This window comes from Haliotis rufescens, unplaced genomic scaffold, assembly GCF_023055435.1.
Source record: "Haliotis rufescens isolate VD_foot unplaced genomic scaffold, xgHalRufe1.0.p SCAF_16, whole genome shotgun sequence".
NCBI lineage: Eukaryota > Metazoa > Mollusca > Gastropoda > Lepetellida > Haliotidae > Haliotis > Haliotis rufescens.
This window is the reverse complement of record NW_025963846.1, coordinates 5764343-5908521: the sequence shown is the minus strand read 5'-3', so window position 1 is coordinate 5908521 and position 144179 is coordinate 5764343. Positions and strand designations below refer to the sequence as shown.

The 144179-nt window shown below is 41.2% G+C and overlaps 7 protein-coding genes and 2 long non-coding RNA genes across 12 annotated transcripts in view; 3 read left to right on the top strand and 6 right to left on the bottom strand.

Moving 5' to 3' along the window:
• The window catches only part of LOC124120714 (universal stress protein YxiE-like), a 5752-nt gene extending 4383 nt beyond the window's left edge, over positions 1 to 1369 (bottom strand). Inside the window, exon 1 of the mRNA XM_046483594.2 lies at positions 1170 to 1369. Coding sequence (XP_046339550.2) covers positions 1170 to 1242 — 73 coding nt within the window. The 5' untranslated portion in view covers positions 1243 to 1369. The remainder of the gene's footprint in view (positions 1 to 1169) is intronic.
• Positions 1370 to 3665: 2296 nt separating this feature from the next.
• On the bottom strand, positions 3666 to 11491 carry LOC124120700 (universal stress protein in QAH/OAS sulfhydrylase 3'region-like). The gene is made up of 4 exons (XM_046483578.2): positions 11360 to 11491; positions 7368 to 7448; positions 6923 to 7029; positions 3666 to 5440 (listed from the first exon to the last, which is right to left on the bottom strand). Exons 1-4 carry the CDS (start codon positions 11481 to 11483, stop codon positions 5222 to 5224), a joined length of 531 nt encoding a protein of 176 aa, XP_046339534.2. The 5' UTR covers positions 11484 to 11491; the 3' UTR covers positions 3666 to 5221.
• A 4190-nt stretch (positions 11492 to 15681) lies between these two features.
• On the top strand, positions 15682 to 34928 carry LOC124128368. 2 transcript variants are annotated; one of them, XM_048396819.1, is made up of 8 exons: positions 15682 to 15912; positions 24798 to 25576; positions 26923 to 27012; positions 28535 to 28647; positions 29197 to 29494; positions 30963 to 31049; positions 31768 to 31868; positions 32413 to 34928. In XM_048396819.1, exons 3-8 carry the CDS (start codon positions 26964 to 26966, stop codon positions 32608 to 32610), a joined length of 846 nt encoding a protein of 281 aa, XP_048252776.1. In that variant the 5' UTR covers positions 15682 to 15912; positions 24798 to 25576; positions 26923 to 26963; the 3' UTR covers positions 32611 to 34928. The 2 variants fall into 2 exon arrangements, with proteins under 2 accessions (XP_048252776.1, XP_046347730.1); XM_046491774.2 differs by lacking the exon at positions 24798 to 25576 and having other exon boundaries at positions 32413 to 34927.
• Positions 34929 to 41806: 6878 nt separating this feature from the next.
• Positions 41807 to 50938, bottom strand: LOC124128370. The gene is made up of 3 exons (XR_006860145.2): positions 50834 to 50938; positions 43472 to 43661; positions 41807 to 42770 (listed from the first exon to the last, which is right to left on the bottom strand). It is a non-coding gene; the product is annotated as an uncharacterized LOC124128370 (long non-coding RNA).
• A 2752-nt stretch (positions 50939 to 53690) lies between these two features.
• On the top strand, positions 53691 to 57741 carry LOC124120710 (toll-like receptor 3). Its single transcript, XM_046483590.2, has 2 exons — positions 53691 to 53902; positions 56083 to 57741. The coding sequence occupies exon 2, from the start codon at positions 56091 to 56093 to the stop codon at positions 57585 to 57587; it is 1497 nt and encodes a 498-aa protein (XP_046339546.2). The 5' UTR covers positions 53691 to 53902; positions 56083 to 56090; the 3' UTR covers positions 57588 to 57741.
• A 2-nt stretch (positions 57742 to 57743) lies between these two features.
• Positions 57744 to 58244, top strand: LOC124120690 (toll-like receptor 1). The gene has a single exon (XM_048396722.1). It carries the CDS (start codon positions 57744 to 57746, stop codon positions 58242 to 58244), a length of 501 nt encoding a protein of 166 aa, XP_048252679.1.
• Positions 58245 to 67921: 9677 nt separating this feature from the next.
• On the bottom strand, positions 67922 to 74711 carry LOC124128372. The gene is made up of 3 exons (XR_006860146.2): positions 74556 to 74711; positions 68969 to 69131; positions 67922 to 68267 (listed from the first exon to the last, which is right to left on the bottom strand). It is a non-coding gene; the product is annotated as an uncharacterized LOC124128372 (long non-coding RNA).
• Positions 74712 to 84328: 9617 nt separating this feature from the next.
• LOC124120705 lies at positions 84329 to 91766 on the bottom strand. Its single transcript, XM_046483585.2, has 4 exons — positions 91620 to 91766; positions 91151 to 91283; positions 87677 to 87834; positions 84329 to 85224 (listed from the first exon to the last, which is right to left on the bottom strand). The coding sequence occupies exons 1-4, from the start codon at positions 91666 to 91668 to the stop codon at positions 85112 to 85114; spliced, it is 453 nt and encodes a 150-aa protein (XP_046339541.2). The 5' UTR covers positions 91669 to 91766; the 3' UTR covers positions 84329 to 85111.
• Positions 91767 to 101917: 10151 nt separating this feature from the next.
• LOC124120687 (proton myo-inositol cotransporter-like) lies at positions 101918 to 142006 on the bottom strand. Of its 3 annotated transcripts, none has more exons than XM_048396817.1 (10): positions 141915 to 142006; positions 139482 to 140024; positions 118122 to 118281; positions 117316 to 117524; positions 115532 to 115637; positions 114514 to 114674; positions 113510 to 113642; positions 112880 to 113124; positions 109821 to 109973; positions 101918 to 103986 (listed from the first exon to the last, which is right to left on the bottom strand). In XM_048396817.1, the coding sequence occupies exons 2-10, from the start codon at positions 139909 to 139911 to the stop codon at positions 103796 to 103798; spliced, it is 1788 nt and encodes a 595-aa protein (XP_048252774.1). In that variant the 5' UTR covers positions 139912 to 140024; positions 141915 to 142006; the 3' UTR covers positions 101918 to 103795. The 3 variants fall into 3 exon arrangements, with proteins under 3 accessions (XP_048252774.1, XP_048252775.1, XP_048252773.1); XM_048396818.1 differs by lacking the exon at positions 141915 to 142006 and having other exon boundaries at positions 101918 to 103208; positions 103757 to 103986; positions 139482 to 140163; XM_048396816.1 differs by lacking the exon at positions 141915 to 142006 and having other exon boundaries at positions 139482 to 140163.
• Positions 142007 to 144179: the final 2173 nt, after the last annotated feature.

Genomic DNA, 144179 nt, shown 5'->3' with positions numbered 1-144179 from the left:
CTCGTCGCGCTGAAGACCCGGTTCGAATCCCAAAATTGGTAGAATGTGTGAAACCCAATTTTGGTTTCCCCCGTCGTGATATTGCAGGAATATTGCAAAAAGCAACGTAAAACCATACCCCCTCACTCACTCACTCTATGCTACCTGGTCTCACGCCCTTCACCACCTGGACATTTTGCGGGAGTGAGTGAATGTTGTTTATAGCCGCGGTCAGCAGTGTTTTAAGCTATTTCACAGCGGCCTGTCAAATAAACAGTGGTTGATAATATAAGCAAAGCCACGGGTAGGTGGGTGTCAATCAGCCAAGTCACGGAACCTGACCATACGATCCCCATTAAAGTCGGCTCTTGTGATAACCATGGACTGCTTATGACTAACACTTTCCCAGTATCTTCACGGAAGTTTCACTGTAGAATGTTTAATGCTTGTACTTAATATACACGTGTATCATCCCCATCAACGCACATGCTGCGTTCATTATCCATTGCCATTCAACGGGATTTAAGCATCCATTTCTTTCTAGCTATTTCCAGCAAATTGAAAGGAGGCGTCTAAATCACCTGTTCCTGAGCTCAAGTAATCGGCCGAGTAACAGGAAGCGACTGTACATGCGCACCTAATTCTAAAGAGCATTATCAGCTTAGCGGCGGCCAGTATCTCTGCACGTGACGGGTGATAATGGGTCAGTTCACGGTCTGTGGTTCAAAATGGCTTCCACGTTTCAATCAGCACGTATCAACACAAACCCTGTCAGCAACGTGATCAGTTAATATTGATCATATAATAATGACTACATAGGGCAACATTATCACGCGGTCATATATATGGTGTGATCTTACGGGTCACGGGTAACACAAGATCTGCCTATTTCTCAGTGTAAACAAGGCCATTATGACTTATCATGCAATCGAGTGGTGTGTATTTCACATCAGCCCCGGCAGCTCCGATATATCTGATAAGCATGCGTTTTGATTTACCTAGATGCTTAAACATAGATCTAAAAATACATTTTGATGGCAAGAATGTATTTCCATGGTGAAGAAATACAAACAACTAACGATCAAACTGGCTCAAGTAAACAGCTGGCTAAAAGCGTTACTACTTCCTGTTTTGTACCGAGACAAGATGCATGTGACGGGGAAATAGCTTGCTGCTGTGGGTATACTTACAGTCGAATGCGTACACTGAGTGGTCACTTCCATCCATAGCCACCAAAACCTTCTTGTCGTCCCTGCCCGCCATCTTGTCGTAGATCACGTGACACGAAGTAGGTTGGAGCTACGACTTTTTGAGAGTAACCTCACCGGTCAAGATAACGCGATACAGGTGGCGTAAGCGATGTATGATGTGTGTCTTTGTTAACTGCTCCCTGGAACGTTGAGTGAGGATGAGTGGTTGAGCTGATGGATGATTGAGGCTCGCGTTGCTTCAAGCAGTTATCTATCCATGTTTAGTCGAGAGTTAACCAAATGTTGGAGAGTGTTTGTTTGATTGTTTTTTAACGCCGCACTCAGCAATATTCCAGCTATTACGGCGGTTTGTAAATAATCAAGTCTGGACCAGACAATCCAGTGACTGACATCATGAGCATCGACCCACGCAATTGGGATACGATGGCATGCATCAAACCAAGTCAGCGAGCCTGACCACCCGATCCCGTTAGTCGCCTCTTACGACAAGCATAGTCGCATTTTACGGCAAGCATGGGTTGCTGAAGACCTTTCTAACCCAGATCTTCATGGGTTTGTAGGAGAGTGAATTGAGTTTGATTCCATCGTCGTCAGTAATTCAGTTCTATCGCGGTGCTGACTCACCAAGCGTTTTCATACACATGTATTAAACTAATATAACAACTAAAAGCACAAACATAAATATTCTCTGGAGAAATAGGTAGTTTAGTGAATTGTAAACATTGTTATCAAAGTTATTCCCAGTGACCTTGAACTGTGACCCGAAGGTCACTTTCTTGAGGTCTCGGCCGAGCGATAAGGAAGACAACATGTACAGTGCCAGGTTCCATTAACCTACAGTATATCATCTCCTCCATCCCTTGGGATGACCTAGACTCCTTATGTGTCCAAACACAGCGTGGTTTCAAAACAGTGCGGCGACGGCGGTTACTTTAAGGCAAAACCTTTAAGGATCACCATTTACACCGGACTACTTGTATTTTCTAAGTACCATGTCGCATACAGCAAAATGTTATTTTGACACAGAGCCCATTTCCACCATAGGCACTGTACATCGTGAGTGGCATATTTACAGAAGAGTTCCTGGGATCGGACCATTCGTTTTTCGTTTTTCACTCTGTTTCAGATTAGCATTCCCACCAGGCCTAATTCACCTAGTTTCAGTTTAACATTCCCCACAAGACCAAGTTTTAAGAGAACATTCCAAAAAAACCTAATTCACCCAGTGTCAGGTGAACATTCGCACAAGGCCTAATTTGCCCAGTTTCAGGTGACAATTCGCACAAGGCCTAATTCACCCAGTTGCAGGTGAACATTCGCACAAGGCCTAATTCATCCAGTTTCAGGCAAATATTCGCATATGGCCTAATTTGCCCAGTTTCAGGCGAACATTCGCACAAGGCCTAATTCACCCAGTTTCAGGCCGCACAAGGCCTTATTCGCCCAGTTTCAGGTGAACATTCGCACAAAACTTTATTCGCCTAGTTTCAGGTGCACATTCGCACAAAGTCTATTCACCCAGTTTCAGTTTCGCACAGAGCCTTATTCACCCAAATTCAGGTGAACATTTGCACAAGGCCTTATTCACCCAGTTGCAGGTGAACATTCGCACAAGGCCTTATTCACCCAGTTTCAGGTGAACATTCGCACAAGGCCTTATTCACCCAGTTGCAGGTGAACATTCGCACAAGGCCTTATTCACCCAGTTGCAGGTGAACATTCGCACAAGGCCTTATTCACCCAGTTTCAGGTGAACATTCCAACATTGTCCAGTTAGCTGAGTTTTAGGAGGCTGACGGGGAACAATTCACCTAGTTTATCTTCTCAAGATCGGGGTCTAATCACATTTGATTCAGTCGGGCCATTCAGCCGGGCCATTCAGCCGGGTCAAAGTGTCACGACAGTGGTCTTCTCCGTCGTAGTGATGGTCTTTACTGGACAAAACCAGGTCACAATATCCTTTAATCACAATCACTATGACCATTATTCATATCACTCATTTATTATCTTTTGATACATTGTATTACAAACATAACAATGCAAAACCATTCACACTGAAATCAAAAAGCATTCGGTTTATGACTATCACCAGTCCACAACGCTATCTCAGAGCAAGTATGGGAGTTTACTAACTAACTATTGTATTGTGGAACGGGACCAAGTTCATTAACCAAGCGCTCCAATTACCCTATTCCAAGATTTAACAGGCAACAAGAGATGGTATCTCTAACCAGATTCCAGTGGTATTTCGACCTGCGTTTTTCGTAAGTGGTGATTAAGTGGGTTTGCTTAACCCTGCTTTGAGTGAGTGAGTGAGTGAGTGAATTGGGTTTAACGCCGCTTTTAACAGTATTCCAGTTATATCGCGGCGTGTCAGCTTAATGTGGGAGGAAAGACCGAAGTGATGCAGGTCTCAGACGTTTACCACTTCGGTGAAACCCACGAGCACGGGTATGGTGCTGACAAACCTAGAAAGATAATCGGGGCGAACCGGGATTCGAACCCACAATCATAGGTTTCTGGCGTGCCCAAGGGACGCAACTCTGCACAGCGAATTGCGGTCCCTTAGACGACTGGGCCACCCGTGCCCCCCTGACCCTGCTTTGAAGCGCATGCCGGTTGCATTACGACGGACGGAATTGGGCGAAAAGCCCGAAGTGAGGCTGGTAGCAGACGTTTATCACGGGTATGGTGCTGATAAATCAAGAATCATAATCAGGGAGAACTTTGGATTCGAATCCACGGTAATCGGCTTCTGGTGCGCCTAAGGGACGTAACTATGTACAGCGAATGACGGCGCGATAGACAAACATTTTTCGTGAGTACTAATCATTAATATGTATTTAATTTCATGCACAAGAAAAGAACATTGCGTACTGGAGAACAAGAATTATAATATTATGGGTCTTTTAATTCTTTTACACATATTGACATAGTGAAGACAGTTAATTACTATAACATAATGGCGCACAGTGGGGGTTGCAATTGGCTCCCAGGCACTAATGCCCGGCACATGAAGCGACCAGATGGATCGTGTTACCAGGCTCAGTCACATGGTTGATATTGGGTCATCGCATCCTGGCGGAATGGGACGTTGCTGACGTCTGGCTATTTAAAGAGCCGCCGTCATAAAGCTTGAATATTGAAGAGGTTGGCGTTAAACAGGAAGCAGAGAAAACAACGGTCAGACAAGATGATAGTGCCCTTACTAACACAACACATACCAAAATATGAAATTTCGTTCAATTAATAAAACAATTCTTTTATGTCGGCATGTGGGCTCTATGTGCGATGAAAGCCAAAGTGATGCAGAACGTTTACAACTTTGGTTAAAAATATATAATCAGGGCGAATCTGGATTAACACGTGCAACCATGGAATTCTATCACACCTTATAAGGAACGCAACTCTTCACAGTCAATGCGACATCTGACTATTTTAAGACTTTTCCTCTATGGGCGGTGGGTCAACGTGCCCCTATAAAATGAGACAAATATAGCAGGCTGTATATTATATATAATGTTATTTCGTTGATATAATCAAACATCAATAATAAGAGTTCTCAGTCATTTATCCCTTTACTACGAGTAATTATGCTGACTTTACGCCCCTTCTTGCAATATTCCAGCACAATCACGGCGGGGACACTAGACATTGGCTTCACACACGTGGCAAATACATTAAGGACTATGCTACCAATCCATCCAGTATAATCCATATCGTAAGCGTGAGAAAGATGGACATCTTGTGGTAGATATTTAAGGTAAATACAAGTAACAAAACTGAATACTGTTTTACTGCATTAACTTTTGTTGACATCCTCAAGGGACTAATGACGTCATCACATCCTTCCGCCTTACTAGCCACCAAGAATGATGATGTCCTCAATCTTAGGACCGTTGATGTCCTCAGCCCCAGGACTGATGATGTCCCCCTTCCCTTTCTGTCTTCATCCAAATGGACTGATGACGTCCTCCGACCAAGGTGCTGATGGCTCCCCTCATCACTCAAGAACGTATGTTCTCCTTCAATCACACTTGATGGTGGCTTTCTTCCTTGGGCTTCTGACAAACGAAGACGGGCACGTGTGAGTGATGTACGATGTAGTCGCTGACGCTGCCGAGTATCGCCCTACTCACCTTGCCCAGTCCGCGCGTGCCCGTGACGACGTAATCAACCTCTTCCTCCTCCGCAGCCTTCACCAGGGACGATCCAGGTTTACCAGTCAAACGCAAAATACGACCCGGCACCTACACATATAACACAAGTCAATATCAAAGAGTCAACGTGTACCATGTATACCTCCTGCAAGCCAACATCGTTACCTTATGTATAGGATATTAATCATTATTGACGTCATTTTGAACTTTCTTGTATTTATATTCCAGTACCTCCTGGTACTCTTGTACTCACTCACTCATTTGGAAATACAGCCAGAGAGTACCAGATGTATTGAAGCTCATCTCAGAAGATACTGATGGAATCTTCAGAAGTGAGTGAGTGAGTTTGGTTTTACGCCACTTTTAGCAATATTCCAGCAATATCACGGCGGGGGACACCAGAAATGGGCTTCACACATTGTACCCATGTCGGGATTCGAACCCGGGTCTTCGGCGTGAAGGGCGAACGCTTGAACCACTAGGCTACCCAACCGCCCTCTTCAGAAGTGAAACCTAGTCTTATGTACTCTTACAGCTAAAATGGATAGAATTATCATTAAACCGCCCGCATGTTATCAGACATGAGCGGGACACTGAAACTTGATAATGCCCTCATATTGCTTGACGACGGGTCATTATCACGCCCGTTGTTAGGTGACGTCATATTGATGTTCCATAGTGACGTCATCTGGTTTGTTCTGTGACCTTTCCTTATTTGTAAAAGTGGGTCAGTGACATTCGTTGTGCGTTGATTGCAGTAAATGTTTCAAAACCGATTTTGTTTATTTTTATTCGATACCAAATTCTATCCATTGTAGCTACAATAACGGTAACGCTATTTTTCAGGGCATTATCATTTGCAGAAGCCCTCGGTCTTTTCAACTGCGCTCCTTCGTCGGGCAGTTAATGGAAGACCTCGGGCTTCTGCAAATGATAATGCCCTGAAAAATAGCGTTACCCTTATAATATTCTATTTGTTTTAACACAACACTAATGTATGATTCTAATAACCAATACAAATATACAACAGCATCAATACATAATGATATGATGTGTCAGAAATGTACCACATGTAGGGGCTGTTGTAAGTAGGAAAAGTTATCCTAGTACAAGGGGCATTAATATTTCAATGGGCTCGCAGAGTGGTAGGCAAAATTTGAAATTCAATCGATTTCAAACACTCTATTTGAAGTTTGATATTTCAAGAATGAATCCTTTCTTTATTGTAATGAAGGATGTTTCAATAATTGACAAGAGAAGACATTGGCGTGACCACTAAATTGTAATCGGCGGTCATTTAGAAATTTAGAAATTTTGAAAATGAAATTAATACAGGGACATGTTCTGGGATTATACCATTATGTTCAAGTGTTTTCATTGCTAGCGGACGGACATATGAACGGACAGAGGGGCGACGAAAGATAGCCCATGACATACGCTCACCTTGACATCATGACCTTCGTTTCCTAATACCAGTGTCACACACGCACGCACGCACGCACGCACGCACGCACGCACGCACATAGAGTCATAATCTGGTTAATTTTAATACAGTCTGAGAACTGATCTCACCCCAGTTTTCGTCAGCCTCTCCCGGAGTTTATCGATGATGATTTCCATTTTCACAGCCTCTTCTCGCAAGATCTCGGCAATTAGGGAAGCATCGCCACTGATACCAGCTGCAGAGAAGATGGGGAGTATCGCCTAGTTATACACTAGAGTGTTCATCAATCATCTAGCCGCGGAAATGAACACATACTGTCATTCCGCCATCTAATTACAAATTGAAATCAGTCCTAATTATATAGACTTGTTCCATTTGACCGTGGACGGTGATAACGTGGTCTTGTTTAAGCGTTCGCAAACCTGTTTGAGGTCTCCCGACGCGCCACTGCTAGAATATAGCTGAAATTGACGAAAACTCTCACCTACAAAATTGACTGGCTCTATAATCATATTTGTGTTATGATTGGGACTTCCACAGGATCAATGTCGGACCCATAAGGTTGCTACTCACGTGTGTGGTAGATGGCGCTGTAGTCGGGACAATGCGCCACCACTACGTTATTCCCTTTCCGGTGGAGCCTGTCCATGTACCCTGCAGAATACTTCAAGGATAAGACATCTGAAGGTGTTACTAGGTAGACATTAAACATATACCCACAAAGCCGAAGTGAGAATTCAATACGTAATGGTGAGGTGAGGTGAAATGGGGTTTAACGTCGCGTCCAAGATCATTGCACTTATATAGCGACGTGCATGTACGTGTGTGTGTTTGGGTGGCTGCTTGTACTAGTCCGGACTGATGCCGATTTATAGTGCTAGCTCACTGAGATACCATGCCGCAGTTTAACATGAATACCACACTCAGACACAGTATACTGACTCCGAGCCGACCAGTCCTTGTTTTAGCCCCTTAATGCCGAGCGCCAGACAGGGTAACAACAAGTACCATCTTTTAACGTCTTTTGGTGTGACGCGGTCGGGGATCGAACCCCGGACCTTCCGCTCTCCGGGCGGACGCTCTACCACTAGACCACGGAGGCGGTCCAATACGTAATGATACAATAAAGTGAAAGCGTTAACTAAACCCAACTCATAGACGCACATGTGACCCTCAATCGGGAAGGGGCGGTCGGGTAGCCTAGTGGTTAAAGCTTTCGCTCGTCACGCCGAAGACCCGGGTTCGATTCCCGACATGGGTACAATGTGTGAAGCCCATTGCTGGTGTCCCCCGCCGTGATAGTGCTGGAATATTGCTAAAAGCGGCGTAAAATCAAACTCACTCACACTCACTCAATCGGGAAGAGTGGATGGGTGTGTTTAACACCGATTTGAACAGTACTTCAGTTATGCCATGGCGTGACAGCTATATGTGGGAGAAGAAACCAACATGATGCAGGGGGTGGCGGTAATCACTTTAGTGCATCCCCCGAGCAGATATAGAGATGACTCCATGCTGAGACAGAGCCTAGGTTCTGATCATGACCGCCTAGCTCAGAGTACTCCACCCTCGTAGGCCCAAATGACTCCCCGCGCTCCAATCACTCCCCTTACTATTCCAATGTGTATAAATATATAACCTTTTTGGCGTTTGCGGTTTGTGGGGTATGTGTGTTGCTTGTTTTTCATAATTCATATTCATTCATATTTCAGGTGTGAAGTATTAATTGTGAAGTATCGTCAGAGGTATTATACTATGATATATTTTTTCAACATTTTTTCTATATAACTCTTATTTTCTTTCTGCTACCCAGTCTCACAGGAGAAAAAACACAAGACTGTAAAAGATACTTTATAAGTGAGTGAGTTATTGGAACGCCGCTTTTAACAGTATTCCGGTTATAGCGCGGCATGTCAGCTTAAATGTGGGAGGAAATCCCGAAGTGATGCAGGTCTCAGACGTTTGCAACTTTTATAAAAATCCACGAGCACCGGTATGGTGCTGACAAGCCTAAACAGGTAATCGGAACGAACCGGGATTCGAACCCACAATCAAAGGTTTCTGGCGTGCCCAAGGGACGTAACTCTGCACAGCGTATTGCAGCGTCTTGGACACTTTCCCCCTGATACTTTATGACTTATACTTTTCCCCCTGATACTTTATGACTTATACTTTTCCCCCTGATACTTTTCATGCTTAAACACTAAGTCTTGTTATTGCTCCCACAATATACTCAAGCTGGTCAGTGTGTATAAATAATATAACAGATAAGGTTAGAGAATCTTTGACAAGTTTCAAGTGAAGCCACATTGCTTTCTCAAGGGACAGGACATTAGACTCAAGTTAGTATTTAAATACTCTTCTTATTTCAAATAAACTTTGCAAAACATAAGTGTTATTTGTGCTTAATTGACTATGTACAATTGACTACTGATTTCGATCTACAAAATAAATCAGGAAATTTGGGAATTACAATACATTTAAAATAAAAAGGAAAAACTGTTTTTAAGGAATTGTTCGTCTTGGGATTATTTTATTAGTAACATGAATACTTTTGACAAGACGACATATGAAACTGTTAGACTATCTTGAAAATCAGCAGAAGATCGAAACTACAGGCGGAACTAGGTGTTGATTTTACATATATATGTGATGCAAAGAACATACACCATTCAATTGTAATATCCTGAATAAAACTAATAAATGAACTTCAACATTTTGTTGCTTGTCAACAGACGTTTACCTGTGAGAACGTTGCAACAATAGTTTTAGACATGGATGTGACGTTACGCCAACGGTTGGCGGGAAATTGAATCTGGATTCTCGCAAATATTTTCACCATCATTAAGGGTATACATACCTTGACAGGAGTACGTGTTAAATTGATCGCAACGATTGACCGTTGACGAACGTTATATTGATGATATAGGTTGATCATTTAACTGACGGAATCGATACATCTACCAGTATTCTGAACATATAAGAAGTGACAGGTGCCACAGACAATGTGGCAGTAAGAGTGTCACAGTCAACAGTAACAGAATCCTGCAAGTGAGTGAGTGAGTTGGGTTTAACGCCGCTTTTAACAGCATTACAGTTATATCGCGCCGTGTCAGCTTAATGTGGGAGGAAAGCCCGAAGTGATGCAGGTCTCAGACGTTTACCACATCGGCGAAACCCACGAGCACGGGTATGGTGCTGACAAACCTAGAAACAAAATCGGGATTGAACCCACAATCATAGGTTTCAGGCGTGCCCAAGGGGCACAACTCTGCACAGCGAATCGCGGCGCCTCAGACGACTGGGCCACCCGTGCCCCCTCCGGCAGCCAAGTGTGTATATTGCGCTCGTGCGCTATTTATGGATCATTCTTGCATAGCGCCCACTTTTCACAACTGCGTTCCAAATGGCTTTCTATCACTTGCAATCTGTATATATTCCGCATTTTATCGACTCGTTAGAGTCAGAGCTATTCAACAAGAATGATGCATCAATAAACTATTGACATATTCGATCAGATTCCCAGAGCGGTGTAGATTCCGACCCACGTTTGTCATTAGGCACTCTTCGTGTATGTCAGCAACGTTTACTCTTGCACTTGCACACGGACTGATATGATATAACTTGACACTCGTCCGTTATGTGTGGTTGACATTGTACAACCATCCAGCGATGGAAATGTACGCGATGCTGGAGGCGACGTTTCTCGCCTAACACGTTCTGCAAGGGCGAACCATGTATATCTCAGTTTTTCAGCTCTACATACGAGCACCTTACATACCGGAATTGCCGCAGCTATGTGCTATGATGTTACACTTTACATACTCCACTAAGAGTACAGAATATACATGTAGATATATATACTGCCTCACCATAGCCGGAATGTTTAAATGAATCACAAAACAGAAAATATCTGATGACAATGAAATGACAAGCCCGCTACCCGTGTCGTTTGTATATGTATGGTCCGACCGAACATCTCTCCCTGCGAGTCAAATGCGGCGGTGTCTCTCCATGAATGTTATAATTCAGGGGGCTACTATGCACGTGTAATGTATACAAAAATATAAAGTATACTTAGTTCTTAACATGTATGACTAAATAATGCAATTGTTCAGGAACGGTGGGTACAGAAGTTACAATGTATTTAGTAGGCTATTACGCATGTTATCCAAGTTGTTTACATTGTTGACACTGTTTACATATATCACGGGTAGCTACGCGTCGAGGAGGCTTATGCAATGGTAGCGTGAATATAAATAGGGCCGATAGTGAACACACGGAGTGTGCAGCAGGGCATAAGGTTCAAAGGACACAAGCATTATTTAGTCAGACGTTGATATAAATCAGAATTGCACCAGAAGAACAACGACAAGAAGTTATCAATCTAAACGCGGACGATGGAGATATGATTGCTATAAGGAAACCGCCCACCTGTCATTGTGAATGCACCTGGCGCAGGCAAGATACAATGCAGGTATCCTGTCAGTGACGCTGTACTGTTATACAGGCAAGTGTGCAGCACATAGTGGTCGCTTATTTACCTACTGCAGTCGAGTACTTACAGTCAAATGCATAGTTGGAGTGGTCGCTGCCATCCATGGCTATCAGAACTTTGCTGCAGTGCTCGGTCGACATTTTCCGACGTGTCACGTGTGAGTCGATGGGGTCAACCTTCGGTGGGTCCATGTGGGACAGGTCAAGGTCAAGATCTATCATAAAAATTTTGACTAGGTAGTTTGTTTAATCAGATGAAAGGAGTGGAATTAAATTGAAGTAACTTATATTATGTCTGTCGAAGGACAATACTAGCGTTTCATGTGTCAGGATTTATAATCAGTGTATATAAGTATACATATATATATATATACATATATATATATATACATATATATATATATATATATATATATATATATATATATATATATATATATATATACTCCCTTATGTTACAGACCCATGACAAGTGAGTGAGCATGGTTTTACGCCGCTTTCAGCAATATTCCAACAATATTGCAGCGGAGGACACCAGAAATGGGCTTCACACATTGTGCCCATGTGGGGAATCGAACCCGGGTTTTCAGCGTGAAAAGCGAACGCTTTTACCACCAGGCTACCCGACCACCCCAAAACCGTGAAGATCCGGCCTCCCATTCTTGCCGTAAAAGGCGACTATGCATATCGTAAGAGGCAACTAAAGTGATCGGGTGGTCAGGCTCGCTGACTTGGTTGATGCATGCCATCGTATCCCAATTGCGTGGATCGATGCTCATTATGTCAATTATTTACAGATTATTTACAGACCGCCGTCATAAAGCTGGAGTATTGTTGAGTGTGGCGTTAAACAACAAACAGAACCCAAAACATAAGCTGAAAAAATTCTTTTTTAAAAAAAACCCAAGAACTGTTAGCCTGATTTTTGCACAGCGACCGAGCTGTGCATGTTGATCTATAACAGAGCCTTGTGACACCTGGCCGTAGAAGTAATGCCTCATTCTGTCCCACTTCTGGTATGTATGGTTGCGATTATTTCAGTTTTTTAAAACCTAAATTGTGTTGACCCAAATAACACACCATTTCACAATAGAATACCTCGTTATGATATTTACGTAAATGTTTGTATATTATTGCATATGTGAATTAAAGGTAAATGGCCCATATCGTATTCCATATCCATTGATATAACCAATGTGCGACCGGGCTGAATGGCCGAGAACTATTTGGAAACTATTAATGGTTTAGGAAATGGTTTAGGAATATTTTATGTCCGTTTCAGTTGATAATCTCAGTTGTGATATGTGAACATCACAATGAAGACATCGTCAGTTCTGCATATTAACATCATGAACATCGTCATTGTAAACGTTGGTCATATCATGTTAACATGTAAACGTGGGTCATATCAAGTTAACATGTAAACGTGTGTCATATCAAGTTAACATGTAAACGTGGGTCATATGAAGTTAACATGTAAACGTGGGTCATACTAGGTTAACACGTAAACGTAGGTCATTTCACGTAAATGTGTGTCATATTAAGTTAACATGTACACGTGGGTCATATCAGGTTATCACGTAAATGTGTGTCATATCAAGTTAACATGTACACGTGGGTCATATCAAGTTAACATGTAAACGTCGGTCATATCAAGTTATCACGTAAACGTGTGTCATACTAGGTTAACACGTAAACGTAGGTCATTTCACGTAAATGTGTGTCATATTAAGTTAACATGTACACGTAGGTCATATCAGGTTATCACGTAAATGTGTGTCATATCAAGTTAACATGTACACGTGTGTCATATCAAGTTATCACGTAAACGTGTGTCATATCAAGTTAACATGTAAACGTGTCATATCAAGTTATCACGTAAACGTGGGTCATATCAAGTTATCACGTAAACGTGTGTCATACTAGGTTAACACGTAAACGTAGGTCATTTCAAGTTAACACATAAACGTGGGTCATTTCAAGTTAACAATTTTCTTCCATATGAACGTTGTTAGATGATGTTTACAAATAAACTTGGTCACATGGTGTTCAACCTCTTTAAGGATGTTAATAAAATGTGCAAGCTTTAAAAATAGTTACCTTTAGTTTTAATATTGATGACTCCCAAAACAGAATCCGACCTCGGCAATATCGGGTAAGTCCATTTTATGAACAGGTGGGTTAAGTTTGCTATTTCCTGCATATTCTTACAATCATCACGACAATTATCTGTACATTTTGCTCCTTAAACTGATTGTCATATTTCTCCCACTTTTGGATGCGACCATTCGGCAGCTGCGTTTATCTGCTACATCTGTACCCCAGCTACATCTATGGGGAACAACGTCGTCCATTATGTGACGTAATCAAGTTGCGAGCGCATATTCGAATCTCCAGAAACAATGTTTTATCATGAAATAAACCCCGCTTCGCTCTTCATTGCTCTTTGCGATTAGTCGCGAAGCTGTTTTATATTATATTTATTGTATAATATTATCTACATAATTCATGCCTGTTTTCTGAATGCTATATTTAACTTACACGGCCTGAACTGAAATAAAGTGCTGTTGTGAACTAACCAAAACACCAAAAGTCCCAACGTGTTTATATGATGTTTACAAATAAACATGGATATATTTTTTATGCTCACAAATAAACGTGGTTATATGATGTTTACAAATAAATAAAGGCTTTCACCCGAGTGTGTTTGGTAATGGTAAATATCCAGTATGAGGAATAAACATTGTATTTAGAGAGCCTTTGTGATCTAAATACATGGTGTTTATTCCTAATATATAAGCGTGATAACAGCTTCATCATATAATGTCATTCTTCAATTCTGGGCTCGAAAAATATCTTCCCATCTCTAACAAACATTACTAACACATTGCAAGTTTTCCTTTGAATGTGCGTATTAATATATACTAGTATTGCGTCAGAAGGTAATTGATGTGTCAGTCAGACATCCTACACAAATTGTTTCTACGTTCTTTTCGCGGCATTCCATCGGTCTGTCCTTTAAAGAAACTGCCATTTATCAGAGGGATGTTACTCTAACCCTTTGATTAGATTCTGCTTGTCCTGTCATAACGTTACGAAGTGCAACCAGATGTACACACAACGCCATACGAAACATGGCAAGAATTCGGACATATTTCGGCCAAATCAACAATTAGCGGAAAATGTTCCAAGCCGCAGAGGTCTAAAAGCACAGATTTGGGAACTGATACTTCTTGCCTTGAGTCCTCGCTAACATTGTTAAAATTAAAAACTTTATATATCCAAAGTTGCCTTGTAAAATGCCTGAGCTGCGTCCCAGTTAACGCTGATTTCAGTATATTAGACTATTCTTTTGAAAATGATAACAATTATCCCAGTAGTTTCTCCAGATCCCCGATGGTTAATTCTGACGCGATTGCTGAATGACAAGGGCAACGCCATGTCTGGTTGTAAACACTAAAAGTACTCCCTACTTTACCTTTGATATTTGCCCCTCTATCCGCAAATGACCCCAACGGGTATCACTTTTAATCGTTGGCCTCATCCTGCCGAGAAACCGACCATTAGTGATAAACGTGGTTATATGATGTTTACAAACAAGCATTGCTCACATGGATTTTGCAAATAAGTCTGGATGATATGAAGCGGGTGGATGTATGAACTCAATGCTTCCTCCACATAAAATAACAATAATTTCTTTCTTAATTGTGTGGTTCGTTGTTCATAATGTCAATCACTGGATTGTCAGGTGCAGATTATTTTCAGATCGCCCTCATATAACTGGAATATTTCTGGAGTGCGGCGTTAAACACAAAACGTGACTTCTGTTCAGCAGACGGATCTGATATCATTGATATGACCAACTTCAGACCTACTTGAGACCATGTCGAAGACCAGGGTATGAAACTCCTAAAGATTTCAGCCAGACCACAGGACTGGCTAGCTGAAATACTTGCCAGCCCTGACCAAAACCTGCCTGCCCACTATAATCATATGTTTCTCAGGATAAGCTAACGAGGTTTCTTTTTGGTTACATTTTATCATTCATCTTTACATGTGAATTAATGCTTGTCATCGGGAAATATTTAGAATATTTTCACATATGAAATATAACCCGACCGTTGGGCAGGGGGATTTGAAAATCTGGCAGCCCGAGTTGAAATCAACCCGTCTCGGACGGTCGGGCAGGCAGGTATTTCGAACACTGCGAAGACTATTTATTATCTACAACGCAGAGCAGGAAGTTATGGTTTGACAATGACCCACGACAGTCGTTGATCAAAAATAACTTTGTGAAAGGAGGCGAAGCTCTTTTATAGAAGTAGGTCGGTAAACAGGCGACAATAGATATCCCGGCGAACAGAAATCCGTTTACAGGTCATAAACAAGTACAATGCAAGTACTCGTATTTCTTGACGACCGAGTAAACAATGTCCTTGGCTACAAAGGATATTTATTCGGCTTTGCATCTTATTGTCTGGCAGAAACCTGTGAGATCTCTTGACATAAATGTTTGCAATTTGGAAACGCGAACAGGAGAAACTGAAAATGACATCTGAAATGAAACGGACGGTGTTACTGTGTACCGATGGGGGACTCCATGCGGATTATGCTTTGAAATGTGAGTAATCTTCCCCCAGAATGTTGGATGGTTAGTTGTTTAACGCCGCATTCAGCAATATTCAAGCTATATGATGGAGGTCTGTAAAAAATCGAGTCTGGACCAGCCAATCCAGTGTTTAGTATCATGAGCATCGATCCACGCAATTGGGATCACCGACATGTATCAGGTCAGCGAGCCTGACCACCTGATCCCGTTAGTCGCCTCTTACAACAAGCATAGTCGCCTTTTACGGCAAGCACGGGTTGCTGAAGACCTATTCTACACTGGATCTTCAGGGGTCCCCCCAGTTTGTATTTACTTTTGTCAGTCAAATCATTTATTCTGGGCAGACTCGGGGCTAAATGGACATCTGAATACCAAAACTCAGCGATAGCAAAACACCTCAAACAAATAGAACACGTCCCATTTTAATTCTGGAAACCCAAAAGTCCAGAAACTCTACGGTCTTTGCCCAGTCTCAGTTAAAGGTATTTACAAAATTAAACATGCCGTTTTCATGGGAACATACCAAGGAAGAAAAAATGAAAAAAAAATTGTTTAAAAACTCAATATTTAGACTATGTCGCCCATGGGCCTGCCCATGGGCCTGCCAATGGGCGAAGTCTGGCCCATGGGTAGGCCCATGGGCAGGCCCATGGGCGAGAATATGTTCCTTTACTTAAAACTCATGTTTTTGTTTCGCAAATACATTTAATGTATTCATTCAAGTATCATGACACAAAATTTAATTCATTTTAACTTAATTCAACGATTTTATAGCGATATTGAAATATTTCGCCTATGGGCGAGAAAAAGGTTTGGCCCATGGGCGAGAATATGTTCCTTTACTTAAAACTCATGATTTTGTTTCGCAAATACATTAAATGTATTTATTGAAGTATCATGACACAAAATTTACCTCATTGTAACTTATTTCAACTATTTTATAGCGATATTGAAATATTTCGCCCATGGGCGAGAAAAAGGTTTGGCCCATGGGTAGGCCCATGGGCAGGCCCATGGGCGAGAATATGTTCCTTTACTTAAAACTCATGTTTTTTGTTTCGCAAATACATTTAATGTATTCATTCAAGTATCATGACACAAAATTTAACTCATTTTAACTCATTTTAACTTAATTCAACGATTTTATAGCGATATTGAAATATTTCGCCCATGGGCGAGAAAAAGGTTTGGCCCATGGGTAGGCCCATGGGCGAGAATATGTTCCTTTACTTAAAACTCATGTTTTTTGTTTCGCAAATACATTTAATGTATTCATTCAAGTATCATGACACAAAATTTAACTCATTTTAACTCATTTTAACTTAATTCAACGATTTTATAGCGATATTGAAATATTTCGCCCATGGGCGAGAAAAAGGTTTGGCCCATGGGCGAGAATATGTTCCTTTACTTAAAACTCATGATTTTGTTTCGCAAATACATTAAATGTATTCATTGAAGTATCATGACACAAAATTAAACTCATTTTGACTTAATTCAACGATTTTATAGCGATATTGAAATATTTCGCCCATGGGCGAGAAAAAGGTTTGGCCCATGGGCGAGAATATGTTCCTTTACTTAAAACTCATGTTTTTGTTTCGCAAATACATTAAATGTATTCATTCAAGTATCATGACACAAAATTTAACTCATTTTAACTTAATTCAACGATTTTATAGCGATATTGAAATATTTCGCCCATGGGCGAGAAAAAGGTTTGGTCCATGGGCGAGTATATGTTCCTTTACTCAAAACTCATGTTTTTGTTTCGCAAATACATTAAATGTATTTATTCAAGTATCATGACACAAAATTTAACTAATTTTTACTTAATTCAACTATTTTACGGCGTTATTAAAATATTTCGCCCATGTTTTCGTCAGTCCCTTTCAAGCATCAACTAACTGTTTGCAAAGTATATTGTATCATGTGAAATATACTTTATATTATATCATTACATTACTATTTAAAAAGGGCATTTGGTTGGATGTTTCCTTTAGTTCTACAAATTTCACCTGTTTTACATATTGTAGCGATCTTTAATGAACCCGGCCTTACCTCTCAAAACGTTTTGACAGTTTATCATACGAATTCATGTGCGTGTACTCCAATTCATTGGAGTTATTTTCCACAACATTTAAATTATAGTTAGTTTCTATTTCATTTCCCATTTAATGTCCCGTTGATACATCACACTGGGCAATTACGTGACACCAGGTATGCAATATACAGGTACGCGTGCGCGTATTTTAATGAAAAAAACTATTCGTCTTTTATTGCATAACGTTTGGCTGAATATCTTACATTCTAACGAAATCTCGAAATAATTATTTAATTACATGCGGTTTCGAACTGACCAGTGGGAATTATGTTTCAATGCGATTGAGGAAAACGTGAGTGAATATTGTGACACTAAAGCAACTTTTAACTGCATTGCCACTTTTGGTATGAAAATGGTAACAGTTCAGAAAAAACAACAGCCTTCTTATGATCATTCTCATTAGTACGTTGTATCTAATGACAGTGTCGGCCTTATTTACAGGTGATTCTACAATACCTGCTCTCGGTCAATTACGATCTACCACACCACGCGTGAATAAACAGTTATGCAGGTGTTGCTGTGGGCAAATACCTAGCCTGAAAATGTTTATTTTTTTTAGGATACATGTTTTACAAATGTTCGTTGATATGTGGATATATTAAGCACAAAGACAAAAAAATGTTTATGAAAGATGAATTAGTGCCTTGATATATTCATCGAGATGTGTATCATCGTTTAATGGGGTCATTCAATAAACGTATGTTTGGAGGAGATATCAAAGGAGCCGCCCAATATACACAGTGTCGTCCGGTGAACTACCACCCCACCCTGTCCATTAGAGTTATGTAATCGGTACACAAATATATTTGATGCGGTGTCAGTGCGGAAGGAGTTTGAATTACGTCCGCCAGTTGTCACAGAAATCCTCAAAGTATAGAAACAATAAACAAGGTCAATCCGTACTAATTACCTAGTGACGCACGTAACAACGACTGTCAATAGGGAAAATGGTGAAAACAAATTGAAATAGATTTTAATAAAACATTATTGTACTACATCACTCGCAAAAGCGGTGCCTAAAATTGTTTGACCGTGTTATGTGTGTTGTAAACTGACGAATAGCAAGTAATTGTCATGCTGTACGCATGGTTCCATATACAAATTCAGTTATACAAAACTTGGTAATTTGGTAGGTCTCCGACAGATATGATTTTCAGTTTTTTTACACCTTTGATTGATACGGATTACGTACCTGTAGTCTAGTCACTGTCTCTAATGTATCTGCTTGTTAGAAATTTCAAATGTCTTGTTATAGCACTGTTCCTAAAATACGGCAGTTTCTTTTATCGGGTATAAATAGTTGATTCGTCTTGTCACGCAGTCATTTTTTACTTGATCGAATGATTTCCACAAAAAATTACGGCAGAGAGTTTTGTGTTTTATTATATTTTTAGAAGATTTTAGAAGATGCTTACATCACTGTATCTCAGAACGTAAAACTGATGACATTTAAACATGTAATTAGTACACAGTTAATTGTTACATATAATTTCCTGCATATTCCTTTTTGAACAAAAAGCCTACATGTATACTGATATCGGTGTCCACTGTTAAAAGGGTATTAGTGCAGTCACCCATGGTAAATGGAGACAATAATAAGGTGATTAATTATAGTCTGTTGCAGAATATGCGGTATAAGTGTAGTCATTGATACATATACACATTACACATATACAGATGAAATACACGATATGATGCAGTGCAAGAACAAATTAAAATACGGTTTCTATTAAAAATAATTATACGATTTTCGATTTAATTAGCATGTGTAAATTTTCAGGCCAACACGGCTGAGATACAGCATCGGCATACTCAACTGGAGTTGTTTTCTGCCGGTCGTAAGTTCATTGTTTGACTGAGCACACTCGTGTCGGGGTTGCGATGTTTTCTTCTCTTTGTTGGCAGCCTGCCACCGGTCTGAATTTTGAGAAAGGTCTCAGCATGGGACTGTTAATTACTTCTTAATGATGGGTGCGGTTAGGACCAAACTTTTTCAGCTCAGAGTGTTAGTGGTCCTGGAACCCATAGTGTCAAACAGGTTCTGCACAAAACGTCCATCAGATTCTACTGTTCAGCAACATTGCCACTGAATTACAGAACTCTGGCATGATATAATAATCAAGGATTTCGAAGGTGAACGAGGGGAAAGGCAGACGCACGTGGATTTACCCTCAGGTTATTATTATCTGGAGTTCACATTTTGGGGCATTTCATATACTAATTGAACAGAGTTCACCTGCACATGTCCACTTTAGTGATACAGACTGTAACCAAAAATGCAATGAGCCGTAGCTCTTAATCCCTTATAACAACGGTAACAACAACCAGGGTGAGGACACAGTAAGGTTAAACCGTGTCCAACAGACAATCTGAGGTGGCTATCTCCCATCAAGTCAGCTCTGTTTTTAAGCGCATAGTTATGTTTTTACATATTGAAATAAAAGGAATTTAAAAAATTATATTTAACAAACCTACACATTACCAAATACAAAACTTTATAACCCTCTCTAGACTTTGTTCCAATTAACCTGGATCATTCAACTCGCTCGCGAAGGTCGTATGCGACTTTAAAGTGAATACGTCTACAGTGTACAAGTAACTTTTAACTGTATCATATATACTCATGATAAGCAATTATTTTCGTTCCTTATTCCAATGAGCACATTCTGAGGCTAAATCTGCAAAAGGACAGATAAAATATTTCTTTGTACAATGCAAACGATACAAACGTAGCGGCTGATAATAGAGACAATGATTTAATAATCTGCAATATATCAAGTGTTCTCGTTCAATCTATTGTACATATTGAAGTGATTGTAAAGTTTCAAGGAGTACTAAAATGTTGTGGTATTATGAATGTATTTAGAATATGAATAGCGAAAAACAGTTACCATATCGGATGTACATGTATAACTTGTCTTCCAACACCACGCTTGTGACGAGGCCCATGGTCATAAAACTAATCGGTCCCATAAAAGGAGCAAATAGTTTCGCAGATACTTCTTGCTATGGTTCACTCACAATTGTCAGACGACCTAATCATCAGTCAGACCAGTCAAGTGTGACCAGCGTACCTGCCTGGTTTTGGCTCCTAATTACTGAACTGCCCAATACTTTCATACTGTGGGCAAAGTAAGCGGCCTCGTTGAGTGATACAGACTAACCAGATTATGATTGTGTTTGTAAGTTGCGTTTAATCTGTGTCGGGTTGCAATTGTTTTATTAGTCAAGACTAGGGGTAGTTTTTTCAATGAAACCTTTTAGCCGTTGAGTTTGTTTTGCATTCATTTCATTAAATACATTGTTAGGTAGAATAATAACACGTTATATGGATAAAACATCTCCCTAATCTGAGTATAATCTCACATGTACTCTAAGTACCGTACTATATTACTTTGCGGAGACACTGAGTATAATGTTTTAGTTGGCATTGTATGCTGTCTGAATGACTTTACACAAATCCCTGCATTCAATAGACCCGTGAAGATCTTCAACATACCATTCTTGGCGTAAAAGGGCGACAGCGCTTGTCGTAAGAAGCGACTACCGGGATCGGGTGGTCAGGCTCGCTGACTTGGTTGATGCATGTCATCGTATCCCAATTGCGTGGATCGATGCACATGATGTCAATCACTGGATTGTCTGGTCCAGACTCGATTATTTACAGACCGCCGTCATACAGCTGAAATATTGCTAAGTGTGGCGTTATACAACTAACAAACAAACAAAACACAAAAAGAGAAAGTGTATGAGTACTAAAACTTGCAATAGATATGCATACCCTACGTACACACATGAGTCCCATTCGACAGTCTACAACACACGAATAACTGTCAAACAAGTTTGGGTACCCCTTCTGTTCAGGCAAGTTATTTAGTTCGATAATTTTGTATTAAAATCCTTTACAATTTGTTTTCATCCTTTTTCCCTATTCCATGCATGTTTATGTTGCTACATCTTATTGCTCATGTTTCCAAGTATTGTAAAACACTTTAATGTTTCTCCTTCTTAATCTAACGTTATAACATTTCCGGTCATTGCCATCATCTAATACACAAGAGATGATACCAAGACATATTTTATTCGGTTTTATGGTCTATGCGGTCTTACAATTGATTTTATTAGTCTTTAAATCTTATGTCTAGTAAATATTTTCACAAACAGGGCTGTTAACTGATATAAGGAATGTAACATCCAGTTGAGGACTGAATACGACGTACGTTAGTCTGGTAACGACATTTCTACAATTAATATTTTGAATAAGCCGTTAATACGCCAGTTGTGACAGGGATGATGGTATGGTAGATGTAGCAGACATATTGACAGCCGTTGTTACGCGAGTCACTAGGTTATTAGTACGGCATTGGCCTTGTTGATTGGTACTATACTTTCTGTGGCCACTGGCGGACGTAATTCAAACTCCTTCCACACTGACATCGCTCCAAATATATTTGTGTACCGATTACATAACTCTTACTGACAGGGTAGGGTGGTAGTTCACGCGAAACGGACGTCACTGTGTATATTGAGCGGCTCCTTTGATATCGCCTCACAACATACTTTTAATGAATGACCAATTAAACGATGATACACATCAGGATCGCGGAGAAAATACAAGCTTCGTTCGCGTTGAATATATATATCAAGGCACAAATTCATCTTTCATAAACTTTTTGTGTCTTGGTGCTTAATATATCCACATATCAACGAAAATATGTAATACATGTATCCACAAAAATATACATGTACAGGCTAGGTATTTGCCCACAGCAACACCTGCATAACTGTTTATTCACGCGTGGTGTGGCAGATTGTAATTGACCGACAACAAGTATTGTAGAATCACCTGTAAATAAGGCCGACACTGTAATTAGACACAACGTACTAATGAGAATATGAGAATTATCATAAGAAGGCTGTTACGTTTTTCTTAACTATTACCATTTTCATACCAAAAGTGACAATGCAGTTAAAAGTTGCTTTAGTGTCACAATATTCACTCACGTTTTCCTCAATCGCATTGAAACATAATTCCTACTGGTCAGTTCGACACTGCTTGTAATTAAATAATTATTTCGAGATTTCGTTAGAATGTAAGATATTCAGCCAAACGTTATGCAATAAAAGACGAATAGTTTCTTTCCATTAAAATACGCGCACGCGTACCTGTCACGTAATTGCACAGTGGGATGTATCAACGGGTCATAAAATGGGAAATGAAATAGAAACTAACTAAAATTTAATGTTGTAAACGCACATGAATTCGTATGATAAACTGCCGAAACGTTTTGAGAGATAAGGCCGGGTTCATTAAAGATGTTGGGTGCGGTTAGGACCAACATTTTTCAGCTCAGAGTGTAAGTGGTCCTGGAACCCATAGTGTCAAACAGGTTCTGCACAATACGTCAATCAGATTCTACTGTTCAACAGCATTGTCACTGAATTTCAGAACTCTGGCATGATATAATAATCAAGGATTTCGAAGGCAAAACCTTTTCTCGCCCATGGGCGAAATATTTCAATAAATCTGTAAAATAGCTGAATTGAGTAAAATTGAGTTACATTATGTGCCTTGAAAATAGTAAGAACACCTGCATGTATTTGCGAAACAAAAACATAAGTTTTAAGTAAAGGAAAATATTCTCGCCCATGGGCCAAACCTTTTTCTCGCCCATGGGCGAAATATTTCAATATCGCTATAAAATCGTTGAATTAAGTTAAAATGAGTTTAATTTTGTGTCATGATACTTAAATAAATACATTTAATGTATTCGCGAAACAAAAACATGAGTTTTAAGTAAAGGAACATATTCTCGCCCATGGGCCTGCCCATGGACCTACCCATGGGCCAAACCTTTTTCTCGCCATTGGGCGAAATATTTCAATATCGCTATAAAATCGTTGAATTAAGTTAAAATGAGTTTAAATTTTGTGTCATGATACTTCAATAAATACATTTAATGTATTTGCGAAACAAAATCATGAGTTTTAAGTAAAGGAACATATTCTCGCCCATGGGCCAAACCTTTTTCTCGCCCATGGGCGAAATATTTCAATATCGCTATAAAATCGTTGAATTAAGTTAAAATGAATTAAATATTGTGTCATGATACTTGAATGAATACATTAAATGTATTTGCAAAACAAAAACATGAGTTTTAAGTAAAGGAACATATTCTCGCCCATGGGCCAGACTTCGCCCATGGGCGACATAGTCTAAATATATTGAGTTTTTAAACAATTTTTTTTTCATTTTTTCTTCCTTGGTATGTTCCGATGAAAACGGCATGTTTAATTTTGTAAATACCTTTAACCGAGACTGGGCAAAGAGCGTAGAGTTTCTGGACTTTTGGGTTTCCAGAATTAAAATGGGACGTGTTATAGTAAAAATACCTTAACACAAAGTCTCAACATTCCACTAAATCAAACCAACGGCCAGGGCTATAACTAGACTGCACACTGGTCACACAAACCTAAACAGCCATAGGCCCCAAATTAAAAAGCATCGTACAGGCCACTGCCTCCACTGTCCTATTGTGGAGGACATTAACCACCTCGTTTTACAATGTAAACACTACAACATACACCCAAACATCTCCTAAGTGAAATAGGCACACGTTTTACCACAATGCAGCAACTCCTCAATAATTTCTCCAACTATTACCTCCTTGACAATTATCTAATCAAAACCAAATTAAACGCTTGAATCTAAATGCCCTACCCACAAAAACAAACAAAAGCAACCCCAAATCATACTTTCACATCAATTCCGTCAGCTACTTTTTATTCCTAGGTATGCCCCGAGTGCGAAATCGAAACGACCGGAAGCGCTCGTTAAATCTCCATCATCATCATCATCATCATCATCATCATCATCATCATCATCATCATCATCGCTACCACCAGGCTTCGTTAGATCGTTTACGGTTGTCTTGCTAGTAAGTGGTCACGCGAAACTCAGATTTCGTTAGTAAGTGAATACCGGCACTTTTGATCTGGTACTGACTCTGGTTGAATTGAGCTAACCTCAGTAACTAGGGTTTCTAGTAATCCGTGGATAACCAACCTTCCATTTTTGTGGATTTTTAGTTTTTCCTTGCTCAGTCAAAGTTACTGAATCTTTAGTCTATTAGACTAGTTTGCTATTCAGACGTTCTCGTCTATTTTATTGTCCAAGTGACTTATTTTAGGGATGAGCCCTCTGTGTTTATTTCTTGTTATTCAAACCAGCCGAGATCATTTACTCATTAGAGTGTTACTAACTACTCTCATTATATTAATACAGTTGCTTAGCTAAACCGCTTGTGTATTTGCGCTGATTTGATTAATCTGTGATCTTTGTCAGTGCAGGATGGATTTATTTGATCCCTCTTATTGTCATCCATTGGTACAATTAACTGTTAATAATAGACCTGTGAACATATTACCACGTTTTCATTATAACTTTGTTCTTGTTAAATTACACCCCGACCACTGGAGTTTAGCTCCGGGACAGTACGTCACTCTCTCGGTATGTTCAGAAGGAAAGTATCTCTCGCACAGTATGTCAAGAAGGAAAGTAATACTCTCAGGGTACGTTCAAATGGAAGTATTATAATTACTACCCCAGTATATTCAGACGGAAAGTTGTACTCACCCAGAAATCCTCACCCTCACCCTCATTTTCACCTTCATTGTCATCCCCGCTCTCATCTCCACCTTCACCCTCAGACCTCATCCTTGCCTCCCACCCTTCCCTCATTCTAACACCTACCATCATGTACCCTCACATCACCGCCACCTCACCCTCACCCTAATCTTTACCCTACGATCATCCTCATCCCACCGTCACCCTCATCCCCACTTCACATCAACGCCAACTCCTCCTCACCCTAATCCTTACCCCCATGCACACCCTCAGTCCACGTCACTCTCGCCCATCCTCACCCACACACACACACTCTTTTTCTCACCCTGACTCTCACCCACCCTCGTTCTCATCTTTACCCCCACTCTCACTCTCACCCAACCCAACCTCGCTCTCATCCTTTAATTCCCCCACTCTCACTCTCACATTCGTGACCAACTCGTGTTATTCCGGGACAAGCCGAATAGCGACTCGTGCCCCTCTCATGGCCATTTTTGCGACCGGGTTCCGTCTTGGCGCAAACGGGCATACCTAAAACAATTGTCAACTCGTCGCGTTATGGTTCACATATATTTCCCCATATATTATATATATTTCAGATGCTATTTTAAGCACATCTGGACATTCGGAATTATACAGCATGATTGAACATATTTAACTGTGCCTTAGGTAATATAACTATATTTTTAGATGCAAGACATATGTAAAATCAAAAAATATTTCTGAGGGATTCTTTGACGAAGAACTTGAAAGCATACGCGCATTCTGATTGGTTTGACGTATTTTCGCACATAACATTCATCGATAGGGAGACGAGTTTTCTTGCAGTTTACGGAAAGAGGCGAGTGGTGACGAATGTCACTTTCACTCTCACCCTCATCCTCGCATTCACAATTATCTCTAACTCTCACCCTCGCCCTCGCCCTCGCCCTCGCCCCCGCCCTCACTCTCACTCTCGCTCTCGCTCTCACCCTCACTCTCACCCCCAACCCTCACCCTCGCACTCACCTTTCCCCCAACTCTCACCCACGCCCTCACTCTCACTCCCTCGCCCTCGCCGTCACTTTCACCCTCACCCCAAACTCACCATTACCCAACCCCCAACCCCACCCATAACTTCATCCTCACTTTCACGTGGGTAAGACATGCAATATCATAATAATAGAATTTTTTGTGAATTATCTAAAAACTAAAAGCCTCACTCGTTTCGTAAATATTATGCCAGAAGTGTAGTATTTTCTATTTATTTATGTAAATAATATAAATATTATAATGACTTTTTTTCACACAGACTACTGTAAACACGTTCACAAGCCGTGGGATGTCGTCATAATGCTGTTCTGTCCAAAAATGATCGACGAGAAGAAAAGAGAGATGGACGGTATGTGACTTATACAGTTAAAATTCATCTATGTGGGCAACCGATTAAAAGATCAATCCAACCATCATCCTCACCTCAACCTAATCTCACCTCATCTCACCCCCATTCTAACCCTTACCCTCATTCTGTTTATTCTACTTACCTCGATCCTCATCCTCGCTCACAATCTTATTTTTACCTCACCGCTTCTCTCACGCCAATTAATGAGGACAATGCCACCCAAACGTGGCAATACAGAAAACACCATGTGACAACCACAGGATTGATGCAAGTCCATTCTCTCCGTTGACTATACGTTGTCTGTTAGCAATTGTTCATCTGCGAAGTCATGCCAAGATTAACTGAAGCACAACGTCGGATAGTTTGGAAGCGGGGTAATCCTTATCGGCTGTAACAAGGATTTTCAATATGTCCTCTAGACTGGTATCGGTACCATACATGGAACGTCATTTTTGTTTGTTGTTTAAAGACGCACTCAGCAATATGCCAGCTATATGACGGCGGTGTGTAAATAATCGAGTCTGGACTAGACAATCCAGTGATTGACATCATGAGCATCGATCTACATAATTGGGAAACGATGAAATGCATCAACAAAGTCAGCAAGCCTTACCATCCGACCTCTTTCCTCGCCTCTTACGACAAGCATAATCACCTTTTTCGAGAAGCATGGGTAGCTGAAGACCTATTCCAACCCGGATCTTCACGGGTCGGAACGTCATTTACCCGACCAAGGTCAGGACTGTATTACAGTGTCTGTCAAAGACCGTTTCATACCACAACATCATTTGCGGAAGAGGTGTACAACAGCATCATCTACAACAGCAGCAATTCCAGGAAGCATATCTAAGCAGACAGTGTGGAACCGCCCTCGTCCACTACCAACTTCGAGTGTCAGTGATGTAGTCACGAAGAGTAAAACCTAATCAGATATAGATAACTGGTTCTTTCAGCGACGAGTATAACTTTTGAGCTGTTGTTAGAACCAACGTCGTCATGAAAGTTTTGCCACCAACTGCTTACTGGAGGTAATCATATTTGGTGCAGGCAGCGTAATACTGTGGGCGGCGATCTCCGACACTGTTAGAACAAACCTATTACACATGCAAGGAAACCCCCCAACACTGTTGTGATGAATTCCTACAGCTGTATGATATTTCAGTTTGACCATGCTAAGATCAGCCTGAACAAAACAAACAAGCAACAGCTTGCTCATGTAGGCAGGGTGAGCTAAAATCCTCCAACGTATATCCCATACTGTCATTTCGTCCGTGGGTAGGTCAGGAAGTGTCAGGCCGTACTTACCGTTTATGGGGGACACATGGTATATTGTATTCGCATGACCTTTACATTGTCATATTCCGCGTAATGTCTTCATATTAGACACGTGTTCACATTTGCAATATGTCAGATGTGCAATAAACTTCTGTTACTAATGATAATGCGTTTCTGTGTTGTTAGGCGTGTATATCTACCTATCCTTACAACCAGGGCTTATGTGGGTTATGAATTCATATTGCAGTATTGGTGCGGAAAGGCGACCTGGCCATACATTTGGGGAAGCTGGCACATGAAGAGGCTGCACGGTTTCAAAATGACGCAAAAATTATAGAGAAAAAAATAAAAGAAAACAAGGTAAGCACAGAAGTCTTTTGCGTTTTTCATTTTTGGCACACAAACTGAACATTGCTCTGTATAAGATCAAAACATGTGTTTTTCAAATAATATTAAGATATTACCCATGGCGTGTGGGATACAGTAAACGAAATACAAAACGCACAAAACACTTTCTTTTATATGATTATTTTATAATCAAATTGTACTTAATTCCTTCGCAACATCAGAGTCCTGTTTACTTGATTGGAGCAAGAATGGCCAGGGCTTGGTTGAACAATGTGTGTGCCCCTTGAGTTTGCTATCATACTTTAGCCGATCCAGGTATTGTCCATCTGCCACTCCTGCATGGTTGGTGCATAATATAACGAAGACCACTGGCACTTGTACTGGCGGCAACTACTCTTGCTGGTTTTACATAAAGGGAAGATGTTGGCGCGCATCAAGAAATGTAATGATGCCTTTCTCATCAAGGGATGGCCCATTCTTCACACCAGTCGTCCTGCATTTAGGACTATGATGAAGAAACCACAGTCAGGGTTGTATTCTATAGAATGGTTTTCATTTCAGCTGAATGGTAGTGTTCAGATTGGTGTGGTCGGTGTCCCTGCAGGGGAGGTCATAGTGGACACAACTAAGAATGAAAGGGTTGACCTCATTGTACTGGGCGCCAGACGCCTAGGCAGCAACCTCCGGAAGTCGACAGGAAGCACGAAAGGATATGTCATTCGTAACGTTAATGTACCAGTGTTGGTGTGTAAACATAAGAAGGCCCAAACAGCTTCAAGAAAGATCAGAGGACGGGACGTGAAGCGACTTGTTGTGGCTGGATCCGATGGGGAGCTGCATGCCACTGAGGCGCTTAAATGTAAGTCCTTAAAACACAACCTGCAATCGCCCAGGCGATGCACTGTGATGATGACTTTTCCTTATGACTGTGTAAATGTTGGTTACTTTAAAATATGTTGTATCTCTGAATGATAAACACGAAATGGTATGTAAATGGTCAACAACGGAATTATCTCTTACGATGAAAAATAACTCATGTACGTGACGGAAACTTGTTTTCTTACGTTTGCAGATTACAAGCACTACATGTACCTCTATGAGGAAACATCTCTTGTAATTTCAGATTACATGGAGTTCATCATAGCGAATTTATCTCTTTAAACTTTATATTACAGGCAACATGTGTTCCATGATGATAGTTTTATCTCACTGATTTCAGATAACAAGTAGCACATATACCGCGACGATGATTTTAACTCTTAAGATTGCATATTACAAGCAACACATGTGCCGTGATGAGGATTGCAGATTACAACAAAGGAAGCACATGTATCGTGATGCTAATTTTATCTCATTGATTGCAGCTGACAAAAAACACGCGTACCGTGATGATCACTTTATCTCAATAATTGCAGATGACAAGGAACACATGTATCGCGATGATCACTTTATCTCAATAATTGTGGATGACAAAGAACACATATATTGCAATGATCACTTTATCTCAATTATTGCAGATGGCAAGGAACACGTGTACAGTGATGATGATTATGTCTGTGTTATTGCAGATGACAAGGAGCACATGTACATTATCGTGATGATGATTATGTCTGTGTTATTGCAGATGACAAGGAACACGTGTACAGTGATGATGATTATGTCTGTGTTATTGCAGATGACAAGGAACACATTATCGTGATGATGATTCTATCTGTGCCATTGCAGATGACAAGGAGCACATTATCATGATGATGAATATATCTGTGGTATTGCAGATGACAAGGAGCACATTATCGTGATGATGATTATGTCTGTGTTATTGCAGATGACAAGGAACACGTGTACAGTGATGATGATTATGTCTGTGTTATTGCAGATGACAAGGAGCACATTATCGTGATGATGACTATATCTGTGTTATTGCAGATGACAAGGAGCACATTATCGTGATGATGATTATATCTGTGTTATTGCAGATGACAAGGAACAGGTGTACAGTAATGATGATTATGTCTGTGTTATTGCAGATGACAAGGAACACATTATCGTGATGATGATTATATCTGTGCCATTGCAGATGACAAGGAGCACATTATCGTGATGATGATTATATCTGTGTTATTGCAGATGACAAGGAGCACATTATCTTGATGATGATTATATCTGTGCCATTGCAGATGACAAGGAGCACATTATCGTGATGATGATTATGTCTGTGTTATTGCAGATGACAAGGAGCACATTATCGTGATGATGATTATATCTGTGTTATTGCAGATGACAAGGAGCACATTATCGTGATGATGATTATATCTGTGTTATTGCAGATTTCAAGGAGCACATGTACCGTGACGGCGACTACCTCCTCGTGGTCTACATTCCTGTGTCCAGAACAAAAGACTCTGCTAGCTCCCGTAGGTATATCCACCTGCTTGTTCCATATTAAAACTGTCACAGGTGGATAAACACAAGGACAGTTCTATTGACTGATGTGTATGTTTTGAAGCATTTTGATACTTAAATAAACCGAGCAATATTCCAACAGCTGCAGCCTTTGGTGTCTACATGTCAATATAATTTTGAGGTACAAAACGTGCATGCTCTTTCCACGACTATTTCAAGGAGCATTATACAACTCCTGTCCATTAGTTGTTTGATCAAGGTTACAAAATGCAAGGCCTCAGTAAAGCTTTCAAAACATTTTAAAGTTGACTTTTCCAAAAAACGCACCAGTGACCAAAATGATGTCCGATGCAATTGCTTATAATAGATTGTACCATACGTTCCCGTGGGTTTTGTTTTCAGATAAACAATTGACTTTGCATCTTTGCATGGGTGCCACCGGTGGGAGAGGTTACGCTCACCTTTCCGTGAACACCTCCTGGTATCGTCACTATTTGATAGTGATTCACAGACACATGCTCATTATGTAGCCGAGACCATACACTGGACTCTGCTTTAAGCAAAGCTATTAAGTGAACATGTGGACATGGTTTTGTCATTTTTATTTGCCCTTAACTTATATGTTAACACTGTAATACTATCAACTCATAATATAATACTGACATTATTGTTGACGATATAGTGTCCATCCACTGTTATATTTAATCATCCGTCTATTCCGTCTTAAAGATCCAGCTATAACACAGGCAGAGGATATTGGAAAGGAAATGGCTAAACTATATAGGGATGATGGCGATCTTCTTGAGGAATTCATCAAAGATGAGCTTAAGGTATAGCACTTTTGATTATTTATATGTAGCTGCAATGGTGGATTGTGCGAGGTGTATGGCAACTGTTCGTGTATGCTTATTTGTATATGACCAGGTGAAGAGAATAGAATAAGAAATGTATTTGACAAATACAAGCACTTGTGATTTGACAAATTAAATTGATAAAAATGATAAAGAAACAGCACACAAAAATGGTCTTAATGTTAGAGTCAGTTTCTGAAACTCTGAAGGTAAGCAGCTGTTTCATTAAAGACTACCAGAAGGTAACTCCTTGCCGTTGCGACAGTGACAACCCAGGTAGAGAATGTGATAAAAGTAAGTTGGGTTCAACAGTATTTTAGTTAGTTCAGCTGTCATTTCATGAACTGACCGTACCTCTATACACTAAAAACTTCTATGTCCTTCCACTAACATCTTCACTATAACCACAACTACAGTCATTAAAATTGAGACATGACTCTTTCACCTTGTCCTTTAACAACGTCAAACGGACATCGTCTTTCTGTGATGTTATCTGTGATGTCCTTTCCTGGTGTTGTAACAGGTACCTGGTGAGGTTTTCCTCGACGAGACTGACAAAGCTCCTGGAAACGCTATCCTGGAAGTTGCCAATACACGAGGTGCCGATCTTATTGTGGTTGGCTCTCGTGGTATTGGTGCAGCAGCTGCGGCGGCGGGTCCTCGGACTACAGACATCATCGTCAACGACAGTGAGATGTCTGTCTTCATGCACAGGTGCTAATTGCAGGGCCAACTAGGTGTGCCACCGGTGAAATATGTGCATGTACATGTATATGTGCAACTGTGTCAATGTACTGTTTGAAGGTAGTGATGTACCTATTTGCTATGAACGATAATGTGATATTAAAGCGTCAATTGTTTGAACACAGAACTTATCAAATAATGACACATGAACAGTAGGTTTACCGAGGACGACATCTGCCAAACCATGCATCAGGACTATCACCTTTTGACTTGACTCTAAAACATGTCCGTTCCTCTTTTGTTCTGGATTCCAAAGCTCCATAGACATCCGTACAAATGTCCCACCGAATCCGTTTACTTGTTAGTCCAGTCAATATAACGATATACATGTACCTACCATAAATTGCAACTGATTGATTCATGTTAAACAAATCCTCATCAACATCATATAAAAAATCCAAAAACATCTATGGCGATTAACTAGCATTTTCACAGAAAATATATAAATTTTCAAATTTTTTAAATTATTCAATGTCAACAATGTTACATATCAAATAAAAGCTGCTGATACAGGCTTCATAATGTTATACCTTTCCATGTTCTGTCGTGTTTGGGTTGATAGAAATCAGCAACATTTCGTGTTCCAAACAGCAAGAAACCTTCATATGCTGACCGATAAATCCCATCAAGTTGTCAATACAACACACACACGCACAAACACACATACGCACGCACGCATGCACATGCACATGCACATGTACATGCACACGCACACGCACACGCACACGCACACGCACACGCACACACATACACGCGTAGATACGGGTATTTTCTTGCTGAATTCGTGGGGTTTTTTCTGGTTATTTCAAAAAGTCTAAATTCGAGTTTTGTCTCCTTACTCCGATTACTTTCTCGAAATTTCGATTTTTTTCCCGTGAATTCGATCGTTTAAAAAAACTCGAAATTTCGGAAACAATTCTTGATATTTAAACTATTTTCTCAAAATTACGATTTTTTTCTCCTTACTACGATTATTTTAATTTTCTTGTTATAAATTCAAATTTCGAGTTTAAAATAAACTTGAAATAACGAGAAGTTATTGGGAATTACGAGAAAATAATCGAAGTAACGAGAAACAAACTCCGAAGCAACGAGGAATTATCGAGAAAAAAATCGAAGTAACGAGAAAAAACTTGAAATGTCGAGACAATAATTAAAGAGGTACACTTGTAGAATAGGTCTTCAGCAACCCATGCCTGCCGTACCTCGTATTACGCAAAGTATATCGCACAATGTTCTTTACAGTCGTTGGTAAATCTATTGTCTTCACTAAAGAAGTCAATTATTGAAAAGTTACAATTATTTGTCCATAAAGCCCTAAATGTAAGGCAACAATACCTGTCTAAACGGGATATTTAAAACACAATGTTAAAAAATACAACGTGCTGTCCTTCGTGAAAGCAATCAGTATATAAGAATTATTAATATCCTATACCTGTAGCAACCTGATCTCTCCTTACATGATATATTACTATCCTATACATGTACCTAGGTATCTTCTGTTCTCAATGTCTCCAGTGAGGCCTCTGCTATTTTCAGTGTCTCCAATGAGACCTGTGCTATGCTCATTGGTCGCCATTAAAACCCCTGCTATGCTCATTGGTCTCTAGTGACCCCCCCTGCTATGATGAGTGGCCTCTGATTTGCTTTGTAGTCTGCAGGTGAAGGGTGAATAAAGTTTGCCCACTGAAGTTTGCAGATGTAGAATCAGTTGGGTGTGTCCTCTTTAGACTGCAGGTGTAGGATGTGTAGAGTGTGCCCTTTGTAAACAGCAGGTATGGGAAGACTCTTTAGTCTGCAGGGGTAGGATGTATAAAGTGTGCCCTCTGTAGTCTGCAAGGGCAGGATGTATAGAGTGTGCCCTCTGTAGTCTGCAGGGGTAGAATGTTTAAAGTGTACACTCAGTAGTCTGCAGGGGTAGGATGTATAAAGTGTGCCCTCTGTAGTCTGCAGGGGTAGGATGTATAAAGTGTGCCCTCTGTAGTCTGCAGGGGTAGGATGTATAAAGTGTGCCCTCTGTAGTCTGCAGGGGGAGGATGTATAAAGTGTACCCTCTGTAGTCTGCAGGGGTAGGATGTATAAAGTGTGCCCTCTGTAGCCTGCCGGGGTAGGATGTATAAAGTGTGCCCTCTGTAGTCTGCAAGGGTAGGATGTATAAAGTGTGCCCTCTGTAGTCTGCAGGGGGAGGATGTATGAAGTGTACTCTCAGTAGTCTGCAGGGGTAGGATGTATAAAGTGTGCCCTCTGTAGTCTGCAGGGGTAGAATGTTTAAAGTGTACACTCAGTAGTCTGCAGGGGTAGGATGTATAGAGTGTGCCCTCTGTAGTCTGCAGGGGTAGGATGTATAAAGTGTGCCCTCTGTAGTCTGCAGGGGTAGGATGTATAAAGTGTGCCCTCTGTAGTCTGCAGGGGGAGGATGTATAAAGTGTACCCTCTGTAGTCTGCAGGGGTAGGATGTATAAAGTGTGCCCTCTGTAGCCTGCCGGGGTAGGATGTATAAAGTGTGCCCTCTGTAGTCTGCAAGGGTAGGATGTATAAAGTGTGCCCTCTGTAGTCTGCAGGGGGAGGATGTATGAAGTGTACTCTCAGTAGTCTGCAGGGGTAGGATGTATAAAGTGTGCCCTCTGTAGTCTGCAGGGGTAGGATGTATTAAGTGTGCCCTCTGTAGTCTGCAGGGGTAGGATGTATAAAGTGTGCCCTCTGTAGTCTGCAGGGGGAGGATGTATAAAGTGTACCCTCTGTAGTCTGCAGGGGTAGGATGTATAAAGTGTGCCCTCTGTAGTCTGCAGGGGTAGGATTCAAAAGTGTGCCCTCTGTAGTCTGCAAGGGTAGGATGTATAAAGTGTGCCCTCTGTAGTCTGCAGGGGGAGGATGTATGAAGTGTACTCTCAGTAGTCTGCAGGGGTAGGATGTATAAAGTGTGCCCTCTGTAGTCTGCAGGGGTAGGATGTATTAAGTGTGCCCTCTGTAGTCTGCAGGGGTAGGATGTATAAAGTGTGCCCTCTGTAGTCTGCAGGGGGAGGATGTATAAAGTGTACCCTCAGTAGTCTGCAGGGGTAGGATGTATAAAGTGTGCCCTCTGTAGTCTGCAGGGGTAGGATGTATAAAGTGTGCCCTCTGTAGTCTGCAGGGGTAGGATGTATAAAGTGTGCCCTCTGTAGTCTGCAGGGGTAGGATTATAAAGTGTGCGCTCTGTGGTCTACAGATGTAGTATGTATCGGGTGTGCAATACGACAATTTTTATACGAATTTGCACTTATTCATTAGTGATCTGAATAAAAAGAAGAAATTATATTCCGTTTTAGTTCCGCGTTACCACTTTTTATGCTATACTCTACTATATTTAGCTATTATGGTTGACATTGAGTCACAAGCAGTGCCATTTGCGCACTTTGCAAAACGGGGTTAAAATGAAAAAAACACAAGAAGTGCAGGTGATTTTGTTCTCATTATATATATACACAGTTGCATGCGACACGTATACTTCTCTATGGTGTTTATCCCAGTTCTGGTCGTTTTCAGCTTCGGATCGATACAAATGTGAACGTCACCTTAAACATCACACCGTTACTTCTGCATACATACGTCATGAAATGTTATAATTGTTAAGTTGTGTCAATGTGTAATCTCGCATTAAAATGTAAATATGAAGTGTAGATTATGCAATTAATTTAATGAGGCTGCCCAACACATTGTCAGTGGATGCTCAGCTTTGGCACAAACACAGTATTTTAAGCGACATGATGGACTGGCTCAATCATGTTATTCCAGTCTTCGCCATGCTTGTGGTTTTGACACAGAGGTCCATCCATGGTACGACCCAGAATATGCGGACAGCGTCATGGAAAGAATGATGAATACAAAATTCTTTGGAATAGGCACGTATACAGTCTAAGACCTATCCAGGCCAACAAACCTGTTCTTGTCCTTTTTATTAATCCCAAGCAATCATTTATATTATTGAACTTTCTGTCCCTTTTGACACTAATGTGATTAACAAGATTCAGAAAACACATGGCAGTTATGCGGACGAAATGTCACGCTTGCATCCCAAGTTGTCGGACTCCCAATTTGGTACCTCATCTGTTGACTGACCTTGGGTGAGTACCCGGGTTTGCTGCCAGGAATAAATCTGGGTAATGCAAAAGTCTGCTACTCGATGGTCTGGTCCAGACTCGATTATTTACAGACCATTACAATCAGACCTTTACTGTCAGTAATCCACTCGCAATTGTTCATTTGATATATTCCCAAGAAATAGATGTCATAAGATCAGTTGTTGTGTTCCTTAAACACGTAGTGAATATTATAATAAATAAATACGACAAATCAGAGTCGACTGTACGACTTCGACCACGTATCATATGCTTGTGTTTATGAATCACTACCATACAATGATGACGCAAGGTGTTCGCGGGTACCATCATAAACAGCTACACATGTTCACACTCAGAGCACTGTGTACGTGTTGTTGAGGCGATCACATATCTGCAGTGAAAGGATGCCTGCCCGAGGTGAATAGAAAGTAATATTTGTATGTGCACTTTGGTGTCTTGTTTAAACATACTTGAAGTTTATGAAACAGAGTTAGCTTTTACACTAAAACTGATCAAAACCTAGAATGACTTTCGGGGAATTAGCCACGGGATCAACACACCTTCAAAGACAAACAGAGAGAAGTTCTCAGGCAAAGCAGGAATTTTATTAAATGTTTTCATCATCATCAGCATATAGACATAATCAGACAATCTCCTTCATCATCAATCACAAAGACATAATCAGACAAATAATTAACCAGTGATACAAAAACTGTTAAGATATTCGTTGTTATATAATAGGCACGAGTTAATAAACAATTGCTTGTTATGAGATTTCACTTTGAGAACAATGCATTAAATTCAGTACCTATTGAAGTTACAGCCTAATATAACATTGCATAAGATTACGTAACACATTTATAATTAAAATACCATTTGTGAAATAATAACAAAGTGTAAAGTGTAAGCTCAACTCATTGGATATTCATTTATATCATAGCAGTGCACATTTGATATAATGCAGACATTATGATCAATTCACTCATACTCATACTCATAATGTTTGATATATATTTAAGGTACTCATAAATAACATCTGAACAAAGTTTACAAAAAGCATTCATATGAAAGATTATAACAACACCTTTCTTGAACAATGACATGTCTAATAACTTGTTCTGCGTTAAATACGGTACATGTGACGTCATGAACTATAGCTGGTTCAGATGTACACTTCAGAGTTAAATAGTGAATACAAGATTTAATACAGTAAATAATACTAGGATCCGCATTCAATGACTGAATACACTATACTAAATTCAGATAACAGCTTTGCGCAAAATGATTAAATACGGTACGTGACGTCACTGCCGAGCGCTGGTGAGTGTGCCGTTATGTAACAATGAGCGGTGCCGCCTGTGCATGCCGCGCTATGCGGGCCGAGCTTATACAAATCACACATGAATGAATACCGTATTTGAAACTTGAAATATATATGAATTAAAACTGATTATTAGTGAACGTATATTCTATTGTGAATGTTTATGAACCTTATTGGAGATTTCGCCAAACATAGAAATTGCTTGTGAACTGTAATTTAGAAATAGATATAAACACTGCTGTAGGAAAGTCTGTTTCATTATAACTATTCAAAACATAAAGCTACAACATTATCTGTAGCGTCCAAATTGTGCTAAAAGTATAGTATCTGAGATATTCTATACAACGTCGATTCATCTTACCGAATGGAAATAATATGCATAAATTGGAAAACATAAATTTATCAGGCATTGATTAAATTGCGTGCATTTATCTAGAACAAAAGTTACGTTGGAGTATTGTGGTCTAGTGCTATGCCCTCACAAAGTAGTTACCTAATAAGAAATATATTTTGGGCTACAGATAAGAATAATATACTTTGCTGTACTTGCACTGATCTGGTTTTGTATATAAAAAATATATTTGATGCATGAACATCGGATATAAGTTATATTCTAGAACCGTATTTATCAGGCATAAGAACGCAAACAAATATACATAACGTAAATTATATCGAGTAACTGGATCATGTTAATGCATATTGACGCATTTAACGTTGTTGCATTATAAAATCACTCTACTAACGATACAGCATACAATAAGGCAGAGACCATATAAAATCTATTATATGGTCTCTGAATAAGGTAAATAACACGACACACATATGAATACTGGTCCTACCGATTCACGGACAAATAATTCATACATTATTGAAATGCATGCTATTCACATTGAAACATGATAATTATGAAGCATCCACGACACCTGTGATTAATAATCATTTGCCTAGTAGTTTTAACCCGATAGATAAACATGTGGGATACGATGTGGAATAGTAATATATCTACATGAGACGCACGCATATAAATTACTGTAGTTAATTTGTGTCAGTAAAACTTGAATAATATGCAGCTTAGATTCGAACGTCATTTCGAATACATAGAGTATAAGTTCATTGTTCAAGCAAGATATTCATACAAAATTAAAGACAATTTTAGAAGACAATTTTAAGCAAAGTTCAACCTAAATGGCAAAGTAACAAGTAAAAGAGACTTACCTTCAAAGACAAACAGAGAGAGGTTCTCAGGCAAAGCAGGAATGACTAACAGTCGATTTCCCCCTATATTTATACCTGAGACCTCCTTTGTTAATCTGAAGGCAAGTCTACACGTGCATGTCCAGTTTGAGACTTCGGACTAATAAAGACTGGACGTGTTATACAATTTTGTATGATGGGTTTGGTCTGTTAATAGCCAAAGCAGACGGTCAGTTTGGAAGGTTGAGTAATAGAAGATTATAAATGCCGATAGAATCACTCAGCTCGTGTTTGGTTTCGCGTTTTCAATTTTCTAGTTTTGTCAGTTGCCGCTAAATAGGTGATAACGGTACACTGGTAAGTGCCGACCGCGCTGATCACTACCAGTTGTTATTCAACATGTAATTAAAGTCTCAGCCCACCGACCTGATTGTGGCGGCGTAAATCTGAAGTGCCAGATGTTGTTGTACAATTTCTTATCGCTAGTATGTACCAACAGGTCTTAAATGGTTAACTGACAACTTATGAATTGAAGGCGAATTTCACAAAAGTTGAATAAAATATAGAACTTTTATCACTGTTACATTTACATAAAAGCGACACAAATCATTTCCACACTCATAAAAGTTCAGGTACGATTCCGACTATGTCATAAACATGACATTGTGTTTATGAATCACTATCAAATAGTGATGATACAATTTGGAACTATTCTCCACATGTTTGCCTTTAAAATGGCCTTGAATGTTATAACCTTGATCAATTAACTTTGAGCAGGAGTCGAATGCCGCACTTTGAAATCACATGCGATCACATAAGATAACATACGTTAATAAAACGTGTTTGAACGTTACATTGTACTCTTGGCCTTTTGAGCAGTGAACAAACTCTTGTCTTGGTGTGTGTCAATATTGCCGAGTGGAGCGTCAAACAAAAACCAGACGGTATATCAATACTTGATCGTTAAAGACGCGGCGCAGGAAGGTACACTTGTCACGAATATAAGTGAATCAAGTAAGTTATGATTAGTTATATAGCCTTTTTATGATATTACAAGAGGTACGATGTAACTGAGCCTTTGAGTGTATGTTAGAAAGGTAAGTCAATCTAAATCAAATGACTGTATATGTTGAATTATACACACATACATAACAGTGGTCAAGATAATGATCCTTCATAAACGTGTATGCATATATGGTTGCAGTTTACAAGATGACACGGGCACAAAACACGTTCTACAAAATACTGAACTTAAATTTACATGACATTAACGTATAAACTCAAATGTTGGATCGTTAAGGAAGGAGTCGACTACAGTCGACTACAAATGCACAGGAATAATTGATTCTACAGTGAGTGCCTGAGTGGACACTACGATATGACAGGGTTTTAGTTGGGTGCGGCAGGAAAGCCCGAAATGATTGAGGTCGTCGATGTCCACCAGGAAGACAAACCAGGAAATATAATCATGGGTGTCTGGGATTCGAACTAACAATCATAGAAATCTGGTACAACTTAGTTGAATTGAGTCACTCGTGTCCCACCTTCATCCCCACCTTCACGATCGCGCTGTGCTCTATTCATTGTAGGTCGGTAAATGAGCCACCACAAATAGCTTATCCAAACGTGAACCAGTCCTTATGTTATAACATGTTCTACTTGACAACCAAATAAACATGGTCCATGGCTGCAAGGTTTATTTCTTCTCCATTGCATCGTAATGTTTGGCACAAAACCGTGAGACATCTTGACGCAAATGTTTGCAATTTGGAATCGGGAACGAGAGGCATTGAGAATTGCGTCTGGACAAAAAAAGGACGGTGTTACTGTGTACCGATGAGGGACTCCAAGCGGATTATGCTTTGAAATGTTAGTATTCCTCCCCCAGCGTGTTCTGACGGAAAGTATTACCAACCCAGTATGTTCTGACGGAAAGTTTTACTTTAGTAACATGTTAAGATGGAAAGTATTACACCCAATTACGTTCACACGGCAAGTATGACTCCCCCAGTATGTTAAGATAGAAAGAATTACTTTAAGAATATGTTAAGATGAAACGTATTACTCCCCAAATATGTTCGGATAGAACATATTACTGCCCAATATGTTCATACGCAACGTGTAAAACTTCTCCCCCAATATGTTCAGGGGGAAGTATTTAATTACTTGTCCGGGATGTTCAGACAGAAAGTATGAAATTACTTTCCCAAAATGTTGAGAATGACATTTGTAGCACCACAGTGTGTTCAGACGGAAATTGTTACTACCCCAGTATGTTCAGATGGAACCCACCTAACACATAACATTTTCACAACATTTTTAGTTTAGGTTTCATTGTAGTTGTTTAAAAACATTTTCGTCAAAACATTTTATTAACGTTTTAGAAATGTTTTACAACTATTCAAAATGTTATTGAAATGTTTTCAAAATGTTATTCAAGAACATCATGCTATAACATAGCCGAAACTATTTCATAACATGTTATTACAATGTTTTGAACACGTTGCAGAAATGTTATGCCAGAAACTATTTCATGAAATGTCATTGTCAAAAAGAGTGAATCAAGTATATGAACTTTATTTGGTCCAACATGTACTGAACAGAGCTCTAAATCAAGTTCAATATAATTCAACACGTCCACTTAATTCTGGAAACCCATTTGTCCAGAAACTCTCCATGGTGTGGCCCTAATCTGGGTGACAAAATGGCTTGGTTGATAGTGAGTCTTGGTTCCTCGAGTTCATTGGACATTTTCCACTGCCAGTCACTGGTTTGCCTCGCCCAGGTTCCATTATTTACGGGACAACTTGGAGTGTAATGTGGTAAAAATATGTTAGATTATTTCTTAATTATAGAACTTGCTTTATAGGTTACTAATCTGTAGGCTGATGTACATGTATACTTTTCTGACATTATTCATGTGGATATTAAATGTGCACTAACATGTTTCCCTAATAATGTTATGGACTTATATAATATATTTCATCTTTGGATTGACAATATAATGCTTATTAAATATAAGTTCAAGTTATAACTTTGTTGTTATGTGAAACATTGTGGTTTTCGCTGCAGCCAGGGGAACAAGGAGACAACAGCATTCCAGGAGATACACACGGAAATGTTGGATGTAGTGAGGAATACATCAAATACACAAGGGTCTGTGAATGATGCAGAAACTGTTGTTAAATACCATGAGCTGCTAGATCGAGTATCCGGTTATTTATGAAGCGACAAATTTTGATCTATTTTTTTCTATCCATGAACCTAACAACAATTTCAGGTTCGTGTAAATAGTTTTTGTATAAAAATGACCTCACGAGAATGGCATTACTGTTAGTGTGTATGTCAAACTTCCATCTTCTTGGAATCAAGTTTTATATAACAAATTTTGTCCCAGCTCTGAAGCAGTATGGATGGTCTAGTGACTGGTCATGTCTGTACCAGGCGATGAGGACGGTGCCTGTGTCCCTGCTGGTGATGTCGAGATTGATGTTGGCACGGTGGGCCATGGGTACGTCAGCCTGTCTTTGACAGAAAATAAAAACATAGATGAGAGTTACCCAGTATGTATTGAACAGTGATAAAGGCGGAGATGAAGTTTTAGATATGTCATTTTATACTCTTGTGGGACTTGTGTCATTTAAACAACAAATGTCATCTATAAATGCTTTCATAGATGTGGACAATCTATATGTTTACAGTGACTGTTATACCTCGTTATAGAACGTGCTGCATACGTTTCTGTTGGGAAGAAAGTCCCGGGTTATGTTTTAAGGGAACATCTATGTAATAGACTGGGGATTTATGTTTGAGAAAGAATATATTTTCAGTCAGAGCTTCAAGACAAACGATGCTTTTTGGGACCCGACAAGACATTATTATCATAACATCCAGCTTGTCCACTAAACAGGAATATATCACATAACTGGACCTAACCTAACTAGACTATCCTACCACCTCAAATTCGTATTTGAAATGGGTTTTTTTACTGACACACATTATACTCGTAGAATTACAAAATTACAAACGAGTTTCATAATTGCCTGGTGTTAGTGTCTATTCAGTGCTGGGTGGTATTTAATGTTACCTAAATCAAACTTCATGTACATATGTTGTGTAGAATAATACATATATGTGATCGACCTTCAAATGCACATATAATGGCAGCATTCTACATACCTGTAGTGATTGGCTACAGACGGTATTGGTATGATTAATACACATACCTGGTGTGACGATATCCGGATTCGGATTCCCTGGGTGTGGCTCCACCCTGACAATTTTCTCAAGGCAGGCCCTCACGCAGACAACAATTAACATTACAAATCCTCCAATTAAGAGAACCAACACTAAGACGCCGATTATTGACAACTGAATAAGCCTTCCGTAATCCATGGCACTCTACTGGACGAGGACCTACAAGGAAATAACGTAAACTGACGTCCAAAAGAAACAATACAAATAATTGAAGAAACTACTGAAGAAAGGCCAGGACATGTTGCCTGTTCAAAATATATACATTAATGAGATGAACATTTAAGAATTGACCTTCACTTTGTGTGAGTTCATTGGAGCATGAACCTTCATAGAGTGAGGGCCAAACTGTATGAACGTCGGAGCTTGCAGTCAATCATGCAGTCAAGCTCTCTTACGTTTCTTAATGTATACTGAAATGCTGAGACCAAGATTAAAGGTTCTAAATGATCAGAAATAATGTTTATGTATGTTTTCGTGCTAGGAAATTCCCAGGGGTTTCCCAGGGAATGTGGAAGTAGTCCGTCAGCGTTTACGTCATTTCAAGAACACGGTCTTGTGAAAAACGTATGAACGTCAAATTGTGTCGTTCATACACTAATGAACGTCAATTTCGCGGTCATGTGGCCGACCTCTCGTCCAATGGAAAAGCCGTATATCGTGTAAACGTCAAATTAAAAAAATATAACCAAATGTGCATCAATGCACGCCACAATATGTTGCCGCACCGATGACGTCAAGAGCCGGATGACATTAGCTGGAATATGTTGCCATTCGAAAAAAAGAGATTGCTCAATGTCCTGACAGTTGACTGTGGTTCCGATCGCCTTCTGAGTTGCCTTATAGGTGATGCCACAAATGTTCGATGGCGTTGATGTCAGGAGAACATGAGGGCCGTGACAAAACAGGACTTCATGTTGTTGTAGTCCTGTGTCAGCCTTGCGGTACTGGGTCAAGGGTTGTCACGCTGGAAGAGTATACCATGTGGCTGTCGGTGGAGACATGACAGAAGACGGGTTGCAGAACTTATCTCAATACCTGCGTGCATAAAGGTTGCCTCGATTGATAACCAACCTTGTTTATAAGTCCCTACAGATTCCTCCACAGACCATGGTTGGTTGGTTGGTTGGTTTGTTGTTTAACGCCGCACTCAGTAATATTACAGCTATATGACGGCGGTCTGTAAATAATCGAGTCTGGACCAGACAATCCAGTGATTTACATCGTGAACATCGATCCATGCAATTGGGATCGATGACATGCATCAACCAAGTCAGCGAGCCTGACCACCCGCCTTTTACGACAAGCATAGTCACCTTTTACGGCAAGCATGGGTTGCTGAAGACCCCGGAATCTTCACGGGTCTCCACAGACCATGACACCACCTCCTCCATACACTTGGACTTCACATGGACGCCTGTAAACACGTTGCTGACCATGAGCTCTAAACAGGCAAAACTTGTTCTCATCACAGAATAAAACTCGTTCCCAGATCGGCACTTGCCTGTTGTATTTAGACGAGGAGGGTGGTTATCTGTTCATGAGAAATGGTTCTATGAAGGCAAACGTATTTCAACCGCCAACTCCTATAGATATCTTGGGTTTGTATTCTCATATACATCAAAGATGAACCAATGTGTTTCAGATCTAGCATCAAGGGGTAAACGAGCTTTAATGGAAATATTTCGCAATCTACGGAAGATTGGTTTTGTTGACACTTCAGTTTTCTTTAAAATATTTGATACTCAGATTCAACCTATTCTTTTATATGGTGCGGAAATATGGGGCGTAGACAGATTTGAAAAAATAGAACAAGTGCATATTATAGCTTGTAAGAAGTTTCTTAACGTTGGATTGCAAACCCCAAATGCTGTTGTGTATGGGGAATGCGGTCGGTACCCACTACATGTAAATGCTATGTGTCGTTCTGTAAAGTATTGGCTAAAACTGATTGAAATGGACGAAGATAGGATACCAAGAAAATCTTATAATATGCTTGTATATAACGACAAGTGTGGTCGTCATAACTATGCTTCTTCTATTCGTTCCATATTATTTTCTCACGGATTCGGAGTAGTTTGGCTCAGTCAAGCTGTTGGCGACAAACCATCATTCATGAATAGTTTTAAAAACGTTTTGATAAATATGTTCTACCAATCATGGAATAGTACTATCAAGGCTAGTTCTAGGTACATTCTGTATAAAGAATTTAAAAGTCTCCTGGAACCAGAAAAATACCTTTCCATTATTACTGAAATAAAATATCGAAATGTTTTGATAAGGCTTAGAGCCGGGCTACTAAGACTTAAGGTAAACGAAGGTAGATGGGCTGATATTGACTTACGTTTACGACTCTGCCCCATATGTGAAACAAGTATAGAGAATGAATATCATGTTACTTTAGAATGTGAATATTACAACGATATTAGACATCTGTATTTACCAACAACATTTTGCCATAATCCAAATATGCATAAATTTAAAACGCTACTGTCATCTTCGTGTAAACAATTACTTGGAAAACTATGTAAATACCTGTATTACAGCTATGAAAGAAGACGTAATTATGAAAAGCCTGTAAACCTGTAAATTTGTACCTGACATTACCTTTTTTCATGTACCACACTATTCCAAATGTATGTATTGTATATGGGCCAGTGGCCTTGGTACAAATAAAGACTTCTTCTTCTTCTTCTTCTACTCGCCCCTTTCCGTAACCTGCAAGAAGACTCGTCCCTCTATCGATGAATGTTATGTGCGAAAATACGACAAACCCATCAGAATGCGTGTATGATTTCAAGTTCTTTCTTCGTCAATGAATCCCTCAGTAATAATTTTTGATTTACATATGTTTTGCATCTAAAAATATACCCAAGACACAGTAAAATGTGTTCAATCATACTGTATAATTCCGCAAGTCCCGGTATGTTTTAAATTGCATCTGAAATGTATGTAATATATGGGGAAATATATGTAAAGCATTACGCAACGAGTTCACAATTGTTTTAGGTATGCCCGTTTGCGCTAAGATGGAACCCGGTCGCAAAAATGATCATGAGAGGGGCACGAGTCGCTTTTCGGCTTGTCCCAGAATAACATGAACGAGAATCTGAAATATTATGTACTGTTTATATTTAGACTGGTTATTGGTAGTTTTTGAGCTGTTAAAATGGCATTTGCTTATGCTGTGTAAATGGAGCTGTTATCTGGTAAACATGAGGTTATAGTTCTGGATCCAATGACAGTGGTACTAGCAACTGCATGACGATGGAGCCGTAATCAAGTTTATGACCTGTACAAGTGCAAGAGGGTTGTCTGATCCCCTCCCCACTTTGAATGTGACACGACTTTCAACAAATCGCGTGCCTTCAGACATTTGGCTTTTAAAGTATTTAATATACAGTGAGAAAGTTAAGTGGCTATCAAACATAAGCCCCAAACCCTCCTTTACAACTTTGACAGGGGTGCCATTCAAGATGAGTTCGGGATCCACATGTGGCCTACATTTTCTGCGGAAATGTATACAATAAATGTTTGATTTAGAAAATTTAAACCTATTTTCAAGGGACCACATGTGAATTTTATTGAGACAGATTTGCAACTGCCCCTCTATGGTACGCACATTTCTACCACAAAATGATATATCAATTTCAGCCCAGAAAAGTGATCCGTGTACTGAATCACTAAAAACCTTTGAAAGACTATTTACATTAATACTTGATAATGTGTGAAAAAGGTTTGACGATGAAGATTGTTTTGCAATGTCAGATTTATCAATTAGTAATTTGTTACCTTCTTTAAGATGATGTACAGACAATTTGGAACTTTTGCCTTTTATTTTTTGTACCATGTTCCCCACCTTGGCCATGGGGGTGCGTGATTTAAAATGGGAGACATAGTTCCTTCAATATTGGGAATTATCTTTTATAAGCATGTCGTGCCTCTTTACAAGTAACTTTAAATAATTCAAATTATGAACAGTATGATGTTTCTGGAATATTTTTCGACTTTCTTACTTGTTTGCATTCAATACTAAACCACGGTTTATGAATGTGAGGACTTAGTTGACTCGAAAACAACTGGATAGGATCTGGTGCATTTCTTAAATTGTCAGGTTTCAAATTTTAAGCACATAATAAAAGGACCAGCTGGCCTTAGTAAAACTCCACCATGATGATGGTTGGTCATCATCCGTTTTTACAGCTTTTAGGACAGCAGGGAAGTGATCATTTCCACATAGGTCATCATGCACAGACCTTGTAAATTAATTGTTAAGGTTTGAATCTGTGAGGGACAGATCAAGGGCAGAAGTTGTTCCAGTAGCATAATGTAAGTAGGAGCTTGAACCGTCATTAAATACACTTTAATTATTATCAGAAATAAAATCATCAATAACTTTCCCCTTATTGTTTGTATTTGGACTTCCCCATACATGGTTATGTCCATTTAAATCGCCCATGATGATACAGCACAACTAGAGCTCAAGATCTTTGTCAAAGAGCAGATGAAAGTTGGATATACAAAGAGGGCAACGCAAATTCAGTATGCATTGTCCGGTAACAGTTTGAAGATAAGTATTCAGTTGAAAATCGCTATGAATGACGTCCTGCCTGAATATAATCGTTGAGCCTTCAGTCGCTTTATCATTAAATGAAGTATGGCAGTTGTACTGGCTCAGGTCAAATGTGCCTGTATGTTTAAGGTGTCTCCTGAAGACAGATTGCTAACGGCTTATTTTCTTGTATTAATAAGTGTAACTCATTACAAGTTGTCCTTGGACTGAATACTGCAATGCCACTGAATTATATAATTGGTGTTACTCGTTAAGGTGGAATAATGGGGATAGATTCCTGACTTTCTTTTTAGGAATGTGGCTACTTGTACGATCAGAAGTGCTCATTTGAGGGGGCATTTCCATATCTATATACGAGCGACCCATACTTGTAGAGTTGCACGGGTTCTTGGAATGCCTTTGACAGTAAATCAGTTTAAATTTTCTTTTCGAAAATGTAAACATTACTGGATGCAAAGTTTAAGGAGTTGTTTCTGTTGATGGTGATGTGGATTTGGCTGTGGCTGCTGGGGTTGGAGCTGTGACTATGCTTATATCATGTTGGTTAGCAACAATTTCAGAAACTTGTTGGTGTGTCTCCTACTGCCCATAACAGTCGTTTCTCTTTAATCTGCAGATGCATAAGAATGCCCTGTTGTGTTTGCAGACGCGACTAAGTTAGCTTGAATCATGGCGTCGGTGCAGCTGATATTTTGCTCACATTTAATTTCTTGTACAATGGACTGGCACTTCAATCAAGTCAGTTGCAGATGTCATATGATAACCATGGAAGTTGAATCAGGTCAGAGGCTTCGTACAAGTATTTCCACCAAAATCAATTTCACCACATTTGAAGCAAGTAGCTTTACCTCTGCCAGAAGTCTGCCCATGTCCAAACGCTGACATGTACAACAGCGTGTTGGCCGTGGGATGTAGAGGTGCATGACGAAACAACCAACATTAATTGAACGTGGTAGAGCTGTTGTATCAAAAGTCAAAATATATGTGGAAACACAGATCCATTTTTGCGATATATATGTGAATCGTTTTGCTTCAGTGACACCTTGACTCCGAAGTTCTGATACAATTTCGTCGATGGTTTCTTCAGCAAGACTGCGGTCACGGTCTCAGATTATGCCCTTGCTTATACTAGGGACACGGGTGGCCCAGTCGTCTAAGGGGCCGCGATTCGCTGTGCAGAGTTACGTCCCTTGGGCACGCCAGAAACCTATGATTGTGGGTTCGAATCCCCGTTCGCCCCGATTATGTTTCTAGGTTTGTCAGCACCATACCAGTGCTCGTGGGTTTCACCGAAGTGGTAAACGTCTGAATCCTGCATCACTTCGGGCTTTCCTCCAACATGAAGCTGACACGCCGTGAATACTGTTAAAAGCGGCGTTAAACCCAACTCACTCGCGCACCTTGCTTATAGAAAGGGTCTTGTGAGAAGAACATCTAACATCTATATCATCAAACTTATTTCTTGCCATTAAATTGATGACTGGTGTTCACCTGGTACATACAATCAATAGAGCTCCAGATCTTAGCATCCTTTAACTCACCAGCTTTACCCTTTTACCAAAGCAAATTGTGAATACGAAGCTACTGTACGGTTAAACTTATATATTCAGCTTCCATGACAAGAAGCCGAGGTCAATTATCTCTCTCGAAATACAATAACATGGACACTATTGTCAAATGAATCGAGTCCAGAATCAGATTCCGAGAGTTGCCGTTTTGTTTTGTTTTATTATTTGCCACTATGATTGTATTTATTGTGGTTCAACATTACTAGGACAATAACAGCGTGATTGGGATCTACAGACGCTGTGGTATAATGGCGACATGATAAGGAACTACACAAGAACAGATGATGTAATGAAGACATGATTAGTAGTAACACAGGAAGAAGTGACGCGACTAGAAGGTACACGAGACGGTGTGATAAGTGAGAATAAGACTAGGAGCTGGCAGGTATCCTAGACGTGATGCAAAATGCGAGGGCCAAGATATAAACAGTGTAACTAATTATATATTGTTATTCTGTGCACATGTATGCCTTACCTCCTGTGCCTTACCGAAAGGCTCGAAGGGCTCCATGTCCAGTGGCATTACTGTACAATGAGAGCCGTGAAGATCCGGCGTAGAATAGCTCTTCACCAACCAATGCTTGCCGTAAAAGGCGACTATGCTTATCGTAAGAGGTGACTAACGAGATCGGGTGGTCAGGCTCGCTGACTTGGTTGATGCATGTCATGGGTCCCAATTGCGTGGATCGATGCTCATAATGCCAATCACTGGATTGTTTGGTCCAGACTCGATCATTTACAGACCGCCGTCCTATAGCTGGAGTATTGCTGAGTGCGGCAAACAAACAAACAAACAAACAATACTGTACAATGAACCGCAGCACCAGTGAGCACAGTGATAGGCAGTCTGATGCTACTGTCGTACAGGTCGTCCTGTTTACAGAGCTGATGAAATACAGTTATGTATCTACAGAGGTTATAATCATGTACTTCTGACTGAAGTCGTAAAATGTTATCACTGTGATGACACGAACTGGCGCTGTGATAATGATACTCGGAATTCTATTGGTATTCTTACTGGTGTGTGAAGCATCTGTTCCAAACATGATGACAACCAAACACAATACAATTGTTTCTAATTGTATACAATCATGCTAAATAATCACAAGTAACTTATTTGAATAATGATCACAGTAAAATTGCATTTACTTCTGATTTCAAGTTTACTCAGATGTGTAATGTTGTTCGCTCACCTTTTATCCAATGCAATGCTACAATCAGTAAGATGAATTTTCTCTCTCCACTGTCGAGTCTAAAACGTCCAGCACAGAAAATGGTGAGTCATTTCTGTATATTTGTTGTAACAACCATACCTAGAATGCAGTGTACATGAACCAATTGTGGACCACCAGGAAGTATATACATTTGTGTACACAGCGTTTTTTTGGAGATCACATGTCACTTCGTTGTAGTTATCAACACATTGAGTTTAATCTCATATGAGTTATTACATTTGCACGCTACATGGACAATATGAAAAGGAATAAAATCCAAGTTAGGATTGTGTCTGGGACATATAACACATTGCTCATAAGTTATGGGCCAGCCCTCTACTTCAGAATCGATTAAATAGGCAACCGCCGGATTACTATTTGAAAAACACACTATGCATACCCGTCACACGAACTGTATACTACACTACCGTGTGACCATTTATCACTACTCGTACAAGGACCTATAGCGACCGCTTCTGTGGTCTAGTGGAGCGTCTGCCGGGAGAGCAGATCAATAGTTGTGACTTGTTTTAGGTTTGCAAATGTGACAGGAACAGTCACTAATATTGATCTCGTATCAAGAGAGGAAAACTGATCAACTACTACTTCGCTCATATAATGATTTATTTGCTTCAGACAAATGCCCATTTATTTTCAGGCCCATGGTGTAATAACCCATCAACAATTGTTAAGAAGCTCAACAAATATCACACCGTCATTGCTTCTGGTTTGTGAGGATCAACATAAAATGTGGGGAAAATGATAGAGGGGAGATAACTCTTCACATTACCTTGTGCTACTGTACAATTACACGTTAAACTAAGTTGAGGCGCTGAAGGTGTAAGAGTGAGTGAGGGAGTATGGTTTTACGCCGCTTTTAGCAATATTCCAGCAATATCACGGCGGGGGACACCAGAAATGGGCTTCACGCATTGTACCAATGTCATGAATCGAACCCGGGTCTTCCGCGTGACGAGCGAACGCTTTCACCACTAGGCTACCCGACCGCCCAGATGTAAGAGACAGTATGATGACATCAATCTTGACGCCATGATATGTCCCATTTAATTTTATGAATCTGAAATCTGAGTAACCATTTATTGCATAAGGTTTTTTATTAATTTTTTAAAGAAAATATTACATTAATGTCTCTGCCAAAATTGACTTGTATCCCTGGTAACATCACCTAAATGACAATAATACACACAATACAAGTGTTCACATGTTGAGAGGTAATCATCACGTGCACTGTGTTATAAGAAGATTCAGATGTACCAACTTTTGACGAGCACCAGTAAGGAGATCATTTAATTCCAAATCAACGGTGGTATTCGAAAGGGGGTGTACCTATGTTCCAAAAAGAGTCAAGGGGGAAGAATACATACCTTATGGTATTCTGCCGGATTCTGCACCCATCAACCTTTCATTATCCTGATATTTTTACATGTAGCTGGCAGCCACGCGTACGTGCTTGATATATTTACATGTTACAGCACTACTCTCAACCCTGATATTGTTTGGTCCGGAACTTTGCTTGGTTCCTTGACGTCTAGACATCTCTTCTGCGTTCACCATTATATGTAAGCCAATCTTCCATTTATATAATGTTACATGAGTCCAATAACTACTTGGAAGAATGAAGATAAGGATAATCATGAAAATAAGGAACTACTTCGATTCTAAATAATAGTGTTATAACTACTGAAAAAACTTTTAATGATCACTCGCTGAAATCACATTTTGTTGGGTTTTTTTCTATTTGACATTGATCTGTGAAAAGCTGTGCACAGTTGCGTCCCTTGGGCAGGCGCGAAACCTATGATTGTGGGTTCGAATCCCGGTTCGAGCCGATTATATTTCTAGGTTTGTCAGCACCATACCCGTGCTCGTGGGTTTCACTAAAGTGGTAAACGTCCTACACCTGCATCACTTCGGACTTTCCTCCCACAGTAAGTTGACCCGCCGCGATATAACTGGAATATTGATCAAGGCAGCGTCAAACCCATCTCACTCACTCACTCACTCACTCATTCACTCACTCACTCATATGCATGTATTTTCTGGTTTCTGTGATTATAAGTGTATTTCTTGTTTAACACCGTACTCAGCAATAATACGCCTGTCGTACCTATAGGAATCACGTAATCAACCAAGACGCCTACCCCGATCACCAGGTTCGTTAAGTCCCATTGGAACTGGATTCTCTAGGGGCGGTGCGTACGTGCACGCGTATACTGGGTATGCAAGTTGATGCGTTGGCCACATGTTGGTGGATGCCATAAGCAATAAAAATACACTCATATAGTTGGAATAGGATATGACACTTTGTTTATTAAGGTATTCCCTGTTTAACGGACAGTGTTGAAAATCATATAACTCAATATTTTATTATTATCAACATCCTTCCCTGGATTTATTTCTAAAGTTTCATCAACATTCAACGTTCAATTAACCTGTTTCATTAAATTGTATACACATACCCCGTTTTGTAAATCGCCATTTTTGTTTACGATAAGGGGCATAACTCTTACTCGGTATTACGTTACCCGAACATTGCCGATGTACGAAACATCGGCATATGTCGTAGCTTTCATCAGAAGTGTCTCATTATACCGGAAATACTTAATACAGGATAAGAGAACAGTAATGTAACAATATTAATAATATAGATATACGTATTAGAGAGCGTACATCTATATGTTGTTTAATATGTCTGCTAATTTAAGCTCTTGAATAAACACATTTCCATCACATTACAGTCAATCGTTCATAGTCACAATCTGATACCTGCAATATATCTATGAGGCGGCAGGCTGATTCATCGTTTTGCGACATTCATATCCTGTACTATTTTCGACTGAGGTCAAAGGTTTCGAAGGACAAAGATAGCCATGGTTTATGAAAGTAAAAATAGTTCGGGAAAGCCACACATTAGTTTCGGCCTGCTGGCCACTTGGAGTGTACAATGCGAGAAATAACGATTTACTGCTCGGGTCGTCATCTTTTTGTTTAAGAAGGCAACATAGTTTTCGGATATTTGATAACAAGGTCAGTATTTTTCTTTGTTTGCTAAACAACTACCTCTGGCGAAACAACGACACCTACCAACTGTCTATTCATGGATAATGCATGGTTCATGTTAGCTGCGAAACAATATGTTTCTTCTGCTCTCGTTTCTATCCGACATTTACTAGTCGCTAATGCATAGCTGTTTTAACGTTTTGAAGAAGTGATTCGTAGCTATTTTTAGCAGTGTTAGACTATGAACTCACACATCCCTGAGTACCGGACAAAACGTGTAAGATTAATGCAAAGTTCTAATTCATTCATTTTACTTGCATTTGTTTCCCTTAAACCCAATTCAAAATATTATGATGAAGATTATGCCTTGTCATATTCATTCAATATCAACCTTTTTGGTGCTAAGGGGGGGGGGGGGGCGGTCGGGTAGCCTAGTGGTTAAAGCGTTCGCTCGTCACGCCAAGGAACCGGGTTCGATTCCCGACATGGGTACAATGTGTGAAGCCCATTTCTGGTGTCCCCCGCCGTGATATTGCTGGAATATTGCTAAAAGCGGCGTAAAACCGTACTCACTCACTTTGGCGCTAAGAGCGAACAAGCTGTTGAAATATGAATCGTTTTTCGCCAGACACTTAGCGCCACGACGTTATGTCCTACGTCGCCTCTTAAATATGTGGCCGTTTCAGAATGACTTCATGTCGAAAAACAACCTCCTAAAAAACGATGGGTTCTAAAGGGGAACCTTAAACGAACTAGGCGATCTAGGCCAAGTCAAGTATTTGTCGCCTTTTCTCAAAGACATCACTGCAATTGTCATATCACATGATGTTATCATTTACCAAACAAACATGCCAAGCGATTCCTTTTACTTCGACGTGTGTAATAGACTATCATGAAACTTCAACAGGTTTGTCATACCTATCATTATATACCTTATTTCATGAATTTTTAGCACTTGACTCTTCCGGGATGAAATTTGAATCAAATCCGTTGAGGTTACATCGAATAAGGACGTCTTAATCATGACCACACTGTGATCTTTCAAAGCGTTTTTTTTAACGACGGGCGTACGGTGCCTTTGTTCTTAACTAGGCTCTCGTTGGCCTTGTTCAGTTCACTGTGATAGAATCAACTAATCTGTCTTCATTTAAAATGTGTTTAGACCTGTGAGGATCTGGGGTAGAATAGGTCTTCAGCAACCCATACTTGCCGTAAATGGCGACTATGCTTGTTGTAAAAGGAGACTAACGGGATCGGGTGGTCAGGCTCGCTGACTTGGTTGATGCATGTCATTGATCCCAATTGCGTGGATCGATGTTCATGATGTAAATCACTGGATTGTCTGGTCCAGACTCGATTATTTACAGACCGCCGTCATATAGCTGTAATATGGCTGAGTGCGGAGTTAAACAACAAACAAACAGACAAACATGAAGTTTGTTTACGTAGAACCTTCTTACCAGCTGCAATAACACTAACATGAGTATGAAACACCAACCAGAGTCTGACATGTGTGGGATAGCTGAACAGGCATGACTAGAACGAATATTGTTTCAGTTTCACTTTCTGTGAAGTGGAGCAGCAGGTGTCAGCTATTGAGGGTGGTCCCCAACCATCCTAACCACATTTTCTCGTGTGGTAATCACGGGAGGTATCCATGTATAACCCCACTTGATGGGGAAAAACGATTAGCAATGTAAAATAGTCTGTGGGGACAAATACATCCCGATAGTTTCGTGTCGGAACACACACGTAAACACCTAACCTGCTAAGGGGTAGTTGTAAAAAAGTAGCATTTTCTTCATACGCAATCATTTTTTTGAATTAACCATAGTGATGGAGCATCAATTCTAACCACATGTGACAATGTGGTTATGCTGGTTTGGGTATTGTAGTGTTTTACATTGCACTTTAACATGGTGATTATGTATGAAGGAGTTATCTCCCTTGGATCAGAAAACTAAGAGCATGGCCGAAGTATTGCCTCTCTCTGTTCAACCGAACAGATATCGACGTGCATCCACGTACAAATATAAAGTTAGCGCCTACCGGCTTGCTAAACATCACAGGTATCTCAAAAACTATCCAGTCTTAAGGCCTCTGCTGCTCCACCTGTATATATCTGACTTACGTGGAAGTTATAGTCACCGCGTGTCATGTCATGTGATCACATCAATTGTTGATCCTGCCTTTATTCATATCCACAGATTCCAGTATGGGATGTACCGCTACAACGCTGCTCTTGTCGTTCTGTGCGACGACCTGTTTCTGTGTATTGACGTCCAGTGACGGGATCAGTGTCCTACCTAGCAGATCCGACTCAAGCACAAAGGGGAAAGATTGGTCATTCTGCTATCTGACCATCTGCATGTGTTCGGGGCCGCTGGCCAACTGTCAGTTTGGTCATTTGACGTACATTCCTACATTTTGGGACAACATTACCCAACTGAACTTCACAGATAATAACTTGCATTGGATCTCGAATGATACGTTCGCCAACATTACCCATTTAAACCTGCATTTCCTGTCTCTTGCTTGGAACAAAATACAGAACATTTCTGATGATGCTTTAGCTGAACTCCGTGAGCTCAAACACCTGGATCTCACAGGAAATGATCTTCTTACTCCAATAGATCTGGCGACGGCTTTTCGAGGTCTTGATAATCTTCCTCTCGAAGGCCTGACGTTATCAGGTATGAAGCTAAAGCATGTGCCACTGAACATGTTTCATGGGATGAAGAATAACGTCCTTAAGTATCTTGTCCTGGAGAGAAACCATCTGGAGGAATATAACCAAGATGCGTTTTCATTCCTCGGGAATATACGTGCTCTAGAATTAGGGGGGAACAAGATTAGTTCGTTGAAGTGGGGCCACGCTCCATATTTGAGCATCCTGTCCCTTGATGGCAACGTAATAACAGAAGTCCCATCCTTTTGTGGCATTAACTCAAGTTTTTATCCCAAGTTACAGAAGCTGTATCTTGAGCACAACCTTTTGACTGAAACAAGACCACACATGTTCAAATGTTTACCACACATCAATATTTTAGGACTCAATGCTAATCCCATAGAAGGAATTGAAACTAACACCTTTTCAGAATTATCCAGACTCAAAACCATCTTTCTAAAAAATCTTAAAGGATCCAAAATGTACATCAAGAATCATGCGTTCAATAACAGCAACATCAAACGACTCACCATGGAGGGCAGTCATTTTACGTACAGTGACAATAACGTTGACGCAGACTCATTCAGTGACTCCACAGGCTTAAAGAGCCTTGACCTATCATTCAGTGATATGTACGGCGTAAATGAAAGTTTCTTCATGCGGCTGTTCAAGGATCTTCGTGGATTAGGAGGCCTAGCTTTGGGTGACTGTAAACTCGTGTCTGTTCCTGACGCTATTCCTCTGATGCTGCACAATCTGGTATATCTTAAACTATTCAACAACCGACTGACGTTCCTGCCCAAAGACATATTCAGAAACTTAACGAAGCTCACACATTTGTATGTTGATGGTAACAAAATACCAGAATTTGATGAGGATACCTTTCCCGAGAAGCTTAGGAATCGACTCAGAAATGTAAATCTGGCCAATAACCCTTTTTCTTGCACATGTTCCATTCGCTGGTTTCTCTCATGGGTACATCAGGACAAGAAAAAGTTTCTGCAATTTCCCTATTTCTACAAATGCAGTTCTCCAGCATATTAACTTCATAAATCGTTATCAGAAATTTCGTTCTCAGAACAATCTTGTTTGTTTGAGAGAACCGTTTATGTTGCTGTTCTCGGGGGAACCGTTCCTCTCATCATTGTCTTCGTGGTATGTGTACTGTTGTACAGATGGCGTTGGCAAATACGGTACTACATGTACTTGCTCCGACGTCACGATGACCGAATAGTCGACGAACAACATCTCACCTATGATGGCTATGTGGTGTACTCTACAGATGACACGCCATGGATCATAAAGGAGGTGCTTCCAAACTTGGAGGAGAAACATGGCCTTGCTCTTTGTGTACATGAGAGAGACTTTGACGTTGGAGGGGCGATCGTTGACAACATTGTGGAAAGTGTGGAGGAGAGCAGGAAGGTTCTCATTGTCCTGTCTAAAAACTCGATCCAGAGTAAATGGTGTCAGTTTTCCATCAATTATGCCCATAGAAAATCATTGGTAAACGGCCCAGAATCTCTGATTGTGATACTAAAAGAAGAGATCTCAAGTAGGTTTGTGTCAAGCAGTATCCGGCTGTTGCTGGATCCCCAGACGTACATCCTGTGGCCAGCAGACGATGAAGATGTAGACGCAAGGGTACTCTTCTGGGAGAGAGTAGCAGCTCGGATGAAGGGGGTAACTGGGAGAGAGTAGCAGCTTTGATGATGGGGGGAATGGGAGAGAGTAGCAGCTTTGATGAAGGGGGAAATGGGAGAGAGAAGCAGCTCAAATGAAGGGGAGAACTGTGTGAGAGTAGCCGCTCAGATGAAGGGGAGAAGTGGGAGAGAGTAGCCGCTCGTAGAAGGGGGAACTGGGAGAGTAGCAGCTCGGATGAAGGTGGAAACTGGGAGAGAGTAGCAGATCAGATGAAGGGGGAAGTGGGAGAGTGTAGCAGGTCGGATGAAGGGGAAAATGGGAGAGAGTAGCCGCTCAGATGAAGGGGAGAACTTGGAAAGAGCAGTTGCTCGGATGGAGGGAAGAAATAGGAGAGAGTAGCAGCTTCGATGAAGGGGGAAACTAGGAGAGAGTAGCAGCTTTAATTAAGCAGGGATGGGACAGAGTAGCAGCTTTGATGAAGGGGGAAATAGGAGAGAGTAGCGGCTAGGGTGAAGGGGGGAATAGGAGAGAGTAGCAGCTTTGATGAAGGGGAAAATAGGAGAGAGTGGCAGCATTGATGAAGGGAGGAATAGGAGAGAGTAGCAGCTTCGATGAAGGGGAAAATAGGAGAGAGTGGCAGCTTTGATGAAGGGGGGAATAGGAGAGAGTAGCAGCTTTGATGAAGGGGGGAATGGGAGAGAGTGGCAGCTTTGATGAAGGGGGGAATGGGAAGAGTAGCAGCTTTGATGAAGGGGGGAATAGGAGAGAGTAGCAACTTCGATGAAGGGGGGAGTGGGAGAGAGTAGCAACTTCGATGAAGGGGGGAATAGGAGAGAGTAGCAGCTCGGATGAAGGTGGAAACTGGGAGAGAGTAGCAGCTTTGATGAAGGGGGGAATAGGAGAGAGTAGCAGCTTTGATGAAGAGGGGGATGGGCGAGAGTAGCAGCTTTGATGAAGGGGGGAATAGGAGAGAGTAGCAGCTTTGATGAAGGGGGGAATGGGAGAGAGTGGCAGCTTTGATGAAGGGGGAATAGGAGGGAGTAGCAGCTTTGATGAAGGGGGGAGTGGGAGAGACTGGCAGCTTTGAAGAAGGGGGGAATAGGAGAGAGTAGCAGTTTTGATGAAGGGGGGAATGGGAGAGAGTGGCAGCTTTGATGAAGGGGGAAATAGGAGAGAGTAGCAGCTTTGATAAAGGGGGAATGAGAGAGAGTAGCAGCTTTGATGAAGGGGGGGATGGGAGAGAGTAGCAGCTTCGATTAGGGGGAATAGGAGAAAGTAGCAGCTTCGATTAGGGGGGGAACTTTGAGAGAGCAGCAGCTTTGATGAAACGGGGATGGGACAGAGTAGCAGCTTTGATGAAGGGGGAAATAGGAGAGAGTAGCGGCTCGGATGAAGGGGGGAATGGGAGAGAGTAGCAGCTTTGATGAAGGGGAATGGGAGAGGATAGCAGCTTCGATGAAGGGGGGAATGGGAGAGAGTAGCAGCTTCGATGAAGGGGGGAATAGGTGAGAGTATCAGCTGTGATGAAGGGGAACAGGAGAGAGTAGCAACTTCGATGAAGGGGGGTGGGGTGGGAGGGAGTAGTAGCTTCGATGAAGGGGGGAATTGGGGAGAGTAGCAATTTCGATGAAGAGGGGAATAGGAGAGAGTAGCAGCTTCGATAAAGGGGGAAAAGGAGAACGTAGCAGCTTCGATGAAGGGGGAATGGGAGAGAGTAGCAGCTTTGATGAAGGGGGGAATGGGAGAGAGTAGCAGCTTTGATGAAGGGGGAATGGGAGAACGTAGCAGCTTCGGTGAAGGGGGGAATGGGAGAGAGTAGCAGCTTTGATGAAGGGGGGAATGGGAGAGAGTAGCAGCTTTGATGAAGGGGGAATGGGAGAGAGTAGCAGCTTTGATGAAGGGGGGAATGGGAGAGAGTAGTAGCTTCGATAAAGGGGGGAATGGGAGAGAGTAGCAGCTCGGATGAAGGGGGAAATGGCTGGGCGAGAGTAGCAGCTCGGATGAAGGGAGGTACTTGGATAGTATCGGATAATATGAAGGGGGAAACATAAAATAATATAGAACGTTTGGATATCAGGGATGCCCACTTCGAAGTGTGTAATAAGTAAGAATTGCTTTTAGTTAAATAAATTGAGTTGATTCAGGTTTTCAGGTTTTGTGACAGCTTCACACATTACTCCTGCAGGTCGTTCACGTGAAAAGTAAACCCCTTAGCCACTAGACTGCACGACCAAACCTAAGAATATGTAGGAAAAATTCCTTTTTTATAGTTGGATTCAGTTAGTGTTTAAACGCAATAAGAACATATCCTGTCGGTTAACCATATTAGTGTACAAAATACAAATTGTTTTCTCTTTCATCATGTAAGTGGCGGGAATGTCAGAGTAACGTGCTCAACATTTGATTCCACAATATTTAATTGCAGTTCAATTAGTAGTTGTTCTAAAAGAAGACAACATAGCTAAAGGGATTGTGTTATTGCTATATCAAAATACGAGGAAAGTATTTTTCAGTTGTTTTCAATACATTACCCGAATTTGTCATTTCCATGTCCATAATAATTCAGTTGAGTTGTTGTTTAGTTCTGACCACACAGACTTATCTACATTCCTGAATGATTATGACACACTTGCTGTAAAAAATAAGCCTCGAAAATATTTTGCTTTCTCATCACTCAAAATGTCCTCACGTGTGCGAATATGTTGTCCTTTCACCTGTTTAGATGTATATTTGATATGAGATATTTACCTTACATTTTGGCTGCGCATGTTTTTGATACATGTTTAATTTGTTTTCGACGCCATGTGGCAAATATATTCCGATGTTAAGTTGTAACTCACTCACTGGTTTGATATATATGCACTTATGGTCTGTTTAATGTCCGTGTCCCTTCTCAGCTGCGAAGTCATTTTCCTGAAGAAAACCACTTACGTAAATATCTTTCAGAAGTTTAGATAAAACTTTTGGTTGGTGTGCTTTACGACTACCTCAGCAATGTTTCGAAAGAGAATATAACAAACTTTCGATACCAGGGCCCACTTGCACAAAGCGATCTTAGCGCTTAGATTGTCGTAAGCCTATGTTAAAGTATGGGAGTTATGATCATCTTAGCGCTAAGATCGCTTTATGCAAGTGGACCCAGGTCTGCTTATTTGGAAGTGAGGTATAGCGAAGTATGGTTTTGTTACAGTCTGGCAGTATTTTGGAGATATGACGGCCGGAATAATGAACAAATTCAATTAATGAACAAACGAAATAACGCGCTCACCAGCTTGATATTTGCATTTATGTTATGAAATCCTTATGCATTTCATTATGATCGAATGTTTGAATATTATGTTACATGATTTATATGTTTATTATCCTTGTGTCTCCTACTTTCCGAAGTCATTTACCTGTAACAACTTACATGTAAGTAAATATTTTTAGTTTAAGACAAAGGTTTGGTTTCCTTTAGGCCTCGCTCAGCATTATTCCGTATTTATGACAACGGCCTCTAAGTATTCCAGTGTATTCCAGACAAATTAGTGATTGAGATAAAAAACAATCAAATAGGTGTGTTTGTGTTCATTTGTTTGTGATTCATAAACACATGCTTTGATAAAGTCGGGATCGAACAACGAGAAATGTCTTATGATTGTGGAAATGTTTTGTCGCCTTTAGTAACAATAAACATGGTAACGAATGTAGTTTTTGTGTTGTTTTTAAATACGAGTATCTCGCGAGATTCAGTCAGGTCCAATCAACACTTATTCGTCATGCTGGTAAAGTGTTCGGTTTCCTCGCTGGTTATCAATGATGTCATCACAAAGGGACGTCAATCTCAGATCGACATAGATCAACGCGACCTCATTGGTAGAGAGCTTGCAGAGTGACAAGGAATATGCAAGTGTATCGCCGCGATTCTCTGTGTAAATTAGGAGATGAAGATTGACATGAAATGCCATCTTCATCCTCTCTTATGTACCCGTAGTGACTAGCTTGCTCGGGTCCTGCATTTGGCAGCCTCACTTGCGTCCCGAGTGACAGACTCCGTCCTCCCGATTCACTTTCTTACCTCTTACGACCACCATAATAGGTGTTGACAACCAATTCTAACCCGGGATCCCGACGGAGGAAAAGAGCATGAGATTGGCTGAAATCAAGGATCAGGGTCAACTTTCTTACAAATGTACTTAGAGACATGGGAATCTCTATTTTAGTGTGTCACTGAAAATGACATCATGTCTTTTTCCCCAACAGGAAGTGACGTCATTCAACACAAAGTGGTCTAGTAGACAGATCGTCTGTCCGGAGAGTGGGAGGTCGGTGTTCGATCCCCGACGCGTCATCCCAAAAGGAAATAACAAATGGTACTTGTTGTTACCCTGCCTGCCGCTCGGCATTAATGGCATAAAATAAGGACAAGGTGGCTCATAGTATACTGAGTCTGAGTGTGGTATTCATGTGAAATTCAACCCTACAACCCCATGTCGGATTGGACGCAACGTATGGCGGTTGGCTGCAGATATCTGTTCTGTGGGACTATACTAGTGTGGTAGGTTTAGGATCTGCTACTGCAACTGATACAAGACATACCGCCTACGCTGATCCCTTCACTTGGTCCAGTAGTTCATAAGGAGGCACGGATGGCCCAGTCGCCTAAGGCGCCGCAATTTGCTGTGTAGAGTTGCGTCCCTTGGGCACGCCAGAAACCTATGATTGTGGGTTCGAATCCCGGTTCGCCCCGATTATGTTTCAAGGTTTGTCAGCACCATACCCGTGCTCGTGGGTTTCACCGAAGTGGTAAACGTCTGAGACCTGAATGACTTCGGGCTTTCCTGCCACATTAAGCTGACCTGCCGTGATATAACTAGAAAACCCACGCACTCACTGGTAGTTCTTAACATTCTCAAAAATTTCGTTAGATCAGTTTAAGTAATATCAAACCCTGAAATACATGACATTTGTTAGAAAGTTAACCGCAGTTATGAGAGGGAGACATTTTTTCTTAGAAGGCGAAGGGACTGACGGAAAACTGAATACAAAGTGCATGCATTTGTATATGTTTAATCAACTGCATAAGGTGTGAATTATTTTATTGTAAATTTAATCTGAGGAACAAAGAGTTTGCCGCCTTGTTGATACAATGCATCAAACGTTTTCTTTTGTCAATAGTTACGCAAGCACCTAAAGTATTCATTTCCTTACAAGTCCATTGAGGAAACCCCAATAAACAATTGTTTAGAAACTGAAAGCTTAAAATGCCCCACCTACTTTGCTATGCGCCTTTAAAGAGATATTGTCAATGTGGGAGGCCACAAGCTCCTCACAGCGATAGCATGTGACGAAAGTGTCACACGCTGGGAAGGAGCTTGGGGAGGTCAGTAAGGTTGGGGGTAACTCACCATTGCCATGTGTTACTGTTGTTATCTCGGTTGTCGTCGAACCGTACCATGTCAAGCCTTACATAATGCCTCTCTTCAACAATGCAAGTTCAAATGACTGCGATTTGCGCAAATGAATTCGCCCTTAATCTGATACCTCCGCTAATCTATTTACAAGGGGCCGATGTTATGTATGTGGCAGGCTGTCATGGTGTGGGCCATATTTTGCACCCGCCATCATCAGTTCAAGTTTACTCTACATCCAAGTGACATTGTGACATTTCTTAGGGGGTAAGTTCATTTTAGAAAGCAGTATCCGCTGATCTAAGCAGTATCGAAATGGCATTGTGTAAATATAAGATTTGTTACATTTGACCACTTTCGAAATGGTTTTCATAGCTTTCGGCCATGGGAGCCGTGCCAATTTACACTTGTGAGAGGGGTACACAAAGTATGTTATCTAGGGGTGATCTAGGGGTGCGTTGCAAAGCGTGAATCGCTGGCAAGCGATGTTCAGCGATTCGCCTGAGCGATTAATTTGCTTTCCCTAAGATATTCGTGGCTTGCAACGCGCCCCGAGACTACCGGTTGTCGGACTTTCATTTTTGTGGAAGCCACGGTGGCTGAGGCGGTTAGACAATAACATTCCTGAAAGCCTAACAACTGCACTAGACACCAACCTACACAATACATAAATATCGAAGTTAAAAGTTCAATGTGCATATTCAGAAAATATATTCCCTTATGTACTTGAACAATCATCAAATTCACATCAACATTACGTGTTGAATGCAGAGCTTAACGTGTATTTAAAAGGTATTCCAGAGGTCAGATTGTGCAAAAATACAGAGGGCTACTGGTGTACTCAAGTTGACGAATACAACCAGGTGTTTCTCATGGCCTCGTAATGTTAATGTCACGGTTTGTTTGATACAAAGTTCTTTTCAAACATGGTCTGTCGTTTCGTCAATCCATTGTTAGTAAAAGTCGCATTATTAAATGTGGACTTGCTTGATATTTTGAATACTGTACAGAACATTATGTATGTCTTACCAACTGCACCTGTCACCCACACGCACAACAGGTAAAGATAGATGTGATGGGACTAAAGAAGAGAATGTGATCAACATACAACGACCGGTAACTCGTAATTAAATTCATATCATCAATGAAGACCTTCAAACATTCACAAAGATGGTTTGCAAGTGGGCAGTTTAGTATTCCTAGCCTATGTCAGCCTGTATGTGTATGGGCAGGCCCATGGACGACATAGTTTAAATTTTGAGTTTTCGAAATATTATTTTTTCATTTTTTTTCCCTTAGTATGTACCCATAAAAACAGCATGTTGAAGTTTGGAAATACCTTTGACCGATACTGGCCACACCATGGAGAGTTTCTGGACAAATGGGTTTCCAGAATTAAAATGGACGTGTTGAATTATATTGAACTTGATTTAGAGCTCTGTTCAGTACATGTTGGACCAAATAAAGTTCATATACTTGATTCACTCTTTTTGACAATGAGGGGAAAAAAAGATATCAAAGACTGAACGAATCTGTTTACCAGCTGGTAATAATGTTACGAAACTGCTCTCTAGCTATTAACTGTTCCGCGATGACGTCATGATTCGTTGCTAGGTTACAATGGGTGTTTCATACATCTGTTCCCATTTGGATTTCAGTTTAGAATGACCAGACCCTAATCCATGTTTATCGTAATGGGTGACAAAAGGCTTGGTTGATTGTGTGTCTTGGTTCCTGGAGTTCATTGGACGTTTTCCACTGCCAGTCACTGGTTTGCCTCACACAGGTTCCATTATTTACGGGACCACTTGGAGTGTAATGTGGAAAAAATATGTTAGATTATTTCTTAATTATAGTACTTGCTTTATAGGTTACTAATCTGTAGGCTGATGTACATGTATTATTTCGTGACGTTATTCATGTTGATATTAAATGTGCACTAACATTTTTCCCCAATAATGTTATGAACCTATATAATATATTTCATCTTTGGATTGACAATCGCAAGCTTATTAAATATATTTCAAGTTATTACTTTGTTATTATGTGAAACATTGTGGTTTTCGCTGCAAAAGGAGAAAACAGCATTCCAGGAGATACACACGGAAAATGTTGGATGTATTGAGGAATACAACAACTACACCAGGGGCTGTGAAGGATGCAAACCTAAGTGCAGAAACTGTTGTTAAATACCATGAGCTACTAGACCGAGTTACCTCTGATGGTTTTGTGGCTTTAAATTAATGCTAAGAATTGGATTTGTATCCGCACTCAGCCACTGACCGTTAAGTGGGTTGGGGTGTTCCTGGTGTACCACTTTTTGTATTCAGTGTGATGCATGTTTCTAAAACGTTTCTGGGACCATACAAAATCACGCGAAGAAAACATTTTTTAAAACATTTCAATAACGTTTCGTAAAATGTTTTAGGGATGTTTTTATAACGTTTTCCGGTTAGCTGGGAAATTATTATTTTGTTCTATACTATAAAATAACTCGCTAAGTATCTTCAGATAGAAAATATAGAATAACTTGCCCAGTATGTTCAAACGGAAAGGATTACTCATGTTCAAACGGAAAGGATTACTCACCCTCACCTCCAACCCCCACCCTCACCCCCACCCTCACCCTCCACCTCCACCGTCACCGCCACCCTCACCTCCATCCCTACCCTCACCTTATTCTAAACAATTATACATGATTTCATTGTGATGGATAATAAACAAGCAAGTTAAGGCACAGTAATGGGGACCAAAATGGCTCTTTTTATGCGACACTTGTACCTAGCTATGTTTGTACAAGAACATTGTTGAACTATTCGGCATTGAGTTTCGCCAGGATTTCCAAATAAATGAAATTGTCTTCAGATGATTATATTGTTTTGTTCTGTGGAATTGGAGTGAGGACGACTTACAGTGTTTGATAGATATTTTACAGATACTTCGTCCAATTTAACCGTTACATTAGAGATGAACGATAACATTCATTCTATCGTCGAATCAAACAATAACACTGATCCAGAAGTTTATTACAAACAATCCGATTCCAAACAATATCTTTTGTTTGTTTGTTTGTTTGTTTGTTTAACGCCGCATTCAGCAATATTCAAGCTATATAGCGGCGGTTTGTAAATAATCGAGTCTGGACCAGACAATCCAGTGTTTAGTATCATGAGCATCGATCCACGCAATTGGGATACGATGACGTACATCAACCAAGTCAGCGAGCCTGACCACCCGATCCCGTTAGTCGCCTCTTACGACACGCATAGTCGCCTTTCACGGCAAGCATGGGTTGCTGAAGACCTATTCTACCTTGGATCATCACGGGTCTCAAAACAATATCTTAATGACAATTCTTGTCAACTCCGTCAAACACAAACAGTATCCCTTACTCTTTAGGATGTGGAATCTGCACAATAGTATCCACTGCAGATTGTGCATAATATAGACCCAATGAACTGAGGGTTTACTATCAGAAAGAAACTACCGAAGAGAAATAGTAGAAGACGCAATAAACAACGCTAAATCAGAAAACCGTTTTAACCATTTACAAATTCTTACTTGGACTTCTTTCACTCTAGGAGAAAAAGAATGTATAACACTACAAAAGTGTAACAGGCCAAATTGTGGTGCCTGCCCTTAAGCCGAAGAGAAATAGTAGAAGACGCAATAAACAACGCTAAATCAGAAAACCGTTTTAACCATTTACAAATTCTTACTTGGACTTCTTTCACTCTAGGAGAAAAAGAATGTATAACACTACAAAAGTGTAACAGGCCAAATTGTGGTGCCTGCCCTTAAGCACTTCTTAAACATTGAAAGAGGGGAAAACTTTCTATATCCGTGAAAATGTGTACTGTCTTTCCAAAAACCTTGTTCATGTAATACAAAGCGAAGGATGCAAAGCAGAGTATACAGTGAACAGACGAGGGGGGACACCCTTAGAGCGACTGAGAGTCCACCCAAAACAGATACAGGATCCCTCTTGCCTTTGTATCCCACTCAGTCAACACACTGATCCGTGTGGTGGGAATAAACAACCGTCTTATGATAATATGTGAAATTGAGGCAGATAAGCCTAAGATTTTTTATTCACACTTTCAAACCTAAATTAAATGGCCTACAGTGACGTCATAATATGTTAGATTGCATTGTGACGTCAATATAGCGTAACGGTATACACGTACCCTAAGCTGGGCCCCGTTTCTCATATCACAATATAATTCATCGGCAGTGAGACAACATTTTGATCAGTTATCAGACAACAGTGCCCTCACTCAAGAATAAGTGACAGCGCAGTACAGAGCCGTTGTAGGTTCACACCATCAGCAGTCAGAACAGGGGTTACATTAGACACTTTGTTTTATTGGTTATTTATGAAGCGACAAATTTTAATTTATCTTTTCCATACATGATCCTAACAACAATTCCAGGTTCGTGTAAATAGTTTTTGTATAAAAATGACCTCATAAGAATGGCATTACTGTTAGTGTGTATGTCAAACTTCCATCTTCTTGGAATCAAGTTTTATATAACAAATTTTGTCCCAGCTCTGAAGCAGTATGGATGGTCTAGTGACTGGTCTTGTCTGTACCAGGCTATGAGGACGGTGCCTGTGTCCCTGCTGGTGATGTCGAGATTGATGTTGGCACGGTAGTCCCTGGGTACGGCGGCGGGGACGTCGGGTTGTCTTTGACAGAAAATGAAGGACGTAGATAAGAGTTACCTAGTATGTATTGGCCAGTGATAAAGGCGGAGATGAGGTTTTAGATATGTCATTTTATACTCTTGTGGGACTTGTGTCATTTAAACAACAAATGTCATCTATACATGCTTTCATAGATGTGGACAATCTATATTTTTACAGTGACTGTTATACCTCGTTATAGAACGTGCTGCATACTTTTCTGTTGGGAAGAAAGTCCCGGGTTATGTTTTAAGGGAACATCTATGTAATAGACTGGGGATTTATGTTTGAGAAAGAATATATTTTCAGTCAGAGCTTCAAGACAAACGATGCTTTTTGGGACCCGACAAGACATTATTATCATAACATCCAGCTTGTCCACTAAACAGGAATATATCAAATAACTGGACCTAACCACTTGATTACCCTACCACCTCACATTCGTATTTGAAATGTGTTTTTTTTACTGACACACATTATACTCGTAGAATTACAAAATTACAAACGAGTTTCATAATTGGCTGGTGGTAGTGTCGTATCAGTGCTGGGTGGTATTTAATGTTACCTAAATCAAAGTTCATGTACATATGTTGTGTAGAATAATACATATATGTGATCGACCTTCAAATGCATATATAATGGCATCATTCCACATAGCTGTAGTGATTGGCTACAGAAGGTATTGGTATGATTAATACACATACCTGGTGTGACAGTATCCAGATTCCCTGGGTGTGACTCCACCCTGACATTTGCTTTAACGCAGGCCCTCACGCAGGCAGAAAGTAAGCTTAGACACACTGCAACGCCGAATAATGACCACCCAATAAGCGTTCCGATACCCATGGCGCACTGCTGGACGAGGACCTACAAGGAAATAACGTAAACTGACGTCCAAAAGGAACAATATAAATAATTGAATAAACTACTGAAGAAAGACCAAGACATGTTGCCTGTTCAAAATATATACATTAATGAGAGTGGTGGTTTTGCAAAATCAGAAACTGTTCGAGGAACATAACCAAATGTGCATCAATGCATGCCACAATATGTCGCCGCACCGATGACGTCAAGAGCCGGATGACATGAACTGGAATATGTTGCCATTCAAAAAACAAGAGATCACTCTATGTCCTTACAGTTGACTGGTGGTACCGATCGCCTTCTGGGTTGCCTTATAAGGTGATGCCACAAATGCTCGATGGCGTTGATGTTAGGAGAACATGAGGGCCGTGACAAAACAGGACTTCATGTTGTTGAGGAAGTCCTGTGTCAGCCTTGCGGTACTGGGTCAAGGGTTGTCACGCTGGAAGAGTATACCATGTGGCTGTCGGTGGAGACATGACAGAAGACGGGTTGCAGAACTTATCTCAATACCTCCGTGCATAAAGGTTGCCTCCAATGATAACCAACCTTGTTTATAAGTCCCTACAGATTCCTCCACAGACCATGACACCACCTCCTCCATACACTTGGACTTCACATTGACGCCTGTACACACGCTGCAGACCATGATCTCTAAACAGGCAAAACCTGTTCTCACCACAGAATAAAACTCGCTCCCAGATCGGCACTTGCCTGTGGAGAACCCCCCCTGGCCCATCTCAATCTGTCACATCGGTGTTGTTGCATTTTCGATACGCCACGGTAGGGTCCTCGGGCCCGGATACTATGTACCCTCAATCGTCAGAGTGCCAGCCATGCAGCATTCGTCACCACTCGCCCCTTTCCATAACCTGCAAGAAGACTCGTCCCCCTATCGATGAATGTTATGTGCGAAAATACGACAAACCAATCAGAATGCGCGTATGATTTCAAGTTCTTCGTCAAAGAATCCCTCAGAAATAATTTTTGATTTTACATATATCTTGCATCTAAAAATATACCCAAGACAAACAAAAATATGTTCAATCATACTGTATAATCCCGCACGTCCCGATATGCTTTAAATTGCATCTGAAATATATATAATATATGGGGAAATATATGTGAAGCATTACGCAACGAGTTGACAATTGTTTTAGGTATGCCCGTTTGCGCTAAGATGGAACCCGGTCGCAAAAATGACCATGAGAGGGGCACGAGTCGCTATTCGGCTTGTCCTGGAATAACACGAGTTGATCCATGCAGATGTCGTCGCAGGGAGGGAGCTAGACTAACATTTAGTCTCTGAAATCTTATATTACACAATATCCTTCTTGACTCTAAAGATAAAAAAACATTCCCTATGCTGATTTCAGGTGTGGAATAGAGCTAGCTTGAGCTGGCTAGACTTGCTTTTGTATGCATTTCTAGATGGTTTTTTTCATAAATTAAATATATTCCACGGTCATGGTGCAGGACTAGGAGGGAGCCGTTTTGGAGATTGAGAAGTGACGGTCTTGAATGGGCGTGGTCACTCGCTGCCTGTCACTTGTCTGCCCAGTCGGCCGTAAACGATCCATCAGCCTGACTGTGATGGCACTGGTACAACCGAACGTTATTTCAATGTGGCCATGCGTGGCACCAAGCTGGGTCATGCCAATGCCTATCTCCCCCTGTGCTGCTGACAGAAAAAAGGCATTTTTCATGTGTGCTTTCGGTTAAAGCGATCCTAACGGGTGGTGTCAGCTGATGTTATATACCACTTTAGCACGTTAATTTCGTGCTACGTGTGCATACTTCATTGTTGCAATTGCAAAATGCACGTTTTACTTTGGTAATTCACACTTTCGGCAGCTTTAAGTCATCGGATATATTTTGATACATTTGGGCAATATTTATTTGCGCAATATTTCATTTCCATTCTCCAAATTATAAAGGAATTACTGTCATCTATTTTTGGTAGAGTTTTGTTTTGGACACCAGTATATGTTACAAAATTATTCTTTTGTGTCATGAGCAGAAGAACCGGAAACGTATAATGTGTCACTACTTAAAATGTCATCGAAGGACAGTATAATAACTAGCAATATAACACAAATTGACATAAACCAATTTGTAGAATATTAAAATATCTGACGTTTAGATATACAATATACAAATGACGAAACAGATCGCTAGCAAGAAAAGTAAGGTCACCACACTAAGTATCATTTGGCACTTATTGTACCTTCCCTACCTCCATGGTTCCAAAGCAGGCTTTACACCTTTCCCTCCCTTACTTGCGATTGTTGCAAGTTAGCCAGAGATTAACAGTAAACAAGTGTTCTGCAGTTAAACTACAGGTAGATATGAATATAACTTTGGATGAGGTGGCCTTGCGTACCCTCTTAGGGGGACAAATATTTTATGTTACTTCATCCCCCGCTGAAGGCACAGCCATAAACAATCTCAGTTTATACTTATAAACTACCGATTTATAAAATACTTTGTACAACAAAATTTATTTATTGGATCTATTTGCTTAAAAGGCACAATTTTAAATGAGAATACACATTATTTAAAAGATCCTTGACTATTTTACACAGAAACAGAAAACAACAAAGACGAGCAGGACATGCTTGACCGTGATTCTTTCATCGCATGGGACACAAGACGGAGCATCCTCACCCTTCAAACATATACATGTGTATATCTGCTCTGGCCCATGCGACATTGTCTTAAACTGACCTCTTCAAATTGGCAGTTGTACTGGGTTAGGTCAAAAGTTTCTGTATGTTTAAGGTCTCCTGGAGACAGATTGCTAACGGCTTATTTTCTTGTATTAATAAGTGTAACTCATTACAAATTGTCCTTGGACTGCAATGCCACTGAATTATATAATTGGTGTTACTCATTAAGGTGGAATAATGGGGATAGACTCCTGACTTTCTTTTGAGGACAGTGGCTACTGGTACGACCAGAAGTGCTCATTTGAGGGGGCATTTCCATATCTATATACGAGTGATCCATACTTGTAGTGTTGCACGGGATCTTGGAATGTCTTTGACAGTAATTCAGTTTAAATTTTCTTTTCGAAAATGTCAACATTACTGGATGCAAAGTTTAAGGGGTTGTTTCTGTTGATGGTGATGTGGATTTGGCTGTGGCTGCTGGGGTTGGAGCTGTGACTATGCTTATATCATGTTGGTTAGCAACAATTTCAGAAACTTGTTGGTGTGTCTCCTACTGCCCATGACAGATCTGTCTGACAGGGACCTGACGCTGTTTAACAGTCGTTTCTCTTTAAACTGCAGATGCATAGGAATGCCCTGTTGTGTTTGCAGGCCCGACTAAGTTAGCTTGAATCATGGCGTCGGTGTAGCCGATATTTTGCTCACATATTTTGCTCACATTTTGCTAAATTTCTGGCACTTCAATTAAGTCAGTTGCAGATGTCATATGATCACCATGGAAGTTGAATCAGGTCAGAGGCTTCGTACAAGTATTTCTACCAAAATCAATTTCACCAGATTAGAAGCAAGTAGCTTTACCTCTGCCAGAAGTCTGCCCGTGTCCAAATGTCTGACATACACAACAGCGTGTTGGCCGTGGGATGTAGAGGTCCACATGCATGGCGAAATAACCAACAATAATTGAACGTGGTAGAGCTGTATCGAAATTCAAAATATAAGTAGAAACACGTATCCATTTTTTGCGATATATATGTGAATCGTTTGGCTTCAGTAACACCTTGACTCGGAAGTTCTGATACAATTTCGTCGATGGTTTCTTCAGCAAGACTGCGGTCACGGTTCAGATTATGCCCTTGCTTATACTGACGACACGGGTGGCCAAGTCGTCTAAGGCGCCACGATTCGCTGTGCAGAGTTGTGTCCCTAGGGCACGCCAGAAACCTATGATTGTGGGTTCGAATCCCCGTTCGCCCCGATTATGTTTCTAGGTTTGTCAGCACCATACCAGCGCTCGTGGGATTCACCGAAGTGGTAAACGTCTGAATCCTGCATCACTTCGGGCTTTCCTCCCACATGAAGCTGACACGCCGTGAATACTGTTAAAAGCGGCGTTAAACCCTACTCACTCACGCACCATGCTTATACTAAGGGTCTTGTGAGAATAACATCTAACATCTATATCATCAAACTTATTTCTTGCCATCAAATTGATGGCGTGTGTTCTCCTGTTACATACAATCAATAGAGCTCCAGATCTTAGCATCCTTTAACTCACAAGGTTTACCTTTTTACCCAAGGACATGAATACGAAGCTAGAGTACGGTCACACTTATATATTCAGCTTCCATGACAAGAAGCCGAGGTCAATTATCTCTCTCGAAATACAATAACCTGGACACTATTTCATTGTCAAGTGAATCGAGTTCAGAATCAGATTCTGAGAGTTGCCGTTTTTATTGGTTTTGTTTTATTATTTTCCACTATGATTGTATTTATTGTGGTTCAACATTCCTGGGACAATAACAGCGTGATTGGGATCTACAGACGCTGTGGTATAATGGCGACATGATAAGGAACTACACAAAAACAGATGATGTAATGAAGACATGATTAGTAGTTACACAGGAGGAAGTGACGCGACTAGAAGGTACACGAGGTGTGATGAGTGAAAATATGACTAGGAGCTGGCAGGTATCCTAGACGTGATGCAAAATGCGAGGGCCAAGATATAAAAAGTGTAACTAATATATTGTTATTCTGTGCACATGTATGCCTTACCTCCTGTGCCTTATCAAAAGGCTCGAAGGGCTCCATGTCCAGTGGCATTACTGTACAATGAGAGCCGTGATCCGGCGTAGAACCCATGCTTGCCGTAAAAGGCGACTATGCTTTTCGTAAGAGGCGACTAACGAGATCGGGTGGTCAGGCTCGCTGACTTGGTTGATGCATGTCATGGGTCCCAATTGCGTGGATCGATGCTCATAATGTCAATCACTGGATTGTCTGGTCCAGACTCGATTATTTACAGACCGCCGTCATATAGCTGGACTATTGCTGTGTGCGGCGTTACACAACAAAAAAACAATTATGTACAGTGAACCGCAGCACCAGTGAGCGCAGTGATAGGCAGTGTAAAGCTACTTCGTAAAGGTTTACTGTTTACAGAGCTGATGAAATACAGCTATATATCTACAGAGGTTATAATCATGTACTTCTGACTGAAGTCGTAAAATGTTATCACTGTGATGACACGAACTGGCGCTGTGATAATGATACTCGGAATGCTATTGGTATTCTTACTGGTGTGTGAAGCATCCGTTCCAAAGTTGGTGACAACCGAACCCAATACAATTGTTTCTAATTGTATACAATGATGCTAAATAATCACAAGTAACTTATTTGAATAATGATCACAGTAAAATTGCATTAACTTCTAATTTCAAGTTTACTCAGATGTGTAATGTTGTTTGCTCACCTTTCATCCAAAGCAATGCTACAATCAATAAGATGAACTTTCTCTCTCCACTGTCGAGTCTAAAACGTCCCGCACAGACAATCGTGAGTCGTTTCTGTATATTTGTTGTAACAAACATACCCAGAATGCAGTGAACATGAACCAATTGTGGACCACCACGAAGTACATGTATATATATTTGTGTACACAGCGTTGTTTGGGGGATCTCATATCACTGTGCGCACACACGTTGTAGGTTATCAACAAATTGAGTTTAATCTCATATGAGTTATTTCATTTGCAGCTACATGGAGACTCTTATCGCAAAAAGGAATAAAGTCCAGTTAGGATAGTGTCTGGGACATATAACACATTGCTCATAAGTTATGGGCCAGCCCTCTACTTCAGAATCGATTAAATAGGCAGCCGCCGGATTACTATTTGAAAAACACACTATGCATACCCGTCACACTGATTGTATGCTACACTATCGTGTGGCCATTTATCACTACTCGTACAAGGACCTATAGCGACCGCTTCTGTGGTCTAGTGGAGCGTCTGCAGGGAGAGCAGATTAATAGTTGTGACTAGTTTTAGGTTCCATTTAAAAATGTTTATATAAGACATTGTATCCCTGATTATATGTGATAGTTGGCATTATAGTTTCCTACAATAACGGAACACGTTGACAGTAAACATGAAAATTACCTTTGATACTTTTTTTAATTTTTCGCTCGTCACGCCGAAGAACCGGGTTCGATTCCCGACATGGGTATTTCTGGTGTCCCCCGCCGTGACATTGCTGGAATATTGCTAAAAGCAGCGTAAAACCATATTCACTCACTTTGGCGCTAAGAGCGAACAAGCTGTTGAAACATGAATCGTTTTTCGCCAGACCCTTAGCGCCAAGACGTTATGTCCTACGTCGCCTCTTAAATATGTGGCCGTTTCAGAATGACTTCATGTCGAAAAACAACCTCCTAAAAAACGATGGGTTCTAAAGGGGAACCTTAACCGAACTAGGCGATCTAGGCCAAGTCAAGTATCTGTCGCCTTTTCTCAAAGACATCATTGCAATTGTCATATCACATGATGTTATCATTTACCAAACAAACATGACAAGGGATTCCTTTTACATCCACGTGTGTAATAGACTATCATGAAACTTCAACAGGTTTGTCATACTTTAAGTTATCATTATATACCTTATTTTATTAATTTTTAGCACTTGACTCTTCCGGGATGAAATTTGAATCAAATCCGTTGAGGTTACATCGAATAAGGACGTCTTAATCATAACCACACTGTGATCTTTCAAAGGGTTTTTTTTAACGACGGGCGTACGATGCCTTTGTGCTTACCTAGGTCGTAGTTATGAGGCTCTCGTGGGCCTTGTTCAGTTCACTGTGATAGAATCAACTAATCTGTCTTCATTTGAAATGTGTTTAGACCTGTGAGGATCTGGGGTAGAATAGGTCTTCAGCAACCCATACTTGCCGTAAATGGCGACTATGCTTGTTGTAAAAGGAGACTAACGGGATCGGGTGGTCAGGCTCGCTGACTTGGTTGATGCATGTCATTGATCCCAATTGCGTGGATCGATGCTCATAATGTCAGTCACTGGATTGTCTGGTCCAGACTCGATTATTTACAGACCGCCGTCATATAGCTGTAATATTGCTCAGTGCGGAGTTAAACAACAAACAAACAAACAAACAAACATGAAGATTGTTTGCGTGGAACCTTCTTACCAGCTGCAGTACCACTAACATGAGTATGAAACACCAACCAGAGTCTGACATGTGTGGGATAGCTGAACAGGCATGACTAGAACGAATATTGTTTCAGTTTCACTTTCTATGAAGTGGAGCAGCAGGTGTCAGCTATTGAGGGTGGTCCCCAACCATCATAACCACATTTTCTCGTGTGGTAATCACGGGACGTATCCATGTATAACCCCACTTGATGGGGAAAAACAATTAGCAATGTAAAATAGTCTGTGGGGACAAATACTTCCCGATAGTTTCGTGTCGGAACACACACGTAAACACCTAACCTGCTAAGGGGTAAAAAAGTAGCATTTTCTTAATACGCAATCATTTTTTTGAATTAACCATAGTGATGGAGCATCAATTCTAACCACATGTGACAATGTGGTTATGCTAATTGGGTAGTTTAGTGTTTTACATTGCACTTTTATATGGTGATTATGTATGAAGGAGTTATCTCCCTTGGATCAGAAAACAAAGAGCATGGCCGAAGTATTGCCTCTCTCTGTTCAACCGAACATATATCGACGTTCATCCTCGGACGAATATAAAGTCAGAGCCTATCGGCTGTCTAAAAACATCACAGGTATTTCAAAAGCTACGCCAGTCGTAAGGCCTCTGCTGCTCCACCTGTATATATCTGACTTACGTGGAAGTTATAGTCACCGCGTGTCATGTCATGTGATCACATCAATTGTTGATCCTGCTTTTATTCACATCCACAGATTCCAGTATGGGATGTACCGCTACAACGCTGCTCTTGTCGTTCTGTGCGACGACCTGTCTCTGTGTATTGACGTCCAGTGACGGGATCAGTGTCCTACCTAGCAGATCCGACTCAAGCACAAAGGGGAAAGATTGGTCATTCTGCTATCTGACCATCTGCATGTGTTCGGGGCCGCTGGCCAACTGTCGGTTTGGTCATTTGACGTACATTCCTACATTGTGGGACAACATTACCTAGCTGAACTTCACAGATAATAACTTGCATTGGATCTCGAATGATACGTTCGCCAACATCCCCAATATAAACCTGCATTTCCTGTCTCTTGCTTGGAACAAAATACAGAACATTTCTGATGATGCTTTAGCTGAACTCCGTGAGCTCAAACACCTGGATCTCACAGGAAATGATCTTCTTACTCCGATAGATCCGGCGACGGCTTTTCGAGGTCTTGATAATATTCCTCTCCAAAGCCTGACTTTATCAGGTATGAAGTTAAAGCATGTGCCACTGAACATGTTTCATGGGATGAAGAATAACGTCCTTAAGTATCTTGTCCTGGAGAGAAACCATCTGGAGGAATATAACCAAGATGCGTTCTTGACTGAAACAAGACCACACATGTTCAAATGTTTACCACACATCAATATTTTAGGACTCAATGCTAATCCCATAGAAGGAATTGAAACTAACACCTTTTCAGAATTACCCAGACTCAAAACCATCATACTAAAAAATCTTAAAGGTTCCAAAATGTACATCAAGAATCATGCATTCAATAACAGCAACATCAAACGACTCACCATGGAGGGCAGTCATTTTACGTACAGTGACAATAACGTTGACGCAGACTCATTCAGTGGCTCCACAGGCTTAAAGAGCCTTCACCTATCTTTCAGTGATATGTATGGCGTAAATGAAAGTTTCTTCATGCGGCTGTTCAAGGATCTTCGTGGATTAGGAGGCCTAGCTTTGGGTGACTGTAAACTCGTGTCTGTTCCTGACGCTATTCCTCTGATGCTGCACAATCTGGTATATCTTAAACTATTCAACAACCGGTGCTACATGTACTTGCTTCAACGTCATGATGACCGAATAGTCGACGAACAACATCTCACCTACGATGGCTATGTGGTGTACTCTACAGATGACACGCCATGGATCATTAAGGAGGTGCTTCCAAACTTGGAGGAGAAACATGGCCTTGCTCTCTGTGTACATGAGAGAGACTTTGACGTTGGAGGGGCGATTGTTGAGGATAGCAGGAAGGTTCTCATTGTCCTGTCTCAAAACTCGATCCAGAGTGAATGGTGTCAGTTTTCCACCAATTATGCCCATAGAAAATCATTGGTAAACGGCCCAGAATCTCTGATTGTGATACTAAAAGAAGAGATCTCAAGTAGGTTTGTGTCAAGCAGTATCCGGCTGTTGTTGGATCCCAAGACGTACATGTACATCCTTTGGCCAGCAGACGATGAAGATGTAGAAGCAAGGGTACTCTTCTGGGAGAGAGTAGCAGCTCGGATGATGGGGGGAATGGGAAAGAGTGGCCGCTCGGATGAAGGAGGGGGACTGGGAGAGAGTAGCAGCTTTGATGAAGAGGGAAATGGGAGAGAGTAGCAGCTTTGATGAAGGGGAAATGGGAGAGAGTAGCCGCTCAAATGAAGGGGAGAACTGGGTGAGAGTAGCCGCTCGGATGAAGGGGAGAACTGGGAGAGAGTAGCCGCTCGTAGGAGGGGGAACTGGGAGAGTAGCAGCTCGGATGAAGGTGGACACTGGGAGAGAGTAGCAGATCAGATGAATGGGGAAGTGGGAGAGTGTAGCAGCTTTGATGAAGGGGGGATTAGGAGAGAGTAGCAGCTTTGATGAAGGGGGGAATAGGAGAGAGTAGCAGCTTCGATGAAGGGGGGAGTGGGAGAGAGTAGCAGCTTCGATGAAGGGGGGAATAGGAGAGAGTAGCAATTTCGATGAAGGGGGGAATAGGTGATAGTAACAGCTGTGATGAAGGGGAATAGGAGAGAGTAGCAACTTCGATGAAGGGGGGGGGGGGGAGAGAGTAGTAGCTTCGATGAAGGGGGAAATGGGAGAGAGTAGCAATTTCGATGAAGAGGGGAATAGGAGAGAGTAGTAGCTTCGATGAAGGGGGGAATGGGAGAGAGTAGCAGCTTCGATGAAGGGGGTGGGGGGTGGGAGAGAGTAGCAATTTCGATGAAGGGGGGAATAGGTGAGAGTAGCAGCTGTGATGAAGGGGAATAGGAGAGAGTAGCAACTTCGATGAAGGGGGGAATGGGAGAGAGTAGCAGCTCGGATGAAGGGGGAAATGGCTGGGAGAGAGTAGCAGCTCGGATGAAGGGAGGTACTTGGATAGTATCGGATAAAATGAAGGGGAACATGTAAAATAATATAGAACCTTTGGATATCAGGGATGCTCATTTGGAAGTGTGTAATAAGTAAGAATTGCTTTTAGTTAAATAAATTGAGTTTATTCAGGTTTTCAGGTTTTGTGACAGCTTCACACATTACTCCTTCAGGTCGTTCACGTGAAAAGTAAACCCCTTAGCCACTAGGCTGCACGACCAAACCTAAGAATATGTAGGAAAAATTCCTTTTTTATAGTTGGATTCAGTTAGTGTTTAAACGCAATAAGAACATATCCTGTCGGTTAACCATATTAGTGTACAAAATACAAATTGTTTTCTCTTCCATCATGTACATGTAAGTGGCGGGAATGTCTGCGTAACGTGCTCAACATTGGATTCCACAATATTTAATTGCAGTTTAATTAGTAGTTGTTCAAAAAGAAGACAACATAGCTAGAGAGATTGTGTTATTGCTATATCAAAATACGAGGAAAGTATTTTTCAGTTGTTTTCAATACATTACCCGAATTTGTCATTTCCATGTCCATAATAATTCAGTTGAGTTGATGATTAGTTCTGTTCACACAGACTTACCTACATTCCTGAATGATTATGACACACTTGCTGTAAAAGATAAGCCTCGAAAATATTTTGCTTTCTCATCACTCAAAATGTCCTCACGTGTGCGAATATGTTGTCTTTTCATCTGTCTAGATGTATATTTGATATGAGATATTTACCTTACATTTTGGATGCACATGTTTTTCATACATGTATAATTTGTTTTCGACTCCATGTGGCAAATATATTCCGTTGTTAAGTTGTATCTCACTCGCTGGTTTGATATGTGCACTTATGGTATGTTTATTGTCCGTGACCCTCCTCAGCTTTGAAGTCATTTTCCTGAAGAAAACACTTACGTAAATATATTTCAGGGTCCCGTTCCACAGAGCGATCTTAGTGCTACGTTGGTCGTAAGCCTATGATAAAGTATGGGAGTTACGACCAACTTAGCACTAAGATCGATTTGTGGAACGGGTCCCAGAAGTTTAGATAAAACTTTGGGTTGGTGTGCTTTACGACTACCTCAGCAATGTTTCGAAAGGGAATATGGCATGCTTTCGATACCAGGGCCCACTTGCACAAAGCGATCTTAGCGCTTAGATTATCGTAAGCCTATGTTAAAGTATGGGAGTTACGATCAACTTAGCACTAAGATCGCTTTGTGCAAGTGGGCCCTGGTTTCGAAAGAGAATATGGCATGCTTTCGATACCAGGGCCCACTTGCACAAAGCGATCTTAGCGCTTAGATTATCGTAAGCCTATGTTAAAGTATGGGAGTTATGATCATCTTAGCGCTAAGATCGCGTTATGCAAGTGGACCCAGATCTGCTTATTTGGAAGTGGGGTATAGCGAAGTATGGTTTTGTTAAGTCTGGCAGTATTTTGGAAATATGACGGCCGGAATAATGAACAAATTCAATTAATGAACAAACGAAATAACGCGCTCACCAGCTTGATATTTGCATTTATGTTATGAAATCCTTATGCATTTCATTATGATAGAATGTTTGAATATTATGTTACATGATTTATATGTTTATTATCCTTGTTTCTCCTACTTTCCGAAGTCATTTACCTGTAACAACCTACATGTAAGTAAGTATTTTTAGTTTAAGACAAAGGTTTGGTTTGCTTTAGGCCTCGCTCAGCATTATTCCATATTTATGACAACGGCCTCTAAGTATTCCAGTGTATTCCAGACAAATTAGTGATTGAGATAAAAACAAACAAATGAACACAAACACACCTATTTGATTGTGATTCATAAACACATGCTTTTGATAAAGTCGGGATCGTCCATTTGAACAACGAGAAATGTCTTAAGATTGTGGAAATGTTTTGTCGCCTTTAGTAACAATAAACATGGTAACGAATTTTGTTTTTGTGTTGTTTTTAAATACGAGTATGTCGCGAGATTCAGTCAGGTCCCATCAACACTTACTCGTCATGCTGGTAAAATGCTCGGTTGCCTCTCTGGTCATCAATGATGTCATCACAAAGTGACGTCAATCTCAGATCGACATAGATCAACGCGACTTCATTGGTCGAGAGATTGCAGAGTGACAAGGAATATGCAAGTGTATCACCGCGATTCTCTGTGTAAATTAGAAGATGAAGATTGACATGAAATGCCATCTTCATCCTATCTTATGTACCCGTAGTGACTAGCTTGCTCGGCTACTGCATTTGGCAGCCTCACTTGCGTCCCGAGTGACAGATACCGTCCTCCCGATTTACTTTCTTACCTCTTACGGCCACCATAATAGGTGTTGACAACCAATTCTAACCCGGGATCCCGACGGAGGAAAAGAGCATGTGATTGGCTGAAATCAAGGATCAGGGTCAACTTTCTTACAAATGTACTGAAAATGACATCATGTCTTTTTCCCCAACAGGAAGTGACATCATTCAACACCAAGTGGTCTAGTAGACAGATCGTCTGTCCGGTGAGCGGAAGGTCGGGGTTCGATCCCCGACGCGTCATCCCAAAAGGAAATAACAAATGGTACTTGTTGTTACCCTGCCTGCCGCTCGGCATTAATGGCATAAAATAGGGACTAGGTGGCTCATAGTATAGTGAGTCTGAGTGTGGTATTCATGTAAAATTCAACCTTACAACCCCATGTCGGATTGGACGCAACGTATGGCGGTTGGCTACAGATATCTGTTCTGTGGGACTATACTAGTGTGGTAGGTTTAGGATCTGCTACTGCAACTGATACAAGACATACCGCCTACGCTATCCCTTCACTTGGTCCAGTAGTTCATAAGGAGGCACGGGTGGCCCAGTCGCCTAAGGCGCCGCAATTCGCTGTGTAAAATTGCGTCCCTTGGGCACGCCAGAAACCTATGATTGTGGGTTCGAATCCCGGTTCGCCCCGATTATGTTTCAAGGTTTGTCAGCACCATACCCGTGCTCGTGGGTTTCACCGAAGTGAATGACTTCGGAGACCTGAATGACTTCGGGCTTTCCTCCCACATTAAGCTGACATGCCTTGATATAACTGGAATATTGTTCAAAGCGGCGTTAAACCCACGCACTCACTGGTAGTTCTTAACATTCTCAAAAATTTCGTTAGATCAGTTTAAGTTATATCAAACCCTGAAATACATGACATTTGTTAGAAAGTTAACCGCAGTTATGAGAGGGAGACATTTTTTCTTAGAAGGCGAAGGGACTGACGGAAAACTGAATACAAAGTGCATGCATTTGTATATGTTTAATCAACTGCATAAGGTGTGAAACAGGAAACAAAAACTTTCACATTGTTATAAACATGCCAGTGTTGGTTAAATATTTGGGGAAATTATTTTATTGTAAATTTAATCTGAGGAACAAAGAGTTTGCCGCCTTGTTGATACAATGCATCAAACGTTTTCTTTTGTCAATAGTTACGCAAGCACCTAAAGTATTCATTTCCTTACAAGTTCATGGAGGAAACCCCAATAAACAATTGGTTAGAAACTGAAAGATGCCCCACGTACTTTGCTATGCGCCTTGAAAGAGATATTGTCAATGTGGGAGGCCACAAGCTCCTCACAGCGAAAGCATGTGACGAAAGTGTCACACGCTGGGAAGGAGCTTGGGGAGGTCAGGAAGATGGGGGGTAACTCACCATTGCCATGTGTTACTGTTGTTATCTTGGTTGTCGTCAAACTGTACCATGTCAAGCCTTACATAATGCCTCTCTTCCACAATGCAAGTTCAAATGACTGCGCTTTGCGCAAATGAATTCGCCCTTAATCTGATACCTCCGCTAATCTATTTACAAGGGGCCGATGTTATGTATGTGGCAGGCTGTCATGGTGTTGGTTTGTCAAGAGACTATGGGGACATCAGTCTCGAGTTACACACTTGTTATTACTGTTGCATGGAATACAAATGAGCTGCATTATCACATATGCTGGCTAATAAAACACGACACATTTTATGTAGACATTATACTGTTATATGTCGGTGTATTATATTTGTTAAACCATGAATGGAACTGTATTACATTGTTTCTGTTGAGATTCGGTAGAAGCTCATTGCATTGAATTTGGACAATTATTAGTTGTCATGAATGTAGTAACGTGTGGAAAATTCGATGTTGTGATGGCACTGCGTAGAAATTTCTAGTAGCAACCTATAAGAGGTGACAAGAACGTGCCTCTCGTATCTCTCTCACACATTTCATTACATCGAGACCAGCTTTCGTGTGAATCACTCTGGGTCCCCTGCCTTGGCCTTTCTCGGCAGCTTGAATGGGTGAATATATCATAATCATTGACTTTTGCTATCCCCACCGAATTTCAGTACTTGATACTGACCACTGGCATTGAATATTGGACAATCACTCCATTGTGCAGTGCCTTTGTAATTGCTTTGCAGTAATTTGTATTTATTTGTAAACCTAGTTAATCTTGTAATACATTTGTTGATTGTATACCACATATTTCTGGGTTAATAGATTGTTTCAAATTAGGAATCGATACGTAACAATACCAAGAGACATGTATTTATCACACCTGGTTCATTTCAATTGTGTAGCGTCTCCCAGGCATTAAATTAAATTATTTCATTACAAGTGTAAAACCTTGAAATGTTAATTCTCCCTACCTAACACGCAAGAACGTTGCACCACCCCTTGAAATTGCGACTTACAAATAATAGTTTAAAAATGTAACAAAAAATATTTGAGGAAAATAAATTTCTTTATCATACATTTTGGATATTATTATTTTATACAAAATCAAATTCAACAAAATATATTCTTCAAATCTACGAAATCGCTGTTGGAAGTGAAAGAATACCAAGTGGTCAAATTACAAAACTTGCGCTTTCTGATTGAGATAAATGAGACATTAACAGTTTATAACGAAACATTTTCACGAGAATAACAAATCGGTATTAACTTTATTAATGACCATTTGTAATTATTTTGCCCAATCATTTTGGGACTTATCTAAAAAGGAAGTCAACAGTTTTTCTACGGGCGAGACAATTACGATAAACGCTTGTATGACAATAGTTCCGTCAAAGTGTTATGTTTTCTTTTCATTGAAATGTCAAGTGTTATGTTTACTCCAATGAAAAAATACCTTTTCTAAAACATCAGAAAGCTCACACTCAAGTATACAATAAATGTAAATACTGTGAAGTAGTTAAGAATCCGAATTTGTCTCCTATCTGCATTGTCCACCCGTTATTGAAGTTGCCGGGTTGTGTGTGATAAGGGCCCGCCATTATGGCCACTTAACCAATAGCCATTGCATTGTATTGGTTATGTATGAAGGAACAAATTCCAATCAATATGTTACACCTATGAAGCTCATAATATTTTTAGGTTCCTGTAAATGAGTTTTATATAAAATGGGCCGTGTGAGAATGTCCTCACGGGTATCATGTCATGGGATCATGTGTCGAATAAAACAACCGAAACACAACTCAACAAAGGACACATTCACAATACAAGAGGATCGCTGATCAAATCTGGCACCAGCGCTGAAGAAGCAGTACAGACGGTCTGGAGACAAGTCATCTAGGCAGTGTGCACTGTGCGGGTGTACCTGCGGGTGGTGTCAGGGTTGATGTTGGCACGGTAGTCCCTGGGCATGGCGGTGGAAAATCTGGCCCCAGCGCTGAAGAAGCAGTGCGGATGGTCTGGAGACAAGTCTCATCTAGGCATGAACTGTCCCTGGCAGTGTGGACTGTGCGGATGTACATGCGGGTGGTGTCAGGGTCGATGGTGGCACGGTAGTCCCTGGGTATGGCGGAATGGAAGTCAGCTTGCCTGGAACAGAAAGTGGAGGACGTAGATTAGAGCTACCCAGTATGTTTTGGCCAATGTTGAAGGAGGAAATGTGGTTTCGGGGGTGACCTTGTATCCTCGGCACTTAAGCAAGAGTCATCTACACATGCTTTCATAGAAATGGAACAGCTCTATTCTACTTTCAATCTGCCTGATGTACCTCGTCACACAACGTGCTCCACGCTTTGCTGTTGGAAAGAGCACCCAGGTGGAAGGGATCGACCATTTAATACCCTGGGGTTTAAGGCTGGGGTTCGTGTTTGAGACAGAATATATATTCAGTCTGAGCTTCAAGACATTTTTTTTTCTCTTAAACAGGTGAGCCACACAGTGTTTTCCGGACAAAAGATACTGAATACCTTCAGTTCAGTGAACAAAAACATAATACTGTTCAGTATATTCCAATGTTTGAAAATCACCAAAAAGCACCAGTACACCACTAGACTGATCTATATAGGAAGTTTCAATAATTAAAATATTTAAGAGTTCTGCTTCGGAAATGAAAAAAAGACGGACGGGGTGACATGCTGATCGCTGTATCTCACTATCTTACAGTTGTATCATCATTGTTATAAACACTGTGAGAAATGAACATCTGACCATCGCGTGTAAGGGCATTATGTAAATTCAGTGTCATATCACAGTTTCAGTGTACATTTGAGACGTAGATGTGAAAAAAGGGACGTTGAAATGGGTATCTGTAAAAACTGCCAGTTAGGAGAAATTGAGGATGAGTGTGTTTCATTAGTATGTGATAAGTACGAACATCTTAGAGAAAAGTATATTCCTATGTTTAACAATAGGCATAAAAACAAAATGTTAATGATCAGTCTTATAAAATCCAACAACACTGCTGTTATACGTTCATTAGCCATAATGTTGAAACAAATATTCCTTGTCATATAGTTTTTATATATCATGTTTTTTACCTGACTAAACACACGAAACTGAAAATGTCAACAGTACAATGGGCCATTTGGCCTAAAATACCGAAAAAAATAGTTATCTATCTAAATAACTATGTGGTTTGCACCGATATTGCGACACGACATCCCCGCGTCATGCATGCCAATAATCTTGTATTGTGTCTTGCCATGTCGAACAGAAATTTTCAGAATTGTCCTTTGATTCAGGTAAATAATGCTCATGTATAATGGTATGATAGTGATGAACGAATTGGGAACACACTACAACCAGTAGTGAAATATGACAGCGTATGTTATGACCGCCAGCAATCAAGGAGGACAATACGGTTAAGGTTGCAAATTTCAAACTCTTTTGGATCAGTAGTGCGTAATACTGCCATGATTTTTTATACACTCATATTCACTCTATGATGCATGTGTATGAGTACCCCCAAAGGAAATCTGATGGAGTTTGTCCCACCGCTCTTGCAGCGCCTGTCCAAGTTCAGCCAACGTGGTCGGCGGCCGATGACGTCGAGGCACATGTCTCCCTATCATGTCCCAAACGTGTTAAATGGGGGAAACGTCAGGGTTCAGTGCTGGCTTTCTCTGGATGTTGTGCTGCTGGAGGTAAGCATGGATGATTCGTGCTCGGTGCGAACGTCGCCCTTAAAGACATAATGTCGAGCCACATGCCTTTCAAACGGGACAGCAAGGGTGTCAGTAGTGTGTCCCGGTAGTACTGGGTTTCAGAGTTAGTGTCCTTCACGTCTTATCGCAGTTCTTCATATAACGAAGCTCCTGTAAAAGTTTCTTCTTAAAACGAATAACATCAGTTTCATCTAAACTTCTCGGCCCTAGGTTAATATCAACATCCAGTAAACATTTATCAAGTATTTGTTATGTAGTTGTATGTACATATACAATGTTTGATAAAACTAGTGTAGGGACCAAAATGACCGACGTGACGAGTGCCTCGTGGACGCCAATTTCCTCCTCCAGAGAGAGCGAAATACTCATTTAATTGCAAGGATATTCTCTATGACTTACAAACCAATATAATGATGAGGTAAATAATAATAGTCCCTAATATCCATGCACTGTGACATGCTCCAAGCGCACCCTGGAAAATTTCTTGAAAGTCTTTTGAGAATTACTTTGAACAAAGAATAGCCAGGACAGGTTATGCATTCAAATGGTAGCAGGTTCCACGCAACTGCTGTACCACAGGGACAGTCAGGAGATTAATTTGGAGATTAAGATGGGTTTTTTTTATGAAACAATCCAGCCAGAGAGGTAATAGTGCTATACCAGTGACACACTGGTAGTTGATGCACAGGGTCCGGTATGTGGCCCAGTGTGCTGTCGGAATCCTCGAAAATATAAAATTTAATTAAGCAGGGCTTTATTGACGGCTACCCTCGATAGGTGGCGCTCATATACAAATGCATATAGAATGGCAGCATTCCACATACCTGAAGTAATTGCCTACATACGTTATTGATATAGGATATAACGAATAGACATACCTGTTGTGACGGTATTCAGAGTCATTGGCTGTACCCTGGTTTTTTTCTTGACGCAGACTACTATGCAGGAACAAATTAAGAGAGAAAATGGTACGATGCCACCGAGTGAATACAGGACAATCCTTCCAGTATTGAAGGCATTGTGGATAGACGAGGAGCTAAAAGGGAATATGTTAAATATTAAAAGTCAACGCCAGAGAATAATCTGTCTCGAAATAAATTCCATTGGGTGTAAAGGGCAAAACAGTGGTGAAAAGTTTACAATGGATCCCTGAAAATTTGCAAAAAGAGTATTGCAACTTTGTGTTCAGTGATATGTATAGTTTAACCACCTTATATTATTAACATAATCTACACAGAAATATTAGAGACAATGATAAATAATGTAACTAAGCGCCACACAAAAGGGGGTGAAATGATGACAGCACAATAAGGCGTCACATAAAAAGAGGTGATGTGATGACAGCACAACTAGGCACCACACAAAAAGGGGTGATGTGATGACAGCACAACTAGGCGCCACACAAAATAGGTGATATAATGACGAAACAACTAGGCACCACACAAAAAGGGGTGATGTGATGACAGCACAAGGCGCCACGCAAAAGAGGTGATATAATGACGAAACAACTAGGCACCACACAAAAAGAGGGGATATAATGACGAAACAACTAGGCACCACCCAAAAAGAGGTGATATACTGACGAAACAACTAGGCACAACACAAAAAGATGTGATATAATGACAGCACAACTAGGCGCCACGCAAAAGAGGTGATATAATGACAGCACAACAAGGCGCCACACACAAAGAGGTGATATACTGACGAAACAACTAGGCACAACACAAAAAGAGGGGATATAATGACAGCACAACTAGAAGCCACACAAAAAGAGGGGATATAATGATAGCACAACTAGAAGCCACACAAAAAGAGGGGATGTAATGACAGCACAACTAGAAGCCACACAAAAAGAGGGGATATAATGACAGCACAACTAGAAGCCACACAAAAAGAGGGGATGTAATGACAGCACAACTAGGCGCCACGCAAAAGAGGTGATATAATGACAGCACAACAAGGCGCCACACACAAAGAGGTGATATAATGACGAAACAACTTGGCACCACACAAAAAGAGGTGATGTAATGACAGCACAACTAGGCGCCATACTAAAAGAGGTGATGTAATGACAGCACAACTAGAAGCCACGCAAAAAGAGGGGATGTAATGACAGCACAACTAGAAGCCACGCAAAAAGAGGTGATATAATGATGAAACAACTTGGCACCACACAAAAAGAGGTGATGTAATGACAGCACAACTAGGCGCCACACTAAAAGAGGTGATGTAATGACAGCACAACAAGGCGCCACACAAAAAGAGGTGATATAATGACAGCACAACTAGAAGCCACGCAAAATGAGGAGATGTAATGACAGCACAACTAGGCGCCACACTAAAAGAGGTGATGTAATGACAGCACAATAAGGCGCCACAGAAAAAGAGGTGATATAATGACAGCACAACAAGGCGCCACGCAAAAAGAGGTGATATAATGACGGAACAACTTGGCACCACACAAAAAGAGGTGATGTAATGACAGCACAACTAGGCGCCACACTAAAAGAGGTGATGTAATGACAGCACAATAAGGCGCCACAGAAAAAGAGGTGATGTAATGACAGCACAACAAGGCGCCACGCAAAAAGAGGTGATATAATGACAGCACAACTAGGCGCCTCACTAAAAGAGGTGATGTAATGACAGCACAATAAGGCGCCACAGAAAAAGAGGTGATGTAATGACAGCACAACAAGGCGCCACACAAAAAGAGGTGATATAATGACAGCACAACAAGGCGCCATACAAAAAGAGGTGAAATAATGACGAAACAACTAGGCCCCACACAAAAAGAGGTGATGTAATGACAGCACAACTAGGCGCCTCACTAAAAGAGGTGATGTAATGACAGCACAATAAGGCGCCACAGAAAAAGAGGTGATATAATGACAGCACAACAAGGCGCCACAGAAAAAGAGGTGAAACAATGACGAAACAACTAGGCACCACACAAAAATAGGTGATTTAAATACAAAAAGAGGTGATATAATGACAGCACAACTAGAAGCCACACAAAAAGAGGGGATTTAATGACAGCAAAACTAGGCACCACACACAAAGAGGTGATATAAACACAGCACAACTTGGCTCCACACAAAAGAGACGATATAATGACGAAACAACTAGGCACCATACAGAAAGAGGTGATATGATGACAGCACAACTAGAAGCCACACAAAAAGAGGGGATGTAATGACAGCACAACTAGGCGCCACGCAAAAGAGGTGATATAATGACAGCACAACTAGGCACCACCCAAAAATAGGTGATTTAAACACAAAAAGAGGGGAGATAATGACAGCAGAACTAAGCACCACACAAAAAGAGGTGATTTAAACACAAAAAGAGGTGATATAATGACAGCACAACTAGAAGCCACACAAAAAGAGGTGATTTAATGACAGCAAAACTAGGCACCACACACAAAGAGGTGAATTAAACACAGCACAACTTGGCTCCACACAAAAGAGGTGATATAATGACGAAACAACTAGGCACCATACAAAAAGATGTGATATGATGGCAGCACAACTAGAAGCCACACAAAAAGAGGGGATGTAATGACAGCACAACTAGGCACCACCCAAAAATAGGTGATTTAAACACAAAAAGAGGTGATATAATGACAGCAGAGTTAGGCACCACAAAAAGAGGTGATTTAAACACAAAAAGAGGTGATATGATGACAGCACAACTAGAAGCCACACAACAAGAGGGGATTTAAATACAAAAAAGGGGTGATATAATGGCAGCAGAGCTAGGCACCACATAAAAATAGGTGATTTAAACACAAAAAGATGTGATCTAATGACAGCACAACTAGAAACCACCCCAAAATAGGTGATTTAAACACAAAAAGAGGGGAGATAATGACAGCACAACTAGGCACCACACAAAAAGAGGGGATTTAAATACAAAAAAGGGAGATAATGACAGCACAACTAGGCACCACACAAAAAGAGGTGATATGATGACAGCAGAGCTAGGCACCACATACAATGGTGATTTAAACACAAAAAGAGGTGATATAATGACAGCACAACTAGAAACCACACAAAAAAAGGTGATTTAAACACAAAAAGAGGTGATATAATGACAGCACAACTAGAAGCCACACAAAAAGAGGTGATTCAAACACAAAATGAGGTGATATGATGGCAGCGCAACTACACGCCACACACAAAGAGGTGATTTAATGACAGCAAAACTAGGCACCACACACAAAGAGGTGATATAAACACAGTACAACTTGGCTCCACACAAAAAGATGCTATAATGGCAGCGTTTCACTTGGATATTGATATTCTGTGGCCTCATGGCTAAATTGTGTGTACATACATGTGACTTACCTTGAACTATCTGGGTCGTCGTGGCAGCAGTCGTTACTATACAGTGAGCCGCAGCAGTAATATTCGCAGTAGTAGGTGCTGTAAGAGCTACTGTCGGAGACGTACTGTTTACAAAACTGGAGACCTACACACGCTGAAAGCAAGAAGGCCCGGAAAGATCCGGGGTAGAAAACGTTAAACAACAAACAAACAAACAAACTGAAAGCAAGAAGTAAAGAACGTGACTACCCTGAACTGGCGCTGTGATGAGCGGAGTGAATCAAGACAAATTTCCAAATGACTTGAATGCATTATTATTGCAACTGGTTTATGAAGCGATAGTTGTGCCCAAAACGAGTGTTTCCAATTCCACACAATAATACATCACTAGACAATTATAGGCATTATCGCATGTTTGAATAATGTTTTCATTAAAATACTGTTACTTCTGATTTCAAGTTTAGTAAGATTTGTAATTATGTATGCCCACCTTGCAACCAAAGACATGATAGAATCAGTAAGTTGAACGTTCTCTCCATGGCACTACCAACCAGCCTACTGTCGAGTCTCTGACGATTAACCACGGCAAAGGTGAGTCGTTTCTATTTATTTGTTAACTACACCTACCTGCAATGCAGTATAGAGGAACTAATGGTGGACTACCAGGAAGATAGATTTGTGTACATAGCGTCATGGATACCATATCACTGCGCACGCACACGTTGTAGATAGGTTATTAACAATCGACTTTTTAATCTACAATAATTAATTATTTGTACACGATTACACGATACACGAGCTATTATCATTGTACAAAGGATTAAAGTCCAAGTTAGAATTGCTCAAGAGACATACCACACTCCTTGTAAGTTGAGTGTCAGCCCGATACTTAAGAATTCGCTTATTAGGCAAACGCCGACGGATTTCGCCAAAGACACTGTACTCAGCCGTAAACGAACTGAAAACGATGTGCATGTACACTGCCGCGTGACAATGTATCACAACTCGTTCGAGAACCTGACCGGCCGCGTCATACCAAAAGACGTTTAAAGTTGGTACTTGTTGTTACCCTGTCTGGCGCTAGGCATTAAGGGGCTAAAACAAGGACTGGTCGGCTCTGAGTCAGTATACTGTGTCTGAGTAGGGTATTCATGTTAAACTGCGGCATGGTATCTCAGTGTGCTAGCACTATAAATCGGCATCAGTCCGGACTAGTACAAGCAGCCACACGCACACACGCACACATCATACAGACATTCACCTATCCCCCACCCCCTACACACACATACACACACATACACACACACACACACACACACACACACACACACACACACACACAGAGGCCTGGACACGTCGCCATATCGATGACGTAAGCCTTCTTATGACGTCACATCTCCATGTTGGGACAGTATCCCTTGTAGCCGTCTTCTGAGAAACGGAAGGACAGTTTGCTGCAGAATTACATCCACGCCTGTCACGCTGGGCTTTCATTTAGGTTCTCTGGGCTCGAAATCCATCGGCGTCTTAGTCCCGTCAACGCTGATTAATTAAAGAACGCCGATTCCGGTCCAACATGGGGTGGCTACACGTGGTCATACGATTTACACCAAACAGCGCCATTGAAAGCCCTCTTTCGCGCTCTGTTCTTCAGATAACCTTGGCAATTTTCTCGTGTGCTTTTATGAGCTGTGATGTTTTGGGATTCAACCACTTCATCAGGTGCTATCATCCAACAGCGCGTTTTATGCCAAATTCACGATTTTTTCTCAAAATGCACGGACAATCGTTTTCAACATGTTTCCTTTAGCAAAGGTATTAAAACCTATTCACAATGTAACAATGTATACTTTCTTTTGATCGGCAGTTTATATCACCGAAAATAGTTTATAAACTCCTAGTGATTCATTCGTTATATGTGTCACTGGCGGGGTATGTAGAATAATACATAGATGCCATCTACTTCTACAAATGCATAGAGAATGCTAGTATTCCACATATCTGTAATGAATGTCCACAGAAGGTATTGGTAGGATACCCTCTGGGTATGACTGTACTGAAAGTAAAAACGCTGCAATGCCGACTTCTTCACTAATGAGTATTCTCAATACTTAATGCCAGGATTTCGAATGCGAGGCAAGATTTCCTAAATCTCAGCCTGGTTCAGAAAAAAAGAATATGTCAGTATCAAAATAGACAGTCAGAAAGCTTAAGTCTGATAGAGACTTTCTTAAAGTTTCTAGTTTCATCAACACGAACCACCTGCTCTGACATGTGGCATGAGATCTCATGGATCTGGTAAACCTGCTACCTAATGTAATTTATGAAATAGATATATTCGACAACCGACGGTGATTTCTTACCTCTTTTGAAAGGAGACGTGAGAAGTTTTCTTGAACTACCTGTTTACTGTCTCACCATCCCTTAGATCCATCCTCCAAGCTCTCTCAGACCACTAGCACAAATTCTCTACCCATCAAATTCAGTTTGACAAAAGTCCAATGCCTCTTCAAAAAAAAACATCAGGACTTCACCAAAGGAAAACTCTCGGAAGTAATAGAAATCCGCCGTCACAAACCTTTGATCAACAGAGATCAAGGGTATTACCACACATCTGCCTATGAAGATCTAAAAATCAATAGACTATTTTAATTCGGATCTAATAAGGTTGTCACAACTGTTTAATCCTTTTAATCCTTATCCTTACTGTACATCTGACTTCATTACTCGTGTGCTTCATCACCTGTGTGCTATTTGTTATTCATACCGTTCATTTGGCTTCATCCAATTATCTATATGCTACTTGTTATCTTTTACCTGCTGTTGCCAAGGTTAATCTGCTGCTTATCACATTTCCTGCACAATTACCTATCATCACTTGGCTGTCATCACTCCAGCTTCATAACGGTTTAAGAATCTACATCGAAACGTCGCTATGCAAAATAAACCAGAAGTTTGTATCCATAAATGTGTATGTTTTCTCTTGTACTAATCAACAATGGTAGATTTTACACTATTTCTGGCATTTGTCCAGCTAAACTGATCAAATCCGTATGAACAAAGGAACCTTTCGCTTCCCAGATGCACAGACCGAACATATCTGGAACGTCAACATCAAATTTGATTAATTCTAATCGCCAGAACTTATCCGCTAAACTTTGTTTCCACATTCAAGAGTTGTCCTGCTTTAACGTTGTAGCATGCCTGCAACAAAACGATCGTGGTCTATCAATATGATCAAGAAAGCCACATAGGCACAACCACAGTTGTAGCACCCTTGTTTCTCAGAAATCCATTTTGGACCAGATGTACAATTGAACCTAGACCCTTGTATAAATGTGATTTGGAAATCTGTCCATTGAATGTGGTTCCATGTTGCATCTAGGATACAGGAATCTGTATTTATAACTCGCCAACCATTTGAATCTTCAAATCTGCTCATTTTCTGGCGTTTGCAGTTGTATGGTGTTGTATATAATAGATGGAATACATATTGGCATTTTCTGTAAATGCTTTTTGAAGGTTCCCTATGCTGCAACATGACAAAAAGGTATGATTTCTATGGACCATTTTACACAGTATGCTTGGACCATTTTACACAGTATGCTTGAAGAGGCAATCAGTGTTTACTGACCAGTTTTCATCTTTCTCCATGTTGAATTGCTGAAGTACTGATATAATCTTCCCTGTCAAACAATCCAAGTTCTAGCTGTAAGCATAGAAATAAATGAAACAAAAACCTTTGCCATATTCATACGATATTTCTGCCAAAAGCAGAGTCGGTTGTACGGTTCTAACAATATCTTGAGCATATGTTTATGAATTACCATCAAACAGTGTTGATACCCTGTGTTCGCGTCTTGTGCCCCAGTGGTGGGGTGGCATCCGTTACAAATACATGCAAAAACCAGTCAATTGTTCACTTGTAAAAACCTGCTGGAATAGTGCTCGACATAAAGGAAAATTGACCACTGTAAAGTTGAAGTCATCCCTCTTGTCATGCAGTCTTGCGGAGATTTTCTTGGTTGCATAGATACAAATATGAAACAGACGAGGCTGTCCAACGGGTCTCCTTTATTTCTAGTTCATGTGGGTAAATCGGGGGACGGGAATTGGATATTTGACGATATCAGATCATCGATATACCTGAAGCTTAAGTTGAATTTCTTGGGCAAATCTCATTGTTTTGACTTTGCCAATCCCACCAGAAATTCCGATTCATTTGCATAAAAACACAACCCAGAAATGCAAGGAACCCTGTGAATCTATTCCTTACATCTTCCACTTTTTATATTCCGGTTTGAAAACGAGGGGATATAGCCATCAGCTTGTCCGTCCGACCGTCCATCTGTCTGTCCGTCCGTCCGACAGACGTCCGTTTCACGTTTCAGGAGGAGAATTCCTAAACCGTTGAATAGTTCTTGTTGAAACTTGCTATACATATCATTCTCGTAGTGAACTGATGCCTTTTGATGATTTGGGATTTTTCTTTCGATAATATTTTTCGTGAAGACATGTTGGACTTACACTGAAAACGAGACTAGTGCTCGTCTCCCGAGCAGAACTCCTCAACCGTTAAATATGCCTTGATGAAAGTTACTATACATAATCAGTCTAGTGGTGAATTGGGATATTTACTTCTTTTTTTATTTATGTTTTTTCATGACTGAAAGAACTTGTTTGGCAGAGAGTGAGGACCCAGGGAAGGCATGTCGCCATTCAACTTAGGAAGACAGTTCACGTTATGACTCGTGCAGGACGTTTAAGAGTGAGTGAGTGAGTGAGTGTGGTTTTACGCCGCTTTTAGCAATATTCCAGCAATATCGTGGCGGGGGTCACCAGAAATAGGCTTCACACATTGTACCCAAGTCGGGAATCGAACCCGAGGCTTCGGCGAGACGAGCGAACGCTTTAGCCACTAGGCTACCCGAACGTTCCGAACGCCCGATCCATCTCATCCCACATGTGCTCGATTGGTGAGAGATCGGGGGAGCGAGCCGGCTAGGGGATGACATTCACGTTGTTTTGTTGAAGAGACTGTTGAACAGGTCGAGCAATATGAGGCCGGGCGTTGTCATTCCTGGGCCATGACGACGCAAAAACGGTAGAACAACAGGGCCGATGATCTCGTCGCGGTAGCGCTGTCTATTGAGATTTCCCTCTACCACTTTCACACTCTGTCTTGCTGTGTCCCCAGTGCATGGTCGTCCAGCGTAGACGCTGTCTGCACCACTGTAGACGTGCTTGACGGTGGTTTCCTGTCAAACTGGGACGTCTGGTGGGTCTTCTGGCGAAAATCCCTGCATATCTGAGGCGACGACGTACGGGTTGTGAATATATTCGTCGAAGGCCAGGGATGCTTCTTGCAGTCACTGTTGCTGGCTGGAATCGATTTCGTAGGTGTGGTGTTCGAATCCAGTTGTCTTGTCGATTATTGGTTACGCGTGGCCTGCCACTCCGAGGATGGTCTCTGACTGCATTTGTCTGTTGCCAACGTTGCCATAAACACCAAATGGTGTTTCTGTGGACGATAAATTGTCCTTTGCAACCTCACATTGACTCGATCCTGCTTCAAGCATACCAATGGCTCGCAGACGCTCATTTTCGGACAGGCATTTCGTAATATTAATGTTGAATAATTGCGTAATTTTGTTGTTTTTCTGAGTGGTTGTTGTCAGCAATGTTGCTAAACAATGCATATGGAATCCCGTTAACGCACATGGTTTTATACCCATTCTTGGGTAGTGAAATGCATGGGGCTTGCATAAAAGTCAACTTTTGCATGGAATCCATGCTTTTCTGTAGCAGTATTGAAAACCAAACTTTACTTGTTTGAAAAATTACACTTAGTCTAAAATATTGGTGTCACATGAACTTTTGTTGTTGAGTATATATTGTCCAAGAAAATGCATGAAAAAAAGTAAATTATGAAAAAAGTATCTGCAACAAGAAATGCGTTGTTGAAAGATTGCCCAAATCCCATGAATCGGCATTTCACCAACGAATTTTTTCCTTCAGAGACAAGTTCCTTTAACTTTTAAAACCACTGAGAAGTTAAAGACAAATACAGAAGTCAGTTTAACTTAAACTCAGGAAAAGCTGATAATTTACAAAACATTGGTAAAGCTATTCAGCTATTGAGATTCGAGGAGGTGGAGACAAAAATGGAGTCAGAAATCCTGAGGATTCAACTTTATAAAATAATGCAGATTTCTCTTCCGAGATGGGTGAGCCACAGTGAGAAAACGATGCTTCAAATGAGCTGACGATTCAGATGACAAGAAGATCAGAAGAGCGGAGCTTACAGCAGTCCGGAATATTAAACAGAAGAGAACAAAGCGTGTTCCATAATTTCTTTAAGTAGGTCAAATCGGAGGTCGTCCATTTTCGCCTGTGCAGCCTTACGTGTAGGATAAAGTACGAGGCCGAGGTCATGATTGGAAAAGTAAGGACCTCAGTGCGAAGGAAGTGTAAAAGTAAGACCGAAGCGGGAGGTCTTACTTTTACACTTCCTGAGCAATGAGGTCCTTACTTTTCCAACCATGACCGAGGACGAGTACTTTATCTGACATATGAACCGTCAAATGAAAAGATTACATTTTAATGATCAAATAAAACAGTATCCTTCATCCAAGTACTGCCGGTCCTAACACTGCATTGTTTATACCGCGCTGGGTGGTACCCAGCTGGTATATCGAGGAGCATTGTCTAATTTTAAAACAGCGCGCACGGCCGCACGTGCTGCACGGAATTTTCGTTACGCGGCATCACGTGTCCTGTTAGAACATTCATTTGACGGAGACACGATGGATGAGGCAGACAGCGACAGAGGACTGTTCATAACCCAGTCCAAAACCGTTGAAAAGAGTGATGAAGCAGAGAGTGACGATGACTTTTTCTTTCGTTTCAAGGAACCTGGAGAGATGTTATGTCCGCCTTTATAAAAAAAATACAGGCTTCTTTGGTAAGATTTCTTTTGAAAAATGGTAAACAATGAATCGTTTGTAAAATGGTTTATATATATGTACTAATCAGCGTCGGTCGAAAAAAAGAATGAATGCAGTCATATGTTATCGTAGTACTTATGTTGTATATCAAGTCATGCTGTAAGTGTCGATGGAAATTCGAAAATATTCCAAGATGTTTATTTCTTTTACTGCAGTAAGGCAGCAGGCGAGGAAACTAATGCATTCTACTTCACAGCACTGAAGAAACTGTCTATATTACCACTCTAAATACTGAACTGTACAGTTTGGAGAATGTATTTATGCAGCATGTATGTATAACTACTATTTAAATGCATTCTCACTTTGGAGGATTGGAATCTGTTGTAATTTAATATAATAGATTGAATTTGGTTCTTCAGTTTAATACTTTATTTTAGTGAATTTCAGGTCACCGCAGTGAAGCCGTTCGGGTGTACAAGAGGTCTTCAGATGACCAAAAGGCATCAGTTTCCGACCTGTTATGCGTTATTCCCGACAGAAAGAGAAAAGTTGATTCTGAACCAACTGCTCAAACTTCTGAACCAGAATCAAATGTTTCTGTTAACTGTGGAAAATGCAAAGACAAGCAGTATTCGTTAACTATTAATTTCAACTGAAATAAAGAATTGTTGAAAAATGTTGAAAAATTTATTTTTTTGTTGAAGGATTAAGAAATCAGGTATCTGAAACGGGCTCCGATTTCTCGAAACAAACTTGAGAATTCTTACTCAATTTTTTTCTGACTAAATTTCTCTACATGTTTCCAACACTAAAGTCTGATTTCAACCTATACTGTAACTTTGTACAAAATATCACACTGAAGCGTTCATGTGGGCTAAATTTGCTAATGTCGTAAATCCGGTTTTGAAAACTTGGTTTGTTTCGAAATCAGGGCAGGGTTTTACTTTAAACAGTAAGACCCGATAAGAGGTCTTACTTTCAAAAGTAAGACCCGGTAATAAGTCTTACTTACAAAAGTAAGACCTGCTACTGGGTCTTACTTTTAAGAAGTAAAACCTCCAACTCAGCAAGAGGTCATTACATGAAATTCGAGTACCTCCAGTATAATTGGACATATCAGTGATAGGTTTATATTGGCTTCTAACGTTCGAACTATCCAGCCAGTCAAATGCATACCAGAAAAGTCCTGACCAATGCGAACTTGAAAAAAAACTTTCAGGAAGGAACGAGCGAATCCATCTAAACAAGTTTAACTTTCATTCCTATATTTGAAAAGAAGTCCTTGTCTCCAGATCATATCATATCCTTTTTGAATATCGAGGAAGACGCACAACATTTACTCTTGATTGCATAAAGGTCTGAAGTCGCTATATCGTAGCAACTCAGTTAAGAGTTACCTCCCGTCAGCTGATATCTTCTTGCCCAGCACACAAACTGAAGGTATTGTCCCGATAACTTGCTGGTGATGTGTACACGCAATGAATCTATTCTCCGGCACAGATAACAACACAGTCTCGTCATTGTAATTACATTTATTGTGTGTGAAGATAACGAGTGAGTTAATGAAGCTGTCTATTAAAAGTTTATAAAACACGCCCTTGTGAAAATATACTTGCGAATATAATGGCATATGTCTGGATTAGAATGTTGCGATATGAAGTTATTTAAAGCCACGTTCGGGACCTGATTTGTTATCGGCCCGACACAGTTTCATGATGAGTTTATTTAAAGTGCACTGACCTCTGTAGATTGAGTTGGGCCCTACAAAAGGACGTAAACTGCCGGGCAAAGAAAGTATACACCCATGTTTGATGGTGGATAAATGATAAAGAAACAAGAAATGGTTATTCGATGGTGGTGGATTTAAAACGGGTATACCAGGTTTGTTTTTGACCTTACGTTTGCAGTGCTACGGCGACTGTTTTCAGCCTGGTAACGTTTTGATAACGTTTTATAATTTTGTGGTCACATCCAATTTTCAAGTGTGTTCTTTCTTTTGCCAGTTTATTCCCATTTTCAAAATTTAACCTAGTAATCAATATAAATTTAAAATATTCATGGCGCATTTCTCGTCTCAATCCTACAAATCACCTCAGCCAGCACAGTATCCTATCCATGTTGGTAATCAGTTGTGTTTACGAGCGCTACACATAGAATTATATTCATTTTGTTTCAATTTTTCCCATTCCCTGAATTTAACACAGATCCTTTTTTTAAATAATCGTGGCGCATTTCTCTTCTTATTCTATAAGCCATTTGGAAGCACGGGTGGCCCAGTCGTCTAAGGCGCCGCAATTCGCTGTGCAGAGTTGCGTCCCTTGGGCACGCCAGAAACCTATGATTGTGGGTTCGAATCCCGGTTGGCACCGATTATGTTTCTAGGTTTGTCAGAACTATACCCGTGCACGTGGGTTTCACCGAAGTGGTAAACGTCTAAGACCTGCATCACTTCGGGCTTTCCTCCCACATTAAGCTGACACGCCGTTAAAAGCGGCGTTAACGACAACTCACTCACTCACTGTAAGCCACGTCGGTCAGAATAGTGTAAAATCCTTATTGATGACTAGTTTTGTTCATGTGACTTTCTTGGAGCACGGGTGGGGCAGTCGTCGAAGACACCGCCATTGACCAATGATCGTGTGTTCGAATCCCGGTTCGTCCTGATTATGTTTCCAGGGTTGCTAGCAGCCAACTCGTGCTCGCGGGTTTCGCCAAAGGGAAAAAATCTTAAACGTGTAAGCATCACTTCGGAATTTCCTCCCACATCAGGGGCGGTCGGGTAGCCTAGTGGTTAAAGCGTTCGCTCGTCACGCCGAAGACCCGGGTTCGATTCCCGACACAGGTACAATGTGGTGTCCCCCCGCCGTGATATTGCTGGAATATTGCTAAAAGCGGCGTAAAACCATACTCACTCACTCACTCACTCACTCACTCACTCACTCCTCCCACATCAAGGTGACAAGCCGTGACACAACTGAAATACTGTTGATAGCGGCGATAAACGGAACTCACACACTCACTTTGGCACAATGATAATAAGCGGTTTTCAAATGGATGACATACTATACGAATTAGGGAGAGGCCTTGAAGTACAAGGGTTACATTTAGGTGAAGATATGTAACATCACTTCAAAAATGTTGCACGAGGTGGTATACAGATAGCGTAATGTACCGAGTTGACCCAAATGGCATCATGGATCTAGTATGGTGGACGCCCCGGTTTTATTAATGTATCAAGCAGAAATGAAAGACTATTTTCCTTTGTCTCAATAATATAATCCACGGGCATTTTCAGCACGTACTGGCCACATCTTCACAGTTACGGCGATAATGCGCTCATGTGTTACTGATAAACCGTCTGGCATCCGTCTATGAAAGTATCCACCTTAGAACAATTTGGAGGGGACACGGGTGGCCCAGTCGCCTAAGGCGCCACGATTCGCTGTGCAGAGTTGCGTCCCTTGGGCACGCCAGAAACCTATGATTGTGGGTTCGAATTCCGGTTCGTCCCGATTATGTTTCTAGGTTTGTCAGCACCATACCCGTGCACGTGGGTTTCACCGAAGTGGTAAACGTCCGAGACCTGCATCACTTCGGGCTTTACTCCCACATTAAGCTGACACGCCGTGATATAACTGGAATAATGTTAAAATCGGCGTAGTCCAACTCACCTACTCACACACTCACTCACTCATACAATTGGGAGAAAGGTTCAGTTAAACCAAACACCATAACATTCATTGGTATTCGTGAAAATAGCTATTCAAATAAATTAGCGCATAAACTTAGAAGTGAACAGAAAATAGTTTAAAATATTCAAAAACCTAAAATAAAATGTATATTTACATGTTGTATCCTACTTTTATTTACATTAAGATGGAGAGCAAATAAAGACAAGTGTGATGCATTACACACGGCATGCACCATTGTTAATTAGCTGCTCGCATTGACTTCCTGATTCCAAGCACATGGGTAACCCATTGACAATCTTCCTTGCTATAAACCATATACCTTCCTATGTGACGTCATGTAGTCTGTGACCCCACTGCTTTACGTCATATATCTGGCACATATATGTCAATGCGATATGAAATATATCTGCTCTTATGAGTGATTTAATTAGGAGATAAACGTAGTGTGTTTACCATATAGGGGTTTCATTCGAAACCAAACGCGATGGCATTGAGATTTCGAATTTGATAAATTTACAGGTATCGAAAACGCATTTTTTTTATCTCTATTGTTCCATGACACAATGACAAAACAAACTCTTTGGTTCTAAGGAAACGATTAGTGATGATGCATCGGTAGACCCTAATATATTCAGTCGGTTGAAAGATGATGTGGATCAGGGATGAGTGGTCAGTATTTATACACATACGTTTTTCATTTTTGTACTCAAACCATAATGTTGACTAAAATACCCGAACCACTTCGATGAGACATAATAACATCACGTTGGCCGATAATCTGTCAGCATTATTCAAACAAACATCCCTAGAGAACTTTCTTCTAAAGTAAAGCACATATTGTGACGTCATACAATTTTACACATGGGAAGTCTAAGCATTGTGACGCGATGGACATGACGTCACAGTGTATGGTTTGCTAGCGCCAAGCCGTGTTGATTAATGAATTTTACAATACACTCTCTAATTAGTTGATCAAGTTTCCTACCTGAAATAAATTGCCACACTTGCTGCGAATAATGTAGGAACCACAACATCGTAATTAGCAACGTGAAATAAGTTATATCAATATTTGAACGGGCTGATTTGCGAAAGATGTGCTTATGAATAAATATTTTCTTGTGCGGTGATGAAGTCATCCGCAAAATCATGATTCAATAACGCAGGCACACCAATAAGAATCCAGGATTCTAAACTGCCATGGTAGAAAAACTCGTGATTGATGAACATTTACGTTTTATGTTAAATGTCAATAATGATCATGAACGCAAACCAGTATTCAAGCCAGATCGTCACACACAGCGTATACGAAAGAACCCTCTCAAAATAGATCGAATACCCAAGTCCACCATACATCTTTACCCTCTCAATACCCATAGCACATGTCTTCGAGTTCTTGATGCATATGTACCCTATATGTACCCCTTTGTACCCTTGATTTATGTACACTCTGTCTACCCGTGTGCTTACTACCTAGATCTGCTACATTTTGGTGTTTGAGTATACATATTTCTCTGCTGACTGCTGACTGAGCTCGGCGTTCTTCTCTTTGTTCTGGCGTCATGAACAACATTTCCACCTCTTCAAGCGTCAATATTTTTCATTTTTGTACTCAAACCATAATGTTGACTAAAATACCCGAACCACTTCGATGAGACATAATAACATCACGGTGGCCGATAATCTGTCAGCATTATTCAAACAAACATCCCTAGAGAAAATGAAGTGGCCGTTGAAATATTTTCTTCTAAAGTAAAGCACATATTGTGACGTCATACAATTTTACACATGGGAAGTCTAAGCATTGTGACGCGATGGACATGACGTCACAGTATATGGTTTGCTAGCGCCAAGCCGTGTTGATTAATGAATTTTACAATACACTCTCTAATTAGTTGATGGTCAAGTTTCCTACCTGAAATAAATTGCCCCACTTGCTGTGAATAATGTAGGAACCAAAACATATGTACCCCTTTGTACCCTTGATTTATGTACACTCTGTCTACCCGTGTTCTTACTACCTAGATTTGCTACATTTTGGTGTTTGAGTATACATATTTCTCTGCTGACTGCTGACTCTGAGCTCGGCGTTCTTCTCTTTGTTCTGGCGTCATGAACAACATTTCCACCTCTTCAAGCGTCTTCCCCTTCGTTTCCGGCACAAACACCAGCGTGAACAGCATCCCTAGGAAGCAGATGCCACCAAACAGCCAGAACGTGCCTGAAATATATCCCATACTAATGTAAAGCAGCAGTGTAGACTACCCAGCGACCATAGACGTAACTACACCCAAAAAGAATGCCTTTTCCTGTGCCTATCCTAACTGTAGCGATACATACACATCCCGACGCGATACAGATATGCCATGCTGTTTAATACTGTACTACATCTACGCCTTGACGCCATATAGACATGCCATGCTGTTTAATACTGTACTAGATCTACGCCTTGACACCATAAAGATATGTCATGCTGTTTAATACTGTACTAGAGATACGCCTTGACGCCATAGAGATATGCCACGCTGTTTAATACTGTACTAGATCTACGCCTTGACGCCTTAGAGACATGCCATGCTGTTTAATACTGTACTAGAGGTACGCCTTGACGCCATAGAGATATGCCATGCTGTTTAATACTGTACTAGATCTACGCCTTGACGCCATACAGATGTGCCATGCTGTTTAATACTGTACTAGATCTATGCCTTGACGCCATAGAGATATGCCATGCTGTTTAATACTGTACTAGAGGTACGCCTTGACGCCATAGAGATATGCCATGCTGTTTAATACTGTACTAGATCTACGCCTTCACGCCATAGAGATATGCCATGCTGTTTAATACTGTACTACATCTACGCCTTGACACCATAGAGACATGCCATGCTGTTTAATACTGTACTAGATCTACGCCTTGACGCCACAGATGTATGTCATGAGGTTTAATACTGTACTAGAGATACGCATTGACGACATATGTATATATGCCATGCTGTTTAATACTGTACTAGATCTACGCCTGGACGCCATAGAGATATGCCATGCTGTTTAATACTGTACTAGATCTATGCCTTCACGCCATAGATATGCCATGCTGTTTAATAGTGTACTGGATCTACGCCTTGACGCCATAGAGATATGCCATGCTGTTCGATACTGTACTAGATCTACGCCTTGACGCCTTAGAGATATGCCATGCTGTTTAATACTGTACTAGAGATACGCCTTGACGCCTTAGAGATATGCCATGCTGTTTAATACTGTGCTAGATCTACGCCTTGACGCCTTAGAGATATGCCATGCTGTTTAATACTGTACTAGAGATACGCCTTGACGCGATAGAGATATGCAACGTTGCTTAATACTGTACTAGATCTACGCCTTGACGCGATAGAGATATGCCACGCTGTTTAATACTGTACTAGATCTACGCCTTGACGCGATAGAGATATGCCACGCTGTTTAATACTGTACTAGATCTACGCCTTGACGCGATAGAGATATGCCACGCTGTTTAATACTGTACTAGAGATACGCCTTGACGCGATAGAGATATGCCATGCTGTTTAATACTGTACTAGATCTACGCCTTGACGCGATAGAGATATGCCATGCTGTTTAATACTGTACTAGATCTACGCCTTGACGCCATACAGATATGCCATGCTGTTAAATACTGTACTAGAGATACGCCTTGACGCGATAGAGATATGCCATGCTGTTTAATACTGTACTAGAGATACGCCTTGACGCCATAGAGATATGCCATGCTGTTTAATACTGTACTACATCTACGCCTTGACGCCTTAGAGATGTGTCATGCTGTTTAATACTGTACTAGATCTACGCTTTGACGCCATAGAGATATGCCATGCTGTTTAATACTGTACTAGATCTACGCCTTGACGCCATACAGATATGCCATGCTGTTAAATACTGTACTAGAGATACGCCTTGACGCGATAGAGATATGCCATGCTGTTTAATACTGTACTAGAGATACGCCTTGACGCCATAGAGATATGCCATGCTGTTTAATACTGTACTACATCTACGCCTTGACGCGATAGAGATGTGTCATGCTGTTTAATACTGTACTAGATCTACGCTTTGACGCCATAGAGATATGCCATGCTGTTTAATACTGTACTAGAGATACGCCTTGACCCCATAGAGATATGCCACGCTGTTTAATACTGTACTAGAGATACGCCTTGACGCCATAGAGATATGCCACGCTGTCTAATACTGTACTAGATCTACGCCTTGACGCGATAGAGATATGCCATGCTGTTTAATACTGTACTAGAGATACGCCTTGACGCCATAGAGATATGTCATGCTGTTTAATACTGTACTAGATCTATGCCTTGACGCCATACAGATATGCCATGCTGTTTAATAGTGTACTTGATCTACGCCTTGACGCCACAGATGTATGTCATGAGGTTTAATACTGTACTAGAGATACGCCTTGACGCCTTAGAGATATGCCATGCTGTTTAATACTGTACTAGAGATACGCCTTGACGCCATAGAGATATGTCATGCTGTTTAATACTGTACTAGATCTATGCCTTGACGCCATACAGATATGCCATGCTGTTTAATAGTGTACTTGATCTACGCCTTGACGCCATAGAGATATGCCATGCTGTTCGATACTGTACTAGATCTACGCCTTGACGCCTTAGAGATATGCCATGCTGTTTAATACTGTACTAGAGATACGCCTTGACGCCATAGAGATATGCCATGATGTTCGATCCTGTACTAGATCTATTCCTTGACGCCTTAGAGATATGCCATGCTGTTTAATACTGTACTAGAGATACGCCTTGACGCCATAGAGATATGCCATGCTGTTTAATACTGTACTAGAGATACGCCTTGACACCATAGAGATATGCCATGCTGTTTAATACTGTACTAGATCTACGCCTTGACGCCATAGAGATATGCCATGCTGTTTAATACTGTACTAGAGGTACGCCTTGACGCCATAGAGATATGCCATGCTGTTTAATACTGTACTAGATCTACGCCTTGACGCCATAGAGATATGCCATGCTGTTTAATACTGTACTAGAGATACGCCTTGACCCCATAGAGATATGCCACGCTGTTTAATACTGTACTAGAGATACGCCTTGACGCCTTAGAGATATGCCATGCTGTTTAATACTGTACTAGAGATACGCCTTGACGCCATAGAGATATGTCATGCTGTTTAATACTGTACTAGAGATACGCCTTGACGCAATAGAGATATGTCATGCTGTTTAATACTGTACTAGATCTATGCCTTGACGCCATACAGATATGCCATGCTGTTTAATAGTGTACTTGATCTACGCCTTGACGCCATAGAGATATGCCATGCTGTTTAATACTGTACTAGAGATACGCCTTGACGCCATAGAGATATGCCATGCTGTTCGATACTGTACTAGATCTACGCCTTGACGCCTTAGAGATATGCCATGCTGTTTAATACTGTACTAGATCTACGCCTTGACGCCATAGAGATATGCCAAGCTGTTCGATACTGTACTAGATCTACGCCTTGACGCCTTAGAGTTATGCCATGCTGTTTAATACTGTACTAGAGATACGCCTTGACGCCATAGAGAAATGCCACGCTGTTTAATACTGTACTAGAGATACGCCTTGACACCATAGAGATATGCCATGCTGTTTAATACTGTACTAGATCTACGCCTTGACGCCTTAGAGATATGCCATGCTGTTTAATACTGCACTAGAGATACGCCTTGACGCGATAGAGATATGCCACGCTGTTTAATACTGTACTAGATCTACGCCTTGACGCCATAGAGATATGCCATGCTGTTTAATACTGTACTAGAGATACGCCTTGACGCGATAGAGATATGCCATGCTGTTTAATACTTCACTGGAGATACGCCTTGACGCCTTAGAGATATGCCATGCTGTTTAATACTGTACTAGAGATACGCCTTGACGCCATAGAGATATGCCATGCTGTTTAATACTGTACTAGAGATACGCCTTGACGCGATAGAGATATGCCATGCCGTTTAATACTGTACTAGAGATACGCCTTGACGCCATAGAGATGTGCCATGCTGTTTAATACTGTACTAGAGATACGCCTTGACGCGATAGAGATATGCCATGCTGTTTAATACTGTACTAGAGATACGCCTTGACGCGATAGAGATATGCCACGCTATTTAATACTGTACTAGAGATACGCCTTGACGCAATAGAGATGTGCCATGCTGTTTAATACTGTACCAGAGATACGCCTATACGCCATAGAGATATGCCATGCTGTTTAATACTGTACTAGATCTATGCCTTGACGCCATAGAGATATGTCATGCTGTTTAATACTGTACTAAGACTATGCCTTGACGCCATAGAGGTATGTCATGAAGTTTAATACTGTACTAGAGATACGCATTGACGCGATAGAGATATGTCATGAAGTTTAATACTGTACTAGAGATACGCCTTGACGCCATAGAGATATGCCATGCTGTTTAATACTGTACTAGAGATACGCCTTGACGCCATAGAGATATGCCATGCTGTTTAATACTGTACTAGATCTACGCCTTGACGCCATAGAGATATGCCATGCTGTTTAATACTGTACTAGAGGTACGCCTTGACGCCATAGAGATATGCCATGCTGTTTAATACTGTACTAGAGAAAAGCCTTGACGCCATAGAGACATGCCATGCTGTTTAATACTGTACTAGATCTACGCCTTGACGCCATAGAGATATGCCATGCTGTTTAATACTGTACTAGAGATACGCCTTGACGCCATAGAGACATGCCATGCTGTTTAATACTGTACTAGATCTACGCCTTGACGCCATAGAGATACGCCATGCTGTTTAATACTGTACTAGAGATACGCCTTGACGCGATAGAGATATGCCATGCTGTTTAATACTGTACTAGAGGTACGCCTTTACGCCATAGAGATATGCCACGCTGTTTAATACTGTACTAGAGGTACGCCTTGACGCCATAGAGATATGCCATGCTGTTTAATACTGTACTAGAGGTACGCCTTTACGCCATAGAGATATGCCACGCTGTTTAATACTGTACTAGATCTACGCCTTGACGCCATAGAGATATGCCATGCTGTTTAACACTGTACTAGAGGTACACCTTGACGCCATAGAGATATTCTATGAAGTAACATACTGTACTAGAGATACGCCTTTACGCCATATCCATATGTCATGATGTTAAATACTGGACTAGATATACGCTTTAACGCCATAGAGATATTCTATGAAGTTTAATACTGTTCACGATATACGCCTTGACGCCATAGGGATATGCCATGCTGTTTAATAATGTACAAGAGATACGCATTGACGCCATCGAGATATGACATGATGTTTAATACTGCACTGAAGATACGCATGGACGCCATACAGATATGCCATCCTGTTTAATACTGCACTAGATAGATGCCTTGACGCCATAGAGACATGATATGAAGTTTAATACTGTACTAGAGATTCTAATTGACGCCAGAGAGACATGTCATTTTATACTGTACCAGTGATACGCCTTGACGCCATAGATATATGTCATAAACTTTAATACTGCACAAGAGATACGCCTTGACGTCATAGATAAATATCATGAAGTTTAATACTGTACTAGAGATACTAATTGACGCCAGAGAGACATGCCATTTTATACTGTACCAGTGATACGCCTTGACGTCATAGAGATATATCATGAAGTTAATACTGTACTAGAGGATACGACTTGACGTCATAGCGATATGTCATGCTGTTTAATACTGCACTGGAGATACGCTTATGATGTGTGTTAATCCAATTTTATAATGGTAGCCCCCGAGATACATGCCTTAGCAAGTATATCAGGTAACAACAAGTACCATATTTTAACGTGTTTTGGTATGACCAGGTGATCGAATTTCCAAAGCTCAAAATGCAACCGACATGTATTCAATGGAGGTCACTTGCATGCACCATGGCTATAACGTGGAAGGTGTGTGGGCTTACCGTATTTTGTTATAGTTTCCGTGAGTGTGAGGAAGGTGAAGGACACTATGAGATTACAGACCCAGTTTACAGCTGTCGTCATGGCAATGCAGGTTCCACGTGCCCAGAGGGGAAATATTTCTGAATTTATTGTCCAAGGCATTGGTCCTAAACCTAGAAAAAAACAGTTTTAAAACTCAATACATATACGCTACGCGCATATCCCATTGCCAGTAAAATATGACAGTTGACATATTTTGATACACTATTCGAGCCATTGTTGAAGAGTACTGAAATAATGTTTATATCAATCAGAATTCCCTGACACAACAAACCTTAACACAACAACGTTACACAAGGCCATGACAAAACGACCCACAACAACTCCCCAATAAAAAGGTCATGGCACAACGTCATAACAAAACACCTTAACACAACGCAATGACACAAAAATCTGTTACAACGCCATGCAACAACGTGCGAGCACACTGCCATTACACCAGGACATGGCATAACGCCCTGGCATAAAGGTCTGGCACAACGCTCAACCACAACATTCTCACGCTGCAGCCTTACACACAAATCCGACACAATGTCATGACACAACTGCCCTGAAAAAAGAAAAGCTTGCCCAGATACAACACCCTGACACAGGACCTTGATACAATGCCCCGATACAACACTCTGACACAAGACTTTGACACAATTCCCCGATACAACACCCTGACACAAGACCTTGATACAATGCCCCGATACAACACTCTGACACAAGACCTTGATACAATGCCCCGATACAACACCCTGACACAAGACTTTGAAACAATGCTCCGATACAACACCCTGACACAAGACCTTGATACAATGCCCCGATACAACACCCTCACTCAATACCTTGATACAATGCCCCGATACAACACCCTGACACAAGACCTTGATACCATGCCCCGATACAGCACTCTGACACAAGACCTTGATACAATGCCCCGATACAACACCCTGACACAAGACCTTGATACCATGCCCCGATACAACACCCTGACACAAGACCTTGATACAATGCTCCGATACAACACCCTGACACAAGACCTTGATACCATGCCCCGATACAACACCCTGACTCAAGACCTTGATACAATGCCCCGATACAACACCCTGACACAAGACCTTGACAGGATGCCCCGATACAACACTCTGACACAAGACCTTGATACAATGCCCCGATACAACACCCTGACACAAGACCTTGATACAATGCCCCGATACAACACCCTCACTCACTACCTTGATACAATGCCCCGATACAACACCCTGACACAAGACCTTGATACCATGCCCCGATACAGCACTCTGACACAAGACCTTGATACAATGCCCCGATACAACACCCTGACACAAGACCTTGATACCATGCCCCGATACAACACCCTGACACAAGACCTTGATACAATGCCCCGATACAACACCCTGACTCATGACCTTGATACAATGGCCCGATACAACACCCTGACTCAAAACCTTGACACAATGCTCCGATCCGACGACCAGACTCAACGCACGGTCACCATGCCCCGATACAACACCCTGACACAAGACCTTGATAAAATGCCCCTATACAACACCCTGACACAAGACCTTGACAGGATGCCCCGATACAACACCCTGACTCAAGACCTTGACACAATGCTCCGATCCGACGACCAGACTCAACCCACGGTCACCATGCCCCGATACAACATTCTGACACAAGACCTTGACAGGATGCCCCGATACAACACCCTGACACAAGACCTTGACAGGATGCCCCGATACAACACCCTGACTCAAGACCTTGATACAATGCGCCGATACAACACCCTGACACAAGACCTTGATACAATGCCCCGATACAACACTCTGACACAAGACCTTGACAGGATGCCCCGATACAACACCCTGACGCAAGACCTTGATACAATGCCCCGATACAACACCCTGACACAAGACCATGATACAATGCCCCGATACAACACCCTGACACAAGACCTTGATACAATGCTCCGATACAACACTCTGACTCAAGACCTCGAAACAATGCCCCGATACAACACTCTGACACAAGACCTTGATACAATGCGCCGATACAACACCCTGACACAAGACCTTGATACAATGCTCCGATACAACACCCTGACACAAGACCTTGATACCATGCCCCGATACAACACCCTGACACAAGACCTTGATACAATGCCCCGATACAACACCCTGACACAAGACCTTGATACGATGCCCCGATACAACACCCTGACTCAAGACCTTGATACAATGCCCCGATAAAACACTCTGACACAAGACCTTGACACAATGCACCGATACAACACCCTGACTCAACCCACGGTCACAATGCCCCGATACAACACCCTGACACAAGACCTTGATACAATGCGCCGATACAACACCCTGACACAAGACCTTGATACAATGCCCCGATACAACACCCTGACACAAGACCTTGACAGGATGCCCCGATACAACACCCTGACTCAAGACCTTGACACAATGCCCCGATACAACACCCTGACACAAGACCTTGACACAATGCTCCGATCCAACGCCCAGACTCAACGCACGGTCACCATGCCCCGATACAACACCCTGACACAAGACCCTGACACAATGCCCCGATACAACACCCTGACATAAGACCTTGATACAATGCCCCGATACAACACCCTGACATAAGACCTTGATACAATGCCCCGATACAACACCCTGACACAAGACCTTGACACAATGGTCCGATCCAACGCCCAGACTCAACCCACGTTCACCATACCCTGATACAACGCATTGACACAACTTCTCACACAACACGCTCATACTACACCTTGAAGCAGCGTTATGACACCACGCCCTGCTCAACCTCAATACACAATGCCCTTTCACAACGTTTCGACAGAACGCCCTGACATAAGACATTGACGTAACGTGCTGACACAACATCCCGATTAAGCAATACTAGCACAAAGTCGTGGCATAAACCCCTGACAGAACTCGCTGTCACAACGCCGTGATATATCGCTGTCATAAAACGCGCTGACCTGGAGCAAATCCAAGCAAAAAGAGAGTCAGCCCGAGGATTGCCATCCAGGCGTAGTCTGTGGGGCAGTAGCCGACGGCGTAGGTGAAGTCGCTGTTGTCGGTGTCGTTACACCGACCATACTCGGAATCAATTTCCTTCCGTTTCTCTATTTGAGACGGTGCAAGGCAGCTGCCACCTGAGTCTGCTGAGTCTGCGTGAAAACAATAACCACACTTCTTGTTGTTGATACAGCCCTCGCAGAGACTGTGGAATAGAGAACAGATAGGATATAATACAGGCATCATAGGGACTGGCGGTCATACTAACCAAGCATTTATTTAGTAACCAAAAATGAAGGTTAAACCTGGTCCAGCGAGTAATAGGCATAACATTCAACATATTTTTAAATGAAAATACCGTGCCCTTCCATGACGCCGCGTTTAACAGTCGTTCAGTCCAGGTTACCAATTTAATAAAACGCACGATCCAGATATGATGACCAGGGCCCATTGCACAAAGCGATCTTAGCGCTAAGACTATCGTAAGCCTATGTTAAAGTATATGAGTTACGATCATCTTATCGCTTAGATCGCTTTGTGCAAGTGGGCCCTGGGCGATGAAGAAGGGATGTAGCAGATGAAGACAGCACCTGTATGTCGCGCACTTGTCCTGTATCACTGTTCCATTGTCCATCAACTCTGTTGTGTTCTTGCTGATGGTAGGGGTGTAGACCGCGGACAACTGGAAGCCCACTGCCAGCACGATCAGGGCGATCACCACAGCTGAAGCGGCAACACAACTCAGATAAATTATATGTGTTCGGGCTATATAACTTTCACAGTGTGGGTGTAAGTTTGACGCTGCTTTCAAGAGTATTGCATGTCCTTAAAAGACAGGAGCGGGTAGTAAGTTTCAGATTATTGTCTGAACTTATTAGAGGGTCTCCCTGTAATATCTTTCTATTTCCTGTTCTTATTTTATCATTTTTGTAACTGTTTATTTTATAAACAAGTATATGTATATATATGAATGCGCGCACGTGTGTGTGTGCGTTCGTGAGTGCGCACGTGTGTGCTTGTGTGTGTGTTTTGTGTGTGTGTGTTGTGTGTGTGTGTGTGTGTGTGTGTGTGTGTGTGTGTGTGTGTGTGTGTGTGTGTGTGTGTGTGTGTGTGTGTGTGTGTGTGTGTGTGTGTGTGTGTGTGTGTGTGTGTGTGTGTGTGTGTGTGTGTGTGTGTGTGTGCGTGCGTAGTATGTGTGTATATGTGTGGGTGGGGGGTGGGGGATAGGTGTATGTCTGTGTGATGTGTGCGTGTGTGCGTAGTATTGGTGTATGCGTGCGCGTGGTGTGGGGGTGTATGTCGGGGGATGGGGGTGTTGGGGTGCATGTGTGGGTGTGGGGTGAGTATGGGTGTGTCTGCGTGGTGTGGGTGTATGAGTGTGTGTGCGTGCGTGCTAGCGTGCGTGCGTGTGTGTGTGTTATTTAGTGTGATAATTAAGCAGGTGTATAATACATTTATCGTGAGGGGTCATCGAACTTTTCATCATATCGACGTTGGGTATTTTTAGGACTGATTTGGACGTATTGTTCTTTCGTATTGTTTGGAAAGTTGCTTCATGTTTCAGAGACAAAACAGAACCCTGTGTATGTTTCACCTGCGAAGCTGGCCACTGTCAGGATCTTCCTCCCGAGTTTCTCCACCAGCCAAATACCGATGAAGGTGGCCAGAAAGTTGACTGTGTTCGGCACCATGACCAGCCAGATGGCGAACTTGGACGGGAACCCTGCCATCTTGATAATAGAACCGCTGTAGTAGCTGCAACACCATCACAACCCATATGGTCAACCCATTCATCGTCAGAGTCTATGTGTGTTCATTTAACTCGAGGGGGCACGGGTTGCCCAGTCGTCTGAGGCGCCGCGATTCGCTGTGCAGAGTTGCGTCCCTTGGGCACGCCAGAAACCTACGGTTGTGGGTTCGAATCCCGGTTCACCCCGATTATGTTTCTAGGTTTGTCAGCATCATACCCGTGCTCGTGGGTATCACCGAAGTGGTAAACGTCTGAGACCTGCATCACTTCGGGCTTTCCTCCCACATTAAGCTGACACGCCGTGATATATCTGGAATACTGTTAAAAGCGGCGTTAAACCCAACTCACTCACTCACTCACTCATTTAACTCGACGTATTAGAAACCATGTTAAATGCCAAACATAACTCGTATATATTACTCTATGTTGTTCGATTGTCATGGATATATTCCCCGAGGCAGAAAAAATGGAAGATATGGAAGAGGGTATATAGGTGTCATAATGTTTCTCTTTCCTTTTCGTAAATGGAGGTTGCATACTGCAGACAGATCACGACGGGGTACAGCAATTATTTCCTTCCGCATGGTACGTGTGGAAGAAAGTGAATCATGAGCATGCTCTTGGTGAACTTATTTACGTACCTAATACGACCACTGAAGATCTGGGGTAGGATAGATCTTCAGCAACCCATGCTTGCCGTAGAAGGTGCCTATTACGTTGATCGATGCTCATGATGTCAGTCACTGGATTGTCTGGTCCAGACTCGATTATTTACAAATCGCCGTCATGTAGCTGGAATATTGCTGAATGTGGCGTTAAACAATAAACAAACGTCCTAATACAGCGCTATTGTTCAACTCACATGACAGTGTTGATGCCACACAGCTGCTGGAAAAGCTGCAGTCCGCCGCCGATAAACAACGCCTTCCGAACGTGAGGGGTTTTGAAGATCCGAGCCAGCGCGCTGCCTGCAAGGAAAAAGATAATGTTCATCCTATTCATCACCTTACCTCTAGGAGTTACTGTTCATCTACCCTATCCACTCAACTGCAGTGGGGACCTTCTTGCTCATCTAACCACAGGGAAAGACTTTCCTCTCCATCCTATCAGTACCCTCATCTCATGAAGATATCGTTTGTCCAACTATCGTATCCTCTACCCTCACCTCAAGGAACGGTCATCCTGCTTACCCAGCTTATCCTCTATCCTCACAGGAGAGATCGTCCTGACCAGCCTATCCTCTACCCTCACATCCAGGAGAGATCGTCCTGAGCAGCCTATCCTCTACCCTCACCTCCAGGAGAGATCATCCTGACCAGCCTATGCTCTACCCTCACCTCCAGAAGAGATCGTCCTGACCAGCCTATCCTCTATCCTCACAGGAGAGATCGTCCTGACCAGCCTATCCTCTATCCCCACAGGAGAGATCGTCCTGCCCATCCAGCCTATCCTCTATCCTCACCTCCAGGAGATATCGTCCTGAGCAGCCTATCCTCTACCCTCACCTCCAGGAGAGATCATCCTGCCCATCCAGCCTATCCTCTATCCTCACAGGAGAGATCGTCCTTACCAGCCTATCCTCTATCCTCACAGGAGAGATCGTCCTGACCAGCCTATCCTCTATCCTCACAGGAGAGATCGTCCTGCCCATCCAGCCTATCCTCTATCCTCACCTCCAGGAGAGATCGTCCTGAGCAGCCTATCCTCTACCCTCACCTCCAGGAGAGATCGTCCTGACCAGCCTATCCTCTACCCTCACATCCAGGAGAGATCGTCCTGAGCAGCCTATCCTCTACCCTCACCTCCAGGAGAGATCGTCCTGACCAGCCTATCCTCTACCCTCACCTCCAGGAGAAATCGTCCTGACCAGCCTATCCTCTACCCTCACCTCCAGGAGAGATCGTCCTTATCAGCCTAACCTCTACCCTCACCTCCAGGAGAGATCGTCCTTATCAGCCTAACCTCTACCCTCACCTCCAGGAGAGATCGTCCTTATCAGCCTATCCTCTACCCTCACCTCCAGGAGAGATCGTCCTTATCAGCCTAACCTCTACCCTCACCTCCAGGAGAGATCGTCCTTATCAGCCTATCCTCTACCTCACCTCCAGGAGAGATCGTCCTTATCAGCCTATCCTCTACCCTCACCTCCAGGAGAGATCGTCCTGACCAGCCTATCCTCTACCCTCACCTCCAGGAGAGATCGTCCTGCCCATCCAGCCTATCCTCTACCCTCACCTCCAGGAGAGATCGTCCTTATCAGCCTATCCTCTACCCTCACCTCCAGGAGAGATCGTCCTTATCAGCCTAACCTCTACCCTCACCTCCAGGAGAGATCGTCCTTATCAGCCTATCCTCTACCTCACCTCCAGGAGAGATCGTCCTTATCAGCCTATCCTCTACCCTCACCTCCAGGAGAGATCGTCCTGACCAGCCTATCCTCTACCCTCACCTCCAGGAGAGATCGTCCTGCCCATCCAGCCTATCCTCTACCCTCACCTCCAGGAGAGATCGTCCTTATCAGCCTATCCTCTACCCTCACCTCCAGGAGAGATCGTCCTGCCCATCCAGCCTATCCTCTCTCATCGCCTCCCGGAGAGTTCTTCCCGCCAATCTATCTTACCTCTACCCTCTAGTCTCTATTCTCACCTCCAGGAGAGTTCCTCCTATCCATCTCGATGTTGTCCTGAATCTCCTGCAGTTCCATTTGAACGTTGTCCGTGCTCCGGATCTTCTGTAGCACCTTCCTTGCCTCGTCTATTCGGCCCTTGTCCACAAGCCAGCGGGGGGATTCGGGGAGGAAGAAGAAACCAACAAACTGGATCACCCCCGGGACTCCAGCCAGCCCAAGCATGTAGCTGTGGAATATATTAAATAATAATTAAACGCGACAAATACTATTTCCATAATCATAAGAAATCACCATTGCACAATTCCGACTACATTATGAGCACGTGTTTGTGAATCACTAGCAACATAGTGATGATACCACGTGTTCATGAAAAGGTGAGCGTATACTGCCCCACCTGTGGCATCCGTCACTTATTAATGGTAATGGTATAATTGGACCGTCAATTATATGAATTTTATTTGCTATTCTACCTAAAGTGTGGATAGTGGGGGATACTTTAAAATATTTGGGGAGGACAATGATTTCTCTTGCTGACATTCATTTTGGATGTTTTATTTTTTTTTTCAACCTGCATTGTTTTTTTGTTTGTTGTTTAACGACGAACTCGGCAATATTCCAGATATATGGATATTGTGAACAACTATCCACGCCGTTGGGATACAACGACACGCCATGACGCAAGGCACCGAGCCTGACCACACGATTCATTTGGTCGCCTCTTACGAACAGCATAAGATGCTGAGGACCAGTTTTAAGCCGGAATCCCCGCGATCAACCTGCATTTAATTTAGCAAAACACGCAGCACTCCCACGGTGGACGTACCGCCATCCCTCTGGTTTGAGGAAGCTGAAGGCGCCAGCGACGAGGGCGGAGACGACGATGCCAATGGTGATGAAGAGCTGGTTCAGGGTGACAAGACGTCCCCGGATGGTGGGAGGGGCAGCCTCGGCGACGTACACTGGCACCGTCATAGACGCAAACCCTAAAAGCAAGAAATAATATTGTTACTCTCTTGCTACTCAGTATGGCCGATGACAACAATTGGACGGAACTTTGTGGGTCGTTGACTGAAAGCCCCAGTACATCAGTGGCAAACTGTCATCGCTAGTAGGACGCTTAAATTCCACCTCCAGGGTGTCTCATCGTTTTTCGGTAACTTGCATCTCTATTTCCTTGTTATTGAAGTGACAGCACGTGGAGTGTTTACTGTTTAATTATAATTTGTTTCGCCTACACCCATCAGTAAAATGCTTTTAATATTTAGTATTGAGTATAACCAATACCTTAGGCGGTCTCATCTGACTTCAAAGTTATTACATTGTGGTCATTTCTGACACAGTACTCAGTACATATTGTGACCACATCTGACTGTAGTCAGTATATGGTGGTCACATCTGACTGTAGTTTGTAAATGGTGGACAATGCAGTCGACGTTATATGTGACAACCCTTTACAATAGTATGTGAAAAACATTCACGCCATCAGAACAAGCTACGCAACACTGGTGAAAGGATAACTTGGACCTCAGTTATACGAATGTCCCCGCAATGACATTAGTTATCAATCATGCATTTAGATGTCTCTCTCGGTGTTCGATGTTTCTGTTGTGACAGACAGCTGGCCCAAATCGCAGGCGATGCCGAATACATTGGTCATAAAGACAGCACATTCGGACAGAATGTGATATATGTGTATGATATTGGCATTGCCACCACAGTAGTTAGAAAGCTTAATTCTGGTATGAATGAATATCAATATAAGCAATAGGTGACCTTGTCAACAAACTTCCTGTCTGCTGAGCAATATTTAATGACATCGTCATCGACGCGCGCCCTTTGTGAACGTAAAACCAGACCAGGATCACAGTGTCGTAATGCCACGGCTGGGTTTCAACGTCGTTGTGAATTGATTCTTACCAATCTCGTCGCTCTTTGCTGTAACGAGAGAACCTAAGAGAAGACATGAGTAGATTAAGCTCAGGCTATTACTGCCATGTTACAAGCCAAAGAAGTGTGGAAGGTGCGTCATCCGTCAATGAATAAAGGAAGTACTTTCAGAAGACAGGGAACGCGAGGGCATATCTGGAAACTATTGCAAGCGTGATGGTTAGATAAGGTCTGACTTCCTTTTTTTCTAATATTGCACAACTACATATATAATCATTTTGTGTGAGATATGTATGAGGAAGTCCGAAAGTAAAATTAACACATCTTCAAATTCGAACACAACATGGGGATTTTTTTCAACACAAGACCAGAACGCCAGGATCCCTGTGACAATATGACAACAGGTATTCGCATCATTTGTGAAAATACCTTGCCCTGACACCAGGTATTCGCTCCTGTGAGCATTCACAATCCGTGACACCAGGTGTTGGCCAGTGAAGGACATCCCGTAGAGCAAAGGTCTCATACCAAAAGATGTTAAAAGATCGTATATTTTGTTACCCTGTCTGGCGTTTGGCTAGGAGTCACGAGGTGTCTGTGTGGGGGAATCTGTTAAACTGCAGCAGGGTATATAAAAAGGTCTAGCACCATAACACTGGCATCATCCTGGACAAGTACAAGAAGAGACACACATGCACGCACACACACACACGCGCACACACACACACACACACACACACACACACACACACACACACACACACACACACACACACACACACACACACACACACACACACACACATGTTAAAGCACATCGCTACACAAGTTCAATGCTCATGAATGTGGCGTTTTCCTCATTTCATTTGCACTTTTGCCAAACCCCGACACAACGTGTCTATGAGAATAGGGATATCTTGCTACCAAACATAACAAAAATCTCCTTCGTCCATTACATCTGGTACGATGCCAAATATCCTAATGGCTGCCATGGCTACTGAAGAGAACAGGACTTGACTCAGCAAACCTGAAGACCTTCAGACCAGTATTCAATGTGTAATATATATCGAAGCTTGTAGACGAAGGTGTTTGTCATCCTCTCTTAGCACATCTTGAAAAATACAATCTCTGCAGTAGCCTCTGCAATCAGCCTACAGGGCCCATAATGGCACAGAAACCGCCCTGCTCAAAGCCATTAACAATCTACGACGTGGTGTTGATAATGGTAATGTTGCCCTTTTACTTCTTCTGGACCTCAGCTTAGCCTTTGACACCATTCACCATGAGGAGAAAATTTAATGAAGTTGGCCTCAGAGGATCTGCACTAAACTGGGTGAAATCCTGTCTGACAAAGAGTACCATCCGCTCCTATTCACCTTGATTGTGGAGTCCCACAAGGATTGGTCCTCAGTCCAACCCTCTTTACTCTCTATGCAAAACTCATTGGTAACAACACCCAGAAACAAAGTCTATTGCATCATCTATTCAACGACACTCCTCAAGTTCTTCAAGCCTGATCCTTCAACATCTATTGACTCAGTAACTGTCTGACTCCTGTCAGTACTCTAAGGCATGGATGTCTCTCAACAAACTAAGGCTAAATGACGAGAAGAATGAATTGTAATTAGTCCTGCAAGAAGACTCAACAAGTGTGACCTTGAGATAGTTAATATTGGAGAATTATCAATTCCAATTTCCTCCAGTAGAAAGGACCTTGTGTTATCCTAGATTCTGACCTCAAGCTACTCAAACAGTTCAGTCAGCTGTCAAATATGTCACTTGCATCTGCGTAACATTGGCAACATCAGACCCTGCCTGACAAAACACAAAACTATTGAGTCTTTCCCAAATCATCTCGAGGATCGACTATTTGCAAAAGTCTACTTGCCGTAGTTCTCCTGAAAGTCAATAGACTACTATCCATCCCGAACAAAGCAGCGCGATTTGTTCCACTCAGTGACACTATGAAACAGCTCCATCATGTCTCCGTGACCTTCCTCCACCCAACCTCCGGATCTCTCCGTTCAGAATCACAACGTCTTGTGTCTAATTTTAACGTAGCAGTTATGGACAGAGATCTTTCTCCAATGAAGCAGCCAATCAGTGGAACAATCTTTCCTTGAACTTCGCAACTATTTAACCTACTCAGCCTTCAGAACTTGACTCCGCACCTGCCAAGCCTTTGACTAAACTTTGTTTTTTCTTTCTGCGCTTTGGGTATATTAAGCATATAAAAACGCCATACAAATGGACTTTATTATCATAATGTACAGATACAAATAAATAAATGCATCAAAGAGGGTTTGGATGATCCAGGCATAGTCAGACTGCTTAGGCTCATCATCAGCTCAGGGTCCTTGCCCCCTATGCACGCAGCCCAGACAGCGAATCGGACTTCTCCCAGGAACGCTGCCCAACCAGAGTCTGTATAAGGGCCTGTGCCAAAGAATTTTGCATTTATCATTTTCAATGACGCCCTCTACATATTCTGGGTCGGACCATGGGTGGACGTCCGCGACAAAACCACAGGCATGGCGAAGACGGTAATAAAAGGATCGAGCCACGCCCTCGTGTCGCTTGAGTAACAGTGTTTGTACATACCCTGGGCTTCCACTGACAATGTGTTGGACAGTCTCAATAAATTCATTGCATAATCTACATTTCATATTGACATTATGATGTGGGAAGTGACTGGTCCTGAGCAGCAAACAGAAAACCTTCACTTTCCTGGCCAGCCGACTTCATCCAAGCGAAGTGGGGTTGCTGTTCTTCTCAACACGCTGAACATAAACTCGATGCAGTGGTCGTTCAGATAGCCTCTCCCTGAAAAACTGAATCTGTTCTGATTTGATATGGCACTTCGCTTGGTTGACAAGACCATCAACAAAATCAGCATTGACATTGAGATTATGTCCAACATCCTTGGTCCCTTTAAGGAAACTGTGGACAGCTTTGTTTTCATCATGAGTCTTAAAATGCTTGACAAGAGGTCATCAGACAAGAAAGTGTGTGCAAATGTGCACAATACAATATCATGAAAAGCCTATACGTTAATCAAACCACGCGATTGAGGGCAGAGAGAGGTTGGTGAGGTTTTTGTCTGTCATGATTCTTCGTCTGAGGGTGTCGATACCCTGCATTTCTTGTTTCGTCCAATCAACAACACCAAAAGAATATGAAAGAATGGGTACCGTATAGGTATTTGTGGCTTTGGATATATTGCGAGCGTTAAGCTCTGAACTCTTTTCACGTCCTTATGTTGTCAAGAAGTGACTAATGCTGACACTGTAGTTGGACACTTTGATAATTGATGACACATTGAAGTGCAGCATAACCAACCTGTCAGAACTACACTCTCAAACTCGAGTAGTTGATATAGTTTGGGTAGTGTGGCCAGCTGTTATCAATAGTACATATAAAATAGCGCATAAGCGAAACGCCGATAATATTACACCGTCTACGCTTGTTCTGAAGAGGGTCGTTCTATCAAGTTTCGATTTATTTTCTACCGAATCTGTGACCGATCATAGTCCTAAGCGGACATGATATTTCCGAGTGTCCCCACAATACACTCGTTCAGACAAGAAACTGCCAAGGGTCTTCACGACTGCCAAGACAAGAGGCGAATAATAATTAGTACCATTTACATTTCGTTCAATGGAAAATTCATTCTCCAAATTATAGTTTTTCATGAGTATTTTCATGTGAACGATTGTTTTTATTTTCAAACATTTTCCGTTGTAATTTTTCGTTTGTTTGTTTCGCCCATAGGTGGACATAGCTTTATATACAAAAACGCCAGTGTTGAGTTTAGCTTGACTAGATTTGACCACGTGACGAAATCAGTAGACCACGCCCTCAAATAATCACATGACTGTGTTACGTCATGGGACTACATACACTGTAAATCTGTTGTCTCCAAGTTTCAAATTGAAAATATCTCATTCGAAATATTTAAATATCCTGAAATATCCTGAATATAAATTGGTCGTCATAAATAATATATCAAAATTATTTCACACGGATATTTCGCTCCTTTGGCCAAGTTGAGTTCAAAGGTAATGTGTCTCTATCGCGGCTGGTCACGTGACTTAACAGTACTGTCTGAAATGATAACGGAATTATTGTCCATAACCAATTGCGGGTTTAAATCCCTTTTTAAAAAGTCATTTTCTAGACATGTTCTTGTGTTGTCAACTAATGGACACGTCAAGCAGTGACTTGCACTCAGTCAAAGTGAGGCGTATCTAAGAAACACAGTTTTAACCACTTAAGGAAGATAATTATCGTGTTTTAATTTCTAGGTTTTTTTTCTGGTTGTTTTAACTGCACTGTGCCCAGTACTACAGGTGTGTGGATGGGTGTGGGTGTCAAATGGGAATCGACATGCCGACCGCACCTACAGGCACAACTGGACTGGACGCGTCACATACTGATAACTAGTAAATACTTTGTAACAGTGTGAGTGAGTTGAGTTAACGCCTTCTTTCTCCAAAATGCCAGCCATACAGAATAAATGTCATTGTTGCAATTCAAATCCTTGTTTTCTTCATCAGTGATGACTCTGGTTAGCTGTAATCATCAAAGGATACTGAAATCTCGAAGGCATTTTGCACTAGACTGCAAGTAAATTAACTCATTATGATAACATGGATGGTGCTTATTTTATTTCTATAAGTATACATACACTAGGTCATCATGTGTGACATGTTTGCCTCACCAGGTGTGCATGGGTGCAATGAGTGACTGGCATGGTCTATATGTATGCATTTTGCCTAGAGTGAGTCAGTTGGGTATAACGCCGCTTTTAACAGTATTACAGTTGTATCGCGGCGTGTCAGCTTAATGTGGGAGGAAAGTCCGAAGTGATGCAGGTCTCAGACATTTACCACTTCGGTTAAACCCACGAGCACGGGTATGGTGTTGACAAACCTAGAAACATAATCGGTGTGAACCGGGATTCGAACCCACAATCATAGGTTTCTGGCGTGCCCAAGGGACGTAACTCTGCACAGCGAATCGCGGCACCTTAGACGACTGGGTCACCCGTGCCTCCACTTTGTAACAGTATTTTATGTACTGCTTGATAGTTGATCATGCATTGCCTGATAAGAGATAATGTACTGTTTGGTGGTATTTCATGCATTGCTTGATAGTGAGTAGATCATGCATTGTCTGATGGTATATCATGTACAGTAACTGTTTTTGGGTGTATCATGTACTGCCTGATGCTATATCATGTACTGCCTGATGCTATGTCATGTACTGCCTGATGCTATATTATGTACTGCCTGATGCTATATCATGTACTGCCTGATGCTATGTCATGTACTGCCTGATACTATATCATGTACTGCCTGATGCTCTGTCATGTACTGCCTGATGCTATATCATGTACTGCCTGATGCTATGTCATGTACTGCCTGATGCTATATCATGTACTGCCTGATGCTATATCATGTACTGCCTGATACTATGTCATGTACTGCCTGATGCTATGTCATGTACTGCCTGATGCTATATCATGTACTGCCTGATGCTATATCATGTACTGCCTGATGCTATATCATGTACTGCCTGATGCTTTATCATGTACTGCCTGATGCTATATCGTGTACTGCCTGATGCTATATCATGTACTGCCTGATGCTTTATCATGTACTGCCTGATGCTATATCGTGTACTGCCTGATGCTTTATCATGTACTGCCTGATGCTATATCATATTCTGCTGGGTGGTATGTCATGTACTTCTTGAGGGTATATCATGTATTTCTCGAAAGTATATCATGCTCTTTGTTATGATATATTCTGTATTGCTTGATAGTAGATGATGCATTATATATCATGTATTGCTTAATATAAGCTCCAAAGTAGCTGATCAGTCGCTACTAGCGTGTACACCATGTACTGCTTGGCTTTCGATACTCTAGATAAGTCAATGCTTTATAGAAGCATCATGTTGCTTTTGTATTTGTTATACTCTAGACTAACGGGATCGTGTTGTCAGGTTCGCTGACTTGGTTGATACATAGAGAATCTCACCCGAGTGTCTTTTGATATCAAATATATCAACACGAGTTGATAAAAGTGAAAAACTTCCGAGGCTTGCCGAGATTTTATTTATCATCCAACATCATTCTTTCAACTTTTTCAATTTTTAGACAGTAATTAGCAGTGTCTTCAGTGTAAAAAGTACTGCAAACAGTTTCATTAGCAGAGCCATTAGTGATGTCATTTGATTATGACGTCATGGTAACCAGTGACGTCACAATGGTATGCAAAGCATTGTGATGTCATTTCATTGCAGTGATATCTACAGTGTAGATATCGCTTGATCTCATCCAAGCGATATCTCCTGTGGGAGCCAGTTTTGGATGATAAATGTCATTGTATCCCATACTTGGTTGATACATGTCACGATATCAATCCTTTGGTTGTCCTGTCCAGACTCGATTATATAGCTGGAATATTGCTGAGTGCGGCGTTAAACAACAAACAAACAAAAACTCTAGTCTGACTCTAAATTCCCCTACATTTAAGTAACGTCAAAAACAACATAGAAAAATCAATAGTGTACTCCAGTATTTAACATATACTGTCCTCTATAACACAGAGATCCCATCCCTGACATGACTGATGAAGACGCGTAGGCGAGGGTGCAGTTATACGACACAGAGAAAGCGGTGACCATCATGCAACAATTTACGACGTTCAGCCAGCGACATTGATCATACCAGGGCTGAAGCGGCTGATTGGGTTCTTGCAAAACATCCGCCAGATTTGATGTTTGAAGTGTTTAATCATGTTGGGGCCACGCGCAGGTGGACACACAGCGCGCGTGTCTGATGCTTCAACCTACCCCGTCAATAATTACCTCCCAGAAAAACGACTTGTCACCAGTCAGACAATGACACAGGGCAGCCCTACCAGTGAGGAGTGAGAAGGTAGGGGAGATAACTCTTTTGAACACCACTGTTCATAGCTGTCGACACATACAACGTGTGCTATTTCCGGTAACAGAGAGACCGTAGCTTGTAAAAAAATTTCATAATGTATGAAACTTTGCTGAAGAAAGACTTGAGCTAAAACCTCTTGCGTGCAAATAGGTTTAATAACGACGAAGCGTCCCTGAACGTCAGACAAAACACGAGGAGTGGCGCCCTTTGTCGCCATCATATGTGACTTCAACACGCATCTATTTACCACAGATGTCCAAAAGTCCAATTTGGGCTTAGAATGTTGAAAAAACTTGAAAAAATTGTGCATTTTGAGCAACATATCAACTGCCAAATATATTATATTTATGCTGACATGATTAAACACCTCAACATACCACACACCATCCAAACACACCATTGAAACGCGTTCGTACACGTTCGTACGCCATCGCACACTCGCACGTACATATATTCCACTGATATTGCTAATACTGACTACACCCTCCAGGTCGTAGGTCATCATTGCTATCTACCTGACTACCAACATGCTTTCTGTGATACCCCCTTGCTATCAAAGTCGATGTTGGTTTTGGCACTGCTGAACAACCCTCGTCACGACACACCTCTTTTGAGGGGTCTTGTATAAGTCTGTCCCCCTACTGAAGGCAGAAAAGAATGGCAATCAATAATTTCTTCATCTAAAGTGATTCCAAGCTCAGATATTTGCACTTATAACTTATATAAGTCAACTTCTCCATCTACCATGATCTGTGTTTTCATTAACCATGTGGTGCTTCATGGTTGTATAGAGAATCTCAATCGAGTGTCTTTTAATGTCAAATATATCAACATCAGTCGATAAAAGTTGAAAAAAGATATTTTTAAAAACTAGGCTTGCTGAGGAGTTTTAAGCATTTATCGATCCGAATATAATTCTTTTCATCATCCAAAGATCATTTTCCAACTTTTCTCAGTTTGAGCTGGGCTACGCAGATAAACGCGATGGCCGAACGAACGCATCTAAAAGCGGGTGAGATATGACAATCGGTATTTGGAGAAAAGGTACAGGTAATCGATGTGAGGATTGTGAGAATATGCGGGGAAAATCCACCTATGCATAAAATGGACTTGTCCGACATTGGCGAGGTCGGATTCTATTGAGGGAGTCATCATTATTTAAATGCGGGTAAATATTTTTAAAGCTTGAACATGTTTTCAATATGCTTAAAGAGGCTGGACAAAATACGTGTAGCGGATTTGTGCAAAGTGTGCATGCCGTTTTTTTAAGTTAAACCCTTCATATACACCAAACATATTGAAGTCATTTCTTTTAGATAAATAAGTCAACAATAAAAACTTTATTTATCCATTAACACAAAACACTACAGACAACAATACGAAATCAGTGACATTATTCAAGCTCAACCACTCATTCTCTTATCAGCCAATCGGGGCGGTCGGGTAGCCTAGTGGTTAAAGCGTTCGCTCCTCACGCTGAAGACCCGGGTGCGATTCCCGACATGGGTACAATGTGTGAATCCCATTTCTGGTGTCCCCCGTCGTGATATTGCTGGAACATTGCTTAAAGAGGCGTAAAACTATACTCATTCACTCACTTATCAGCCATTCAGGAAACAATACTCCATTAGTTGGCGTGGCCTATTTTCGGATTCTGGGAATCACACGCAACTATTTGGATGGTATGGCTCGCCAAATCCATGACTTACAGACCGGTGTGGTAGTTGGAATATTGCTGTCTTAATGCACGTGTACAACATTCATTTATCGACCCACTTTAAATACAATGACAGAAAGTGACGTTGGAAAGCCATAGACATACCTCTTCTATCTGGAGTTATGACAGCTGATTTATAGGCCAGAGTTAACTCTTGGTATCTCAGAGCGTATGACACTACAGTAGGTAAATGAGTGCATATAACACCATGTGGATATCACATTGCATATAACACTACTGTGGGTATCTCAGTGCATATGACACTACAGTAGGTATATCAGTGCATATAACACTACTTTGGATATCACATTGCATATAACACTACTGTGGACATGTGGCACTACAGTAGGTATATCAGTGCATATAACACTACTTTGGATATCACATTGCTTATAACACTACTGTGGATATTACATTGCACATAACACTACTGTGGGCATGTGATACTAATGTTGGTTTATCAGTGCACATAACACTACTGTGGATTTCACATTGCATATAACACTACTGTGGGCATGTGGCACTACAGTAGGTATATCAGTGCATATAACACTACTTTGGATATCACATTGCTTATAACACTACTGTGGGCATGTGACACTACTGTTGGTTTATCAGTGCTTATAACATTACTGTGGATATCACATTGCATATAACTATACTGTGGGTATCTCCGTGCATATGAGTGAGTAAGTGAGTGAGTATGGTTTTACGCCGCTTTTAGCAATATTCCAGCAATATCACTGCGGGGGACACCAGAAATGGGCTTCACACATTGTACCCATGGTGGGAATCGAACCCGGGTCTTCGGCGTGACGAGCGAACGCTTTAACTACAAGGCTACCCGACCGCTCCCTGTGCATATACAACTACAGTAGGTATATCAGTGCATATAACACAACTGTGGATATCACATTGCATATAACACCACTGTTGGCATGTGACACCACTGTTGGTATATCAGTGCTTATAACACTCCTGTGGATATCACATTGCATATAACACCACTGTTGGCATGTGACACCACTGTTGGTATATCAGTGCTTATAACACTCCTGTGGATATCACATTGCACATAACACTACTGTCGGTATCGCAGTGCATGCGGACCTACTGTTGGTATATCAGTGAAAATGACACTTCTATGGGTATCTCAGTGCATATAACATTACTGTGGTTATCTCAGTGCATGCGACACTACTGTTTGTATATCAGTGCTTATAACACTCCTGTGGATATCACATTGCATATAACACCACTGTGGGCAGGCGACACTACTGTTGGTATATCAGTGCTTATAACACTATTGTGAATATCACATTGCATGTAACACTATTGTGAACATGTGACACTATTGTTGGTTTATCAGTACTTATAACACTACTGTGGGTATCTCAGTGCATGTGACACTACTGTTGGTATATCAGTGCTTATAACACTCCTGTGGATATCACATTGCACATAACACTACTGTCGGTATCGCAGTGCATGCGGACCTACTGTTGGTATATCAGTGAAAATGACACTACTATGGGTATCTCAGTGCATATAACATTACTGTGGTTATCTCAGTGCATGTGACACTACTGTTGGTATATCAGTGCTTATAACACTACTGTGGACATCACATTGCATATAACACCACTGTGGGTATCACATTGCATATAACACTACTGTGGTTATCTCAGTGCATATAACACTCCTGTAGATATCACATTGCATATAACACTACTGTGAGCAGGTGACACTACTGTTGGTATATCAGTGCTTATAACACTACTGTGGATATCACATTGTATAACACTACTGTGGGTATCTAAGTGTATATGACACTATTGTGGGTTTCTCAGTGCATGTGTCACTACTGTTGGTATATCAGTGAAAATGACACTACTGTGGGTATCTCAGTGCATATGACACTACAGTAGGTATGCCAGTGCTTATAACACCATATGGATATCCCATTGCATATAACACTACTGTGGGTATCTCAGTGCATTTCACACTACTATTGGTATATCAGTGCATATGACACTACTGTGGATATCCCATTGGATATAACACTAACGTTGGCATGTGACACTAATGTTGGTATATCAGTGCTTATAACACTACTGTGGATATCACATTTTATAACACTATTGTGGGTATCTCAGTGCATATGACACTGCTGTGGGTATCTCAGTGCATGTGACACTACTGTTGGTATATCAGTGCGTATGAAACTACTGTGGGTATCTCAGTGCATATGACACTACTGTGGCTATCCTAGTGCATATTGCACTACTGTTAGTATCTCAGTGCTTATAACACTACTGTGGCTATATCAGTGCATACAACACTACTGTGGCTATCCCAGTGCACATAACACTACTGTTGGTATCACAGTGCTCATAACACTACTGTGGGTATCTCAGTGCTTATAACACTACTGTGGGTATTTCAGTGCATACAACACTACTGTGGCTATCCCTGTGCATACAACGCTACTGTAGGTATCTCAGTGCATATAACCCTACTGTGGGTATCTCAGTGCATGTCACACTACTGTAGGTATCTCAGTGCATATAACACTACTGTGGGTATCTCAGTGCATATAACACTAATGTAGGTATCTCAGTGTATACAACACTACTGTGGGTATCTCAGTGCATATGACACTAATGTAGGTATCTCAGTGTATACAACACTACTGTGGGTATCTCAGTGCTTATAACACTACTGTGGGTATCTCACTGCTTATAACACTACTGCTGGTATCTCAGTGTATATAACACTGCTATCAGTATATCAGTCCATATAAAACTACTGTTGGTATCTCAGTGCATAAAACACTACTGCTGGTATCTCAGTGTATATAACACTGCTATCGGTATCTCAGTCCATATAATACTACTGTTTGTATCTCAGTGCATATAACACTACTGTGGGTACCTCAGTGCTTATAACACTACTTAGCACTACTGCTCGCGTTATCAATCACTGCGTGTCCTTGTCCAAATCGATTATTTACAGGTCGAAGTGGTCTACATGTGGAATACTGCTGAGTGCGGTGTAACACAAGTAAGAAGGAAACACCTATGCATATGCCTGTTACTGTTGCAAGTGAAACATATGCATGCAATGGTGCATGTGTCGAGAAGCAGGTAGTATCGAAGGGTTAATCCAATCTGCACTGAAAGTACTGATCTGTATGCCTCGTGTTGTTAGATTGTGGCCACCTGTGTTAGAGAGCCGCGACACCTGCATGATATGACGTTTAGATAACATACGACCCCACCACCTGAATGAACTGACAAGAATCCAATGGACAATGTAAAGGCACCCGTACCACACGACAGGAAACCCATATACCCACACGTAATTGGTGTAGTCGCGTTAATAGAAAAAAAATAATAACTTTATTTATTTAAGAACTGACTTTCACTTTCACAAAGTTTTATATAACTATTTTATACCTCACAGGATGTATTGCATAATTTCATTTAGTACGTATGATTAACGTTTACACTGACATCCATACAACAAACAACTGTAACGCGGAATAAAATAGTTCATCAACTGGAGATGTTACATGAGCGTGTGTATGCTCAACGTGCTCTCCGGGAACAACTTTTGTAGTTTTGTTATAACACATAGATCCAAATAATGTCATCATTAGATAAAATAAAGGTTTCTTGAGAACAACGTCAGTCATAAACCGTCACGGTGCGTCGTAATACATTTACATCAATACAGGACGTCCAAATGGCCGACAAGATAAACGTGATGGGATCGATTTCTGAAGTTGTTCGTGAAACTGTGGCGATAACAAGTGTTATTCTTTACTGATCATTTGGCTGATCATTGAAATGTGATTATAAAAATGTGCCAAATAGATACTTAGGTAAATTTATAGATTGCTGACTTCGCTGTAGAAAGTCATTTGTCGGTCAAGTATACAAAGTACTTTCGCTCCCGCTCAGTTCATCAGGACAAAAGTGTTACAATGTGACGTCATCATAATAACATGACGTCATACTTATTGCAGTATGACGTCATGACCAGAACGACATGTGGGCGGAAAATTCTTATACAACTGTGGTTGAGAAACCCATTTGAAATAACGGCAAACGTGTGAGATCACAGTGCATATAACATTACTGTGGTTATCTCAGTGCATGCGACACTACTGTTGGTATATCAGTGCTTATAACACTCCTGTGGATATCACATTGCATATAACACCACTGTGGGCAGGCGACCCTACTGTTGGTATATCAGTGCTTATAACACTATTGTGAATATCACATTGCATGTAACACTATTGTGAGCATGTGACACTATTGTTGGTTTATCAGTACTTATAACACTACTGTGGGTATCTCAGTGCATGTGACACTACTGTTGGTATATCAGTGCATATAACACTACTGTGGACATCACATTGCATATAACACCACTGTGGGTATCACATTGCATATAACACTACTGTGGTTATCTCAGTGCATATAACACTCCTGTAGATATCACATTGCATATAACACTACTGTGAGCAGGTGACACTACTGTTGGTATATCAGTGCTTATAACACTACTGTGGATATCACATTGTATAACACTGCTGTTGGTATCTAAGTGTATATGACACTATTTTGGGTTTCTCAGTGCATTTGTCACTACTGTTGGAATATCAGTGAAAATGACACTACTGTGGGTATTTCAGTGCATATGACACTACAGTAGGTATGCCAGTGCTTATAACACCATATGGATATCCCATTGCATATAACACTACTGTGGGTATCTCAGTGCATGTGACACTACTATTGGTATATCAGTGCATATGACACTACTGTGGATATCCCATTGGATATAACACTAACGTTGGCATGTGACACTAATGTTGGTATATCAGTGCTTATAACACTACTGTGGATATCACATTTTATAACACTATTGTGGGTATCTCAATGGATATGACACTGCTGTGGGTATCTCAGTGCATGTGACACTACTGTTGGTATATCAGTGCGTATGACACTACTGTGGGTATGCCAGTGCTTATAACACCATATGGATATCCCATTGCATATAACATTACTGTGAGCATCTCAGTGCATGTGACACTACTATTGGTATATCAGTGCATATGACACTACTGTGGATATTACATTGGATATAACACTAACGTTGGCATGTGACACTAATGTTGGTATATCAGTGCTTATAACACTACTGTGGATATCACATTTTATAACACTATTGTGGGTATATCAGTGCATATGACACTGCTGTGGGTATCTCAGTGCATGTGACACTACTGTTGGTAAATCAGTGCGTATGACACTACTGTGGCTATATCACTGCATACAACACTACTGTGGCTATCCCAGTGCACATAACACTACTGTTGGTATCACAGTGCTTATAACACTACTGTGGGTATCTCAGTGCTTATAACACTACTGTGGGTATTTCAGTGCATACAACACTACTGTGGCTATCCCAGTGCATACAACGCTACTGTAGGTATCTCAGTGCATATAACCCTACTGTGGGTATCTCAGTGCATGTGACACTACTGTAGGTATATCAGTGCATATAACACTACTGTGGGTATATCAGTGCATATAACACTACTGTAGGTATCTCAGTGTATACAACACTACTGTTGGTATCTCAGTGCATATGACACTAATGTAGGTATCTCAGTGTATACAACACTACTGTGGGTATCTCAGTGCTTATAACACTACTGTGGGTATCTCACTGCTTATAACACTACTGCTGGTATCTCAGTGTATATAACATTGCTATCGGTATATCAAGTCCATATAAAACTACTGTGGGTATCTCAGTGCATATAACACTACTGCTGGTATCTCAGTGTATATAACACTGCTATCGGTATCTCAGTCCATATAATACTATTGTTTGTATCTCAGTGCATATAACACTACTGTGGGTACCTCAGTGCTTATAACACTACTTAGCACTACTGCTCGCGTTATCAATCACTGCGTGTCCTTGTCCAAATCGATTATTTACAGGTCGAAGTGGTCTACATGTGGAATACTGCTGAGTGCGGTGTAACACAAGTAAGAAGGAAACACCTATGCATATGCCTGTTACTGTTGCAAGTGAAACATATGCATGCAATGGTGCATGTGTCGAGAAGCAGGTAGTATCGAAGGGTTAATCCAATCTGCACTGAAAGTACTGATCTGTATGCCTCGTGTTGTTAGATTGTGGCCACCTGTGTTAGAGAGCCGCGACACCTGCATGATATGACGTTTAGATAACATACGACCCCACCACCTGAATGAACTGACAAGAATCCAATGGGCAATGTAAAGGCACCCGTACCACACGACAGGAAACCCATATACCCACACGTAATTGGTGTAGTCGCGTTAATAGAAAATAAAATAATGACTTTATTTATTTAAGAAATGACTTTCACTTTCACAAAGTTTTATATAACTATTTTATACCTCACAGGATGTATTGCATAATTTCATTTAGTACGTATGATTAACGTTTACACTGACATCCATACAACAAACAACTGTAACGCGGAATAAAATAGTTCATCAACTGGAGATGTTACATGAGCGTATGTATGCTCAACGTGCTCTCCGGGAACATCTTTTGTAGTTTTGTTATAACACATAGATCCAAATAATGTCATCATTAGATAAAATAAAGGTTTCTTGAGAACAACGTCAGTCATAAACCGTCACGGTGCGTCGTAATACATTTACATCAATACAGGACGTCCAAATGGCCGACAAGATAAACGTGATGGGATCGATTTCTGAAGTTGTTCGTGAAACTGTGGCGATAACAAGTGTTATTCATTACTGATCATTTGGCTGATCATTGAAATGTGATTATAAAAATGTGCCAAATAGATACTTAGGTAAATTTATAGATTACTGACTTCGCTGTAGAAAGTCATTTGTCGGTCAAGTATACAAAGTACTTTCGCTCCCGCTCAGTTCATCAGGACAAAAGTGTTACAATGTGACGTCATCATAATAACATGACGTCATACTTATTGCAGTATGACGTCATGACCAGAACGACATGTGGGCGGAAAATTCTTATACAACTGTGGTTGAGAAACCCATTTGAAATAACAGCAAACGTGTGAGATCAAATTATAGGTCCGTGATTGGCTACACCATGGTGATGTCATAAGGTCAGATTACGACGGACTATTTTCCCACAGAGTAATTTATTGAGAAGTTTCTTCTGCATTGGTAGTCGAATTCACCAATGTCTATGTCGAATCTGTATGGTTTCAGAGAATGATCTTTGACGTTATCGAGTTCGCATTGTCATCGTCGCCCTGAAACTCTTCAGATATAACTGAAAAGTTTTGTGTGGAGGGCCATTTTAGGTATGCGTAGTGAACAGTAAGCCTAATAACGTCACTCATGACCGCTGTGTTATGAATTAATGCGCCACTGCAATCATGAGAATAGACAAAATGGTGCAATGTTAGGGTGTGAAGGAAAGAGATTACTTCACTTGAGCCAGCCATTCGTGTAGTTAATCTCTGTTTACACCGTGTACATGAATCAATATTAGTGAGTGAGTCAGTTGGGTTTAACGCCGCTTTTAACAGTATTCCAGTTATATCACGGCGTGTCAGCTTAATGTGGGAGGAAAGCCCGAAGTGATGCAGGTCTCAGACGTTTACCACTTCGGTGAAACCCACGAGCACGGGTATGGTGCTGACAAACCTAGAAACATAATCGGTGCGAACCGGGATTCGAACCCACAATCATAGGTTTCTGGCCTGCCCGAGGGACGCACAACTGCACAGCGAATCGCGGCGCCTTAGACGACTGGGCCAGTCGTGCCCCCGGAATCAATATTAAGCTGCCATTCAGTAACCGATACGTTCATTAGGTGCAACATGATATCATGAAAACGTTATTAAGTTTATTATTGATTGAAACATGAATATCCTCTTTTTCTTTGAGCAAATGGATTTGTCACCTGTTAAGTTTGTAAATAGAAAAACGTTTCCATTTCAACAGCGATCAATGTGTCAAAACATTTGGATCTCTAATCTGTTGCTGACGTACAGTAAGGCGGTCTTTTTATTTAGTTTCGCAAATGTTATTGGCAACAATTATACTGTTGACAGTATTCATATACAACATTACGTCTCCCCTGGCTGCAGATCGCTCGCCTAACAATCTGGATTGTCAGATGCATCACTTCAGACCTCTGTGTGATTACACAGTCAATAATGTACATCATCTATGATAATGCAGTTGACATGAAAACACATTATCCATAAAATATGATGAATATGACATATTGCATATATTCCTTTGCTTCGTCATGCTATTGTTGTTTCATCGCTGTATATATGATTATTTGTGCTGTTTTGTCATGTTTGCATCGCTGTGTGTGTGATATCCCTGTGCTGTTATTGGTTTGTGTTGTCTCGTCATATCATATGACATAATAATTATGTTTTATCGTCATGTAATACGTACCCATAGGTCTATGTTTGTACCACAACGGCATGTTACCTGCATTTGTCCGTTGTCATTTGTCTGTGTTGTATTGTCATAGTATGCGTCATTTGTCTGTGTTGTATTGTCATATTATACGTCACTTGTATGTGTTGTATTGTCATATTATACGTTATTTGTCAGTGTTGTATTGTCATGCTGTACGTCATTTGCCAGTGTTGTATTGTCATGTTTACGCCATTTGTCTGTATTGTATTGTCATGTTATACGTCATTTGTCTGTGTTGTATTGTCATATTATACGTCATTTGTCTGTGTTGTATTGTCATATTATACGCCATTTGTCCGTGTTGTATTGTCATATTATGCGTCATTTGTCTGTGTTGTATTGTCATATCATACGTCATTTGTCTGTGCTGTATTGTCATATTATGCGTCATTTGTCTGTGTTGTATTGTCATGTTATACGTCATTTGTCTGTGCTGTATTGTCATGGTCTATGTTATTTGTCTGTGTTGTATTGTCATATTATGCGTCATTTGTCTGTGTTGTATTGTCATATTATACGTGATTTGTCTGTGTTGTATTGTCATGGTCTATGTTATTTGTCTGTGTTGTATTGTCATATTATGCGTCATTTGTCTGTGTTGTATTGTCATATTATACGTCACTTGTATGTGTTGTATTGTCATATTATACGTTATTTGTCAGTGTTGTATTGTCATGCTGTACGTCATTTGCCAGTGTTGTATTGTCATGTTTAACGCCATTTGTCTGTATTGTATTGTCATGTTATACGTCATTTGTCTGTGTTGTATTGTCATATTATACGTCATTTGTCTGTGCTGTATTGTCATATTATACGCCATTTGTCTGTGTTGTATTGTCATATTATGCGTCATTTGTCTGTGTTGTATTGTCATATTATACGCCATTTGTCTGTGCTGTATTGTCATATTATGCGTCATTTGTCTGTGTTGTATTGTCATATTATACGTCATTTGTCTGTGCTGTATTGACATATTATACGCCATTTGTCTGTGTTGTATTGTCATGTTATACATCATTTGTCTGTGTTGTATTGTCATATTATGCGTCATTTGTCTGTGTTGTATTGCCAAATTATACGCCATTTGTCTGTGCTGTATTGTCATATTATGCGTTATTTGTCTGTGTTGTATTGTCATATTTTACGCCATTTGTCTGTGTTGTATTGTCATGTTATACGTCATTTGTCTGTGCTGTATTGTCATATTATACGCCATTTGTCCGTGTTGTATTGTCATATTATGCATCATTTGTCTGTGTTGTATTGTCATATCATACGTCATTTGTCTGTGCTGTATTGTCATATTATGCGTCATTTGTCTGTGTTGTATTGTCATGTTATACGTCATTTGTCTGTGCTGTATTGTCATGGTCTATGTTATTTGTCTGTGCTGTATTGTTATATTATGCGTTATTTGTCTGTGTTGTATTGTCATATTATGCGTCATTTGTCTGTGCTGTATTGTCATATTATACGCCATTTGTCTGTGTTGTATTGTCATGGTCTATGTTATTTGTCTGTGTTGTATTGTCATATTATACGTCATTTGTCTGTGTTGTATTGTCATATTATACGTCTCTTGTATGTGTTGTATTGTCATATTATACGTTATTTGTTAGTGTTGTATTGTCATATTATACGCCATTTGTCTGTGTTGTATTGTCATATTATACGTCATTTGTCTGTGCTGTATTGTTATATTATGCGTTATTTGTCTGTGTTGTATTGTCATATTATGCGTCATTTGTCTGTGCTGTATTGTCATATTATACGCCATTTGTCTGTGTTGTATTGTCATGGTCTATGTTATTTGTCTGTGTTGTATTGTCATATTATGCGTCATTTGTCTGTGTTGTATTGTCATATTATACGTCACTTGTCTGTGTTGTATTGTCATATTATACGTTATTTGTCTGTGTTGTATTGTCATGCTGTACGTCATTTGCCAGTGTTGTATTGTCATGTGTACGTCATTTGCCAGTGTTGTATTGACATGTTTAACGCCATTTGTCTGTATTGTATTGTCATGTTATACGCCATTTGTCTGTGCTGTATTGTCATATTATACGCCATTTGTCTGTGTTGTATTATCATATTATGCGTCATTTGTCTGTGTTGTATTGTCATATTATACGTCATTTGTCTATGCTGTATTGTCATATTATACGTCATTTGTCTGTGTTGTATTGTCATGTTATACGTCATTTGTCTGTGCTGTATTGTCATAGTATGCGTTATTTGTCTGTGTTGTATTGTCATATTTTACGCCATTTGTCTGTGTTGTATTGTCATATTATGCGTCATTTGTTTATGTGTTGTACTGTTATATTATGCATCATTTGGTATATTAATAGCCAAATATTATACATAATAGATTTTGGTATATAAACACCCCAATAGTATATAGCGAATATAGAATTCTCCTATTTGTAACCTCCTTAATCTGGCATGACGACATAATCATATTTCATCCTGAAAGAGAAAGTCCACAGGCAAAGTATTGTCAGCCATGGACATAACCCCTGGTTGCACCTCCCTAAGCAAGCTTAATTAACACAGGATTACCTTAGAATTAAGGCAAATATAATTCATGTCTGGGTCGAAGGGTACATTTAATACCAATGTGTAATAACTTTTGTTTGACAGTTAACGTCATTTTCTCGTTTTGGATCGCACACATTTCTTTCTTCTTCACAAAAGACCGCCTCCCCGGTCTTGTGGTAGAGCGTCCGCCCGGAGAGCGGAAGGTCCGGGGTTCGATCCCCAGCCGCGTCATACCAAAAGACGTTAAAAGATGGTACTTGTTGTTACCCTGTCTGGCGCTCGGCATTAAGGGGCTAAAACAAGGACTGGTCAGCTCGGAGTCAGTATACTGTGTCTGAGTGGGGTATTCATGTTAAACTGCGGCATGGTATCTCAGTGAGCTAGCACTATAAATCGGCATCAGTCCGGACTAGTACAAGCAGCCACACAAACACACACACGTACATGCACGTCGCTATATAAGTGCAATAATCTTGGACGCGACGTTAAACCCCATTTCACCTCACCTCACCTTGTACACAAAGTTACGTAAGAGATGAAAACACTTACCTATACCCATACCAACGATGATCCTGCCCACCAACAGCACTTCCTTCCCCCCGGCCGCGCCCATCACAACGGCACCAATGGAGAACACAAAACTCGCCAACATAATGGTCTTCTTGCGGCCCAGAAAGTCCGTGGAAATTCCGGCCACGATGGAGAAGAACGCTGCAGCGGCGATGGTTGCACTGACGATGGCTTCTGTCCATACCGTTGTTAAGCTAAAGTATGGGTTAATCAACAGCATAGATCCGGATACTATCCCTGTGTCGTACCCGAATAGGAACCCACCTAGGGTGGCGAAACACGACAAGAAGTACACATAGAACCTGCTTCCCTGCCCCTCCCTTGGGGCATCGTCTTTCACCATCTCTGCCATGGAGTCCACGCGGCCGTCAGAGATGCTGGTCACAGAACCAGCTTTTGAGTCGCTCATCGTGGATTACCCGCGGTGCCAACAGCTGATCGGAAAATCAATCGATGAAGATGGAGAATATAGTCTTCAGCGCAGAGCTTCTAAGACAGTAACGCCGTGCTCTGCCTTATATCCTAAAGATAAGAGCGTTATTATAATAATAGAATGTAATAACAATGGCAGAATGGTTTTTTTTAGATATGAGGCTTTAAAGCTGTGGACGGTTCTGGCTCCGTTCCCACCCCAATGACTCTTTCTTCTACTGTGCGGGTCGATCTTGACAGCGCCAGATAACGGGTATGGGTTGGACGGAATACCATGGTTGCAGGGTTGGTTGTTTGAGGGTAGGAACGCCTTTATACCTATATAGATATATCAGTGTTGACTGGGCCATCTTTGAGGGACATTTCGTTCAAGAATATTTAAATGTCAGTACACTGAACAAAATTCCGGTTGTTTGCATTGAGATGAGGTATGTCTGCATCGACAGATAGCATTTAGTTTAGAAAATGTAAGTGTTCTTATTGAATTGGTAACCTAAGACCCTAGTGGTTAAAGTGTTCTCTCGTCGCGTCGAATGCCCGGTTTCTCCCGGCCTCTACCCATTTATCACTCGGCTAGAACAAGGCCATGCCGCAAAGGCACACAGTACCCCGAATTACAAGATTGCAACAGCTAAAAGTGTTGATGAATGGTTTTTTTTATTTACTCAAACTAATAAATGTCTTCCAATGCTTGGTACTTCGCGTATTGTATAGCGATTACCCCATGCTTGGTGCGCTAAGTCGGTCTGCACTGGAAAGCTCAACGTGTCAGATCAGCAGTGCCAGTATGACAACAGCTAGTTCACAGCCTGAGTCTGTTCCAGACCTAGCAGGGACACTGCCACACTGTTCATCGCCCTCAGAGCACAATAAACGATTTTCAGCCAATCGTATACAAACAACGCTTTAATATGGTCCTGTGTTTGTCACTGGTTGCTTCCCATGTGAAACAGGCTGTTGGTGAATCTTGTTTGATGAGTCATGTTATCCTTTGTTTAGGTTTTGCTACAACGACACTTTTATCATATATTATTAAGTATATACGATGTAATACCAGCGTCCATTTGTTATTCCAGAGAATACAGTTGGTCCATTGCCCTTAGTACTCGTAATGCAGTGCCAAGATCCACTGATTCGCCATGATTCCCTTAGGACAACATCTTTGGGTTTCACAACTGTGCCTAGTTTAGGTCTACGTGTTGTAGTGAGTGAGTATGGTTTTACGCCGCTTTTAGCAATATTCCAGCAATATCACGGCGGGGGACACCAGAAATGGGCTTCACACATTGTACCCATGTCGGGAATCGAACCCGGGTCTTCGGCGTGAGGAGCGAACGCTTTAACCACTAGGCTACCCGACCGCCCCCTACGTGTTGTAGCTAGTGCCTGTTACTTTGTATTAGTATGTATTATAATTTTATTTCTGATCACTGTTAGTGGCAGCAAGTCAAACACTCATAGAATGTCGTTAGCTGTTGTGGCAAGTAATTTATTTAATGACTTGCCCGCGCCAGCTCGTAAAATAGTGTGACTTCCCTTAGCTGTGTATAGTCCAAACTCTACACCAGAGTTCCCAAACTCCCTCCGGTATAGTGAGCTCTGCTGCCGAGGAGATCATTGCTGCCACAAACAATCATCAGGAATCAATTTCCAATATATACTGCCACATAACGCTGTCCTTTGGGAATACTAGAGGTGGTGAGGTAGCCTAGTGGTTGAAGTGTTTGCACGTCACACCGAAGCCCCTTTCTGGTGTCCCCACCGTGATATTGCTGGAATGGTGCTAAAAGCGGCGTAAAACAAACTCACTCACTCTCTCTGGGAAAACTGTGACTCAGTTTCTGTATCTGTTCGTTAAGACATCGATACATTTCAGTTAGTACATAAGTAAGGATGTTTTACAATTACTTTAATCAAACTCGATAGGTTCTCCGCCACCAGGAAGAAGTCATCGGTATTTGATCTTGGGGGATATCTCACCTTAAAGTGCTGTCTCCACTGTATCCAACTGCTGGTTAGGACCGTACACCCCAACACTTCTCAGATGTGTTCTCCACAGTGACGGAGATACCAGATCACATATCTAATCTGGCTCTATCTATATCGTAGTGTCATTGTGTGGCGAGTATAGTATAGAGTCACACTGAATGCCATTGTGTTGAGAGTATAGTATAGTCACACTGAATGTCATTGTGTTGAGAGCATAATTATAGAGTCACACTGAATGTCATTGTGTTGATAATATAGTATAGAGTCAAACTGAATGTCATTGTGTTGAGAGTATTGTATTGAGTCACACTGAATGTCATTGTGTGAAGTGTATAGTATAGAGTCACACTGAATCTCATTGTGTGTGAAGATTGTAGTATAGAGTCACACTGAATGTCATTCTGTTGATAGTATGGTATAGAGTCACACTGAATGTAATTGTGTTGATAGTATAGTATAGAGTCACACTGATTGTCATTGTGTTGATAGTATAGTATAGAGTCACACTGAATGTCATTGTGTTGAGAGTATAGTATAGAGTCACACTGAATGTCATTGTGTTGAGAGTATAGTATAGAGTCACACTGAATGTCATTGCGTTGAGAGTATAGTATAGTCACACTGAATGGCGTTGTGTTGAGAGTATAATTATAGAGTCACACTGAATGTCATTGTGTTGAAAGTATAGTATAGAGTCACACTGAATGTCATTGTGTTGAGAGCATAGTATAGAGTCACACTGAATGTCATTGTGTTGAGAGTATAGTATAGAGTCAAACTGAATGTCATTGTGTTGAGAGTATAATTATAGAGTCACACTGATTGTCATTGTGTTGAGAGTATAGTATAGAGTCACACTGAATGTCATTGTGTTGAGAGCATAGTATAGAGTCACACTGAATGTCATTGTGTTGAGAGTATAGTATAGAGTCACACTGAATGTCATTGTGTTGAGAGTATAGTATAGTCACACTGAATGGCGTTGTGTTGAGAGTATAATTATAGAGTCACACTGATTGTCATTGTGTTGAGAGTATAGTATAGAGTCACACTGAATGTCATTGTGTTGAGAGCATAGTATAGAGTCACACTGAATGTCATTGTGTTGAGAGTATAGTATAGAGTCAAACTGAATGTCATTGTGTTGAGAGTATAATTATAGAGTCACACTGATTGTCATTGTGTTGAGAGTATAGTATAGAGTCACACTGAATGTCATTGTGTTGAGAGTATAGTATAGAGTCACACAGAATGTCATTGTGTTGAGAGTATAGTATAGAGTCACACTGAATGTCATTGAGTTGAGAGTATAGTATAGAGTCAAACTGAATGTCATTGTGTTGAGAGTATAGTATAGAGTCACACTGAATGTCATTCTGTTGATAGTATAGTATAGAGTCACACTGAATGTCATTGTGTTGAGAGTATAGTATAGAGTCACACTGAATGTCATTGTGCTGAAAAGACAGTACTGAGTCACACTGAATGTCATTGTGTTGAGATGACAGTACTGAGTCACACTGAATGTCATTGTGTTGAGAGTACAGTATAGGGTCACACTGAATGTCATTGTGTTGAGAGTATGGTACAGGGTCACACTGAATGTCACTGTGTTGAGAGTATAGTATAGAGTCACACTGAATGTCATTGTGTTGAGAGTACAGTATAGAGTCACACTGAATGTCATTGTGTTGAGAGTATGGTACAGGGTCACACTGAATGTCACTGTGTTGAGAGTACAGTATAGGGTCACACTGAATGTCATTGTGTTGAGAGTATAGTATAGAGTCACACTGAATGTCATTGTGTTGAGAGTATTGTACAGGGTCACACTGAATGTCATTGTGTTGAGATGACAGTACTGAGTCACACTGATTGTCATTGTGTTGAGAGTATAGTATAGAGTCACACTGAATGTCATTGTGTTGAGAGTATAGTATAGAGTCACACTGAATGTCATTGAGTTGAGAGTATAGTATAGAGTCAAACTGAAAGTCATTGTGTTGAGAGTATAGTATAGAGTCACACTGAATGTCATTGAGTTGAGAGTATAGTATAGTCACACTGAATGTCATTGTGTTGAGAGTACAGTACAGGGTCACACTGAATGTCACTGTGTTGAGAGTACAGTATAGGGTCACACTGAATGTCATTGTGTTGAGAGTATAGTATAGTCACACTGAATGGCGTTGTGTTGAGAGTATAGTATAGAGTCAAACTGAATGTCATTGTGTTGAGATGACAGTACTGAGTCAC

Bases quoted from the DNA above. Each gene is read 5' to 3' on its own strand.
- LOC124120687 (XM_048396817.1), bottom strand. From the start codon at position 139,911: ATGAGCGACTCAAAAGCTGGTTCTGTGACCAGCATCTCTGACGGCCGC. The intron at 118,282-139,481 runs GTAAGTGTTTTC...TCTTGCTTTTAG, and splicing joins CATCGTTGGTATGGGTATAG to GGTTTGCGTCTATGACGGTG. The intron at 109,974-112,879 runs GTCAGCGCGTTT...GTTTTTTTCTAG, and splicing joins TTTGCTTGGATTTGCTCCAG to GTTTAGGACCAATGCCTTGG.
- LOC124128368 (XM_046491774.2), top strand. From the start codon at position 15,801: ATGTTTGCAATTTGGAAACGCGAACAGGAGAAACTGAAAATGACATCT. The intron at 27,013-28,534 runs GTATGTGACTTA...TTCATATTGCAG, and splicing joins GAAGAAAAGAGAGATGGACG to TATTGGTGCGGAAAGGCGAC. The intron at 31,869-32,412 runs GTATAGCACTTT...GTGTTGTAACAG, and splicing joins TCATCAAAGATGAGCTTAAG to GTACCTGGTGAGGTTTTCCT.
- LOC124120710 (XM_046483590.2), top strand. From the start codon at position 56,091: ATGGGATGTACCGCTACAACGCTGCTCTTGTCGTTCTGTGCGACGACC.
- LOC124120700 (XM_046483578.2), bottom strand. From the start codon at position 11,483: ATGGACCCACCGAAGGTTGACCCCATCGACTCACACGTGACACGTCGG. The intron at 7,449-11,359 runs GTAAGTACTCGA...AGTATTCTGCAG, and splicing joins CTCCAACTATGCATTTGACT to GGTACATGGACAGGCTCCAC. The intron at 5,441-6,922 runs GTGAGATCAGTT...TTATATGTGTAG, and splicing joins AGAGGCTGACGAAAACTGGG to GTGCCGGGTCGTATTTTGCG.
- LOC124120690 (XM_048396722.1), top strand. From the start codon at position 57,744: ATGTACTTGCTCCGACGTCACGATGACCGAATAGTCGACGAACAACAT.
- LOC124120705 (XM_046483585.2), bottom strand. From the start codon at position 91,668: ATGGAGAGAACGTTCAACTTACTGATTCTATCATGTCTTTGGTTGCAA. The intron at 91,284-91,619 runs GTGGGCATACAT...TCTTGCTTTCAG, and splicing joins ATCATGTCTTTGGTTGCAAG to CGTGTGTAGGTCTCCAGTTT. The intron at 87,835-91,150 runs GTAAGTCACATG...ATTCCCTTTTAG, and splicing joins GACGACCCAGATAGTTCAAG to CTCCTCGTCTATCCACAATG.